Source organism: Erythrolamprus reginae, chromosome 2 (genome assembly GCF_031021105.1).
Source record: "Erythrolamprus reginae isolate rEryReg1 chromosome 2, rEryReg1.hap1, whole genome shotgun sequence".
In the NCBI taxonomy this organism is placed as follows: domain Eukaryota; kingdom Metazoa; phylum Chordata; class Lepidosauria; order Squamata; family Dipsadidae; genus Erythrolamprus; species Erythrolamprus reginae.
The window spans coordinates 329,320,517-329,464,695 of NC_091951.1; the positions used below are offsets into that span (position 1 = coordinate 329,320,517).

The 144,179-nt window shown below is 39.3% G+C and overlaps 1 protein-coding gene across 2 annotated transcripts; it reads left to right on the plus strand.

Moving 5' to 3' along the window:
• Positions 1-534: 534 nt before the first annotated feature.
• On the plus strand, positions 535-117,168 carry PLCXD3 (phosphatidylinositol specific phospholipase C X domain containing 3). 2 transcript variants are annotated; one of them, XM_070743400.1, is made up of 3 exons: positions 535-637; positions 83,352-84,060; positions 116,759-117,168. In XM_070743400.1, exons 1-3 carry the CDS (start codon positions 535-537, stop codon positions 116,913-116,915), a joined length of 969 nt encoding a protein of 322 aa, XP_070599501.1. In that variant the 3' UTR covers positions 116,916-117,168. The 2 variants fall into 2 exon arrangements, with proteins under 2 accessions (XP_070599501.1, XP_070599502.1); XM_070743401.1 differs by lacking the exon at positions 535-637 and adding an exon at positions 23,087-23,172.
• Positions 117,169-144,179: the final 27,011 nt, after the last annotated feature.

Here is a 144,179-nt window from a genome sequence, read left to right on the forward strand (position 1 = left end):
CGTTTTCATTCCCCGAGGGGGGAAAAAAAGCCTCCTTCTTATATGCCCCCCACCCCACCCGGTGGCTCCGCAGGGGAAAAGAGCCTGCTGTTGATTCTCGGTTGGTTTGACCCTTCCCAGGAGGCGATCCAGGGTTAGGGTTCGTCTCCAGGCCCCGTTGCGCCCCGGGCGCGCGTTCAGCCTTCGGTGGAGTTTTTAGACAGACGGAAGATGCGCTCGGAAATGCGAAGGGAGGCAGCGGGGCGGCAGCTGCGCTCCCTGGGACTGGCGCTTTTCCAGCCGAGCCCTTTCAAGCGGCAGCCGACAGGATTTGGCATAATAAGTCGACTCCGCACGTGCCTGCGCCATCCACCCGTGGGCGTGGCGCAGCGTGGCGCGTAAAAAACTCTCTCTAGCAAAAAGGCGAGGGCTGGAGACGAGCAAAGCGGCTGGGCTTCCAGGAGCCGGCAGAAGGAGGAGGGGCTGCCGCGGCTGCTGATTTAACCGGCTGAGCCAGGCGAGCGAACGAGCGGTTTTCCTTGGCAGGCACCGAGCATGGCTTCGTCGCAAGGCAAGGTTGAGTTGAAATTCGCCGACTGGATGGCAAGTTTGCCCGAAAGCATCCACAGCGTGCCGCTGGCAAACCTGGCCATCCCAGGTAAGAACCGGGGTCGTTGGGGAAGACGGGGAGGGGACATTTTTTTGTTTTGGTTGGTTTGATTTTTTTTGGGTTGGATGTTTTGCTCGGTTTCATTGGTGGGAAGCTGCGAGACGGTTGAGTCTTGATCGCGCCGGGACTGGCTCCTTTGCCTTCTCGGAAAGGTGACATTGGACGCTGTCTCCGTGCAGCGCCTGCTATCTGATGGGGATTGATAAACGAATGTGATGGCGGACTGGGGAACATGGCATATCTCCCCCGTTTTATAACGACGGTCTGTCTATACCAGACATACCGATTTTCGCCTTCAGCTTAGGTAGATAGCCACAAGAGCTAAATAGGAGTCATATCGCTATCCATGGTGCTGAAATATCCCTCGCTCTCCCAGATCCAATTCGTATTCCGAGAACAAGAGAAGAAAGTTAGGGCTCATGGAACCATATATTTATAACCCTCGTTTCTGGACTTTTAGGACTGCACACATCGATATCTCTATAACACCCTGGAAGAGTCCCACAAAGTGATGTGTGCGGTGAAATCACTTTGGTTTGTCCACACATTGTATGTTTTCTTTTTTGATTAATTATTACACTTGCCGACTATTCTTTGAGGATGTCAGTTCTAATTCAGATTATCCAAAATCTCACCGTTGGGTGTTTTGTTTTTTCACCATGAACCGGGACTCATCAGTATACACACACCACATCCTACATCACCACTCTGTTTACCAAACTGGGGAAGTTGTGTATTTGAACCAGCAGACAGTTAATACTATGCCCCTGACACGTGAAGTTAAGATGAAAATCTAACCATTCTGCTATGAAGTTGGTGGGTTCACACATTTGCTTGATGCTGCAGTGATTGAGTAATGGATGTGCATGCTAAAAAAGTGGATATGTATGTCGAGGAACAAGCAGTTCAATTCGGTGCTAAAATACAACTGGTTGGGAAAAGCTTTTCAGATTGCTACACCTGACATACCTTAAAACATGAAAAATCTGCTGTTATTCAAAATAGATAGCCAGACACCACTGTCATTTCAAAATTACTTACCTCCTCAAAGCCTGTAAGAGATAACCATGGTGGGAGAGGGAGCTTTGAATAGCAAAATCCTATTTCTCCTTTGAAGGTCTTGAGGGAAGTTTTGTCTAATTTTTATCTTACCTGGCAGGATTGTTGTGGAGGTAGATTATTATAAATTTTGCTACCTTCTTGGAGAATGGGGTACAATACAATTATTGCCATGATTGTGCTGTGAGCATTTTTCTTCACAAAAAAGTCAGCTTCCAAAAATAGTAATTTTTTTAATGCACGCAGACATGCAGAAAAGGATGGGGTTATTCATCTGAATTATTGAGACTTTGTTTTGTTGTTGTTATTGTTGTTGTTGAGTTTGTTGCACTGTTCTTTCTTGCTAATCAATACCTTCTAAAAATTTCCTGGCTTATATCACCTTGACTTTTTTCTGTGAATATCTCGATACTGTACACAGGTCTGGATCTCAGCAACTTCAGCTTTATATCTGCATAAATAATAAATCATTGTGGTATACCTTTTAAGCTGCTGTTATAAAAACCTCTACCTGCAACCTCTAGGTGCATATCTAAATGCCCAGTGCACAACATTTGTAATAAAATGGGAGGATGAAAAAGATTTAAAGAATGAATGTGTGTGAGGGAGTCTTAAGTAAATTTCAGACTTGTGTTCTATACGATCTGGAAAAAATATGTATTTTTAAAATTTAGTAGACTTTAGGCTAAGAATAATGCTTACTTATTTGGTGTAATCAGTCAAACAATACAGATCAGCTGAAAGGAAATTGTATCTAATTATGAAAACAGATGATACCGTTCCCCCCTGAAAATAAGACCCTGTCTTATAATGTTTGGAACCCTGAAATAAACATTTGGCCTTATTGCCATGCACTCAAAAGCCCAATTGGGCTTATTATCAGAGGATGTCTTATTTGGGGAAACAGGATACTTCAAATATTTCCATGCATTTTTTGCTACTTGTACTTAGTAAAGGCAAAAAAGAAGACAAAAGAGAGATAAAATTAGATGACTTCTTAGGGAGGAATACATATTCTAATATGTTCTCTTAACAATTACCTGATTTGAAAGGAATTTGTTTGCAAAAAAGCATTTTGATAGAAAGGGAGAGGCTGAGAGAGTATTCTGCAGTACAAAGGAATTTTCTGTTAATTGCTAATTGAAATCTAATATATGCTAATTGAAATCCGGTGCATACAAATAGGTTAATTGCTCTGACATAGAAAGTGGATAGCTTGCTGATTGGAGATGTGTTTATTTGGCTAGTTAAATTTAAAAACAAAACACAATTATTTGTCTCTTTTTGTATGCTCCCCTCCCATCACAATAAGTTTTTTTTTTAAAAAAAAACACGTGTTAAGCACTATAGTTAGGTAACCTTTCTTGATTACTGATTAATTCAGGTGCCAGGACTACAGCGCAGAGTAAGTTTATGGTACAGCATAACAACATTTAACAATAGAAGATGAGGCCATCTGTGGGTGGTTGGCATTTAATCTTGCTGTTGAACACACTCCAGACATGTCATAGCTCAGTTGTAATGTACCTGCTTTGCATGCTAAATATCCCAGTTTTGTTCCTTGATGTCTCTAGGTATGGCTGGTAAAAGCTCTGGCTGAAGAAATCGGCAGTTTAACACATGCCAAGGAGCTAGGCTTGATACAATTGCAGGAAACAAGAGATTTCCTATCAAATTGGGAGCCCGTTGCGAGTCCTTTCAGCGTTAGATAGCTCTGGACAAGAAACAGTTGGAAATAATGCATAAGATTTATTTATTTGGATTTCTATGCTTCCCTTCTTCGTAGACTCAGGGTGTTCTGTCGGGCTCTCTGGTAGACTCCTCCCGAAAATTCACAGGTACAAATTTCAGACACACACACATTTGAAAATTCAAAACAATGTTCTTTATAATGAAAATTCACTTAAACTAAGCCCTCTTTTGGTATAGCAAAGAGCACTCATCTCCAAACAAACTGGTAATTTGTACAAGTCCCTTATCAGTTCTGTGATACTTAGCTTGCAGCTGTGAGGCAATTCACAGTCCTTCTTCTTTCACAAAGTGAAACACACTTTGCTCTGGTTTAGTTTCAAAGCGGGGGAAAATCAGCACACAAAAGGTCAAAGTCAGCAAAGCAGGCACGAAACACAACGATCAGATAATCCTCCACAATGGCCAAACCCACAGGCTGCTATTTATATAATTACCACAGCCAGTGTTCCCTCTAATTTTTTGGGGGGTGGGCGGAAAAGTATAGTGTCTGAGCGGCAGTCCCTTCGGGACTGGGCGGCACAGAAATAATAATAAAATTTCCCTCTCGGCTTCTGGGCAGGTTTGGAAAACTCTGAGTTGATGATGATTTTTAAGTGAGCGATTGCTCACTGCTCAGCTTAGAGGGAACTATGACCACAGCCCCACCCAACCACAGGTGGCCTCATTTTTTTTGATAATACTCTCTCAGTTGTTGCTGCCTATGCATCGCTCTCTGCATGCGTGGCTGTATCATTAACTCTTGTTCTGAATCCAAGGAGGAGCTAGATAATTGATCTTCTGAGCTGTCTGCCACACTCTCCTCCTCCCTGTCACTCATGTCTGCTTGGTCAGAGGAGCCTTCATCATCAGATTCCACCAGGGGCAAAACAGGCCTGCAGCATGTGGATGTCTCCCCCACATCCACAGTCCTTGGGGCAGGAGCTGGGCCAGAGCTAACCACAACACAGGGTGCCTTACAAAAATAGGAATAAAATGCAAAATACAGCAGAGGGAAACCCACACATAAAACAGATACTAAACCCCCAAGTTATTTAAAAGCAGACATTCATATTCTAACCACAATCCTACAGTCTGACCAGCTGCTGGGATGTGTGAGGGAGAAAACAGTCCCACAAGTAGGCTGGTCCTAAACCACGTAGGGTTTTATAGGTCATAAACGACATTTTAAATTGCATCCAGAGACCAATTGGCAACCAATGCAGCTCGTGGAGTGATGGTGAGATATGCACATGCTTGGAAGGCCCGAAACAATTCGCGCGGCTGCATTTTGCACCAACTGTAGTCTCCAAACGTTCTTGAAAGGTAGCCCCATGTAGAGGGCTCTTAATTTTTAATGATAACTGCAAAATATAGCTTGAATCTGAGAAAGACTCATGTGATTTTCTTTCCTTAGGCGCAGGATGGCGAACTTATGGCATGTGTTGCCCTATGTCAGCTCCGGAATGATTTTTGGCCTTCCGGAGGGTGTGAGGAGGTCATTTTTGCCCTCATCAGGCTTTAGGAGGCTTTCCTGAAGCCTGGGGAGGGCGAAAAATGGGCCCAAGCCTACTGGAAGTTCGTTTTTGAATTTCCGCTAGGCCCGCTGGGCTCATGTTTTGCCACCCACAGAGTCCAAAGGCTTCAGTGTGACCTGTGCGCATGCGTGGGGGAGGGAATACAGGGGGATTGTACGCACATGTACAGGGAAGGGCATTACATTATCGGTGTGGGCATACACGTGCATGCTATTGCATATGCACCCTTTTAGCACCAGAGCAAAAAAAGCTTCACCATCACTGTACTGGGTGCTGAGCAGTATGTATGCTCATGGGAAGTATCGTAACTGGAAGACATTGGATATACTAGTGAATATTTTTATAATTCTCTTCTCTTTTTGGAGGTTCTCTGTGCAAGGCAAGAAATGTTAGTTTAAAACCCACGTACACTCAATGCTGATTGTGCCACTATCTGGAACTAGTGGCAGACTAGTTCTTTCTTTCCTTCAGCTTTTATTTATTTATTTATTTATTTATTTGTTTATTTTGTCCAATACACAATAATACACAATGAGGGTTATATAGGATATAATCAGGTAGAATGTATTAAAGGAGGAATAGAGGAGAAAATAAAGGAGTGAAATATAACTATGAGAGAATAGCAGAAAAAGATATAGGGATAGAAGAGAAGATATAGGAGATATAGGAGAGATAATAGGACAGGGGATGGTAGGCACTCTGGTGCACTTATGTACGCCCTTTACTGACCTCTTAGGAACTTGGTGAGGTCAACCATGGATAGTCTAAGGCTAAAGTGTTGGGGGTTAGGGGATGATACTACAGAGTCCAATAGTGAATTCCACGCTTCGACAACTCGATTACTAAAGTCATATTTTTTTTACAGTCAAGTTTGGAGCAGTTAATATTAAGCTTGTATCTGTTGTGAGCTCTTGTGTTGTTGTGGTTGAAGCTGAAGTAGTCTTTGACAGGCAGGACATTGCAGCATATGATCTTGTGGGCAATACTTAGATCATGTTTGAGGCGTCTTAGTTCTAAGCTTTCTAGACCCAAGATTGTAAGTCTAGTTTTGTAGGGTGATCTGTACAGGTAGAAGAGTGAAGAGCTCTTCTGGTGAAGTATCTCTGGACATTTTCGAGGGTATTAATGTCAGAAATGTGGTATGGGTTTTCTGACTTCATCCTCTAAATACATTGAAACATAGTACACTTTTTATCAGAGCAGCTCTTGGACCGTGGGAGTGATCTGAAAGTGGAGTTGAGAAAAGGGACTTTGTTCTGAAGCCACCCTTGGGATTTCATTCCTAAACACTAATTTGAATTGACCTTGGCAATATCGATAACACCTTTTGGTTCTCTTTCGTTGACAGTAGCAAAAGATAATTCCCTTTTTCTTATGGCACTTGCAAGAATTCTGAGGTCTCTCTCTTTCTCTCCTTCACCCCCATCTCTCTCTCTCTTTGATGGGCTCCTACAAGTATGATCAAGTATGCAGAACCAGTGGAAATTTTTTGAAATTTTTCCTTTTTTTTCCTTCTGGGCTCTGGGTAAGTTTTCCCTATCTCAGTAAATGAGGTTGAATGTGTATAATTTTAGTAGAGCTGTCCATATCTGTGTGTGTATGTGTGTACATACACATATAGTTTATATAGTAGATAATGTATATTTTTGTGTGCCTGTGTGTAATATGTATGTACACATTTGGCATATATACATAGAATTAAATAGTATATTTTGGATGTTCAGTAATAGTAAATAGGGAAATTGTATCTCTTTTGAGAGGCCAGGCACCCTAACCCTAGCCATCTTTAAGTCTGTCACATGACCTTTAAGCCATCCCTGGTCATGTGATCATCAAGCCACTCCCACCTAGTCACATGGCTAGCAAACCACACCCACAGTGTGGTAGTAAAAATTTTTGCAGCCTTTCACTGGTGTGTGTGTGTGTGCGCATGCATGCGTGCGTGACAAACTAAGGTTATTAAAAGCAGTAGGAGAGCTGAGAAAAGGAGCTTGATGTATCAGTGCACTCTAATTATTATTATTATTATTATTATTATTATTATTATTTATTAGAATAGAATAGAATAGAATAGAATAGAATTTTTTATTGGCCAAGTGTGATTGGACACACAAGGAATTTGTCTTGGTGCATATGCTCTCAGCGTACATAAAATAAAATATACATTTGTCAAGAGTCATGTGGTACAACACTTAATGATTGTCATAGGGGTCAAATAAGCAATGAAGAAGCAATATTAATAAAAATCTTAGGATATAAGCAACAAATTACAGTCATACAGTCAACATGGGAGGAAAAGGGTGAAAGGAATGATGAGAAAAACTAGTAGAATAGAAGTGCAGATTTAGTAGAAAGTCTGACAGTGTTGAGGCAATTATTTGTTTAGTAGAGTGATGGCGTTCGGAAAAAAACTGTTCTTATGTCTAGATTTGTATGCCGACCCTCTCCAAAGAATCAGAGTGGCTCACAACAGCAAAGCAGAGTACAAATCCAATGATTAAAAAACAGTTAAATAATTACGTGGCGGTCCCTATGAATGTGAGTGGATTGTTCCTACTAAACATTTATGGAATTATACTGAAAGAATCTTCTGCCAAAATGAGACAAACATACAGAGTTTTGGGTTGACTTAAACCTTAAATTTTCTGAATTGAAACATCACTAGACTTGACCCAAAAATTGCATAGTTAATTCTTTAAAGCTTTATTCTATTTGTGCATTTGGGAAATTATAGCCTCAACCTGTTTGAAGAGCACCCAGAGGGCTATCTTTTAAAAGGCTGTGTTATTGAGGTCTCTAATAAAGCAGATCCCAGGGTTCTTCCAACTGCTTTGCAAAACTCTTACCTATTTTTGTCAACAAAAAACAACTATGTGAAAAAGGTTCAGTCCAAAGTCACCAAGACTTTTTGAGAATCGAGTAGAATTTGGATCTCAACTATTCTGATTCTGGTATATAACCAGTGTACAGTCCTTGACGTGTGACCAGTTGTTTAGCGACTGACCAAACTTATGATTGAACCTTCCCAAAGGTATTTATGATCCAATTCTGACCCAGTTCTGAGGACCACTTCCCACAGGATCACATTTTGAGCGCTCAGCAACTGGCCCACATTTATGGCCTTTTGTGTGACATCCAGCTGTTATATGAATTTATGACATTTTTGCTGAAAATCAACATTTACTTCTGGTTTCTGGCAAAAATGGTCACAGGTTTGTTTAATGACCACTGTGTTCACTAAACAGCCACCATGAAGGCTGTAACCTCAAGCCCATTCCGGTGGCTTACCGGAACCACTGCCTTGGTGGCACAGTGGGTAGAGTGCAGTACTGCAAGCTGCTTCTGCTGACTGCTGGCTGTAGTTCACTAGCTCAAATCTCACCAGTCTCAAGGTTGACTCAGCCTTCCATCCTTCCGAGGTGGGTAAAATGAGGACCCATATTGTTGGGGGTGATATATGCTGACTCTGTAAATTGCTTAAAGAGGGCTGTAAAGCATTGTGAAATGGTATAAGTCTAAGTGCTATTGCTATTCCTATTTATTTCCATTATGACATATGACCATAATTGCTAGGCTCACTTACAGTTGTAAATTTAGGATGATTTCTACTTAAATTTTGATGTTCATAGTTTTGTGTGTGTGTAACTTTGGATTTGGGTTTCTCAAGTTGTGCTATTATGGCCCTGTGAATAAATTGGAACTTTGAAAAAGGACTCTGATTTATTTCTCGGATGCTCTTTGGAATGCTGACAGTCTGACTTATTGTTTGATGATTATTTGCATGTGTGTGCGTATGTTTGAGTTGGTATTGATTTCTGAACACCGCTTGGGCAAGTTCCCACACATCTGTTGAGATTCTCAGTCATCCAGGTCATAATTGTCTTAAAGATGCTTTATTAAGAGGAAATTGGATTGTTTTTTTCCCGAGGAAGAAGAAGAAGAAGCAAAGAAGGAGAAGTGAAACATCTTCTTGGATGATCCAGCTTCTTGGATAAGAAGCAAAACATTGTATCCCTTTTTCTCAGTGGAAAAAACCCCCCAAACAGTCCAGTTGCCTTTTGAAAAAGCACCTTTGAGACAAGCCCAGGCAGTTTTCCTATGAGAATTTCACATTTTCTGCCCTTGCCTTCTTTCTAGGGCTGAGAGAGTGGGAGTAGCAGGACTAGAAATCACATTTTCTAGCCCAGTGTTTTAACCACTATTGCAACCTGACATTTTCTCTGTTTGATAGATCCTTGCAAATCAACGTGCAACTTGGCAAATGTACCATATTCCTTGTTGTGGTTAGCTCTGGCCCAGCTCCTGCCCCAAGGACTGTGGATGTGGGGGAGACATCCACATGCTGCAGGCCTGTTTTGCCCCCGGTGGAATCTGCTGATGAAGGCTCCTCTGACCAAGAAGACATGAGTGACAGGGAGGAGGAGAGTGTGGCAGACAGCTCAGAAGGAGATCAATTATCTAGCTCCTCCTTGGATTCAGAACAAGAGTTAATGATACAGCCACGCATGCGGAGAGCGATGCATAGGCAACAACAACTGAGAGATTATTATCAAAGAAAATGAGGCCACCTGTGGTTGGGTGGGGCTGTCGTCATTAGTGAGGCTGCTATAAATAGCAGCCTGTGGGTTTGGCCATTGTGGAGGATTATCTGATCGTTGTGTTTCGTGGCTGCTTTACTGACTTTGACCTTTTGTGTGCTGATTTTCCCCCCGCTTTGAAACTAAGCTAGAGCAAAGTGTGTTTCACTTTGTGAAAGAAGAAGGACTGTGAATTGCCTCACAGCTGCAAGCTAAGTATCACAGAACTGATAAGGGACTTGTACAAATTACCAGTTTGTTTGGAGACGAGTGCTCTTTGCTATACCAAAAGAGGGCTTGGTTTAAGTGAATTTTCATTATAAAGAACATTGTTTTGAATTTTCAAACGTGTGTGTGTCTGAAATTGTATCTGTGCATTTTTGGGAGGATTCTACCAGAGAGCTCAACAGAACATTCCTCATCTTAGTTTCTTTCTGCACCACATACTTCATGGGGTTATTGTGACAGCTATGATTCGATTTTATTTTGCTCATTTTAAATTTTTATATTATAACTGCAGTTAAGTGTATCTATGCAAGTTACACAGGTGCAGAAAGATCTCTGCCAATCTAGGAACCTCTATGTGTATTGCTTTAGTTTTCTTATCATACCTCCGTAATGGCAAATCTATGGCACGCATGGTACAAGTGGCACATGGAGACATATTGATGGGCATGAAAGCTCAGGTCCGACACGCATGGGGTGGGGCTGGGGACGGCTGTTTTCACCCTCCTCAGATTCCTAGAAAGGTCCTGAAATCTGGGGAAAGGGAAAAACATGTTTGCCATTGTGTACCTGGAGGAGGTCACATATGCAGGCATGGGGGACACATGGATTTATGGGTGTAGCCATGTATGCGTGTAACCCCCCTGCCCACTTTTGGCATGCCAATCAAAAAAGGTTGTGAACTCCAACACTCTGGACATTTTTAAGAGAAGATTGAACTGCCACTTGACTGGTGTACTATAGGGTTCCTGCTTGGGCAGGGGGTTGAACTCGATGGCCTTCATGGTCCCTTTCAACTCTAACAACCAACCAACTAACCAACCAACCAATCAACCAACCAATCAATCAATAAATCAATCAATAAATCAATCAATAAAAAAAATAAATCACTGTCATACCTTCTTAGCATGGCCAATACATCAGCCTCACTGCTCTTTGATACATGGGTTTAAGGGTCCACCTTGACTGGGGATCATAGTTCCCTCTAAGCTGAGCAGTGAGCAATCGCTCACTTAAAAATCATCATCAACTCAGAGTTTTCCAAACCTGCCCAGAAGCCGAGAGGGAAAGAGTGAGAGGGAAGGAGAGAGAGAGGAAGAGAGGAAGAGAGAGAAACAGATAGAAAAAAGAGAGGAAGGAAAAGAGAAAGAAAAAGAATGGGAGTAAGGAAGAGAGAAAGAAAATCAAAATCTAGTTTGAAACTAGCTCAACTATTTAAGTGGCATTTTGATATTGATAGAGTTGCCCTATTATGAGCTCACTGTTATAGACGCACAGTACAGTATTTTATTTTGAAATTCTCTGAGGCAAAACAGGGTGGGTTTTTTATTTGTTTGTTTGTTTGTTTGTTTATTCGTTCATTCATTCATTCATTCATTCATTTATTTATTTATTATTTCTGTGCCACCCAGTCCCGAAGGGACTGCCGCTCAGACACTATACTTTTCCGCCCACCCCCCCAAAAAATTAGAGGGAACACTGCTGGGGATGATAGGAATTGTAGTCTGCTCACATTGTGAGGACATTGGGTGCTCTTGTGCTACGTAATCTTGCTAATGCTCTCTTGTTATAACTTTTTTTCCCCTTTTAACACATTTAATATAGTGATCATTCATAGAGTATAGAGAGCAAAGAGGATGGCCTTGAGGGAGAGAGGGGGGAATCTGTTGCCATAGCAATGAGGAGGAAAACATCGCTTAAGCTCAAACAATGAAGGTATGTGTAAACATCTCAGAGAGACACTCTCCCCATTGCGTAATTCACCTGAGTGTAAGAGAAGGAAGAGGGGGGAACCTAATCAGGATTGAAAGATTCTATTACTATAGTCAATCTCAATATAAGTAGCTTTCATCTTAAAATGAGATGGATTTTCCCCCTCTGATCTACATCTTAGTAATGAAATCAGATCAAGACCAATCAGACTACATTTACAAAGGGCACAATTGTAGTTCAGTCATAGAGGAAATTCAACAAAATTCAGCATTTTTAGATAGTTTTCTCTGCCTTAGCATATGGCTGGACATACACCATTTTTATTTTACTTAGTACTGGTTAAAAAGAGCTGTGGTGGCCCAGTGGTCAGAATGCAGTACTGAGGGCTACAGTACTTCTATTGATTGATTTATTTTATTTTATTTTATTTTTATTTATTTATTTTGTCCAATACACAATGAGGGTTTTAGTGGGTATACTGTATACACATAGTAAAATACATGATGAAGGTTATAGAGGAGATATTCATAGTAAAATATATTTAAGAAATAATAGAAAAGAAGATATAGTAATAGAACATATCATTTAATGAATAGAAGAAGAGATATAGGATTAGATTAGATTAGATTTATTGGATTTATTGCCGCCCCTCTCCGCAAACTCGGGGCGGCTCACAACAATAATAAAAACAGTACATAGTAACAAATCCAATTCCCACCAATCTAATTACAATTTTAAATTTTAAAAAGTTCATTAAAAAATCCCAATATATATAAAAAACAGGCACACAGTCAATCAATCAAATGGCAAAACAACATGGGCAAGGGGGAGATGTTTTAGTTCCCCCATGCTTGATGACAGAGGTGGATTTTAAGGAGTTTACGAAAGGCAGGGAGGGTGGGGGAAATCCTAATCTCAGGGGGGAGCTGGTTCCAGAGGGTCGGAACCCCCACAGAGAAGGCTCTTCCCCTGGGTCCCGCCAGACGACATTGTTTAGTTGACGGGACCCGAAGAAGGCTGACTCTGTGGGACCTAACCGGTCGCTGGGATTCACGCGGCAGGAGGCGGTCCCGAAGATAGAATAGAAGAAAGGAATAGGAGATATAGGAGAGCAATAGGACAGGGGACAGAAGGCACTCTAGTGCACTTGTACTCGCCCGTTACTGACCTGATTGCCAACTCTCTGCAATTTGACAGTTCGATTCTCACCAGGCTCAAGATTGACTCAGCCTTCCATCCTTCTGAGGTGGGTAAAATGTTGCTCCAGATTGTTGGGGGCAATATGCTGACTCTGTAAACTGTTTAGAGAGGGCTGTATAGCTCTGTGAAGTGGTATATAAGCCTAAGTGCTATTGCTATTAACAGTTTAGCAGCATTTTATGCTGCTCCAGGATAATAACTCTGATGATAAACCAAGGATTAATAGATGGATATGACAATCTAGATATGCCAGACCAATTCACCCCAATCGTGGATAAAGTCTTTTATAGCTTGTTCTTCTTCATCTTCACTGAAGTCAATATACAGTATTCCTGTGGCAGATGTTAAATTTGTTGTTACATCAGGAACGATGTGGATCTCAAGATACAGTACATAGCAAGAATTGAATTCTAGCTTTGAACATTATCTGCATCTGTTGTTACAAGAAGAATAATGTACATAGGACAAGTTATCTCTACAGCACTAATGGGTTTCCCTTGACTGATTCAATATTTAAGATGCTTCAGGGTAATAAAATACAGCTGGTTCCTGATAATTCACTGCAGTTATGAATACTGCTTGTTCTTTGGCCTTGGAATTAAAAAGAGGGCATGGCTTTTAGCAGCGGTGATTAGCAGTGCACCAAAGCCTATATTTATCCAATCCACACTCCAAAGGTATATTGCACCTAGCAAGGGGTAGCCTGGATGTCTCAAAATTGTAATAGACTTATTAAAAAAATATGATGTATTACGAGTTATCCCCCCCCCTTTATTTTGCACCATCTCCCCTTCTGTGGACCTGGTAAATAATGACCCAATAAATCATGAAATTTATTGCAGTTGCTTTATAAAATGCCACTGCTTTGCTGAATATACAAAGGGATATTATTTTAAGATGATGTCCAGGTTGAATATTGTGTTGGCAAAATTATAGAGGGAAATGAAATGCTGAGGACATGGACAATTATGATAATTCACAAATGCAAACAGTTGTTGTCTATGATGTTAGTGTAGTAGAATATACTATATTGCTGTGAGTAATAGTATATGTACCTGCTGTGTGTAGTATAGTGTAGTAGAATTATTATTTATTTATTATTATTTATTAGATTTGTATGCCGCCCCTCTCTGGCATTCTTAGGTAGAGGTTAGTGATGGGCGAACCCAACAGTGTTCGGGTTCGGCAAGTTCGGCCGAATTTTACGCAAAATTTGGCCGAACCCGAACTGAACCCGAGCCCGAACGGGGAATCCCTCCCATGAAGAGATTCCGGGGGCGGAGCTTTGACATCACCGGCAGGTTGCTAAGGATGCCAAGGTGATCACTTCCTGGATTCCATGGAATCTAGGAAGTGATCACCTTGGCATCCTTAGCAACCTGCCAGTGACATCAAAGCTCTGCTCCCAAAATCTCTTCATGGGAGGGATTCCCCAGCTCCTTCAAAGGGAGGTCTTCATGTAAAAATAAACATTGTTATTTTTACGTGAAAGGACCGCCCTTTGCTTGCAGTGCCACTGCGGTGTCCTTTTTTGTAAAAATAACAATGTTTATTTTTACGTGAAGACCTCCCTTTGAAGGAGCTGGGGAATCCCTCCTGCGAAGAGATTCCGGGAGCGTAGCTTTGACGTCACCGACAGGTTGCTAAGGACGCCAAGGTGATCACTTCCTGGATTCCATGGAATCCAGGAAATGATCACCTTGGCATCCTTTGCAACCTGCCGGTGACGTCAAAGCTCCGAACGCCGAACACGATCCCAAACTTTGCCTGAACTTTGGAAAAATTTCGTGTTTGTGTTTGGCATACCGAACACTGCAAAATTCGGTATGGACCCGAATTGTGCGGGTTCAGTTCGCCCATCACTAGTAGAGGTACCACTGTGCTAGCTACAGTTCTGTCTAATGCTCGGCAATCAGCTGATCCAACAACAGTCTTTCATTACAAGGGAGATAAATAGTTTCCGGGGTAGATATTTCTAGATAAGTGTGGCTAGGGCTGTGGCCATTCAAGAAAAAGGTGTTTTTCCAGCTGACTCTCTCTGTTGTTCTTAGTATCTAATTTCAAAGTCTTCTAAAAGCCTTGAGAAACACAATCCATTTTCATAATATGAAAACATTGAGTCCAGCCTGCCTCCTTAGAACATTGCCACCCCATTACTGCCTCGTATAGTTCGATATGTAAATCAGAATTTATATCCACCCAAACAAGCTTTGAGCTTCTTGATTGAAACATTGTGCTCACTTACTTAGGAATAAATTCACTTAACCCAATTTATTCACTCAATTTATAGCTGAAGTAAACCCAGGCATATTTGTTTGGAATGAAATGTTACACATTTATTTCCAAGTCATTTTGTATAGGCTTCACTCCACATCAGACATGGGTTTGAATTTGGGGAGATGAAATACTAAGAAAATGAAGAAGCATTTTCCATAAGACTTCAGGGCAAGATTTTGTAGCAGATTGTGCAAAACCCATGGATGAGTTTGTTTTTATTCCTGCTTTCCTTCTGGAAGCAAAAAATAGTGAAACGGTTGCTCCCCTCTAGCTGTAATCAGTCATCAAAATTATTCTGTGAAGTAGAATAGGGAAGTGAATATGACTAGAGTGAGCAATATGATTGAAGGAAACAAGCTTCTAAAGTTGTTAACCTGATCCTACGCATAATCTGCTCAGGCAATCTCACACTACTCACAAGAGCCTACAAAACTTTTGCCAGACCCATCCTAGACTACTGCTCATCTGTCTGGAACCCATACCACATCTCAGACATCAACACCCTTGAAAATGTCCAAAGATATTTCACCAGAAGAGCCCTTCACTCCTCCACTCGAAACAGAATATCCTACGAAAATAGACTAACAATCCTGGGCCTAGAAAGCCTAGAACTACGGCGCCTAAAACACGATTTGAGTATTGCCCACAAGATCATATGCTGCAACGTCCTACCAGTCAATGACTACTTCAGCTTCAACCGCAATAACACAAGAGCCCGCAACAGATTCAAACTTAATACGAACCGCTCCAAATTTGACTGTAAAAAATATTATTTCAACAATTGAGTTATCGAAGCATGGAACTCGTTGCCGGACTCAATTGTGTCAACCCCTAACCCCCAATATTTCTCCCTTAGACTCTCCATGATTGACCTCTCCAGGTTCCTAGGAGGCCAGTAAGGGGTGTACGTAAGTGCACTGGTGTGTCTTTCATCCCCTGTCCAATTATCTTTCCTTTCTCTCACTTATCATATATATTCTCTTTCTTTCATATATCCTCTCCTCTAAGTTCACTTTACCCTTATATATATTACTACATGTCTATTTTTCTTCTTATGTATTTGTGTATTGGACAAATGAATAAATAAATAAAAAAGTACCCCTTTAGACTAACTAGCTGTTTTCTAGGAATTATGGCCTTAAATTACATGGATATACTGTAATTTAGATTAGATTTATAGATTAGATTCATTGGATTTATATGCCGCCCCTCTCCGAAAACTCGGGGCGGCTCACAGCAAGACAAAAAACAATATATAATGACAATCCAATACCCACCAATCCAATTTCAGTTTTAAGCTAAAAATTCACAAAAACAACCCCAAGTATTAAAACAAATAAACAAAACACACATACAATCAATCTAATACCAAAACAACATGGGCAAGGGGGAGATGTTTCAGTTCCCCCATGCCTGACGGCAGAGGTGGGTTTTAAGAAGTTTGCGAAAGGCAAGGAGGGTGGGGGCAATCCTAATCTCAGGGGGGAGTTGGTTCCAGAGGGTTGGAGCCGCCACAGAGAAGGCTCTTCCCCTGGGTCCCGCCAGACGGCATTGTTTAGTCGACGGGACCCGGAGAAGGCCAACTCTGTGGGACCGAACCGGTCGCTGGGATTCGTGCGGCAGAAGGCGGTCCCGAAGGTATTCTGGTCCAGTGCCATGAAGGGCTTTATAGGTCATAACCAACACTTTGAATTGTGACCGGAAACTGATCGGCAACCAATGCAGGCTGCGGAGTGTTGGAGTGATATGGGCATACTTAGAGAAGCCCATAATTGCTCTCGCAGCTGCATTCTGCACGATCTGAAGTTTCCGAACACTTTTCAAAGGTAGCCCCATGTAGAGAGCGTTACAGTAGTCGAACCTCGAGGTGATTAGGGCATGAGTGACTGTGAGCAATGACTCCCGGTCCAAGTAGGGCCGCAACTGGCGCACCAGGCGAACCTGGGCAAACGCCCCCCTCGCCACAGCTGAAAGATGTTTCTCTAGTGTGAGCTGTGGATCGAGGAGGACGCCCAAGTTGCGGACCCTCTCTGAAGGGGTCAATAATTCCCCCCCCAGGGTAATGGATGGACAGATCGAGTTGTCCTTGGGAGGCAAGACCCACAGCCACTCCGTCTTGTCTGGATTGAGTTTGAGTTTGTTGACACCCATCCAGGCCCCAACAGCCTCCAGGCACCGGCACATCACTTCCACTGCTTCGTTGACTGGGCATGGGGTGGAGATGTACAGCTGGGTATCATCGGCATATTGATGATACCTCACCCCATGTCCTTGGATGATCTCGCCCAGCGGTTTCATGTAGATATTAAATAGCAGGGGGGAGAGGACCGACCCCTGAGGCACCCCACAAGGGAGAGACCTCGAGGTCGACCTCTGACCCCCCACTAACACCGACTGCGACCGACCAGAGAGGTAGGAGGAGAACCACTGGAGAACAGTGCCTCCCACTCCCAACCCCTCCAGCCGGCGCAGAAGGATACCATGGTCGATGGTATCGAAAGCCGCTGAGAGGTCAAGGAGCACCAGGACAGAGGACAAGCCCCTGTCCCGGGCCCGCCAGAGATCATCCATCAATGCGACCAAAGCAGTTTCCGTGCTGTAGCCGGGCCTGAATCCAGACTGCCGAGGACCTAGATAATCGGCTTCTTCCAAGGACCGCTGGAGTTGAAGTGCCACCACCTTCTCGACAACCTTCCCCATAAAGGGAAGGTTGGAGACTGGACGGTAGTTATTAAGCACGGCTGGGTCCAGGGAAGGCTTCTTGAGGAGGGGGCGCACAAGTGCCTCCTTATAAAGGGCCGGGAAGGACCCCCTCCCCAAGGAGGCGTTGACAATCTCCTGGACCCAGCTCCGTGTCACCTCCCGACTGGCCGAAACCAGCCAAGAGGGACACGGATCCAGTAAACAGGTGGCGGAACTCACAGCTCCAATGGCCTTGTCCACTTCATCAGGTGACACCAAGTCAAACTCCGCCCAGACAGGTGGACAAAGACGTTTAGCCCCAGTCGCCTCAACTGACTCGTTGTCAGTCGACTCTGTTTTACAATTGGAGTCGAGGTCCGCCCGGATCCGAGCGATTTTATCAGCGAAAAACGTGTTAAAGTCCTCAGCACTGCTCTGCAAGGGCTCCCCAACTCCCCCCTGATTAAGAAGGGAGCGGGTCACCCTGAACAGAGCGGCTGGGCGGGATTCCGCTGATGCAATCAAGGCGGCATGGTACGCGCATCTTGCCGCCTTGAGCGCCACTTTGTAAGTCTTAATATGAGCTCTTACAAGTGTTCGATCGGATTCAGACTTACTCTTCCTCCATCGCTTCTCCAGACGTCTCTTCTGGCGCTTCAACTCCCGGAGCTCCTCGTTGTACCATGGGGCTCTACGGGGTCTAGTGCCGCGGAGAGGTCGCAACGGCGCAATCCGGTCAAGAGCCCCTACTGCAGCCTTGTTCCAGGCCTCAGCAAGGGTCTCTGCCGAACTGTGAACGAGTGTATCTGGAATGACCCCAAGCGCCCTCTGAAAACCTTCTGGATCCATCAGGCGTCTGGGGCGGAACAACTTAATTGGTTCCGCCTCCCTGCGGGGAAGGATTGGAGCCAGGAAGTTAAGCCGCAGTAGGAAATGGTCTGACCATGACAAAGGCAACACTTCTAAGCCCCTTAGTCTCAGACCATTACTCAATTGCTCAGAGAGGAATATCATATCGGGTGCGTGCCCACCCTCGTGGGTTGGACCCTGAACTACTTGAGTCAGGTCCATGGCTGTCATGGTGGCCATGAACTCCTGTGCCAGTCCAGAGGAACCGCCGAGTGACGGCAGATTGAAGTCCCCCAGGACAATAAGTCCGGGGAACTCCACCGCCAACCCGGCCACCTCCTCGAGCAGCACAGGCAGGGCTGTTGACACGCAGCTGGGAGGCAGGTACGTGAGTAACAAGCCCACCTGAACCCCTAAGTCCAACTTCACCAGAAGGGACTCGCAACCCGCAACCTCTGGAGCAATGAGCCTACGCAGGCAAAGACTCTCCCTGGCTATAATAGCCACTCCTCCCCCCCTTCCCTGGGGTCGAGGTTGATGCCACACCCGAAACCCAGCTGGACAGATTTCCGAGAGAGGAACTCCTCCCTCTGGGCCCAGCCAGGTTTCGGTCACACAAGCCAGGTCGGCCTCCTCATCCAGGATCAAATCCCGGATGAGGAGAGCTTTATTTACCACCGACCTGGCATTGAGCAGCAGCAGCTTGAGCCCAGGGCCAGGATTACACTCGTCACCAGTATCTTGGGTTGAGCTCAAGGAGCCGGAAGGAGGGATCGCTACTAAGCAGCGATCTCTCCTTCCCCTGGAACGGCTAGCTCCAAGGCTCCCACCATATCTGCCTCTCCCCAGCAAGACCGGGATATTTTGACCCTCCGCCACCCCAGAGATAGGTGCCCCCTCCCCTCCTGCCTCTCCAGCGTCAGGTGTGCCAAGGGTATTATTTAAAACATAACCATTCAATTCATACATACTATAATCCCACCCCCCAAACCCATTCCATTTACTATCCCCCTCCCACCCACCCCCATTAAATTCATTCCCATAAAAATCCATTTCTAAAACCCTAATAATTAATTTAATTTAAAAAATAAATTATTAAAAAACACTACCCTTAAAATCAATTGATTAAAAACAGTAAGTAACTTGGGTAAGTGGGCACAAAATAATTATAAATACCACACTAGTTTTGAGTCCAACTTTAACATATATAGAGTTCTGCACCTTGGATAAACTGGCATAATTATTGTACAATTATAAATACCATACTGATTTTGAGTCCCACCTTTATAAAAAAAAGACATTCTTGGGGTTACCTTGGTGTGCCCAATAAGAAATAAAATGCATCCATTCCTCATCAAAGACAATTGATGACCCCAACCCATATCTTCCTTCTGCTTCCATTGTTTGCTAATTGATTCATTTCAATGATATCCAGTCCGTTAATTATCTGCTCCAGTGATGCACATTTCAAGGACATAGCAAGAAGAGAGTAGTTTTGTTGCTAATAGGGAGTTTTTGTGGGAACAATTATCAGGTTGGCCCTTTGTTAATCATCTGCTAGAGATTTCGGTATTAAAATTAATAATCCCAACACCAGTCTGACCCCAGATCTTTCAATAATAACCTTCTTTCATCTGGAACTAATAAGACCAGTGATTATAACACCCTCATTGAAAGTTAACACAATACAAGGACCAGTTCTCCCCAAGGTCAGAGCTCAGCTTTCCATTCTGCGGTCTGCAAGAAGCTGGATAGAGAAAAATGGCAAAGAGAGAGAGAGAGAAAGGGAGAGAGGGAGGGAGTGAGATGGGGGGAAAGAGGGAGGGAGAGGGAGAGAAAGAGAAAGAAAGAGAGAGAGAGAGAGAGAGAGAGAGAGAGAGAGAGAGAGGTGGCAGGATGTGAAAAAGTCAACACAGCAGAGGAGAGAGGCAGATAAATGAAGCAGTTGTTGGCTGTTGTCCAGAAAGAAAGAAAACCAATTGTAGAAGGTTGAACAACCATGAGAACAATTTCCAGTAATTTCGAGAGACTAATTTCTAATTTTATGTAGACCATGGCTTCTCACCTTGTACTTAGGTGTAGTTCAATTTGTTTCTTTTGAGCTTACCACAATGCACAAAACCAGGTATATTTTGGCAGTTATGGTTTTCAGAGTAGTACTTCCTGGGTCTCTCTCACCAGGTCACTTAGAGATAACAAAAGCAGGGGTGTTCACAAGTCAAAATGGTGGCCATGACTATGCATAAATAGAAAAGGAGCTGGGTTTGAATGGCAGAATTGAGGCTGCCATTTTACCTTTTGTGAACCCCTGTCAATGTTTCCGTGTTAAAAGGTCATTATCAAATTGGATTTTTTAATGTCGAAGGAGAAAAACATTTTTAAATGCACAGCTGCAGAGCAATTCCCTCTACTTAATTTTAATAAAATGTAAATGAAATTAATTTTTATCCCAACTTTCCCCACTATTTTTTCAACAGGGGCTCTCAAGATTTCACTGGAAACTCTAATTTAGCTCTTGATCCATGAAAATGTGTCCACTTTTTCCAGATGTAGCTTATTCGATAAACCATGGTTAAACAATGATATGTAACAACAGAATTTATGAATCCAATGGAGAGTGGAGGAAAAGAAAATAATAGGAGAAAGATAAAATGGGAGAATACCAGAAAGTCAGAACCAACACTTGTCACCGCTAACATATAGATCTTTTGAGATTTATACATGATTGCATTCTGATCTATGTGGATTACTCTCACTTGAAAGAGAGTAATGTGGGCACAAGAATTAAAAGAGGGGATAAAACTTTGATTGAGATATAATGCCTTCTTCTCAATAGGAATAACTACATATTTTAAGATAGTACTCAAAAATGGGTTAATCAAGAAAAATAAACTTTAAATTAATGTGAAAACTGATTATTCATTACACAATGTACCAGGTTTTCATCAATTCTGTTCATACATTAGATATTTATTTTTCCAAAGAAAAACAACCATGGAGTTATATTTTGGAGTATTCATTCATTCATTCATTCATTCATTCATTCATTCATTCATTCATTCATTCGATTTTTATCCCACCCTTCTCCTTAGACTCAGGGCGGCTTACAACATGTTAGTAATAGCACTTTTTAACAGAGCCAGCATATTGCCCCCACAATCCGGGTCCTCATTTTACCCACCTCAGAAGGATGGAAGGCTGAGACAACCTCGAGCCGGTGATAAGATTTGAACCGCTGACCTATAGATCTACAGTCAGCTTCAGTGGCCTGCAGGACAGCACTCTACCTGCTGCGCTACCCCAGCTCTACTGTTAGTGTTATTGCAAAAGATAGAATAGTATAAAATACATTACACATCAGGGGAAACGGATTATTTAAATACTTCTCACCATGCCAATAAATAAATGAAAATATTCCATGAATTCACTGTTCATCTCCAAAACAGTCCAGATTTTATGAGAAAAAACATTTCAGGAACACGATTCACATTTGGCATTTAGTACAAATTGCTAGTATTATTTATGCAATATTAATAAATTCTTGGAACATCTTCCTTATGTTAATTTCTATTGTAATTCCCAAATCAAGTTTCAGACTGACTTTTGAATATTTAGACTAACTTCTCATGTGTGTTTGGGATATTAGTAGAAATGATATTTGTAACTTATATTCAGTAATGGACAGCCAAACTTTTTACTGCCACACTGTAGGTGTGGCTTATTTTGTGGGTATGGCTTGATGGTCATGTGACTGGGTAGGAGTGGCTTGCTGGCCACGTGACCAGGTGGGAGTGGCTTGAATGATCATCATCATTCAAGTGAACTGTTAAGTCCTCGACTTACAACCTTACCAGTGTCACTCTCTGGGGTGACAATTTGCTTCGTGTTTCCCGCACTCTCCTTTCTAGATCATACCCTGTCTCAGGCTGGGTAGCTAGGCGAATGGGTGCCAATCAGCTGTTGAGAAATGGGGGGAGGAAATGGGTCCCCTGCAACACCTGTTGGTGCTGGTCTCCCTGCCGCTTTCCGAGGAAGAGGATGGGATGGGAGATGGTCAGCTAAAGCCGGGCACACAGCTTTATTTCCGCCGGTGGAACTGTTTTCCACCCCATCCTACCTACTGCCCACCCTTGCTTATATTGCTAGAAATGTTAAACAAAGAGAAATTATTTATTCTGAAACAATTCCCAGCTTTTTTTCTGCCTGAAGCTGGCTCCTATTATTGTATATCTTTGTGGTACTATCTTGCCCTTTTTTCTCCAAATCAAAATCTACATCTTCACAAAGTCTTAAGTACACAACCATTGTTCCTGACGGCAACCATAATTTAAGCCACTGAGTCTAATAGCAACAGCACTTAGACTTATACAGTGCTTACACCCCTCTCTAAGTGATTTACAGAGTCAGCCTATTGCCTCCAACAATCTGGGTCCTCATTTTACCCACCTGCAAAGGATGGAAGGCTGAGCTTGAGCCTGGTGAGCTTTGATTTGCCAAATTGCAAGCAGCCAGCAGAAGTAGCCAGCAGTACCTGCATTCTAACCACTGTACCTCCGTGACACTTGGGAATCCATTTTCGCTGGCGGAACACTCAGGTCACCACCAGCACCTTCGATATGAGTGATGTTGAGCTGGCCACACTCACCCTGGTTATGCCCACCATGGCATTTGTCAGGTTTGCTGAACATGTTCTGTATTTTGACTTCTTTTATTTATTGCTTCATCCTTCTATGGAATTAATTTACAATGTGTTCTTTTTCTTCTTCTTGCAAATCACACCGGGAGTGTTCTTGCTTGTTTTCTATCTTTCTTTTTAATTATATTTTAATTCTCACTCTCCTTTTGACATCTTCAAATTTCTACTGTATATTACTTCTTAGGCTGATTACTTTATAAGCTTATATTTGGCCAAGATATTTTTTTTCCTGGGGAACTTTCAAGAACATCTGCTTAGCTATTCAGGAGCCAGTGAAGCAAGCTGAAATTATATCATTTCACTGCTTAAATATTGCTTGCAATTTAGTATGGGCATGGAGGGAAAAAAATCATTTTCAATAACTGAAAATTTCAAAACTCATTTATACATAGATTTTATCTATCTATCTATCTATCTATCTATCTATCTATCTATCTATCTATCTATCTATCTATCTATCTATCTATCTATCTATCTAATCTAATCTATCTATCTATCTATCTATCTATCTATCTATCTATCTATCTATCTATCTATCTATCTATCTATCTATCTATCTATCTAATCTATCTGTCTATCTATCTATCTATCTATCTATCTATCTATCTATCTATCTATCTATCTATCTATCTAATCTATCTATCTATCTATCTATCTATCTATCTATCTATCTATCTATCTATCTATCTATCTATCTATCTAGTTAGTCAGTCAAGATTTCCCCCCTTCCCCATTTTCATCTAGGATTCTGTTATATTTTTTTTTTTAGCTCATCCTAAAAATATATTCTTCCATTGTTTTTTCTGTAGTTGCTATAGTTAAAATGACCCAATGCTGGATTAAGAACATCTGGCTGAAATTCCTAAGCAGATATGATGTTTGTATAATGTTGGCCAAGTCAATATTGCTTGCTTTGAAAGTGATTATAATAAATGGTTTACTATTACTTTAATGATGCTTAGGTTTATGTATGAGTGCTTTAGTGTAGTCATCCAACAAACCACAGTTTAGCATTTAACCATTCCCTTAACATTTTGATTATATTTGTTTGCTTGTTTGCCACCCAGCTGACCTAGAGGCACTTAGTTTTCTCGTAACAGATTATTCTTAATAATGGTTAGGAATATTTGAAAATAACCTGATTCTGATTATTCTTAACAGTGGCTTTTTGGATTGGATTGGATTTATTGGATTTATATGCCGCCCCTCTCCGCAAACTCGGGGCGGCTCACAACAACAATAAAAAACAGTACAGTACACAATACCAAATCCAATGCCCACCCATCCAGTTCCAATTTAAATTAATAATCTCATAAAAAACAGTATATATAAAAAACAGGCACACAGTCAATCAATCAACAAAACAACATGGGCAAGGGGGGAGGTGTTTTAGTTCCTGAAACAAAGCCAAACATGGTTTGCCTGGGTAAACTATAGCTAATGGTATCAACATAGTTTTTCTAAACTGGGGTTAGCTGAAAACTGAAAAAAAAACCTCTTCCAAAATTTCAGCCTCCTTGGCCCAGCAAAAAAGGAAATGGGATGTATGCATTTCCATAGCTTTTGTGTATAATGCACAATTTATTATTATAGTCAAAACAAATTTTTATCTATATCTGTCAAGCTAGGATTACATATCAGAAAATAAAATGGTATCCATTGTATGAATCTAATAAAAATATAGAAGTATACACTATGGGCCATTTTCCCCCTTTTCTAGATTACCGGTATGCACCAACACTCCGCAGTCTGCATTGGTTGCCGATCAGTTTCCGGTCACAATTCAAAGTGTTGGTCATCACCTATAAAGCCCTTTATGGCACTGGACCAGGGTATCTACGAGACCGCCTTCTGCCGCATGAATCCCAGCGACTGGTTAGGTCCCACAGAGTGGGCCTTCTCCAGGTCCCGTCAACAAAACAATGTCATTTGGCGGGACCCAGGGGAAAAGCCTTCTCTGTGGCGGCCCCGGCCCTCTGGAACCAACTCCCCCCTGAGATTAGAATTGCCCCAACCCTCCTTGCCTTTCGTAAGCTCCTTAAAACCCACCTCTGCCATCAGGCATGGGGGAACTGAGATATTCTTTCCCCCTAGGCCTTTACAATTTATGCATGCTATGTTTGTTTGTAGGGATGTTTGGTTTTACAATAAGGGTTTTTTAGTTGTTTTATTATTGGATTTATATGGTGTTTTTTATTACTGTTGTTAGCCGCCCCGAGTCTACGGAGAGGGGCGGCATACAAATCCGATAAATAAATGAATGAATGAATGAATGAATGAATGAATAATAAATAAATAAGTAAGTAAGTAAGTAAGTAAGTAAGTAAGTAAGTAAGTAAGTAAGTAAGTAAGTAAGTAAGTAAATATTCCAAGGAATATTATGGGTAATAACAGCATACATACTGTATGGCTCAATTAATTCTAATCTGATTGGACACTATTGTTTTTCTGACTCTGATAAACAATATACTTAAATCTGGTGGGGTTTTTTCACTTTCCACAAAGTCTAGAAAGGAATCTTTGTTTTTACACTTCATTCTTAGTGTGGTTTAGCATTTCTTTCACATTTCTTTCAGCAATACTTCTAAACTTTTCTTGTACGGCTGCAGTTTCCCTCTCCTCAAGCACATATTTCCATCAGTCTGCAGTTCTCCTGGCTGTCTTGAGGGAGGAATATTTTCATGATGTCTTATCATGGAATCATAATTCAATCAAGGTGAGAGAAGACATGAAGGCTACAGATCACCAGTGAGACAATGACATAATGAAAGGCAAAGCACTCTCCAACCTCACAGCTATGAGAAAGCCAAAGGACATTTCATGCATACTATTATCCCTTTTGAAAATAATAATATTAAAAACAATGTTTTCTCTTAAGTTAAACAAGAATACGTTGAAAACATTGGGCATGGCATTGGTCCTGGCCACTTTATCTTAATCCTGAAAATGACCAAAAGACTGCCTCTTAGCCCAGAGGTGGAGCTCTTGCCTCACAATCAGGAAGTTGTGAGTTTGATCCTAGGTAGAGGCTGATGTAGGATTTCCTGCTTGGGTAGGGGATTGGATTAGATTACCTGCAAGTAATCTAACCTTCCAACTCTGTTCATATGATATGTTAACTATGTAACCGTACAGGTTGCATTGAATAATCATCCTTGTTAGATCCTAATTGATCTACTCTTTGTTTACAGGCATCAAGATTTTTTCTGGTACCTTCAACCCTCCACCTCTCATGTTCAGCAGGTCCCATACCTTAGTCTATCAAGCTTCATAAGAACTTTCAGGATCAATCCTAAGAGACAGATAGACTTTATATCACATAGCCTAAATATGACATAATGATTCTTTTCTGTCACAACACTGGCCTATACAATAGCAAGCCCCAGAAATTTGCATGAGTTGCTTGTTTATTTTTAATCAAACTTTAAAAACTTGTAATTCCAAAGATTGGATTCAATGATTGGATAGATCTCCTTGGAGTTGAGAGTGATACATTTGGATGTTGTGTTTTCCCTCAGAGAATGAGTATTATTTTAAATGTCCAGAATTGTTTTAAAGTTGGGCAGCTGAGAAATTCAACAAAGAAAGAAAAAAAGAAAGAAAGAAAGAGGGAGGGAGGGAGGGAGGGAAGGAAAGAAGGAAGGAAGGAAGGAAGAAAGAAAGAAAGAAAGAAAGAAAGAAAGAAAGAAAGAAAGAAAGAAAGGGTCTTCTTTTTCTAGAAAATGTGGCTCAGGGAAATACTATGAATAAAATATGTTGCAGTATATTCATGATATCTGATTTCCTCAGAGAAATATACTTTCCAGGTTAAAATAAGTTGTGAACTTTTAATGTAAGGTCATGCTATTTTTTTCTCAGCTAATGCTAGAAATCTTTTTAAAAATGTGCTCAAAGATTGAGGCAAACATTTTCTTTTTTGCTGGTAATATTAGAGCCCACAGTCATGCTGTAAGAGATCTGGGTTGAATAAAATGTGTGCATTTTCATAGACTAGAAAATGCACAGAATTGAAAATACAGTTGTCAGTCCCAAAATGAAGAATGGCATGTGGCAGTTCCTCCAAGCTGAATTCTTTATTATTTCACACCTATAGACAGAATCTTGCCAGAATAAAGACTTTACTATGCACATCTGCAATATACTTTGTGAAGTAGTAGAGAGGGGTTGTTGTCACCCTCTTTTTCTCACACATATCTGAGATACATTACTTCTTTGGAATATACCCTCTCCATTTCATTTCATTTAAACACAAAAACAATGGCAATTTTCCATTTGCCATGCTAGCAATGGCCATGAATTTGGACAGCTTTAAAAGGTTTTGTGCAAATCCATAGAAGAAAAATGTATTTTTGATCTCTGCTTCCTTGTTCTTTGTGTATTATCTCCACTATCCTACTCTAAATGTCAGTTGCTAGGAATCACATATTTTATTAGTTTAATTGGGCAGTGTAAAAAAACCCCACATAAAACAACAAACACATATACAATCATTATTAAAAAGGCATTAATAGAAGAGACTATTTGTAGAACAAGGTTGAAAGATAGAATCCTAGTTGCTCTCTGTGCTTGGCTGTCTTCTTGCAAATGTTTCATTAAGCAATTTGGTTGAATAAGTCCTGATGTTGGTTAATGAAATGTTTGCATTCGAGCTCAGAGAGGACTCCATAAAATGTCATTATTAAAAATGAAAATAATATCCAGAATTTGAAATATGTGAAGGTACTGCTAGATCTTTTTTTATCGTGGCCTTTCTAAAACATTTGGTCTCCCTCTGATGAACAAAATGTCAAATTAAATAGAGCTTGGTCTGAACCGATTTGTCTCTTCTTATATTTGGCTATAAAAGAAGAACAGTGAAGTGAAAATCTAGGTGAAAAAACACCCTTAGGTAGAACTTCTGTATACATTTTTTCTGTTTTTTCCCAATATAAACCCTGATATTCCAGAAAAATTAGCTGTTGCGGTCCTTTGTAGCTTGAAGGTATAGAAACAATTCACTAGAATTACATGAATCAAGGCAGATGCAGGAAGTGAGAAAATTGTGCACAGTAAAGGAGAATTAGCTAGACAGGGCTAGGCAAAGTTGGCTCTTCTATGACATGTGGACTTCAACTTCAACTGAGCAGTCATGGGCTTACCTAGATATGCCCATGTTTCGCCATCACTCCGCAGTCTGCATTGGCTGCCGATCAATTTCCGGTCACAATTCAAAGTGTTGGTTATGACCTTTAAAGCCCTTCATGGCACTGGACCAGAATATCTCCGAGACCGCCTTCTGCCGCACGAATCCCAGCGACCGATTAAGTCCCACAGAGTGGGCCTTCTCCGGGTCCCGTCAACTAAACAATGTCGGTTGGCGGGCCCCAGGGGAAGAGCCTTCTCTGTGGCGGCCCCGACTCTCTGGAACCAACTCCCCCCAGAGATTAGAACTGCCCCTACTCTCCCTGCCTTCCGTAAACTCCTTAAAACCCACCTTTGCCATCAGGCATGGGGGAACTGAAACACCTCCCCCGGGCATGTACAATTGATGCATGGTATGTTTGTGTGTGTGTTTGTTAATAAATGGGGTTCTTTTTAAATCTTTTTAAATATTTTAAATTTATTTGGATTTGTCATGATTTGCTGTATCTTGCTGTGAGCCGCCCCGAGTCTGCGGAGAGGGGCGGCATACAAATCTAAATAATAAATAAATAAATAAATAAATAAATAAATAAACTCCCAGAATTCCTGAGCCAATCATACTAGCTCAGGAATTCTGGGAGTTGAAGTCCATAAGTCACAAAAGAGCCAACTTTGCATACCCCTGGGCTAGATTGATGCTAGGATTGTCCAGAGCTTTGGAAACACACCAGTGGTGGGTTTCTACCAGTTCGCCCAGGTTCAGGTGAACTAGTAGCAGCAGTGGCAGGAGGTTCCACCCACCCACCCAAATGTCATCATGGACGTTCTGTGCATGCGCAGAAGGTTCTTCGCAAGCACAGATGCATTGCGGTGCATACTCCCATTCCCGAACTGGCAGCAAAGGTGAATTAAAACCACCACTGAAATGTAATTTTTCTTGTCTAGCAATTGCTTCAGTTGGACCCAGAAGCTTTCTGAGAATTTCCAGTGAATGGGGGAAAAAAATAGATTTGTCAGGACATTTTTCCAGCAATTGTTTTTCCTCCAACTATTTCTTTCCCAGACAAATAGCTCATAAGGACACAATTTGAAGTTAGTTGGGGGAAAGATCAAAAGCAACGTGAGAAAATATTATTTTACTGAAAGAGTAGTAGATCCTTGGACCAAACTTCCAGCAGACGTGGTTGGTAAATCCACAGTAACTGAATTTAAACACGCCTGGGATAAACATATATCCATTGTAAGATAAAATACAGGAAATAGTATAAGGGCAGACTAGATGGACCATGAGGTCTTTTTCTGCTGTCAGTCTTCTATGTTTCTATGTTTCTAAGAAGACATCAACAGGAAACAAGCCAAAGAAACACTCTGACAAATGATAGAATCACAGGCTATCAACAATGCAATAAATCTTTTCGGTAACTTGTAATCAGTGAGTTGGATTGGGGCAGTGTACAACTATTAGGAAATAAATCCACCGATATTATTCTTACAGCCCAATTCCAAGTGGATCTTCCATCAGGAGTTGTTGTTCCTGTTGTGATTCAGCCTGAGGCTGCTCAGGGACCGACTGCGTCTCTGCTGGATCCAGGCCCGGAGGAGGAGGACAGTGAACAGGAGGGGGAGGACCAGGCAGATGGGGGAGAGGAAAGTCAGGAAGAGGATGAGGGGGAGCAGCCTGAGAGCCCCGGAAGGGGGGGCTCTCCCCAGCCAGTAGCCTGGCCTCATTGGATGAGGAAGCACAGGCTATAATTGACATGAGACAGCGACGTGCAGCTCAGAGACGGGACCAATTAGAAAGGTATTGGCATCACTGAATTGGCAACAGCTGGGTTTGGGTGTGGTTCTCCTCAGCAGGGTTTAAAAGGCAGGCAAGCCTTTTCAGCCATGTGGAGTGTTATCAACTGGAAGTTCTGTGACCCTGCTTTGCTTCTCGGCATCTCTGATCTTGGCTTGTGGCCTAGAAGACTGGAAGACTTGGGGGAGGCGTATGTTTGTTATCTACAGCGTTGTTTTTGACAGCAAGAATCCTGTTTTACTTCATGGCCTTCGTGAAACATCTTTGAAGTTTCAGCGTGTTCCTGTTTGTAAGGACATTTTCTGTTACCTGTGTTTGCTTTGCATTCTATAAACTGCCTTTGATTTTTACCAGTGTGTCTGGCTTCTCTTTTTGGGTTGGTGTTTGGTTCTGGAGGGACCCAGACAGAACATGTTCCCATATTTAATGGAGACATTCAATAGTTACTTCAGCTCTGATGTTATCTGATAAAGTGTATTGCTATTGTATGGGTATTTGGTACCCTGTATTGTCTTCAATCTATCGCCTCAGGACTTTGTGGGTTCCAAAATGCAGGTGATTCATGGAGCAAAGGAAATATTACTGTTTGCTTCATTTAGTTAATTTGGTGTGATTCAAATTAACTGCAAATTAAGCTAATAATACAACTTTGTCACCATTTTTCAAGGCAGTGCTCAGCATGCTATTCGAAGGTCAACTGAATTTTTGACCTTAGTATGCTTCTGTATCTTGGGTTGCATCTTGGGTTATGTTGTCCCTGACACACTAATGTCAAAAAAAGTGTCACGCTCTCTTAAAAGCTGTTGTCTTGTTCACAATATCTTTCTGTTTTCAAGCAAGCAGATGTCATTTTAACCTTGGCAACTTAACCTTGGAGGGATAATGATTCTTCTCACATTAACAATGCAGCCTGCCAACACCTCTGTTGGTCGTCTGTATAAACTTTATTTATAGACTTTCCTCCCAGTTGATAGCTGGCAACCTTATTGGAATTCCTTGATGGTGATTTAAATCCATATTATTTTCTATGAACAAGATGCTAGTGGTATGGCCATTCTATTCTGCTCTGTCATTAAAAAAAATTAATTATAACTTCATTTGATATGTATGCATGCTCAGAATTCCATGCTTGAGGAATTCAAGCCGAGATAATTATCCATCTTATCCAGAGATGGGCTTCAGCAGGTTCTGACTTGTTCTGGAGAACTGGTAGCGGAAATTTTGAGCAGTTCGGAGAACCGGCAAATACAATCTCTGACTGGCCCCGGCCCCATCTATTCTCTGCCACCCAAGTCCCAGCTGATTGGGGGAAATGGGGATTTTGCAGTAACTTTCCCCTGGAGTGGGGAGGGAATGGAGATTTTACAGCATCCTTCCCCTGCCACATCCACCAGGTCATACCACGCCCACCAAGCCATGCCCACAGAACCAGATATATATATGAAGGTCTTGGCATATTCGGGTTTCTTCCTGTGTAGGTTTCAGAGATTCAGCTGTGTTCGCCCTAGCACAAGGACAAAAGCACCAGCCTGAAGATGACAAGTGGAACATTGTTGAAACGTCACCAGAAATCTCTGAAACGTACATGGGAAGAAACCCGAATATTCCAAGACCTTCATTCCTGTACCCGTGAAAGTCACATTTTTTCCAACAGAATGTATGTATGTATGTATGTATGTATGTATGTATGTATGTATGTATGTATGTTTGTATGTATGTATGTGTGATTTGATCCTGTAACTTCTGCCTTGTAAGGCCACAGGATCTGATCCCTTCAGCTTTGTACCAGGGAGGGGCTATATGTTTTTTCTGTCGGATCACCTGGTATATTGAAGGAGGGTCGCAGCTTCCTTTTTGCCTCTCGGCCCAACCCAGGGCCATTTCCAAGTCAGTTAATTTTTGTTCATAGCTGACAAACTATATTCTGTATGTATCACGTGTTTTTTGCTGAATTTTTAAAATTAAGGGAGACTAGGATAGCACTATTTCGGCCTTGTTTATTTATTTATTTATTTTTTATTTATTTATTTATTGGATTTGTATGCTGCCCCTCTCCATAGACTCTGGGCGGCTAACAACAGTAATAAAAAACAGCATGTAAATCCAATACTAAAACAACTAAAAAACCCTTATTGTAAAACCACACATCCATACAAACAAACATACCATGCATAAATTGTAAAGGCCTAGGGGGGAAGAATATCTCAGTTCCCCCATGCCTGATGGCAGAGGTGGGTATTAAGGAGCTTACGAAAGGTGAGGAGGGTGGGGGCAATTCTAATCTCTGGGGGGAGTTGGTTCCAGAGGGCCAGGGCCGCCAAAGAGAAGGCTCTTCCCATGGGCCCCGCCAAACAACATTGTTTTGTTGACGGGACCCAGAGAAGGCCCACTCTATGGGACCTAAACGGTTGCTGGGATTTGTGCAGCAGAAGGCAGTCTCGTAGATACCCTGGTCCGGTGCCATGAAGGGCTTTATAGGTGATGACCAACACTTTGAATTGTGACCGGAAACTGATCGGCAACCAATGCAGACTGCAGAGTGTTGGTGTAACATGGGCAATTTTGTGAAAGCCCATGATTGCTCTTGCAGCTGCATTCTGCACGATCTGAAGTTTCCGAACACTTTTCAAAGGTAGCCCCATGTAGAGAGCATTACAGTAGTTGAGCCTCGAGGTGATGAGGGCATGAGTGACTGTGAGTAGTGACTCCCGGTCCAAATAGGGCCGCAACTGGTGCACCAGGCCAACCTGGGCAAACGCCCCCGTCACCATAGCTGAAAGATGTTTCTCTAATGTGACCTGTGGATCGAGGAGGACGCCCAAGTTGCGGACCCTCTCCGAAGGGGTCAATAATTCCCCCCTAGGGTGATGGATGGACAGATGGAATTGTCCTTGGGAGGCAAAACCCACAGTCTCTGGCCTCATCAGCTAGCCATACCCTTACTGGGATTTGATCCTGTAGTTTCTGCCTTGTAACGCAGAGAATTAACCTCTAGGCTCAAATCCCAGTAAGGGTATGGATCCTGTTCTGTGTCTTGGTTCACCAACCTAATCAGAAAGGAGACACCCCCCAAGAACCATGACACAGAACAGGACAACGACATCTTAGAGTATCTTAGAATCCTAACTTTCTTATTAGAAGCAAATATGGATTTTTTTTGTAAGGCTTTCCTACTGTGCTGGAGACCAAGTTTTTAAAAATACATCCAGTAAGTCTTTCCTTTATGCTGCAGAGAAACCCAGAATGTCCTCAATTGTCACATAAGTTGCTAAATGATAAAATGTACACACTGGTTCATGCTGTTAAAGCTTAAAGGTTGGCCTACAAAACTTTTGCCAGACCCATCCTAGACTACTGCTCATCTGTCTGGAACCCATACCACATCTCAGACATCAACACCCTTGAAAATGTCCAAAGATATTTCACCAGAAGAGCCCTTCACTCCTCCACTCGAAACAGAATATCCTACGAAAATAGACTAACAATCCTGGGCCTAGAAAGCCTAGAACTACGGCGCCTAAAACATGACTTGAGTATTGCCCACAAGATCATATGCTGCAACGTCCTACCGGTCAATGACTACTTCAGCTTCAACTGCAATAACACAAGAGCATGCAACAGATTCAAACTTAATACAAACCGCTCCAAACTTGACTGTAAAAAATATGATTTCAACGATCGAGTTATCGAAGCGTGGAGCTCATTACCGGACTCAATTGTGTCAACCCCTAACCCCCAACACTTCTCCCTTAGACTCTCCACGATTGACCTGTCCAGGTTCCTAAAAGGCCAGTAAGGGGCGTACATAAGTGCACTGGTGTGCCTTTCGTCCCCGTCCAATTGTCTTTCCTTTCTTTCACCTATCATATATATTCTCTTCCTTTCAGTTCACTTTTACCCTTATATATATTACCACATGTCTATTTTTCTTCCTATGTATTTGTGTATTGGACAAATGAATAAATAAAAGTAAAATAAAATAAAATAAAATTACTGCTTCCCATTCATGCAAGACCCGGCATCACAGGAAATTCATCTGTTAAATATTTTCAAGATTGCTACCCTGCAATGCATTTTTCCAAATTCTCCATTTGGATTTTATAAGACTGTTTTATCTAACCTAACCCTTTCCTCCCCCCCTCCCCATTCTAACATTGGGCACTTAGGAAAGGATAAAATGCTTTCCACTATGTCGACTTCAGCCTATGATGTCCCAAATATCTGACAGTTTTGAGCCAGTTCTTGTGTAGATTAGCTGAGATCTATAACACAGACTGCCGTTGCTAAGGAAGCAGAGGCTTTGAAGAGGTTGATTGGATTATAAAATCCGCTCTTGAAAAAATGAGATAGGGAGGAAGTGGAACTATTCTGCCATTGGAATAATTCATGTAATATGATTTTCTGAAACCATGTCCAGCTAGAATACAAAACCGGGACATCATGATTGAGAATTGCTGGGTTGCCATTAACTGCTCTTGGCATCTTGATGAAAATCGAGGGCTGATTTTGTGTGTGTGCCTTGGGCAGTGTATAAATCCAGTGCTCGTTTCTTAAAAAAAAAAAAACGCACAAGAGATTTGAAGCATTTAATGATGCTACATTTTAAAATGTGAATGCAGCAAAGTATCCTTTAAGGTATTTGCAGTAAAGCAAATTAATGAGTGGTACTCGCTGAAAATGGGTTGACAGAAGATATAAGCTAGCATGCAAAGAGTTACTTTATTGCCTGAAGTACAGGTAGTCCTCAACTTATGACCAAAATCGAGCCCCAAATTTCTGTTGCTGTTGTGGTTAGCTCTGGCCCAGCTCCTGCCCCAAGGACTGTGGATGTGGGGGAGACATCCACATGCTGCAGGCCTGTTTGGCAGGACCAAACAATGCCACTTGGCGGGACCCAGGGGAAGAGCCTTCTCTGTGGTGGCCCTGGCCCTCTGGAACTAACTCCCCCCAGAGATTAGAATTGCCCCTACCCTCCTTGCCTTTCGTAAGCTACTTAAAACCCACCTCTGCCGCCAGGCATGGGGGAATTAAGACTTTTTCTCCCCCTAGGCCGTCACAACTGTATATATGGTATGCTTGTATGTATGTTTGGTTTTTATATATTAAGGGGTTTTAATTTGCTTTTAGTATTGGATTTTATTGTACATTGTTTATGATTGTTGTTAGCTGCCCCGAGTTTTCGGAGAGGGGCGGCATATAAATCCAATAAAACTAAACTAAACTAACTAAACTGTTTTGCTCCCGGTGGAATCTGCTGATGAAGGCTGCTCTGACCAAGAAGACATGAGTGACAGGGAGGAGGAGAGTGTGGCAGACAGCTCAGAAGGAGATCAATTATCTCTCTCCTCCTTGGATTTGGAACAAGAGTTAATGATACAGCCACGCATGAGGAGAGCAATGCAGAGGCAGCAACAACTGAGAGATTATTATCAAAGAAAATGAGGTCACCTGTGGTTGGGTGGGGCTGTGGTAATTAGTGAGGCTGCTATAAATAGCAGCCTGTGGGTTTGGCCATTGTGGAGGATTATCTGATCCTTGTGTTTCGTGACTGCTTTACTGACTTTGACTTTTTGTGTGCTGATTTTTCCCCGCTTTAAAACTAAACCAGAGCAAAGTGTGTTTTACTTTGTGAAAGAAGAAGGACTGTGAATTGCCTCACAGCTGCAAGCTAAGTATCACAGAACTGATAAGGGACTGGTACAAATTACCAGTTTGTTTGGAGACGAGTGCTCTTTGCTATACAAAAAGAGTGCTTCGTTTATTTGCATTTTCGGTATAAAGAACATTGTTTTGAATTTTCAAACGTGTGTGTGTCTGAAATTGTATCTGTGCATTTTCGGGAGGATTCTACCAGAGAGCTCGACAGAACATGTTGCTAAGCAAGATAATTGTTAAGTGAGTTTTGCCCGTTTTCTTGCCACAGGCATTAATTGAACTGAGCTCTTCCATTGACTTTGCTTGTCAGAAGGTCACAAAGGGTGATCTTAGGACCCTGGAACACTGCTGTCAACCATCATAAATATGAGTCAATTGCCTAGCGTCTGAATTTTGATCACATGACCCTGGCCAGTGATGGCGAACCTATAGCATGGCTGCCACAGGTGGCACATGGAGCCATATCTGCTGGCACATGAGCCATTACCCTAGCACAACTCCAAGGTGCATGTGTATGCCAGCCAGCTGATTTTTGGCTCACAGAGAGGCTCTGGGATGGTGTTTTTGGCTTCCAAAGAGCCTCCAGGAGGATGGAGAAGGGTGTTTTTACCCTCCAAGCTTTTGGAGCCTGTGGAGGGCGAAACACGAGCCTACTGGGCCTACCGGAAGTTGGGAAACAGCTGTTTGCAGCCTCCAGAGGGCCTCTGGGTGGTGGGGGAATCTGTTTTCACCCTCCCCAGGTATTGAATTATGGGCGTGGGTACTCATGCATGCACGATAGTGTGCACACACACTTTTTCGACACCCGAGGAAAAAAAGGTTTGCCATCACTGCCCTAGACAGTATCGGGTTGCTACCAATATGGATAAGGAAGGCACACCGGTAGCAAAAAAGTATTTATTTTTTATTGATTTGATTTGATTTGATTTGATTTGATTTGATTTGATTTGCAGGTGCATGGGCATGTCCCAGCATTATTTTGCTTCTGCGCATGTGCAGGGAACAAAATCTTTCGAGGGGAAATACACGTGAGAATTCAGTTATTTTTTTTGCTTCTGCGCATGCACAGAAGCAAAATCTCACTGGGACGTGCCCCCCTGCAGCAGAAGCAAAGCGCAGTGGTAGCGGCAGAATCGGGAATCAGCCCCTGCCCTAGGGTGTTATGTCCTGTGTACAGCTGGGAAAAAATGGTCCGTCCCTTTTCCTAGGCAGGAAAATACAGAGCCAGGATTGGCTGGCTCAGCCTGGCAGTGGGCGATATAAATAGCTGCCAGGCATGTTGTTGTTGTTACACTGTTATCACAAGTTGCTGTTACTTCTACAATAAAGTGAGTGTGGTTTTCCTGAGCCTGTCCACCTCCTCATTGGTTGGCTCTTACATGGGGAGTGATGCATCAGTCATAAGTGTGAAAAACTGTCAGGTCATTTTTTTTCATTGCTGTTGTAACTTCAAATGGTAAACCAAGGACTATCTGTAATATTTTTAAGACAATTAGTAAGTAAAATGACACTAAAATTGTACTTGCTGAAGTTATGCTTTTGACATTTCTCCATCAATATTATTACTGAAACAGACAGGAAGAAAAGTCAGGTATGGGAAGAAAATAAGGGATTGTTTGCAACACAATGAAAGCTGGACATGCCTTCAAATCAATCTTTCTTTAAACGTGTTAGTTTTTCATAAAGCACTGTCATGTCTAATAGTCAAAATAAGTAAACAAGCTTTGATGTGATCCGTATATTATCCCATAATTCACAAAGCCGATGTTCATCCATCGTGTTCAAAGAGGATCTTGACAGCTAACAGGTTGTGGGCTGTCTACAATTTGTCTGCAGGTGTCTGGAAAGACCTATACAGGTACAAAATGTTCTTCCACATGCTGGGCACCTTTATTGCAGCATTTGCAGCTCTGGCTTTGCAGAGTACTCACTTCTCTTAGAACAGTGTTTCCCAACCTTGGCAACTTGAAGATATCTGGACTTCAACTCCCAGAATTCCCCAGCCAGCATTTGCTGGCTGGGGAGTTCTGGGAGTTGAAGTCCAAATAGCTTCAAGTTGCCAAGGTTGGGAAATACTGTCTTAGAAACATAGAAACATAGAAAAAGACCTCATGATCCATCTAGTCTGCCCTTATACCATTTTCTGTATTTTACCTTAGGATGGATATATGTTTATCCCAGGCATGTTTAAATTCAGTTACTGTGGATTTACCAACCACGTCTGCTGGAAGTTTGTTCCAAGGATCTACTACTCTTTCAGTAAATAATATTTTCTCACGTTGCTTTTGATGTTTCCCCCAACTAATTTCAGATTGTGTCCCCTTGTTCTTGTGTTCACTTTTCTATTAAAACACTTCCCTCCTGGACCTTATTTAACCCTTTGACATATTTAAATGTTTCGATCATGTCCCCCCTTTTCCTTCTGTCCTCCAGACTATACAGATTGAGTTCATTAAGTCTTTCCTGATACGTTTAATACTTAAGACCTTCCACCATTCTTGTAGCCCATCTTTGGACCTGTTCAATTTTGTCAATATCTTTTTGTAGGTGAGGTCTCCAGAACGGAACACAGTATTCCAAATGTGGTCTCACCAGCGCTCTATATAGCGGGATCATAATCTCCCTCTTCTGCTAAGATTGTTCTTCTGTCCTCAGACGTCTGGCAGCCTTGGTGGATCAGCATGTGCCATGTTGACCAATCTTGTGCCAGGGTTTCCCAGGAGGTGGTGTCGATATTGAGGGACTTGCAGGAGGCTTTCAATGTGTCTTTGTATCACTTCCTTTGTCCCCCATGTGATTCCTTTCCCTGAGACAGCTCACCATAGAAGAGCTGTTTGGAGATGCGATGACTCAGCATCCTTGCAACATTGTCTGCCCAGTGTATCTGGGCTTCAGCAGAGTGTGAATTGATGGCAGGCCTGCTGTGGAGTGGACCTTATCCTGCCATTGAAACCTCAGAATTCTATGGAGGTAGGTCATGTGGAAGTGGTTCAGTTGCCTAGCATGCTTTCTGTATACAACCCAAATCTGACTGGCATACCAAGGTAGTTAGCTCTATTGCTCGGTAGACTTTCAGCTTTGTAGCAAGGCTTATTCCATGATTTATTTTATTTTATTTTATTTATTTATTTATTTATTTATTTTGTCCAATACACAATGAGGGTTTTAGTGGGTATATATATATATATATATATATATATATATATATATATATATATATATATATATATATATATATACACACACACATAGAAAAATACATGATGAATGTTATAGAGGAGATACTCATAGTAAAATATATCTAAGAGAGGATAGAAAAGAAGGTATAGTAATAGAACATATCAATGAAAGAATAGAAGAAGAGATATAGGAATAGAAGAAAGGTATAGGAGATATAGGAGAGCAATAGGACAGGGGATGGAAGGCACTCTAGTGCACTTGTACTCGCCCCTTACTGACCTCTTAGGAGTCTGGATAGGTCAACCGTAGATAATCTAAGGGTAAAGTGTTGGGAGTTTGGGGATGACACTATGGAGTCCGGTAATGAGTTCCATGCATCGACAACTCGGTTACTGAAGTCATATTTTTTACAGTCAAGTTTAGAGCGCTTAATATTAAGTTTAAATCTGCTGTGTGCTCTTGTGTTGTTGTGGTTGAAGCTGAAGTAATTGCCGACAGGCAGGACGTTGCAGCATATGATCTTGACACTCAGGATGTTGCAGCATATGATCTTGTAGGCAATACTTAGATCTTGTTTAAGGAGTCTTAGTTCTAGGCTTTCAAGGCCCAGGATTGAAAGTCTAGTCTCATAGGGTATTCTATTTCGAGTGGCGGAATGAAGGGCTCTTCTGGTGAAGTATCTTTGGACATTTTCAAGGGTGTTAATGTCTGAGATGCGATATGGGTTCCAAACAGATGAGTTGTATTCAAGGATGGGTCTGGCAAAAGTAAGTAGTGTGAGATTGCCAGAGCAGAAGCTACGTAGGATTCGGTTTACAACTCTTGAAGCCTTCTTGGCTATGTTGTTGCAGTGGGCTTTGGCATTTAATCTTTTGTTATTAGTATACTGAGGTCTTTAATGATGGTCCTACAGAGCTTGCCTTGACGATTTTGCAGTTGACTTCAATGTCAATTGTCACTGCATGGGATAGGGTGCTGCCAAGGTATTTAAATTGGTCCACTGCTTACAGCTATTGTCCCTTTACTGTGATGGTGGGCTCTTGGTATTTGGCTTTCAGAGCTGGGTGGTGCATCACTTCAGTCTTTTTTATGTTGATAGGAAGGCCAAAGTTGTTGCATGCTGCTGCAAATTTGTCCGCACTGGCTCGCATTTCCAGCATCCAGGACACAGTTATCAGCAAAGAGGAGGTCACACAGCACAGTCTCCTTTATCTTGGTGACAGCCTGGAATCTTCACAAGTTGAACAGTTTCCCATCTGTCCTGTATCTCAGGCTAACTCCCAAGGAATTGTTCTGGAAGGCATCTGACAGCATGGCTGAAAATATTATGCTGAACAAAGTCAGTGCCAACACACACCCTTGATTGATGCTGTTTGTAACAGGAAAGGCCTCTGAAGCTTCTCTGTCAATCAGAATATGGGCTGTCATACTATTGTGGGACTACTTACCATGAGGATGAATTTATCAGGGCACTCAAATTTTGACATCATGTAACATAGACCTTCATGACTGACGGTGTCAAAAGTCTTAGTGAGATTCACAAAGGTGGCGTACAATTCACGATTCTGCTCTTGACACTTCACTTTGCAGCATGGTTAGGCTGCAAAGATCATGTCCACAGTGCCACACTCTTTGTGTAAATCACACTGTACCTCAGGTAATAAACCCTGTTCCAGGTGAACAGTCAGTGGTTCAGCAACACTCATGCAAGGATCTTGACTGTGATGGAAAGCAGTGATATTCCTCTATGACTGTCACAGGCTTGTCGATTCGCTTTCCTCTTGTAGAAGTGTGCGATGGATGGATCTTTCAGTTCCTGAGAAATGGATCCTTGATTCCAGAAAGACTGGAACAGTTGAGTGAGTTTGTTGACAAGCACTGCACCAACATGGCATCGGATATATATACCCACTAAAACCCTCATTGTGTATTGGACAAAATAAATAAATAAATTAAATAAAATAAATCATGGAATAAGCCTTGCTACACAGCTGAAAGTCTACCGAGCAATAGAGCTAACTACCTTGGTATGCCAGTCAGATTTGGGTTGTATACAGAAAGCATGCTAGGCAACTGAACCACTTCCACTCCAGAAGAATGTATAACCACCTCCTGTTTGTGTGAGCTGCCTTTGATGGCTACACAAGTTTCACACAGACCTGCAATATCAATGTTAAATCTTGCAAGCTCTCTAGAGACCAAGGCTATTCTTCTTTCTGGTTGATTTGCTAAGGGGTTGTCCTCAGGAACTTGAAGCATACATATATTCCATGTGCCAATGGTGAGTAATATCACCATTGTGCTGTTTGTCTGTGCTGTTTGCTTTTAATATGATAGGGTTTTATATGCTTTGTTTAATATTAGATTTGTTTCGCTATAATATTGTTTTACTATTGTTGTGAGCCACCCCGAGTCTTCAGAGAGGGGCGGCATACAAATCTAATAAATTGAATTGAATTTACATTTTCTTTGAAATTTTGTAATTTGACTGCATGAAATGGGTTCCCCTCCAGCCTCCGTAAGCTGGACAGTGTCTGTGAAACAGCAAGGTTTAGGGCACCTTTTCTAGACAGTTGGAGATGGGCTGGATACAGTGGTTGACCAGGGCATCTTTCATGTCTTGACATGCTCTTAGCATACTACATTTCATTTCATTTCATTTTATTGGATTTGTATGCCGCCCCTCTCCGTAGACTCAGGGCGGCTAACAACAGTAATAAAAACAACGTGCGACAATCCAATACTAAAGAATCTAAAACCCTTATTTTAAAACCAATCATACATACAAACGTGCCATACATAAATTGTGGAAGCCTAGGGGGGAAGAATATCTTAATTCCCCCATGCCTGATGACAAAGGTGGGTTTTAAGAAGCTTGCGAAAGGCAAGAAGGGTGGGGGCTATTCTAATCTCTGGGGGGAGTTGGTTCCAGAGGGCCGGGGCCGCCACAGAGAAGGCTCTTCCCCTGGGTCCCGCCAAATGACATTGTTTAGTTGACGGAACCCGGAGAAGGCCAACTCTGTGGGACCTAGTTGGTCGCTGGGATTCGTGCGGCAGAAGGCGGTGCTGGAGATACTACATCGCTTGCAGAGACTGCTTTCATGACTACTGTCCTATTCTAGTCCTATTGTCCTATTCTAGTATGTTTCATCCTCTCAGTCTGCCGGAATCTCTCTTCACATACTCAGGATAGATGTCCCTATCTCTCAACCTGGTTTGGCCAGCCTGTCAAAGCTGTTGCCCAGGGTCTGGCTGCTGCGCATGCTACAGCTACTAGGAGTCACAGGTTACAGTTGAGTGACAGGTGGGGACTCCCCAAAATCTGCCTTAAAATGAGCTGCCCTAAAAGGGCACAACATACCCCTACAATAGAGGTGCTACCCCTGCCAGAACATCCCATACACCTCAACTACTGTAACGCTCTCTACATGGGGCTACCTTTGAAAAATGTTCGGAAACTTCAGATCGTGCAGAATGCAGCTGCGAGAGCAATCATGGGCTTTCCCAAATATGCCCATGTTACACCAACACTCCATAGTCTGCATTGGTTGCCGATCAATTTCTGATCACAATTCAAAGTGTTGGTTATGACCTATAAAGCCCTTCATGGCACCGGACCAGATTATATCAGGGACCACCTTCTGCTGCACGAATCCCAGCGACCAGTTAGGTCCCACAGAGTGGATCTTCTCCGGGTCCCATCAACTAAAGAATGTCGCTTGGCAGGGCCCAGGGGAAGAGCCTTCTCTGTGGTGGCCCCGGCCCTCTGGAACCAACTCCCCCCAAAGATTAGAATTGCCCCCACCTTTCTTGCCTTTCGTAAGCTGCTTAAAACCCACCTCTGCCGTCAGGCATGGGGGAATTGAGACCCTCTTCCCCCAGGCCTTTACAATTCTATGCATGGTATGTATGGATGTATGTTTGGTTTTTTTATATATTAATGGGCTTTTAATTATTTCTAACATCAGACTACTATTGTACACTGCTTTATTGTTGCTGTTAGCCACCCCGAGTGTCCGGAGAGGGGCGGCATACAAATCCAATAAATAAATAAATAAAATAAATTCATAAAGTAGTTAAAAGCGAAACACATATATGAGAATGAGCTTAAATCCAACCATTATAATCACAAATTATGAGAGTCAATTATTTATGAGAGTTAATTATTATAATTATTTACTATCATCATAATAATAGAGATTCTACTTCAGTATGCTTTAGTATAGACCACTGTAATAATAGAATTGGTAAATTGGTGTGCATTCTATTAGTCCGTTATTAAGCAGAAAATATTATTCTCTGGTGCTTGGCTATTCATTGTGGAGTTGTTCAGTTGTATCAAAGGCTTTGATGCTCTCTCAAAAGTATATGAAAAGTGCAGAGGGAATTTATTTTGAAGATTTGAACATCTCATTTTCTCAAGTGATTTCTCTTGTGAGAAATAAAATCTTTCTGTTATAAAAATAAAAATACCCCAAAGTGACATCCATATACAACCCAATCTCAGAGCTCTTTTGGGTTTTGTTTTTATTCCAATTTGTGATGGATCTGCTAATGAATAAAAAAGTGCACATTTTAGCAAATTGCATAAATTAGAAAGAAAAGGTAGAACAGATTGCTTACCTAAAAGAAAAGCGTTTGCCAAAGTAATGAATATTGGGAGGGAAATTAGCACAAAATATATCCTCTGTAGAAAAAAATGTTATTGTATTTTTATTCCATGTTTAAGACAATTAAATATTTCTTCATAAAGATGAATAAAAAGAATAAAATTCAACTATGGGAGATTTTGTCCACCTGTCAAAATTCTAGAAAGAGTGCAGACAAGAGCAACAAAGATGATTACTGGACTGGAAGCTAAAACATATGAAGAAAGGTTGCAGGATTTTGGTAAGTGTAGTTTAACGAAAAAAAGGACTATGGGTGACATAATAGCAGCGTTCCAATATTAAAGGACTCCCACAAAGAAGAAGAGGTCAATCTGTTCTCCAAAGCACCTGAAGGCAGGTCAAGAAGCAATGGATGAAACTAATCAAGGAGAAAACCAATCTAGAACTAAGAAATTTCCTGATTGTGAGAACATTAGAAGGAACAATTTGCCTCCAGAAGTTGTGGGTGCTCTAACAATGGAGGGTTTTTAAGAAGAGACTGGGCAACCATTTGTCTCTAATGGTATTGGGCAGGGGTCATCATCGTTAAACACTCAAAGAGCCATTTGGACCATTTCCTACAGAAAAGAAAACATTGGAAGCCACAAAAATCTTCCTTTGCCTCATTATTTCCCGAGAGGCTCCAAAACTAGCATATATACAGTAGTTGAATTAAATATTTTGTTTGCTTCTGAAACTTTTCTTTTCTTGGATTTATTCATGGTTGGCCTATCCGGGGTTGAAAAGCTTAATAAATTGTGTGTCAGTGGGTGTCGCACATTGGCAGTTGTGATGCATATTTTGAGCGACAGGGAGCTACAGCAGAAGAATGAAAGAGCCACATGCAGTTCCAGAGTCACATATTGCCAACCCCTGGTTATAGGGTTTCTGCTTCAGCAGTGGGTTGGAATAAAAGACATTCCAAGGTCCCTTCCAATCTCTTATTCTGTTATTCTTTCTTTCTGATGGACAACTGTAATCTGAAATGGCTGACAAAAAAAAAATCAAAATTGTTTTGCAAACTGGCAGGGATGAAGGATGTCCATTTCTTAAGAACTGCAGCCGAAGCAGAGCTCTTGAATTAGTTACACATTCAAGTAGTTGTTGCTGGAAGAAAACTAAAAACAATGATCACAATCGGGTCTCTAACATCAGTATATTTGTATGGAACATCATTTATTCTGCATAAACCAATGCTAGCATTTCAAGCAGCTGCAACTATCAAACAACTAATAGACAAAAGAGTAACATCAGCATAAAAACAGATTTGCCCATATTGGGGTGGCATGCAAAGGAGATGAACTCATTTAAGAATATTTTATATCAGTATCTTAGATTTGTTTAATATAATCCTTTGCACGAGTTATATTCTCATGTTTTACTACTCAATTTTAGCATATTATACTGCATTTTAACTTATTATTTATTCAATTTCCCTCTATTTTAGCCAATTTTATTGTATTTTAGCCAATTTTATTGTATTTTAGCCAGTCACAGTTTTATGACGACCGATGTGGTCCTTTCCCTCGCTTTGATATGGTTGATTGACTAATCAAATAAATAAAGTTGATTGATTGGCCATTTTGTTAAAAAGCACCCATCGCTTTGATTTGAAGTAATAATGCTGTGGCACAGATGACCCACAGCAACTGTATGCACTATATTTTTAATATATAGAATTCTTAAAACTCCATTAATGAAAAGTTGGAAAGTGTATTCAGTTCATTTTAGATACTCATTTTCCCCCCTCTGTGGGAGAAGCATTGCAAAGAACAGAAATCCAATGAAGTTGTATTGTCCTACTTAGAAGTATTATTTTGAACAACCCTGTGGCAGAAATGTGTTGGTGGACTGTATAGGAAAGGAGACAATATATCCTTGTGTTCATGTGGGACAATCTGGAGCAGAATTGATACACTTTTGCCTGGAAGGGTTTACTAAAAAACTCAACGTTTTCTGCCTTTGCTATTAAACCAAAGCTTTAATATGGTCACAAGGCCAGCAGTCAGGAATAGGGGAAACAACCCAAACAAATGCTACAGTCAGTGATGGGGTGCCAATTTTTTTACTGCCACACTGTGGGAGTGGCTTATTTTACTGCCACACTGTGGGAGTGGCTTTTTTGTGGGTGTGGCTTGATGGTCTTGTGACTGGATAGGAGCGGCTTGCTGGCCATATGACCAGGTAGGAGTGGCTTGACAGTCATGTGAGTGGAGTTGGCTTAAAGGTCATGTGACTGGGCGGGAGTGGCTTGCTGGCCAAGATAAGTTTTCAAATAGGTGCTTGGACTCTTTTTCAGTTGATTAAGTCACATTATTCAAATAGCCAGAAAAAGGACAAATGATAGACAGCATCATTTGTTGAGGAGCACAGTAACATGTTACGGTTTTGTACCGAACCCACAAGGTTCAGTATGATAACAGATTAGGCAAGTAGCTTAGTTTTCTTTAATTGCTATAAAAGTTCAGTTCTAGATCATGATTAAAATGATTAAAGGGTTTATGGGTAAAAAAACCCCATACTATTTAATTATTTCCTATTTTAAAACTGAGGATCATACTAAGGCTCTAGAGAAGGAAGGACAATAAAAAAACGATTAAGTATTCAATAAATAGTGCATAAACGTACTGCCCCCACTAAACCCCCCCTCTCCATGAGAGTAGCAGCCCATTACTGACTACAGTTCAGAAAGAGAAAGAGAGAAAGAGATTGGGGAGGCTGAGAAAGCTGTAACTATTTTCGCCACCTGCCCATTCCACCTTCCTAGTCATAACTAGTCTAGTCCTTGAGTTCCTTGTGATAGACAGTTTCAAGAGAGGACATCAGACAGAATCCAGTCTCTTCTGAATTATTATTATTATTATTATTATTATTATTATTATTATTATTATTATTATTATTAATTTAAATTTGTATGCCGCCCCTCTCCGTAGACTCAGGGCATCTCACAGCAATACTGAACACAATGTAAAATACAAATCTAATATTTAAAAACTAAAAAACCCACAATTAAAAAAAAATGCAAAGCATTACTGATGACCGAGCTTCAATTCTCCCGTTCTCTGATCTGATGGAAGGCACTTCTGAAAAAATCCAGGCCCTTTGTTGCAGCTGACAATTTTATTAGCGACGAATGAAATTCTGCGGGAAGGAGGAAGTGGGGGTCAGGGAGACAATCTTTCAAGAAACTGTTCTTCAGGGACTGTGTTTTTCACCCTCCCTCCTTCAAAATCTTTCCAAAGCAAGAGTTCTTCATGTGTAATTTTCTTTTTAGCTAGAGACCATTGTTTAACTGGGAGTGACAACACAAATGCATTGTGCTTTAATGTAGAAAACAGAGGTTGGATGGGGTGCTGCTCTCACTTAAATAGCAATTAATGAGATAATTTTTTCATTGCTGGAAACTTTCTTTTCGTCTTAAAACCTGGTTTTGAAGATTCTTATATTGAATATACTGTACTATCGTGTAGCAGAGAATCATTATTTTATCAGGTTATTCTACCTCATCCCTATCCTCTTGGCAGTTCCATATGGTAATTTCAGCTTTTGTGGGGAATGAAAAAAGACCCATCTCAACCACTAATGCCATATCTGGTTTCTTTCATTTGCTTGATGTATCATCCCTACTATTTGCCTCAATTCTTTGCTAATTTAAAGCACATTATGCATTTCAGTGGGAACTTGACATTTTATGTGTGCAAAGATTTCTTATTTCTTTTATCTGGCACTCTGAATAATCTTCATGGCTTCATATAAGATATCCATAAAGTAGAATGAAATGTTAAAAAACATTCAAAGATTGTACCAGCATAGGTCTTCGTTTATTGGTGGAGTCATATATTAAGCCAAGTTAATTGAGCTGGTCATTTTGTGGTCTGCTTTTCTTAAATGCATGTGAATTATTTTAATTTAAGTACACCATCCTAGTTCCAGGGTATTTCCAGGAAACTGAAACACTGTGAAATGTTGAGAACATATTTTGATAAAACTTGCAGGGGTGTGTAGAGTTCCTCAAGGTTATAGAGGTTTTGGATTTTCTTTGGTTGATACAAAGACTATGCAAAGACTTACTATAAGGACTTTAGCTCAGAAGGATATAGAGAAGAAGTGTAAGATTTCTGCCTAAGCAGGGGGTTGGACTAGAAGACCTCCAAGGTCCCTTCCAACTCTGTTATTATTATAAGAGCCAACTGAAGACTAAGAAAGTGTTAAACCAAAGAAAGAATCCACATACAAAGTAGCTTTAAATTAAATTCTCATGCTGGCTATTTATTCGTTGGTTTTATAAGCCACCCTAGTCCTAGGCAGTGCACACTAAAACCTCATGATAGTATAACACAAAGAATATAAAACTGTTTCAAAGTGAAATTAGTTGGTTTTATAAGCCACCTTAATCCTAGGCAGTGCACACTAAAACTTCATGATAGTATAACACAAACAATATAAAACTGTTTGAAAGTAAAATAAAAAGCATGCATTTAGAAAACTTAATACTGCAGTAAACCAGTCATTCCCATAGGGGTTCTGTTTTAGGCAGTCTGTTGAAGAACCAAGTTTTAACGGCTTGCTTAAATAAGGGCAGGTTGGAGGCTATACAAATCTTTGACACTACAACAGACATAGCCTGCTTCGTGAATTAGTCAGATGACTTTACTTAATTGAAGTGATGGGCAAGATGATTTCTCAGGACCAAGGTCTGCAACATGAAGAGTCTCCGAGGGTCTTTGCTGATGATTGTTAGGCCCAAGAATTATACCTGGAAGCATATTGGGAATCAGGCAAACTACACAACCAGTGTGAACCAACACAACAAAGTTTTTACATAGACATGCCATTGCAGGTTCACATGCCATGGGAATGGGCAGCATAGAATTCTAATAAATTAAACTGTATTGTAGATCAGCTGCAGCTTCTGAGTGGCTTTCAAAGATAGATTTAGATGGCGGTTCTTGCAGTTTTCCAGACACGAAGAGACAAAAGCATAACCAACTGTCTTACATGTCTCCTGGTCTAGATACAGGCACATTTGGGTGAATATCTTGCTGGCCACAGCCGATACCCACTTCTTAAATGAACCGTGAGTCCAAGAAGAGTTACAAATTGTGCACCAGTTCTGAAAAGGGGAGTGGTTCCTTATTCAGAACCAGGGATAGAATCTCTCTAGATCTACCAGTAGTTGGTCCAAAAATACTTGGTTATGTCAGGGATACATTTAAGCCATTTGAATCCTCAATCTGAGTATTGTATTGGCAGTTCTGTGTTAGCAAAAACTTCAGAAGAGAAGGATTTAGGGGTAGTGATTTCTGACAGTGCAGTTAGGCAGTAGGGAAAGCAAGTAGGATGCTGGGCTGCATAGCTAGAGGTATAACAAGCAGTAAGAGGGAGATTATGATCCCGCTATATAGAGTGCTGGTGAGACCATATTTGGAATACTGTGTTCAGTTCTGGAGACTTCACCTACAAAAAGATATTGACAAAATTGAACGGGTCCAAAGATGGGTTACAAGAATGGTGAAAGGTCTTAAGCATAAAACTTATCAGGAAAGACTTAATGAATTCAATCTGTATAGTCTGGAGGACAGAAGGAAAAGTGGGGACATGATCGAAACATTTAAATATGTTAAAGGGTTAAATAAGGTCCAGGAGGGAAGTGTTTTTAATAGGAAAGTGAACACAAGAACAAGGGGACACAATTTGAAGTTAGTTTGGGGAAAGATCAAAAGCAACGTGAGAAAATATTATTTTACTGAAAGAGTAGTAGATCCTTGAAACAAACTTCCAGCAGACGTGGTTGGTAAATCCACAGTAACTTAATTTAATAAACATGCCTGGGATAAACATATATCCATTGTAAGATAAAATACAGAAAAATAGTATAAGGGCAGACTAGATGGATCATGAGGTCTTTTTCTGCCGTCAGTCTTTTATGTTTCTATTTGTTCCCCATCTAGATCCAAAAAACTTCTTTGTTGTTAGTTGTGGTTGTGTCCGACCCCTTGTGACCCCATAGACAATGTTCCTCCAGATCTTCCTTTTTTCAAAAGCTTCTAGGTACTGGGATAAGAACTTGATCTTGTTGGTCTTGGACCAAGATGTAAACTGATGATATCTGGCCTTAAGCCAATGGGTTACTTCACCCAATGACTGCATGAAAATGTTAAACATGAGGGACAAGAATGTCAAGCCCTTAAACAACCTCATGCCAGGGATCTCTACTTCGATTTTGCTCCCACCACACCAAAACTGGTTAAACCCAACTACAGGGAGAAAGGAGAACTACTGGAACTCTGGGCTTCCCACTTCTGATCCCTCCCTATTAATGACATTAACACCTACTGGGTGATTGCATATTTTATATAAGAAAACTTTATACAAGTGAATTAGCCACAGAATGAGACAGTGACATGTCACTAAACTCTTTGAAATAACAAGTGTTCAGCCTTGCTCCTAAAGTACTCTTCTTCCCCATTTTTATAACATTTTTATTGTCTGCTCTCTTTCTTCCTTCTCCCTACTGAGCTGCTCTCAGCCTCCCTTATGTTCCATAAACGTCTCCAAATTGAATCCAAAGTATTGCACTTCTGTACATATGCATACAACTACAATGTGCACAGCCTGGGATTCTACACTCAACCTTTTTCTTTTCTTTTTTAAGTTATGCAAGGTTTCCAAATACAGTGGTACCTCGACTTAAGAACTTAATTTGTTCCGTGACCAGGTTCCTAAGTAGAAACGTTCTTAAGAAGAAGCAATTTTTCCCATAGGAATCAATGTAAAAGCAAATAATGCGTGCAAACCCATTAGGAAAGAAATAAAAGCTTGGAATGCGTTTTCTTTTTCTTTTTTAACATTTACAAATCATTCATTTGCATTTCTGTAGCATTGACGTATCCATTTCAATAATATTTTCCTTGTATCTTACTATTTACAGTTGCAGATTACAGAATATTAAGAATAATTCTATATGAATTGATTATTATGCTTATTTATCATTTTTTTCTTCTTTTCAAGCCATATATATAGTTTTCCCCACACAATATATGGGGAAAACATTTCCCCCACATTTTCATATACCCATTAGTATTTTATTTCAATTAAAGACTAAATTGTCCTGTGCTGTTTTCAATTCCCATTCCAATCTGGCTGTCTGGGCATATGTTAACTTAAAAGTTTGTCCCATGGGCATTGGGACCAGGTTGAAACACACTGGAAGAAATATTTTTTTAAAGCCAATGTACCGGGGTATTTCCAAACCACAGTATTTTAAATGCTCCTAAGTGTTATGTTTCCAATGCCAAAGGAAGCTGTCCCTCTTCTCTGAACAGAGAGAACTTTTAACATCTTCGTGGAGCAGCTATTTTTACATTATGTTTCCTGTGCTAATTACTGAAGTTTATTGCATTGAAAAAAGAAAAGATTAAATTTTATTGCATTTGATCCTTTTCTAGAAGGTCAGCAGAAATCTGCTCTTGAACAGATTAAAAAGTAATATAAATAGCTATTAACACCCCACCCCCCTTTTTTATCATGGAAGTTAAGTTCCCTTTTTTGAAGAATTTTTGTGCAAGTCCCAGAATTCTGTGGGGGTTTTTTGCCACTTTTCTTTTTCTTGTTTTTCAGCTTTGGAGTCCAGAGAGATGAAGTAGCAGTAGAGTGAACTCCAACAGGTTCTGACAGGTTCTGGAGAACTAGTAGGATAAATTTTGAGTAGTTCAGAGAACCAGCAAATAGCACTTCAGGCTGGCTCCAGAGTGGGGAGGGAATTGAGATTTTGTACACACTGCCACACCCACTAAGCCATGCTCAAAAAAACTGGTAGTAAAAAAATGAATTTCACCACTTGGCAGTAGGTAAAGAATCCCTGCAAATCCATTCTTCCCATGCACAATAGAATAGAATAGACTAGAGACTAGAGACTAGAGACTAGAGACTAGAGACTAGAGACTAGAGACTAGAGACTAGAGACTAGAGACTAGAGACTAGAGACTAGAGACTAGAGACTAGAGACTAGAGACTAGAGACTAGAGACTAGAGACTAGAGACTAGAGACTAGAGACTAGAGACTAGAGACTAGACTAGAATAGAATAGAATAGAATAGAATAGAATGGACTAGAATAGACTAGAATAGAATAGACAGGCCTGGACTAGACTAGACTAGACTAGACTAGACTAGACTAGACTAGACTAGACTAGAATAGAATAGAATAGAATAGAATAAAATTCTTTATTGACCAAGTGTGATATGACACACAAGGAATAGACTAGAATAGACTAAAATAGACTAGACTAGACTAGACTAGAATAGACTAGAATAGAATAGACAGGACTGGACTAGACTAGACTAGACTAGACTAGACTAGACTAGACTAGAATAGAATAGAATAGAATAGAATAGAATTCTTTATTGACCAAGTGTGATATGACACACAAGGAATTTGTCTTGGGTGCAAATGCTCTCAGTGTACATTAAAAAAAGATACATTTGTCAAGAACAGGGGTGGGCAATTAATTTTGCCATGGGGCCGCATGAGAAATTGGAATGGTTTTAGAGGGCCGGACTAATATAATTAACTCAGTTCTACCCAATACTGTAAAGATCCAGACCCTGGCCTGACCTTAACACCCAGACCCACTCTACAGACCCCTAATTGTTTGCTTTATGGCAACACGGTGCACCACAGTCACTGCACTTGAGTGTTTGTGTGGTTTCTGTGCTCGGCCACTCTCGGTAGGAGGTCGGGGGCCGCTCCAGCACAAGGATGAAAGAGCTCACTGCGTCTGCCAGGACTCCTCCGGTTCCTGCTTTCCTCATGATTCATCAGGAAAGCAGGAACCAGAGGAGTCCCAGCAGACGCAGTGAGCTCTTTCATCCTTGCACGGAAGCGACCCTGACCTCCGCGGACCGGTCACAGATAGCGGGTGGGCCAGATGCAGCCCGTGGGCTGCCCCTTGCCCTGGTCGGGTCTAGAACCATGAGGAGAAGCACTTAATGATTGTCATAGGGTACAAATAAGCAATCAAGAAACAATCAATATTGATATAAATCATAAGGATACAAGCAACAAGTTACAAGCATACAATTATAAGTGGGAGGATCATGGTTTTTGCTCTTCAGGATTGTGTGTGTGGACTCTCTGGACTTTAGAATTGGACTCAATTTCGCAGTTATTGGGTGAGCAATTGGACTGCATTTAAGCTGTGCCTTGTGTGTACCAGAAAATCCCTTTGACATTTAAAAAGGGAGCTGTTTCTGTTTTTCTGTTTATAAAAACTTTTGGGTTTTCCTTTTATCGTGTGGTGTGTGTCTTCTTGGACTAATTACCCTGTAATTATGGGCGGTTGAGACACGCCGGCAGAACAAGTAATAGTAATGCAGTCAGTGAATAGTTTGACAGTGATGGAGGAATTATTTGTTTAGCAGAGTGATGATGTTCAGGAAAAAATATTTCATTTCATAGGAAATGAAAGTGTTGTTTCAGAAAACTACTTTGTTCATGGTTCTTGGAATCTAGTCCCATTTTGGCGGTGATGCACCAGTGATGACAAGAAGGTGCTAATTGTTGCATTTTCATCATATCACCTAGAGACATCGCACTGAAGAATAAATTGCACCATCAAACCTAAAATGGATTTAATAGGAATTTAATTGGGAACGCTGGCTTACTGCACATACCATCTTTCATATTTTATGCATATAATGCACAGAGGGATTTACATCAAAGAAAAATATATGAGGAGTTCTCATTATAAGAACATTTGAGTGGATTCTTCAGTAAGACATCGTTATTAACCGGCTGTGAAGTTCTGGTCTACTGGGTAAAACGCTTTAAAATCTTCTTGCATGTAATGGTCAAAACAAGTAGCTCTTGTCCCTGTGCAGGTTTTGCAAACAGAAGTCATTTATTCCAAAATAAAAGTAGTTTACTTCTCTTTTGATTGCACATCCAGCAGCAGTTTTGCCTTTTAATTTATTCAGAGCACAGCAGGAGGGGAAAATGACTTTTGTGTCCCCATTTTAATTAGTTAAGTGTCTATTTCCTGACTCCCATCCACCCCCAAAGTTTTAGTTCTCTGTCCTTTTTTATTTTTCAACTTTAGGGAAGACAGAAATGGAACACAGTGCAAATGATTGGTAAAAATCTGTATTTGCTTAGAACCGGCATGCTAATTTGTTTCTTTTTAAAATGGAAAGCCAATAAGTGGAGCAATTAGAGTCATTTTGATTCCGCTATGCATTTCTGCAAACTTGATTATTTTTGCTTTTCGGTAGAGAAGTGCCACATCCTAAACCTTGTCTTATGTGACACTTTAGCGAGTTGGCTCTCTTCACACATCCTTTCCCTGCATTTTGTGCTGATTCAGTGAAGTTCTAGGCAAGGAAAATTGTTCGTAGTGTGCAATGATTCAAAGATAAAAGATGCTTAGTAATTCATAAACTGCAAACTAATTTGTTTATTTCACAGTCTGCTCGTAAGTCAAACTTCATTGGCTTTGAATTAGGAGTCCGGTGCTCTTGGGTAATCTTGGAATATGGAATAGTTGTCATCAAATGGCATTTCTGAGAATTAATGAATCAGTAGATATGGAGAGCAAACAGACTTAACTATTCTGAAAGTAATTCTAAAGTTCTTAATGCAGAAAGAAGAAGAAGAGCCAGGGGTGGGCAGCAAGCAGGACGGGGTAGAACACAGTTCCACTGGCGGAAATGAAGCTGTGTGTCCAGCTCTAGCTTACCATCCCCCCTCCCATTTTCCTCCTCCTCCTCAGAAAGCAGCAGGGAGACCAGCACCGACAGGTATTTTATTTTATTTTATTTTATTTTATTTTATTTTATTTTATTTTATTTTATTTTATTTTATTTTATTTTATTTTATTTTATTTTATTTTATTTTATTTTATTTTATTTTATTTTATTTTATTTTATTTTATTTTATTTTATTTTATTTTATTTTATTTTATTTTATTTTATTTTATTTTATTTTATTTTATTTTATTTTATTTTATTTTATTTTATTTTATTTTATTATTTTATTATTTTATTTTATTTTATTTTATTTTATTTTATTATTTTATTTTATTTTATTTTATTTTATTTTATTTTATTTTATTTTATTTTATTTTATTTTATTTTATTTTATTTTATTTTATTTTATTTTATTTTATTTTATTTTATTTTATTTTATTTTATTTTATTTTATTTTATTTTATTTTATTTTATTTTATTTTATTTTATTTTATTTTATTTTATTTTATTTTATTTTATTTTATTTTATTTTATTTTATTTTATTTTATTTTATTTTATTTTATTTTATTTTATTTTATTTTATTTTATTTTATTTTATTTTATTTTATTTTATTTTATTTTATTTTATTTTATTTTATTTTATTTTATTTTATTTTATTTTATTTTATTTTATTTTATTTTATTTTATTTATTTGTATGCCGCTCCTCTCCGTAGACTCAGGGCAGCTAACAACAGTGATAAAAAACAATATGTAACAATCCAATCCAATACTAAAATAACTTAAAAAACCCTTATTATAAAACCAAACATACATACAAACATACCATGGGGGAAAGACCTAGGGGGAAAGAATATCTCAGTTCCCCCATGCCTGATGGCAGAGGTGGGTTTTAAGAAGCTTACGAAAGGCGAGGAGGGTGGGGGCAATTCTAATCTCTGGGGGGAGTTGGTTCCAAAGGGCCAGGGCCGCCACAGAGAAGGCTCTTCCCCTGGGTCCTGCCAAATGACATTGTTTAGTTGTTGGGACCCGGAGAAGACCCACTCTGTGGGACCTAACTGGTTGCTGGGATTCGTGCAGCAGAAGGCGGTCCCTGAGATAATCTGGTCCGGTGCCATGAAGGGCTTTATAGGTCATAACCAACAAGGGGGGACCCCCCTTTTTTCTCAATAGCTGATCAGCACCCGTTTGCCTAGCTACCCAGCCTGAGGGAGGGGGTGACCCAGGAAGGAGAGTGCGGGAAATGTGAAGCAAATTATCACCCCAGAGAGCGACACTGGTGAGGTTGTAAATTGAGGACTTAACAGTTCACTTGAACGATGATGATCGTTCAAGTCACTCCCACCTGGTTGGCAAGCCACTCCTACCCAGTCACATGACCATCAAGCCACACCCCAAAAATAGGCCACACCCACAGTGTGGCAGAAAAAAAATTGGCTGCCCATTACTGAGAAGAGCCCATGGTAACACACAACCTCTCTACATGGGGCTACCTTTGAAAAGTGTTCGGAAACTTCAGATCGTGCAGAATGCAGCTGCGAGAGCAATTATGGGCTTCTCCAAGTATGCCCATATCACTCCAACACTCCGCAGTCTGCATTGGCTGCCGATCAGTTTCCGGTTACAATTCAAAGTGTTGGTTATGACCTATAAAGCCCTTCATGGCACCGGACCAGAATATCTTCGGGACCGCCTCCTGCCGCATGAATCCCAGCGACCGGTTAGGTCCCACAGAGTTGGCCTTCTCCGGGTCCCGTCGACTAAACAATGTCGTCTGGCAGGACCCAGGGGAAGAGCCTTCTCTGTGGGGGGCCCGACCCTCTGGAACCAGCTCCCCCCTGAGATTAGGATTGCCCCCACCCTCCCTGCCTTTCATAAACTCCTTAAGACCCACCTTTGCCGTCAGGCATGGGGGAACTAAAACACCTCCCCCTTGCCCATGTTGTTTTGTTGATTGATTGACTGTGTGCCTGTTTTTTATATATACTGTTTTTATGAGATTATTAATTTAAATTGCAACTAGATGGGTGGGCATTGGATTTGGTATTATGTACTGTACTGTTTTTTTATTATTGTTGTGAGCCGCCCCGAGTTTGCGGAGAGGGGCGGCATATAAATCCAATAAACCTAACCTAACCTAACCTGCGCAAACCATTTTTGTAGCCCTTGGAATAGAAATCAATTGTGTGGTTTAGGGTAATGGGAAAGGTTTAAAGGACTGATCTTAGAGATGGCTTAAGTTAATATACCTCTTAAAATAGGAATTTCCTCAAGCCCAGGGAAGTTGTTACCCTTCTCTTAGCAGAATTACATTGGATTTAGTCAGTGAAGGGCTACCATTTTTTTTACTACCACACTGTGGGCGTGGCTTATGCAGGATGTCCTGTTTTTTCTTTCAACATCTTTCAGTGTAAATTGGGTGTTCTGGGGTGGAGTTCCATTTTTGCTACCCCATTGCGTCCCCGTCCCCCCGTCCAAGCAGCAACCTACCCCTGGATTTAGTGTTGTGTTGGAAAAATAACAGGGTGTATTTAAAGGAGATTGGTTTTATTCATTCATTGACTATGATTTTGTGGATCATGAGCTTTGATAGGCAATCATTTATTTTACTGATTGCTTGAGGTAGCATGATAATAATGATGTGTTCAGGTAAGTATGAACTAGAGAAAAGATTAATGGTAAATAATGAGTGAGTTCTCATGCCTTTTTTTTTAAAATTCCTGGCAAAATGTAAATTAGGTGCATTGTATTCAAATTGAGATAAATGGTATATTTATTACATGATCCCAACTGGGTCGGTCACTAGGACCAGACGTTTATCTGCAATTGCTTAACACCAAGATTAAAAGATAAAGAGGACTCATCGTTTTACAAGACTTGAGGGGAGTTTTATAGACGGTTAGAAAACGAATATAAACAAAGAAGTTGGAATATAACTAAATGATGTAATCCAGATGCAACAATTGAAAGAGAGGAGGGGACAGGGAAGGTGGAGGGAGAGAAAATCTTAAATTTGATGTGTATTAATAGATAAACACATAAAGATAAAAGAAATGGATTAAAGGAATATATATGGAACAAAATATGAAAAAAATGTAAAAGAATTCAAGGTTGCTGGAATACCATCCCAGAAAAATGGAGAAAGCACAGCAAAGGAACTAGGAAGGGAAAAGAAGAGTAAGAAAAAAGAAGAAAGGGAAGGAGGAAAGAAGAGAAGAGTGGGGGAGAAAGTGAGGAGAGAAGCAGGAAGGAAAGTAGGGAAGGGGAGAAGGAGAAAGGGAGAGGAAGTAGGTTTAGAAAGAGAAAGATGAAGGGAAGGGAAGATGGAAAAAAGAAGGGCTGTATGAGATGGGAAGGGAGGATGGTTTAAAAAAGCAACCTTGAACTAACAATACAAGATAAATGTAGAGTATGTGTATAAACATTTTGTAAAAGAATGAAATGAGAGACTATAAATAGGTGAAAATGTCTGTATGAGAATAAAAATTTAAAAAACATCCTCTGCTCCCCCCGCCCCAAATTAAAAGAAATAAACCTACAGTTTCTCCTGGAAAAGAGAAGGGCAACCATTCTGGAACTGAATCTGTCCAAGGTAGTTGATTTTGTGCCCGCAGTCTTTTAAAATGAGCTGCTTATTCTAACATGGGGCTCCAGGCCAAGAATCATGAATTTTAGTACAATTGCTAAGCCGTTTTAATGAGGCAAACTTTGGGAATGGATATAAATACATTGATGTGTTTGAAAATAGATTCTGTCACACACACACACACAATATATATATATATGCTGTGTTATGCAACACCCTTCCCCCCCAGCCTGCCAAAGGCGTGAGTTTTAATGGGCTTTCTTTGAACTTCGCAATAGGAAGTCATTTTTAGCAGAAGAAACAGAGAGGTGAGCTGTATTCAGAAGGGATGCCTAAAACCATGGATTAATAATAATAATAATAATAATAATAATAATAATAATAATAATAATAATTATTATTATTATTATTTATTAGATTTGTATGCCGCCCCTCTCCGAAGACTCGGGGCGGCTCACAACAGTAATACAAAAACAATATAACAGTGAGACAAATCTAATATTAAAATAAAACATATCTAAAACCCCAACAATTTAAAACCATACAACACATACATGCCAAACATAAAATATAAAAGCCTGGGGGAGGATGTCTCAGTTCCCCCATGCCTGGCGATAAAGGTGGGTCTTGGAGTAATTTGCAAAAGACAAGGAGGTGGGGGCGTTCTAATCTCTGGGGGAGTTGATTCCAGAGGGCCGGGGCCGCCACAGAGAAGGCTCTTCCCCTGGGGCCCGCTAAATGACATTGTTTGGTCAACGGGACCCGGACAAGGCCAACTCTGTGGGACCTTATTGGCCGCTGGGATTCGTGCGGTAGAAGGCGCGAATAATGCATCGCCCTCTGTGTCCATGCAGAAGTCTACCCTCTAGAATTCTGAAGGACTTGCTGTCATGGAAGCAGGGGTGGGCAGCAGGCAGGACAGGGTGGAACACAGTTCCACCAGCGGAAATGAAGATGAGTGTGCAGCTCCAGTTGATCGGTGGCTGTCACTTCCTGGATTACTGGTCTCAATTCGGCTCTCCTTTTTTCCCCTGCTGCTGCTGCTGTGTGTGAGCTCCTTGCTTTTTTCCTCTTTCCTCCTTCCTGGCCTCGGATGAGCTTCCTCTCTCCTGCTTGGCTCCCCTCTAGCCTCACGCGGCCACATCCCGCATGAGGTGCAAACAGAAGGCGTGGGTGGAAGCGGCACTGGCAGCATTTATGCTTCTGGTTGCACCCCTTGACCTAGCTACCTAGCCTGAAGTGGGGGGGGGGCAACCCAGGAAGGAGGGCGCAGAAAACGCAAAGCAAATTAACACCCAGCGAGCGACACTGGTAAGGTTGTAAGTCGAGGACTTAACAGTTCACTTGAACGATGGTGATCGTTCAAGCCACTCCCACCTGGTCACATGGCCGGCAAGCCACTCCTACACAGGACCATTAAGCCACACCCACAAAATAAGCCATACTCACAGTGTGGCAGTAAAGATTTTGGCTGCCCATTACTGCATGGAAGGGTAGATAGGATTTCAGGTGCACCTCTACTGTGGATATAAATTGCTTTAATAGTTATTCTAAGAGAGCCCTGAAAATTACAGGTCTAGGAGAGAAGTTGGTAGAAGTACTGTAGCTACAGGAGTGAAATCCAGCAGGTTCTGACAGGTTCTGGAGAACCGGTAATGAAAATTTTGAATAGTTTGGAGAACCAGCAAATACCACTTCTGGCTGGCCCCAGAGTGGGGAGAGAATCGAGATTTTGCAGTATCTTTCCTCTGCCCATGCCCACCAAGCCACACCACACCCACCAAGCCATGCCCACAGAACCAGTAGTAAAAAATAATTGGATTTCACCACTGAATAGCTATCATAGAGTTCTCATTAAATTGCTATTGTATCTTCTTTTAAATAGTAGAGAATAACTATACGCATAAATTTTAACTGTATCTGTACAAGTATAGTCTGAAAGGTAACTGTTTCCTGTTTAGTATTAAGATAAGGCGGCTGAGCTAAACCCAGACTTAGTCATGTTTGGAGTAGATCTATTTAAATAATTGGGAGGAGTTAGCGTGACTACATGTAAGAAAACTTTCTGGCAATAATATACTGCCATAATGTACATTTCTCCAATTCTTTGCTATTTTTATGGGTCAGGCACACATGCACAGAAATACACAGCAAACAGTGTATATCATCTGTATTTTTGCTGATTGGCAAATTGCTGGGAGGCAGAGGCAGATCCCCCCCCTTGTTTCCATCTCCCCAAACTAAGATGCGTCTTATACTCCAAAAAATATGGTAGGTATCGTTTCATTTCCTTAAGAGATGTAGGTTTATCTGGGATAAACTTTGAGAGCCTGTTACTAATGCTTTCAATTATTATTTTAATGTAGATCTTCAAGTTTGTAGGGTTGGTTGGTCTTTAAAATTAAGGCAGGTTCTTCTTGTCTTTTTCTTTAGCAGTTGGGTCAGCAAATCATGGTTTAGTGCAAAGGGGGGTTACCTTCCCTACCTGTTTGCATTGTGATGGAAATGCATGTTATGTGTGTGTGCACTCGCTTCACTCGCACTCACCCCCATCATGTCATGCAAAACATTTGGAAATTACCCTCTTGCATGCAAAGAAGCTATTGCACATACACAGAGGTTTTTTGTTTTGCAAGCCGTGATGACCGGAGGACCCATTTGGGAGCATGGACCGCTGGTCATTGCTGCCAGTTCGGCAAGCAATGGTAAATTTCCGCTACCGGTTCTAAAGAACTGGTCCGAACCAGCAGCAAACCACCACTGGTTTAGTGCTAAGTGTGAACTCGTTTGAAATGTGGAAAGAATTAAGAACAAAGTGCTAAATGTACTGAGGCTAGAAAAGCAAATGTTAACCTCAAAAGGATTTGTCCTGCAATCATGAAAAACAACAGGAGGGAAATGGCAACTCCCACCAGGCAATCACCTGGATCATAAAAGACAAATTTATGTTCAGGGCTGATGTACTGGCACTTTGGAGACCCACAGGAGGAATGGACTGCAAATCATAGCAGGTTGAATGCTCTTGCTGGGCAAAGGGCATCAAGAAAAGATGATTAAAAGATGCTGGACGTGGGACACTGCTTTATCTGTTTTCAAACAGTTAGTTGGAAACTGACTATTCCCTTGCCTGGCCTTAGTATTTCAGCATTTTACATGACTAGGCGAGTGATTTGATTAGAGCATTGTTTTCCTCTATTCTGCCTGGCTCAGCTATCAAGTAATTTACAAGTGGTTCTTGCTTCCATTCTTCATCTGCAAGGCAAATGTGGTTATTATTTTTCCCATTCATCCTGACTCATTCAGGCTGCATATTCACAGTTCAAAGATTCAGATCCCCCAAAAGACAGGAGTCTGGGTGAATCTACTTTAGAGGGGAAGGGAAGGGTAACACAATATCCACTTCCTGTCAAGGGTGGGCTGCTAGCTGTAATGCCTAATTGGTCTCGCCTTCGTGGCTCTGGAGGTACGGTGTGTTCGAGTGGAATTATGATTCGCTTCACCCATGCAGGTAGCAAAATCACGCATGGAATCGCAGGTGCGACTGTGTTCCAACAAGGTTTTTTGCTTCTGTACATGTTCCTTTTTTTTTTTTAACCTTCAGAGGCTTTGGAGAATAGCCTGACTCGTTCTTCTTTGTGGCAACTCCTGAGATATTGGAACATTGCTATCATATCTCCCCTGATCCTTTTCATTAAACTAGACATACCCAGTTCCTGCAACCATTCTTCATGTGTTTTAGCCTCCAGTCCCCTAATCATCTTTGTTGCTCTTCTGTGCATTCTTTCTAGCTATTGTTACCTCGTTATTTTTTTCATGTTTTGCTTTTGCAAGCTATGGGTTCTTCCAAACTGTTAATACATTTATCTTCTGTAGCTGCCATAGCATGTTTGAATAGGATTACACTATATCTGGACTTCTAATGTAAATTCCTTATACACTCCGATTCCATTAGCCAGGACAGGACTGCACGTAGGTCAAACAAACAAGTGAGTCTGCATTTCTGGTGAAATCTGCTTAGGAAATGACTGGCCATAAAACGATTCAGTAACTCTCCTTGGATAACAAGAATGTGTCAACAGGAAAGAACTGTGTGATCAAAAGACGCAATTTACATTGCCTGGGGTAAACAGGACGAAGGCTGTGATAGAAGACCTTGCTTTGTGGTAAACAGGAGATAGCTGTGTTAAACAACAAAAGGTCCCAGGAAATTGGCCATGAGAGACATTTGTTCAGTAGAAACTAGTTACGTGCCATATGGAGATGGGAAGGACTCGGAAGTTGTGTCATGTTTCAGAGTTATGTTATTGGATGTTTGTATATCACTTGACATATATGTGTAATCATTCCCATTTGCATATTCCCCCAATAAAAGGAGGTGCACAGCTCAATACTGTGTCATTTCACCCAGAGAGAGATGTGTCCAAGTCTTCTTTCTAGGATTCGCATTTGTGAGTGACCCCCCATGGCTGGGTTGCTCTAAGTCCCTCTGAAGACATAGCTCCCCTCAGGGACTTTGCAGCACCTCAGTCTTCTGAGTTATAAAGCATCTTTTAGAACAGGGGTATCAGCTTCAAGGGCCACGGGTCGGATCCTGCCTGAGGGGTGCTTAGATGTGGCCTATGGGATCGACCTAGAAACAGTGAAGGACTGGTCCGTGGTGCCTCTGCCAAAGAAAACAGAGCTCAGGAGGGCTGCACGCAGCCTTCCACCCCCCAGCTCTGTGTTTGCTGGCAGAGGATTGCAGGAGGCTGCCAATGCCAAAAATGGAGCTCAGGAGCCCATTTTCTCTGCCAGAGTTCTCGGGCCTCCACAGGCGCTGCTGACATGAGCAATATTGAAGTGGCCATGCTCACCCTTGCTCCCTGAGGTCAAACACAACCCTGATGTGGCCCTCAATGAAATTGAGTTTGACACCCCTGTTTTAGAAAAACAGAAAGTTACAGTGGTCAAACAGTGATCTAGTGATGCAAATAGAAGATGTTTTACATCACCAGATCACTGCTTGACCACTGTAACTTTCTGTTATTCTAAAATCTTTAGAATTTCTAACTTTTAGGTTCCTTTGCTTATTGATTGTTTCCTTCTTTTGTTCGATAATTTATAAGCCAGTTTTAATGTTATCTTCACAATTAACATTGACTTCAAATACTGAAAAATGCCTGGGAAAACATCCTGGGGCATAGGACTCTGTTCTGCCGGCATGTCCCAATCACCCGTAATTACAGGGTAATTGGTCCAGAAAGACACACACAACATGATAGAAGGAAAACCAAAAATCTTTATCAACAGAAAAGCAGAACAAACTCCCTTTTTAAATGTCAAAGGGATTTTCTGGTACACACAAGGCACAGGTTAAATGCAATCCAATTCCTCACCCAGTAACTGGGAAATTGAGTCCAATTCCAAAGTCCAGAAAGTCCACACACCATCTTGAACAGGGAAACAGCAAAACCACGATCTTGATGAAACTATGAATCAGATAAACTTCCGCAAGGCTAAATCAGCATGCTGTTCTTTTTATCTGTAGCACTAATTACAGCAGCCCCACCCATCCACAGGTGGCGTCACTTATCTCCTGTAATAATCCTTCAGTTGTTCTCTTCTATGCATCACTCTCCGCATGCATGGGTCTGTCATGAATTCTTGTTCAGAATCCAGGGATGATAAGGAAGATTGATCTCCTCCTGGGCTGTCTGCCAAATTCCCCTCTTCCCTGTCACTCACGCTTCCTTGGTCAGAGAAGACTTCATCAGCAGATTCTGTCGGGAGCAAAACAGGCCTGTGGCCGGTGAATGATTCCCCCAACTCCACCTCCACATTCCTTGGGGCAGGAGCTGGGCCAGAGCTAACCATAACAGGACTCATTACTGGAAACCTGGAGATAAAGGATTTATGACATATAAACATATTTCACATAGCGCAAAAGCAGACTGCATTATGCAAACATCCATCCATCTTTCCTAATAAATGTAGAGAGCATATGCAAACTGAGTTGGAAAGAACACTGCAGTTGGATAATTATAGCACAGTAATCTTAGCGACTCTGGAAGTCAGTCACAGCATAACAAAATTATGATTATTTATCAGCAAATCAAATTCTGCATGCCAAGTGAATGACGCTACTCCAGACAATGAATATACTTTCAGAGAAAATAGTAATTATTATTGTCATTCCTCTGAATTCCTTTCACATGGAAGCATGATGATTTATTCGACTTCTGCAGGTCTTTGCTAATGATTACATTGAATACAATGGAATAAACCTTTGCACAGGTTCGCCAGTGCACCAATTGCGACCATACCTGGATCAAGAGGCTCTTCTCACAGTCACTCATGCCGTTATCATCTCACGCTTGGATTATTACAATGCCCTTTACATGGGGCTACCCTTGATGAGCATTCAGAGATTGTAGCTGATCCAGAATGCAACTGTGCAAGCTTTTGTGGGTACACATGGGTACACCCACATTCTACCAATTCTCCGTGGACTGCACTGGCTTCTGATTGGCCTCTGGATGCAATTCAAGGTGTTGGTTATTACCTTTAAAGCCCTACACAGCTAAGGGTCAGACTATCTTTGAGACCGCCTCCTACCACATAGCTCCGAACGACTGATAAGGGCCCACAAGGTTGGCCTTCTCCAGGTCCTATCAGCTAAATAATGTTGGCAGGCAGGCCCTTCTCTGTGGCTGCTCTTTCTCTTTGGAACCAGATACCTCCTGAGATCTGGACTGCCACCACCTTACTGGTCTTCTGGAAAGCCATAAAGAACTGGCTTTTCCCATAGGCTGGAGTCGTTGATCAGATGGCATCCCATCTAGATCTGACCAGGAAAGAGATACATGGTTTTTTAGCTGTTTTGGTTGTTAATTGTGAGATTTAAATTATTTTATACCGGTGATGGTGAACCTATGGCATGGGTGCCAGAGGTGGTGCGCAGAGCCATATGTGGAATCGTTGCCCTAGCTCAGCTCCAGTATGCATGTGTGTGCCAGCCAGCATAAACCAAGGACCCTCTTGGTGTAGAAATATTTCCCTTTATTTGTCCTCACTTTCTTACCAATGAGCTTTAGGGAGTGCCCCCTCGTCCTAATATTGTGTGATAGAGAAAAGTATTTTTCTCTATCCACCTTTTCTATCCCATGCATAATTTTATACCCTTTGATCAAGTCACCCCTTAAATGCCATCTTTCAAGGCTGAAGAGACCAAGGTGTTGCAACCTGGTTTCATAAGGTAGGTGCTCCATTTCCTTGATCATTCTTGTTGCCCTTTTTTGCACATCTTCAAGTTCTTGAGGTGAGGTGACCAGAACTGTACACAATACTCCAAGTGTGGTCTCACCATCGATTTGTACAGCAGATATGGCTCTGTGTGCCACCTATAGCACCCATGCCATAGGTTCGCTATCACTGGCCTAGGGTCTGGGAAAAGCTTCAATGCTGGCTTTTCTCATTTTTTAAAAAAAGTGCATATAGGATTTTGGGTATTTTTCAGAGGCATTTCAAACAATTGTTTGTGTGAGTTTTTATGCATAGCAGTTCTTCACTGTGGGAACTTGGAAGCCTCAGATCTAAACACAGGGTTCTTTTTGTTTTTGTTTTTAAATGACTCCCTTGCATCAGGGGGGAGTTGAGTCAATTAAATAGAGTTGAGTGTTTATTGGCTAGATGTCCTTCCTGTCACCAATGCAGAGTTTGCAGCTGATATTTACTCACTGTACCCAGAGAGATTAATATCTGCCACTGTCTGGGATCGAACTCACAGCCTCCTGATTGTGAGGGGAGAACTATACTTCTAGGCCACTGCACCACTGCTCTGATCTAAACACAATTGTTCTATGAAATTGGTTTGCTCCAACAGATGCAACGGGTGTGCAATATTCTATCCATCTTAGGACAAAGCATGTGTATTTAGATGGAAATATTGAAAAATAAATATTCAACTTTCCTCCTTTGAAGCTTCAAAAGCTTTCATTCCAAATGAACATAAAAGGATATAAACAACAACAACAAAAACAACCCAAAGCAGTTTTTGTTTTTTCTCATTATCTTTCAACTGTAAAATGAGATTTGACGGGAGAGGGTGGGGTGGGAAGAATCCCAATGCAGCGATAAGAAATTAAAATCTGCACCGTCTTTTTCTTCTTCCTTCTCTCTTGGCAAAGAGCCATTTTGCACATTGTGTTACTGGCATGCTTTAATTACCCCCTAATTCACACTACTTCAGAATAACTGCTGAGCAAAACTCTGATACACTTGTTTTGACAGGAATTTCTGATTTTCTGGATACGTGGAAGAGCAGAGAAGCTGCTCATGTACCAGAGTGCATAGTTTGAACATACAAAGGTAAACAACAGAAACCATCAATTTAGCTTTTAGTATATAATTTCTGAAGGGACATGGTAGCTCAGTGGCTAAGAAGCTGAGCGTGTTGATCAGAAGGTCGGCAGTTCAATGGTTCAAATCCTTAGCATCGTGTAATAGAGTGAGCTCCCATTACTTTAAGAGCCTCGGTGGCGCAGCGGTTAGAGAACAGTACTGCAAGCTACTTCTGCTGATCGCCAGTTGCCAGTTTGGCAGATTGAATCGCAGTAGACTCAAGGTTGAGACTCAGTAGACTCAAGGTTCCAACCTTCCAAGGTCAGTAAAATGAGGACCCAGATTGTTGAGGACAAATGCCCGGTCGGCGGCTTAAACCGCCGGCCGAAATTGCCCCCGGAGCCGGGGGACATTGTATTGAGCTCTACAGAGCTCCGAACTTCCGGTTTCCGGCAAAGCCAGAAGTTCGACTTTTGGCAGCGCACCAAGGTGGCACGCTGAATGCAGGGCCTGGGGGGAGGTCCTGGATCACCCTATTTAAGGGCGGTCCGAGCAGGACCTCCTCCTTGCCCTGCTGGAGTTCCAAGCGAACACCCGCCCACCCTCCGCTATCAACAGTGTGTCCAAAGGAGGTCGCTTCAGGGCCGAATAGGAATTTTTTGCGGCTTCTCCTTTAGAGGCGGCAGTTTTTTCACCTATTCCACACTGACGGTATGGATGGAATGCTTAGGGGGTGCGGCGCCATGTAGATATTAATCAGGCTTCCCTCTGGTCACTGGGTTGGCAGGTTAGGGGTGGAAATGGGCAGTAGGAGTGACTGCGCATGCTCCTTTGGGCATCTTTTAAAAGGATGATGGACTGCCTCTCTCCATGAACTATAGGTTTTACAACTTCGGGGATTGGAGAGAGGATGCCCATGGGACTCACCGGATCCAATTTCCCTCGGGGATTGGAGGGTGACCTCCTCGCACACGCTGAAGGGCATGGCTCAGATCCAGGTGAAGGTGGCTACCTTCACCTGGTTCAGCAAGGAGTTTTGCCCAATGTTGCCCAGGAAGGTTCTGGCAGGAATTTCTGCCCCGTTATTTTTTGGCCTCTGCAGGTCCTTTGTTTATAGTTGAATTTAAATATTTAAATTTATGTATTTAAGGTTACGTTATTTAAATTTTTGTTAATTTAATAAAGTGACCCTATATTTAACCCATATACTGTCTCAGCGTCTTTACTCCGCTTCCGGGGCAATATGCGTACTCTCTGTAAACTACTTAGAGAGGGCTGTAAAACACTGTGAAGCGGTATATAAGTCTAAATGCTATTGCTATTGCTACTTGTCCCAGCTTCTGCCAATCTAACAATTTGAAAGCATGTAAAAAATGCAAGTAGAAAATAGGGACCACCTTTGGTGGGAATGTAACAGCATTTTTGTATACCTTTGACATTTAGTCATGCTGGCCACATGACCATTAGCTGGTTCCTCAGCTTAGAAACAGAGATGAGCACTGCCCCTTAGAGCCAGAAATGACTAGTACACATGTGGTGGTGGTGGGAATCCTTACCTTTATGTAATTCCTTGCCAGGTACCATGAAGAGAGCAACAGATGAAGAAAGGAACTAGTTTTTCCTAGTGGTGCAGCAAGACTGGTAGTATGATGGCATTTTATCTGTACTTGAAGAAGTTTAAATATCATATATGGAGATTCTCAGTCATCCAGGTCATGGTTGATCCAAAAGTGCTTTTTCAAGAAGCAATGGGACTTTGTTCTTTGAAAGCCTTTCGCTTCTCATCCTTCTTCAGTTCTGATTGAATGGTAGGGAATGGAAGGATTTATATTTCTTGCAGGCATCTGATCATTAGCAGTCTTTCTGAGAACCATTGAAGTCACTTGGAGGTTTACCTGTGCCCTTGGGGTCACTTGAATAATGCAAATGGGTGTGGAACTTTTTTCCCGGAACTACTGAAACTTCACAGCTCTCAGAAAGAGTGTAAGAAGAAGAAAAGGAAGGGGAAATATTCAAGGAATATGATATAGATTGAATAGTAGTGGTGGGAGAGTATTCTTCCTCCTACAGCAAACCATCTCTAATATTTTAGCCCTGAGAGAATAGTGTTAGAAAATTCTCCATTCTTGCTCTAAATGCTGAAGCTATTATCAATATTTATTAGTACCCTTGTATCCCTAATGGGTCCTTGTCTTCATGATTTTGGAAGGATACATTTTGTTGTGGGATACCTTGGACAATTGTCATTCTTCTTCAGTGTTTATTTTGTCTGGTAGGCAGGACATTAATTCATATTGTCTCTCTAGTAAGTAAGCATATTACAAATGCCTGTGCATGAATGTAAAGTGGTCCTGCAGGACACCACTGAATAGTTGATCTATTGCAGTTATAAATGGGGTCTATTAGGCATTTATAGTTTTCAGAAATGTCAGAAGAAGAGGAGGAGGAGGAAGAGGAGAAGAGAAGGAGGAAGAGGAGAAGGAGGAGTAAGGAGGAGGTGAAGGAGGAAGAAGAAGAGGAGAAGAGAAGAAGGAGGAAGAGGAAGAAGAAAGAGAGGTGAAGGAGGAACAGGGAAGAGGGAGAAGAAGAAGGAAGAAGAGAAGGAAGAGGGAGACCAAGAAGGATGAGGAGGAAGAAGAGGGAGAATAAAGAGGAAGAGGAGAAGAAGAAAGAGGAGAAGGAGGGAAATTGCTGCCTAGACAAAGGCCTGAAACAAAAGAAGATTATGTTTGAAAGCAGCTTAGGCAAATACTAAACTGAACTGAACTCTAGAAGGAAAAAGGTACAACACCATGAAATTCTGTTCTGTAGTTTTAGTCTTCCTGAGGAATTAATTTCCTGGTCTGGTCTACCTAGTGGGACTGAAATAAATCTTGCCTGCTATTACTCCAACTCCTCCTCCTCCTTACAGCTTATTTCTACCTAGGTCAGGACTCTGCAACTTGCGGCTCTTTCATTCCTCTGCTGCAGCTCCCTGTCGTTCAAAATATATGTCACAACCACCAATGTGTGACATCCGCTGGCATGTGATTTATTGACCTTTTCGAACCCGCCCCTTTTTGGGGGGTGTTCAAAATGTTTTTGTTTCATGCAGAAATAAAACTCTGTAGAAATTCATTGATTTCATTAATGCAACACACTATAGGGTTTTTTTTAATACACAGCATAAAGGTTAAAAAACCCACCAATATATGGCATGTTATCTTCATTTTAGCTATCAAAGGGGTTTTGTGGCTCCCGGTGTTTTCTTTTCTGTGTCCAAATGGCTCTTTCTGTATTTAAGGTTACTGACCCCTGACCTAGGTAATTGTTCCTACATATTTCCATCAAATACATCTTTTTTCATCTCTATAAAGTCTCCCCGCCCTTCATATTTGCAAGGCAGTTTTGCTTCCTCGCTCAGGAATGCCAGAAGAAAGACCAAATTTGGCAATAATAACATCTTGAAACAGAGTTATAACAAAACAAATGCGAACCTCTTTTCATACTTATGGATCTGTTGGCATGCTTTTGACATAAGATCTCAGAAAAGGGGTTCAAGATTCTTCTGAATTTAGAACATCCGTACTGGCTATGGAATGTTTTCCAATTTTAACGCCACCTATCATATAAAAATAAGAGGAAAGTGACATACAAATTCTGCAGACTGTCTAAATTCTGCAGACAGTCTAAAAATATACATCCAAATGTGCCTTGGAAGAACAGCACAGACTGTACTGAAGAAAATAGGAAAAGGAAAAAGAAAGAAGCTAGAGAACCAGAAGGCTTCCTTTGGGGATGAGCTCCTGTAATTATATCGTGAAGACCATTTTTTAAAATTAGTTGTGTAACCATAAGCACTGTTCCGCAAAGGTTCTTCTTCTTCTTTCACCACTGCCAAAATCTATTAAATATAATTATATTTACAGAAAAGTATGTGATACCTCAGACATTTATTCCTTTTTAATTAGAAAACATTACATTTATTAACTTAATAAAATGCTATTAAGACTGGTAGAATGATATAGAATTTTCTTTCTTTTTTCGGTCGAAGAAGCTATTTTGTCAACAAAAGGCTCAATATTATTGCAAAAAGAAAAAAAATCAGTTCTGAACAGCAAGTTGCAGATCACTCAAGTTCTGTTATTGCTTCTAGGCCTAGTAGTATTTTCAGGGTAGGTATTAAAAAGTTTTAAAAGGTGTGGTCAATCTTTGGCAGGCTAGAACAATGGTTCTCAATCTGGGAGTTAGGACCCCTTTGGGATCGAACGGCCGTTTCACATGGGTCGCCTAAGACCGTACGAAAAGACAAATTTCCCATGGTATTAGGAACTAAAGCTTCTATTCTGGTGTTTTGGAACATATTTTTACAATCCGACCAATCAAATGTTTACAGTGAAGGGTGTCCCTCTGAACTTGACCACACCTTTTAAAACTTTTTAATAAAGGGGGGACATGATCGAAACATTTAAATATGTTAAAGGGTTAAATAAGGTTCAGGAGGGAAGTGCTTTTAATAGGAAAGTGAACACAAGAACAAGGGGACACAATCTGAAGTTAGTTGGGGGAAAGATCAAAAGCAACGTGAGAAAATATTATTTTACTGAAAGAGTAGTAGATCCTTGGAACAAACTTCCAGCAGACGTGGTTGGTAAATCCACAGTAACTGAATTTAAACATGCCTGGGATAAACATATATCCATTGTAAGATAAAATACAGGAAATAGTATAAGGGCAGACTAGATGGACCATGAGGTCTTTTTCTGCTGTCAGTCTTCTATGTTTCTATGTTTCTAACTTCCTGCCAATGAGCTTAAAACTCTGTTGGGAGAGTTGGTGCTAAACGTACGGCTGGGGGTCACCACAACATGAAGAACTGTATTAAGGGGTCACAACATTAAAAAGGTTGAGAACCACTGGGCTAGAATGTGAGCCAAGTGCAAAGTTCTTTCAACTTGGCAACATTAAGACTTGTGGACTTCAACTCCCAGAATTCTCCAGCCAGCCTATGCACCCACTAAAAACCCGAAGACCAGCTGGCTGGTGTGCACATGAGCACTGGCCAGTTGGTCTTTGGGTTTCCAGTACTCTGGCGCACATATGCATATTCCAGTTTGGGCACTCGATACTGAAACGGTTCGCCATCACTGTCCTAGACTCTCTCAGGGACTACCTAGTAGGAAGGACAAAAACGGACAAGATTTTATATATTAGGTGTAAGTGAAGGATTGGACTTGATTGGATTGGGATTGGGCTTGATAGTATCAGAAGTGGGTTCTTCTCGGTTCGCACTGGTTCTGTAGAACCAGTAGCAAACCATTGTTGACATCACAGTGATGTCATGGAACTGGTCCATGGATGCCACCATCTTTTATTTATGGAATATTTTTTTAAAGAATTTTTTTTGGGAGGGGATTTTTTCCAGGTTTTTTTTCTTCTGCGCATGTGCAGAAGCTGAGTTTTCAGAAATGTGCATGCATTGCCAACTTGTTTTTTTTGGGGGAGGGGGTTAATTTTTTCAGCACTGCGCATTTGTCACCATCTTGTTTTTTTGGGGGGGGGTTTGGGGAAAATTTTGGGATTTTTTTCATCATTTCGCATGCATGCATATATGAAATGCATGCACACATGAGGTGCAGCAGTGCAGGAGGAAGCAAAGCAGCAATGAGGTAAATTAGAACCCAACCCTGGATAGTACATATTATACAATGAATTATGGATAGTGTTGGGCGAACCCAACGAAGTTTAGGTTCTGGTTCGGCACCCAATTTTTTTTAAAAGTTTGGGTTCGGCACCTGAATCTGAGCCCAAACTTTTGCTGAACTTTTGAGTTCGGTGCTCAGGAAAGCACCAGGAAGCACCACCACCCAGCTGTCACCTTCTGGAACAATCGGGGCGTTTCCCAGTGCTCTCCCGAACCCAAACCTGAACTTTTGCCCCGGCTATTTCTGAATGTGACAGCTGGGCAGTGGCGCTTCCCAGAACAGCTGGGGAGCTGTCGGCCGGTTGGGAGGTGCAAAAGGAAGTGGGGAATCCCACAAGGGGATTCCAGGGGCGCAGCTTTGACATCACTGAGACGTCCTTCCTGGAGTCCCTGTTTCAGCTGGCCAGGAAGGACGTCTCAGTGACATCAAAGCTCTGCCCCTGGAATCTCCTCGTGGGATTCCCCACCTCCTTTTTCGTCTCCCGACCGGCCAACAGCTCCCCGGCTGTTTCGGAAGGTGACAGCTGGGCAGCGGTGCTTCCTGGCACTATCCCGAACCTGAACCCAAACTTTTGCCGAACTTTTGCAAAAATTCGGGTTTGGGTTCGGTATACCGAACCACGCAAAGTTCAGTACGGACCCGAACTTTGCAGGTTCGGTTCGGCCAATACTAATTATGGATCATCTAAAATATACTGCTTAAAAAAATAAAAGGAACACTCAAATAACACATCCTAGACCTGAATGAATGAAATATTCTCATTGAATATTTCATTTGTACAACTATTCCATTTGCACAACAGCATTTGAAATTGATTGTCAATCAGTGTTGCTTCCTAAGTGGACAGTTTGATTTCACAAAAGTTTGATTTACTTGAAGTTATATTCTATTTTTTAAGTGTTCCCTTTATTTTTTTGAGCAGTGTAGTATCTTTGTTCAGTTTTATGCACAACTTGTCTGTCCCCAAATCTTGGCTGTAGTCTCAAAGGTACTTTTTCGAAAGGCAAGTGGACTATTTTTTTTCCTTGAGGAAGATGCTTCGCTTCTCATCCAAGAAGCTTCTTCAGTTCTGACTGGATGGTGAGAGCGATGGAACTGTCAGAACTGAAGAAACTTCTTGGATGAAAAGCAAAATATCTTTTTCAAGGGAAATTTATAGTCCAGTTGCCTTTTGATAAAGCACCATTGAATCAACCATGATCTGGATGACTGAAAATCTCTATAGACACTTGGTTGACTTCAAACTTTATATTTTAATATGGTAAAAAAGGGAATATTAAATAGATAGGAAGTAATCATATTAGTTAATTAAATTTGAATGCAATGTTTTTATTTTCCCTTGGGCACTTGTTTAATTTGCCATGGTCCACTTCTGAAGTATAGCCTCTGGCACACCACTTAGAAGTTAAAACTGCACTCCTTTTTTCTACTTATTTTGAATCTCTGGCCACTCCATTTTATGGGAAAATATGGATTTCTAATTTTTTTTAAAAAAACCCTTTCCATATCCATGAATATCCATGTTTGTCTGATATAGCCCAGTCTCTTAACAGAGATGACTATAATTCAATTTCAATTGTATATCTTTCTACATTACAAAACAGAAGGAATGTTTTATTGGAGAAACCTAAGAATAATTAGTAGTTTATTCTGCAATTACTTTTAATGTATAGTAAATAAAAGGTATGAAAATCATTTTTCAGCTACATCTACAATATATCTACATCTATATCTATAGCTCTATCTATATCTATATATCTATATCATCTGTATCTATATCTATGTATCTAAGTATCTATATAAATTCTCTCCCCCCTTCTCTTAATCTCATCTATATAATATATCTATAGACATATACCCAAACATATGCATACACAGTCACTTTTTTCTATTAAGAACTTTAGTCGTGTTTTATATAATCTTCCACCAGCAGTCAAAGTACAAAGCAGAAGTTAGCTACAGAGCTGGATGGTGCAATAGAAGATACAATGCATACATTTCAATCTTTCTCCTTGAATTAACTTGTAGAATGGGTGCTACAGCATAACAATTCCTATAAAAGGGGCAATGGAGAAGGACATGGTTGAAGAAATATATGACGTCAATATGACAGCAGTACTAGAAGGCAAAACACTGAACTGAGTTGATATAAAAGTCTGTGAAGTTTCAGTATTATAATGTTAATTAGTGGCTATGGAAAAGTTGTTTTGAAGGGCCAGACAGACTCTTAATGCTTTAAAAATCCATTGCTAAATCCTTCGTAACATTTACAGCTGGGCTCTTGATGCTGTTTGAGCTTGGTTGTTTCTTGTAAAGATTTCATTACCAGGCTAGGTAACATTTTATTGAAACATCTGCAAGAAAACAAACAAGTCCAGAGCGTACAAAGAACCCTACATTTCAAACTTGAACTACGTATAATTTCTTCTACTGGAACACCTATGACATTTTCAAAATCTAATGAAACAAGTTCCAGGGAAAGGCTACAAAAATTTTTGAGTTCTGGATTTGGATATAGAAACATAGAAGATTGAAGCATGGTCCATCTAGCCTGCCCTTATTATTCCTTAATATTTTGGGAAAGAGAATTAAAAATAATAACATATTTTACAGAAGCTGATCTATACCTGAAAAAAATTAAGCAAATTCACCTGCTGGGCTTGTCTAGAAATTCTGAAATAGTATCATAGAAACAAAGAAGACTGACGGCAGAAAAAGACCTCATGATCCATCTAGTCTGCCCTTATACTATTTTCTGTATTTTATCTTAGGATGTATATATATTTATCCCAGGCATGCTTAAATTCAGTTACTGTGGATTTACCAACCACGTCTGCTGGAAGTTTGTTCCAAGCATCTACTACTCTTTCAATAAAATAATATTTTCTCACATTGCTTCTGATCTTGCCCCCAACTAATCTCAGATTGTGTCCCCTTGTTCTTGTGTTCACTTTCCTATTAAAAACATTTCCCTCCTGAACCTTATTTAACCCTTTGACATATTTAAATGTTTCGATCATGTCCCCCATTTCCCTTCTGTCCTCCAGACTGTACAGATTGAGTTCATTAAGTCTTTCCTGATAAGTTTTATGCTTTTTGTAGCCCATCTTTGGACCCGTTCAATTTTATCAGTAACTTTTTGTAGGTGAGGTCTCCAGAACTGAACACAGTATTCCAAATGTGGTCTCACCAGCGCTCTATACAGCGGGATCACAATCTCTCTCTTCCTTGCTTGTTATACCTCTAGCTATGCAGCCAAGCATTCTACTTGCTTTCCCTGCCGCCTAACCGCACTGTTCACCCATTTTGAGACTGTCAGAAATCACTACCCCTAAATCCTTCTATATGTAAATATAAACTGTACCTTTAGTACAGTTTATATTTACATGCCAACTCTAGGGAAAAAAAGAGTAGATGAGAAACTTGTGTCTCTACAAAACATCAAACCTTGGCTAAAACAGGGCTGGCTACTTTGAGTTTCAGCATGTTGTGGGAATCTAGCTGTGGTCTTATCCAAGAAGAAAATAACAATATGTCTTGCTAATCTAGATTTAGCATAATTGAGCCTAGCCAGCATGTTTACTGTAATGTTCTGCACCAACTGAAGACCCCATACCATAGAATGCACTGGACAATTTTTGATGCAAGAGGCAGATAGAACTGGCTTCAAAGCAGCACCTCTTTATTTGGCAACTATTTACAACCCAACAAAGGCTCTGTCTGACAGCCAGCCCTTTTATAGAGAGCTGCCAGACATTCCGGCCAATCAGCAGTCAGTATTTTCCCTCCAGAAAGGAGGACCTGACTGAAACCTATGTGCTTCAGTCTGAGAATGTAAGACAAGATATAAATATTTATTTATTTTATTTATTTATTTTGTCCAATGCACAATAATACACAATGAAGGTTATAGAGGTTATACTCGAGTAAAATATATTAGAGAAAGAATAGAAGTGAAAATTTAGGAATAGAATATATCAATTAGAGAATAGAAGGATATTATGAGAGTAGTATAATAGAATAGAATAAAAGAATAGTAGATACGATATATGAGATATAGGAAAGACAATAGGACAGGGGATGGGAGGTACGCTAGTGCACTTATGCCTGCCCCTTACTGACCTCTTAGGAATCTGGAGAGGTCAACTGTGGATAGTCTAAGGGAAAAATGTTGGGGGTTAGGGGATGACACCCCAGAGTCTGGTAATGAGTTCCATTATTACTTGAGAAATAAGTTGCAGTAGCCACTCTTAACTATTGGAGACATATAGGTTCCAGTGAGAACAGCGGGTCAATACATTTTGCCAAGTGAAATGAAATTCTGGTTTAATGTTCTTTTCAACACAAAGAGAATATGTTAAAGGGATTAAAGAGTCAGTACAGCTCTTGCTTTTCCTCCCCCAGTTCACAAAACTTGAAATTATGTTTAAGGACTTTGGGAACTAGTCTACTTTTGTGCTAAATTTTGGGTTATAAATTTACCTCTACCTGGAAATTGCAAATTAATGTGTCCTGGGAGCATGACTTCCATCAAAGGTATTTTTTTTCTTCCATTCTTTACTTGAAAAATGAGTTTTTAAAACCCTCACAGTTCAACACTGGCAGCTCCAAACAGATTAACTGCTTAGCTGTAGATCACTGCTCTTTCTTATATGTGATTTGGGAGAAATAATGAGCTTTTAACCATTGATTTATTTTTGTTTTGATGATGCAGTGCAAAACATTTTATGCTGAGCAAATAGACACATTTAAATAAATGCTTCCATTTGACTGATGGCTGATTCAATTCAAATTCCATTTGCACCATAAAAAGTCTTGTCTTGAATATATCCTTATGAATCACTTAAAAGAGGACAAAGCAACTGAAGGAAATAAAAATAAGTCTTAGTAAATGGGATTGGTGGTCCCCATTTACAACAGTCCTCCCTGTTTTGTTACTGGATTTATTGCAAAGATACATTTGCTCCTACATGTCAGACAGATCAAGGAGTTCTACATGACAGGATTCCATATTTATTACTTTTCTTCAAGGGAGACTGGAATACTTGCATTTGTAGAAGGTCATTACTGTTCATAAAAACACGATTACAGACTATGGTTGTTTCTTCCTATTATCTTTTTCCCTTAGTTTATGCTTGGAAGAATCAACAGAGCATTGATTCAGAGCAGTGTTTTTTAAACTGGGGAATTCTGGGAATTGAAGATCATACATCTTCAAGTTGTCAAGTTTGAAAAACACTGATTCAGAGAAATCCTACCTAGGAAATTGTTTAGTCTACGGAGAGGGGCAGCATATAAATCTAATAAATAAATGAATGAATGAATGAATGACTGAATGAATGAATGAATACATACCTACATACATACCTACATACCTACCTACATACATACATACATAATAATAATTATTATTTATTAGATTTGTTTGCCGCCCCTCTCTGTAGACTCGGGGCGGCTCACAACAATAACAAGACTATGTAAGAACAAATCTAATCATTTAAAAAACACTAAAAACTCCATTATTAAAAGCAAACATACACACAAACATACCATGTATAAACTGTATAGGCCCGGGGGAGATGTCTCAGTTCCCCCATGCCTGACGGCAGAGATGGATCTTAAGAACTTTACGAAAGGCAAGGAGGGTGGGGGCAGTTCTAATCTCCTGGGGGAGCTGGTTCCAGAGGGTCGGGGCCGCTACAGAGAAGGCTCTTCTCCTGGGTCCCGCCAAACGACATTGTTTAGTCGACGGGACCCAGAGAAGGCCAACTCTGTGGGACCTAACCGGTTGCTGGGATTTGTGCGGCAGAAGGCGGTCCCGGAGATGTTCTGGTCCGATGCCATGTGCCGCATGCATGCATAAACAAACAAACAAACAAACAAATGCCAGAATTGCATCTCTTTGTCCAGTCATTTATCAAAAGCCTACTGGGTGGCCTTGCTAATGTAGTTCATGGGAAGTAAAGAAGGCAACCAGTGAAGGGCTGCTAAAATGTTTACTACCACACTGTGGGTGTGGCTTATTGTGTGGCCATGGCTTAAAGGTCATGTGAGTGGGTGGGAGTGGCTTACTGACAAGATAAGTTTTCAAATAGGTTCTTGGACTCTTTTTCAGTTGATTAAGTCACATTATTAGAATAGCCACAAAAAGGACAAATGATAGACAGCATTCTTTGTTGAGGAACATTTTAAGGTTTTGAACTGAACCCACAAGGTTCAGTATGATAACAGATTAGGAAAGTAGCTCAATTTTCTTTAATTGCTATAAAAGTTCAGTTCTTGATAATGATTAAAATGATTAAAGGGTTTATGGGTAAAACATACAATTTAATTATTTCCTATTTTAAAAGTAATTAAGGATCATGCTACCTGTAAGGTACTAGAGTAGGAAGGACAATTTAAAAAAACCTATTAGGTATTTAATAAATAGTGCATAAACCTACTATCCCCACTCCTCCCCCATCCCTGGAGGTAACTAGATTTCTCAATGGTGTATTCCATTCTACAGATTGTCCTTTACAAGGTTAAAGCACAATTATTCCAGTATACTTTCAGCCTTTGCTTCATTTGGTCACCACTGATTATAAGGTTTTCATTCTTTTCTACTGCATTTACAATTTGCCTTGCTGTTCCAACCCAAAGTCCCCATAGAATTGATATAGCCTATAAATATCGTCAATATCCAATATTTGAAATGCTAGCTCTTGTGGAATAAAATATAAATAATATAGCCAGGTGGAATGGCTTGCATATAACTTGATAAAATGAAATGGAATAAAGGTTGGAATGAAATAGCCTGTTCTCTGTTTTATTTCTTTTCTTGTTACTTGTTGAAAGTAATTGCATGGCATAAATTATTTCAAGTGGTTTTCAGACTAGGCTGGATCAGAAAATATGCTTTTTATGTGGAAAGCAATGTTTTTATGCATGAGTTTGGGTGCATGTGTTCAGAATCCCAGATAGTGCTGAGTTCTAAGAGAATGTCATTCAACCTTTTCTTCAGTCCAAGAGTGTATTTGTTGCTAGATGCCCTCACCAGAGGAAAGATTTTTAGACCTTACTATAAGGCAACTTCTAGCAACTTTTGTCAGTAATCTCAGTGATGAAGGATGCTGAGAATTTAGGTTTGGTGACATAGCATGGATGTTTGTTTGGTCTTATCCTCAGCTCTTGAGGCACTTAGATTGGGAGACAGGATGGAAGCTTCCCCGCCATGGAAGTAAATGAAGCATAGAGCCATGAGCAGAGCCACGAGAGATATTAAAATTGAAGCAGAATCTGGCATAATGAAAATATCCGTCTTGTTGGAGGTTTTTTTGGGGGGGGGGGAAATGAGAAGCAAAATTTCATTTGCTGTCAGTGATCCACATTTATTTTCCCCTGGAGGTAGCCTGGTATCCTATTCTAGATTTTGTCTCGAAGATCTCAGATAAAACTTGGCTGCAATCAAGACTAATTCCCAAGAGCTCAGCAGCTCAGCAAGATTCATACAGCCAGGCTCAGTGCATGATGTACAAGCAATTCCCCTTGCTTCCCCTCTCTTCTCTTCTCAAGAAAAATGCTCATTCTTCTATTTCAGGGGTGTCAAACCAAGGGTGAAAACTATTTACCTTCCTTACCAGTTTGGAAGCGTGCGATTTGCATGCACACACTTTTTTACCCTCTGCACATGCGCAGAATGCTTTGCGCATGTACAGAGGTTAAAAATAGAAAGTGGTTACATCTGGGCAGCTGGACGGAGCCTTGACTGCCACCACTACTGGTTCTCTGAACCACAGGACAGCCACCACAACTGATATGCCCAAACCGGGCCAAACTGGTAGCATTTCACTCCTGTGTGAATCTCAATTTCATTGAGGGCTGAATCAGAGTTGGGTTTGACCTTGGGGGGCTCGGGTGGTGGGCAAGGCCAGCTCAAAGTCAATCATGTCAGGGGAACCTATGGTGGCCATGTGCTAAAGCAGGACCCAGACACTCACTCAGTCTTGTTATAACCTTCCTTCCTTCCTTCCTTCCTTCCTTCCTTCCTTCCTTCCTTCCTTCCTTCCTTCCTTCCTTCCATAATAATAATAAATTTATTGTCATTGTCAAGCAACTAATTGTCATTGGCAACGAAAGTCGTGTGGCACCCAGAGACCAGTACCACCATACATAAAATCAGAATAGGTAAATTTAAAGATAGAATAAAAATAGAATAAAAAATAGAATAAAGTGTCCCACCCACTACAAAATTCCCCACCCTAAACCATTCAATCATCTACATGACAAACCGAGTCCTTCCTTCTTTCCTTCCTTCCTCCCTCCCTCCCTCCCTCCCTTCCTTCTCCTTTCCTCTTCCTTTCCTCTTCCTTTATTTTTCTTTCCTCTTTCCCTTTCTCCTTTCCTGTTTCTTCTTCAAGGCTCACATGCAAAATGTGAAACATTTCATTTTGTTTTGTTTTTAGTTTGATTTGCTAGCCCTCTGCCAGAGAAAACGGAGCTTGGTTGGGGGTGTGCAGCTCCCGAGCACCATTTTTGCTAGCAGTGGCCCATGGGCCAATCCTTTGCTGTTTCCAGGGTGGCCCTATGGGCTGGATCTAAGCACCCTGCAGGCCCGCCCACCTTGTGTTTGACACCCCTGTTCTATTTCCTTCGGCAAACAGATGCTCTTTTGTCTTACCAAAGAGAGGAAAACAGGAGGGGGGCATGATGATGTGCCCAGGAGAGAGAAGTGGGGCTGAACCTTCATTTTAGAATAGCATAGAATAGAATAGAACAGAACAGAATTTGACTGAGATAATGCTTTTTACCCTCTTCAGAGTAAGTACATAATTCTACATCTTCCTCATTCTTTGGCATATTCTCTTTCTAAAACAGGAGAGCATCTATTCTTGCCAAGATATTGAGATATTTTATTTTTTCCATATTCAGCTGGTGTGCTAGTATTCTCTCCTGCTAATGCATCGTGGGTGTATGTTTTCATATATGATAGTTGTAAGCTGCTAACATTTAAATGTGTTGCGCTTTAATTCTAAACATTTCCAGCCAGCATGCTTGAAGGTTGATGACCCTCTACAACTTTGTAGTCATTGTGCATTCTTAATGTGCTGTGCATGGTCCACGTTTGATAGATTTATCAGGCACTTACTTGATTCTGAACAACTGAGTAAAAGAATGGATAAATTGCAGGATAGTACCAATATTATACACTATTCATAGATCTTGTTCTGTCAGACTGGAGGTAGCAGCAGTATATTCCTTCTGTTTACCTGCAGCACTAATTTAGGATCTCAGCAAAGCCATCTGTTGCTCAGATGTTGTAGTGAATAACTACTTGTTGCCTCAGACGTTTATAATTAATTCATTTTAAACAAGCGCTGGGGTTATGCACTTTGGTGTATCATTTGCTTCTTTCATTCACACTGAAGGATATCATATACTTCCTGCATAACTAATGGATCAAACAAGAGCTAGTCTATCTCACCTAGGATTTATGAAAAATCAAATAATTGTTGGTTCTGAGCAGGGGTGGGCTACTGCCCAGACGGGGTGTTGTGGTTGGTTCTGGCCCAGGGAATGGGGAGGTGGATGCAGGGGAAAATTCAACATGTCACAGGCCTGTGTTATTGCCGACAGAATCAGTTCAGAGTTTAGTTTCCTTGGACGAAGAAGAAAGTGGGAGTGACTCGGCAGAGGAGGGCTTGGCACACAGCCCAGGCAGTCAATCTCCCTTATCTTCCATTGATTCAGATGATGACGTTTTGGACCCACGCAAGCACAGAATTATGCGTAGAAGAGACAAGTAAGAACATATTACGGGAAATAAGGGAGGCCACTTGTGTTTGGGTGGGGCTCCAGTAATTAGGGCTGCTGCTATAAATAGCAGCATGTGGGTTTGGCCACTGTGGAAGAATATCTGATTGGAGTTGGTCAGGAATCCTGTGTCTTCTGGACTTTGTTGCCTTTTCACGCCTTGGAAAACAAAGCAGAGCAACGTGTGTGTGTGTGTCTCACTTCATTGGAAGAAGAAGGGGTGTGAAGTTTCTTCACAGCTGCTAGCTAAGTACTTAATGACTGCTTAAGGGTAATTGTACATACTACCCCGTTGTTTTGGGACTAGTGCTCTTTGCCATACAAAAATAGTGCTTTGTTTATTTTGCATTTTGTGATAAAGAACATTGTTTTTGAATTTTCAAACATGTGTGTGTCTGAAATTTGTATCCTTGAATTTTCGGGAGGCTCCTATCAGAGAGCCCGACAGAACATGGGAGAGAATGCAGTGGGGTAGCAAAAATGGAGCTCCACCCCAGAGCACCCAATTTGCACTGAAAGATATTGAAAGAAAATGCAGGGCGTCCTGCATAAGCCTCGCTCACAGTGTGGTAGTAAAAACTTTGGTAGCCCTTCACTGGTGCTGAGTCATAGTCTGTGCCAGAACTGAGGAGAGTTTCTGCACCATTATGATTTGAGAACATGAAGTAGTAACCAACAAATCAATTTTGACATTTTTCCCCATCTAGCCAATTTTCTCTATTAATATTATTCCTTGTTCTGCAAATTTTTCATATGGTGCCAAGTAATTGACCTCATTAGTTTATTAATTCCTTACTTCATTGTGTGCATGTCTGAAAGTTTAAGATGGTATAGAAGTATTACTTTTTCCAATATTATTTTCACAACAACACTGGAGAATGAAAAAGAGAAAGAGGGAAAGAGAGAGGGGGGGAGGGACACACACACACAGAGAGAGAGAGAGAGAGAGAGCGAGCGACTGCTAGAATCTTATATGTATATTACACATCCATTCATGCCTGATATAATCAAAGAAAATATTGTTATCTGTATTACAACTGTCTTTTAAAATATTCATATTTACAGTACCTTCTTTTAACCACAAATAGAAACATAGAAACATAGAAGACTGACGGCAGAAAAAGACCTCATGGTCCATCTAGTCTGCCCTTATACTATTTCCTGTATTTTATCTTACAATGGATATATGTTTATCCCAGGCATGTTTAAATTCAGTTACTGTGGATTTACCAACCACGTCTGCTGGAAGTTTGTTCCAAGGATCTACTACTCTTTCAGTAAAATAATATTTTCTCATGTTGCTTTTGATCTTTCCCCCAACTAACTTCAGATTGTGTCCCCTTGTTCTTGTGTTCACTTTCCTATTAAAAACACTTCCCTCCTGAACCTTATTTAACCCTTTAACATATTTAAATGCTGTTTTTATTTCTTCTATTAACTATGAATTACAGACTTTCCCACTAATCTACCTGAATATGAAAAAGTTAAGTCAATTGTTCTGCTATTTGAATTTCAGCACATTTTCATGGAATAGTTAGATGAGCTTGATGACTGAGTAGATGATACCACTTATGGGTGTTTCAAATCTTGCTGATTTTGTTTCAAATTATTCTTTTGTATTATCTTTAGGATCTCACGATTCATTTAGCTTCTATATTGACGAGGCCTCTCCAGTGGGACCTGAGCAGCCGGAAACTGTCCAGAATTTTGTTTCTGTGTTTGGAACTGTGGCTAAAAAGCTGATGAGGAAATGGCTTGCAACACAGACGATGAATTTTACAAGCCAACTTGGAGCAGGGATACGGTATTTCGACCTTCGGATCTCCACAAAGCCCAGAGACCCTGATAATGAACTCTACTTCGCTCATGGTTTATTCAGTGCCAAAGTCAATGAGGGCCTGGAGGAGATCAGTGCCTTTCTCATTGACCACCATAAAGAGGTGGTCTTGTTGGACTTCAACCATTTTTATGGAATGCAGAAATGCCACCATGAAAAACTGGTTCAAATGCTCAAAGACACATTTGGGAATAAAATGTGCCCAGCCATCTTTGCCCATGAAGTCTCTCTCCAATACCTGTGGGAGAAGGATTATCAAGTTTTGGTGTTTTATCACAGTCCAGTGGCTTTAGAGGTCCCATTTCTATGGCCAGGACAGATGATGCCAGCTCCATGGGCAAACACAACCGACCCAGAAAAATTGATCCAATTTCTCCAGGCATCAGTCATTGACCGAAGGAAGAAAGGCTCTTTTTTTATATCTCAGGTGGTCTTGACTCCAAAGGCTAGCACGGTGGTCAAGGGGGTCACCAGTGGTCTTAGAGAAACAATCACAGAAAGGTGAGTACCTGCCCAAATACTGAGATATCAGATTGATGATAGTTTGTCTCTTTACTTCTGTAAGCTTCTCTTACTAAAGGCATAACATCTATTATTAATAATTGCAAAAAATGTTAAAATATTCACCCAGAAATCCTGCACTCATCTTAACAAAAGAACAATATTAAGCGCTTCCCAACTTTGAATTCTTTAACAATGGGTGGAAGAAGGAATGCCTTGCCACCTTGCCAAGTTCCTATCATTGTGGCACATTATATCTCCAAGGAAATATAATGACCATGCCCTATGCAAACTGCCAGCAATCAAAAGTTGGCCTCACATGCTATGGGGCTATGGGGCTTGGGAGGTTGAATAGCTAATTAATGACTCAACTTTGGTTCCAGAGGAAACTTTGCAAAGAAACTTTTGCACATTTTATCTGGAAATGTATGGTGAATTGATTTCCATTGGTGGGAATGCTGATCTTCTGTCTCCCTTTCTTATCCTCTCAATTTGTCCCAAGGATGCCTTTTAATGGTTCCACTGAATAGTTGGCTTTCCCTTCTTTTTCCCTGCCAGGAAAATAAATTTTGGGAAGGAAAGATGAGAGAAGGAATCTTTAGCCAAGTTCCATAATCCTTCAGTGTAAATAAGAGAAAGGAATAGATTGGACAACCACTGTCTGAAATGATACAGGGTTTTCTGTCTGAGGAGGGGGTTGGACTAGAAGATCTCCAAGACCCACTTCCAAACTCTGTTATTCTGTTCTGTTCTGATATTGGATATTGCATAACTGAATGTGAATGAATATTATATATGTTTGTCATTGCAACCTGCTAGAATATTAAGTATGAGCCATTGCATTTAAATTTTCTGTCCTCTGTATAATTTGACAATATTAAGTTTTAGTAAACTGAGTAAAATGTAAATATGAAGAGGATCTCCCAAAGTTGTGATTTGTGTTGGATTGTGTAGAAAATTTGTTTCTCAGGCACTTAAGAAGATTCCACTTTATGGAGGAGTATTAGGAGGAGCAATTGTAGGGTCTCCTGCACCAGTAGGGGTTTGGACTAGATGACCTGCAAGGTCCCTTCCAACTCTAAAAATAAATAAATAAATTGCAATAGAAACAGAGCTCATATTGTCCCAGCCACGGATCCTTTGTACATGATGAAAAATGGAGTCTTGCAAATTTTAGAACAGTGAAGATATTAAGATTTCTCTTAGTATGCTGGTCCATAAGCGAGAAATATAGCTTTCAAAATTCCTCCTTCTTGGGCTCGTACACACAGAGCAAACATGAGTAGATGAGAAGCAGCCAAGTTAAATGCTAGAAGACTTGGCTGAACTTTTCTGTCAGTTCTGTGGGCGTGTCTTGATGGGCATAGCTTGATGGGGTGGTACCGCTCCACCTTGCCATGAGTGATGTCAAATTGGCCATGCCATGCCCACTCAATCACATGACCAACCCCCGCCAAGCCTTGCCCACTGAACCGGTAGGGAAAACTTTGAATGCAATCCCTAGGCAGGATGTACAGGCATGCAAGATAAGGATGCTTTTCTTCAATCATTCTGCATATGGAAAATATGAACAGCGGCTGTACATGACTCATCAGAAAACCTTTGATCTGTTTAGCTGTAGTTGTTATATCAAGGGTCTGCCTTCTAAGTACATGTGTGTTTACCAAATACAATTTGTAATATTGCTCAATCCTTATTACCATATGTGCTCAAGATTTTTACATTTATTTTTTGAAATGATGCTAGGTTTTTGTGGAATTTAGACCAGTTCGTTAAGAGGACTGTACCAATTCATTAAGAACAAAATTGTATGAAGAACTGTGAATTTCATAACTCTTGCTGCCTTAGCATGTAACAGTAAACCAGGATTTGTTTATTCGTGCTTTGTTGAATAAGCCATAATGGTCAGATTCTTACATAATACTACGTCTTAATATAAGAGTTCACAATCATTAATTATATATAGCTTAGAAGTATATGTAAATTATATTCAGCATTATATTCATAGATGAACTAACCCATTCTCATTCTTAAAGCACAGTCACTGTGCTTAAAGTCACACATACTTCAATGGGTCTGTTCTTTAGAAGGGTGTGGAAACCTTGCCTAATATTCCTCATTAATCTGGAACCTAGAAGTCACTAGAAATCTTAGTAATAAAACAAACTGATCAACTGTCCAATAGTGAACCGTTTTCTTTTTTAAAATAATAATCTACTGAAGTTGCTTATTTGTTTGTATGTACAGTATGTATATTTGTGTGTGTGTGTGTGTGTGTGTGTGTGTGTGTAACATGTTTTAGCTGAATTTGAAAATTAAGGGAGGCTAGGATAAATCTATTTTGGCATTCTCCTTGCCTCATCAGCTAGCCATAGCCTCACTGGGATTTGAACTAGCAGCCTTTGCGTTGCAAGGCAGAGAATTAACCCCTAGGCTACAGTATCCAATCCCTTCAGCTTTGTACCAGGGAAGTGTTATGTTTTTTCTGTTGAATTACTCTGGTATACCCAAATATGGGAGGAGCTTAATGCTTCCTTTTGCCTCTTGGCCCAACCCAGGGCCCTTTCCAAGGCAGTTAATTAATTAATTAATTCATAGCTGACACACTATATTCTGTATGTGTAACATGTTTTAGCTGAATTTGAAAATTAAGGGAGACTAGGATAGATCTATTTCAGCCTTGTTCTGGACTCATCCGTTAGCCATACCCTCACTGGGATTTGCAAGACAGAGAATTAACCTCTAGGCTACATAATTGGGTATACCAGGGTGATTCGCTGGTGCTTTTGTCCTTGTGATAGGGCGAACACCCGTGGAAATCTATGAAAACACACATACACACACGTGTGTGTGTGTGTGTGTGCAACATGTTTTTGCTAAATTTGAAAATTAAGGGAGACTAGGAGATATATATATATATATATATATATATATATATATATATATATATATATATATATATGTCACATGTTTAAGCTGAATTTGAAAATTAAGGGAGACTAGGATAGATCTATTTCGGCCTTATTTTGGCCTCATCAGCTAGCCATACCCACTGGGACTTGAACCTGCAACCTTTGCCTTGTAAGGCAGAGAATTATCCTCTAGGCTACAGTATCCAATCCCTTCAGCTCTGTACCAGGGAAGGGTTACATTTTGTGTCGAATCACCCTGGTATATTGAAGGAACATCACAGCTCCTTTTTTGCCTCCTTTTTTGTTTATATCATGTATGTGTGTGTGTGTATGTGTGATTGTGTGATTTTTTGTCGGAAAAAAATCACACATAACCCTTCCCTGGAACAAGCTGATACAGGAGGCGAGCCTGTAGCCTGTTGGCTAAGGCCACTGCCTTTTGGCTAAGCCTCTGGTTCAGATCCCAGTAAGGGTATTGGCTACCTGATGAGGGCAAATAAACCTGAAATAGATCTATAGTAGTCTCCCTTCCTTTTCATTATCAGCAAAAATATGTTACCACACACACACACACACACACACACACACACACACAGAAGGCCCTTTCCCTAGGCCCTGCCAGTCAGCACTTCTTGGCTGAGGGGACTTAAAGAAGGCTGGCCCTGTGGGATCTGACTGGCCACTGGGATACATGAGGCAGGAGAAGCACTTAAAGGAAGGCAGATTGCTTGTGTATCTTTTTTTAAAATTCCTTCTGTTCAACTGTGTCCTCAATTGTCACTCAGAGATTGCCTGGATGAATCCCTGCAGTTTTCTTGGCAAGTTTTTCAGAAGTGATTGGCCATTGCTTCCTTCCTAACTGCTGAGAGATGACGACTAGCCGAAGGTCACCCAGCTGGCTTTGTGCTAAGGCAGGACTAGGTTTCCTGGTTTCCAGCCAAATGCCTTAACCACCACACCTGACAGGCTCTTGCCTGTATATCAGGGGTCCCCAAACTTGGCAACTTGTGGACTTCAACACCCAGAAGTTTCTAGCTGGCTGGAGGATTCTGGGAGTTGAAGTTCACAAGTCTAAAAATTGGCAAGTTTGAAAACCTCTGCTGCAGCTGAACATCTCATAAATTAAAATTGTTTGTAAAACATATGAACTAGAAAAAAAGTCCCCCCCCGGCAATCTAGAAATATGACATCTCATTATTATTATTATTATTATTATTATTATTATTATTATTATTATTATTCTTTGTCCAATATACAATACATATGAAAGAGAATAGACATTAAGTAATATATATAATGATAGAAAGTAAGAAAGAAGAGAAGTAGGAGGAAAGGAGAGAAAGAAGATTGGACAGGGGACGATAGGCACATCAGTGCACTTATGTACCCCCCTTACTGGCCTCTTAGGAACCTGGAGAGGTCAGTTGTGGAGAGTCTTAGGGAGAAATGTTGGGGGCTGGGGGCTGACACCACTGAGTCTGGCAATGAGTTCCACGCTTCGACAACTCGATTGTTAAAGTCATATTTTTTACAGTCAAGTTTGGAGCGGTTGATGTTAAGTTTGAATCTGTTGCGTGCTCTTGTGTTGTTGCGGTTGAAGCTGAAGTAGTTGTTGACCGGAAGGACTTTGCAGCATATGATCTTGTGGGCAATACTTAAATTAATAAAGGACTTCCCTAGAAATCTTCTTTTATATTAAATTTAGAATTGGATGCAGGACATTCTTTAAATCTGATTCTGGACGCTACTTTCTAGCCTTTTCTCATTATTCTTATTTCTTCAGATACCAAAAATATTAGGATGGAGAAGTAAAGTCACTATTTTAGAGCATTTGGTTTATGCATACTACTTGTTTATTAGATTTTTATTCCATTTTTATTATTTACAAGTAACTCAAGACAGCAAACATACATAATGATCCTCCTATTTTCCCCACAACAACAGCTTTGCAAGATGAGTTGGGCTGAGAGAGGGTCACTGGCTGGATTTCATGCCTAAAATGGGTCTAGAATTCCCAGCCTCCTGGTTTCACAACCAGCACCTTAACCACTAGACCAAACTGTCTCTCTTTCTTTCTTTGCTGTTTTTGTTTAGTGTTTCCGCTTATTGAAAAACATACCTTTTCTGATGGGACAGCTGCTACCAGTTTTATAAAATGTAATATACTGCATCTCCATTTTATGTACGTGCAAATCTATGCAGATTTAACAATCGCATTAAGATTGCATTGTATTGCATCGTATCCCTCATGCTCCATTGCTTATGTCTATTCAATTATTGTGCAAGTGACAAGTTATTGTTTTTATTTTCACACTGTTGATACATTGTTATAGAAACATAGAAACATAGAAGACTGACGGCAGAAAAAGACCTCATGATCCATCTAGTCTGCCCTTATACTATTTTCTGTATTTTATCTTAGGATGGATCTATGTTTATCCCAGGCATGTTTAAATTCAGTTACTGTGGATTTATCAACCACGTCTGCTGGAAGTTTGCTGCTTTTGATCTTTCCCCCAACTAACTTCAGATTGTGTCCCCTTGTTCTTGTGTTCACTTTCCTATTAAAAACACTTCCCTCCTGGACCTTATTTAACCCTTTGACATATTTAAATGTTTCGATCATGTCCCCCCTTTTCCTTCTGTCCTCCAGACTATACAGATTGAGTTCATTAAGACTTTCCTGATACGTTTTATGTTTAAGACCTTCCACCATGTATTATGATAGACACATGCAATTACTAGGAATAACCATATTGATAAGTAAATAAATAAATGGAGGCTAAAGAAGCAGCGTGGCCGTCTCAATTTTGATACTTATTGATACTCAATTTTGATTCTTATTTGGCAGGCTGAGGTACAGAGGCAGTCCTGGAACTAACAAAGTTCCAGGGCCGGGCAGGGGATAAAATGGAATTGCCCCAGGGTGGAAGGTATTGCCACTCTCGATTGGCCTTTTTAGCCACACTGTTTTAGCAGCTCTTTCCAGAGCACAATATCATAGTCTTTCAATACTATTTCAAATCCTTCCAAGTTTTCAAGGCTTTGATCTAAAACCATAGGAAAAGTATCCCAAAAGCACTCACTAAGCATGTTGTTTTTGGGGACAAGTTATAACTCTACAAAAGTGTTGAGATGCCTACCTACTCTAAATTAAAAAATGGAAATCTAATGTAGTTTTTGTGGGATTGAAGTGCTATCTAAAATAGAGATTCCAAAGGATGGCAGTGATGTTGATATGTTGTTATACATTGACAGACACATGCAATTTCTAGGAATAGCGATATAGTTAAGTAGTTATATAATTAAGAAAATAAATAAATACAATAACTGGAGATACTTGCAGGTAAATGGGCACAGGACGGCACAAGAAATCATTAATTACCTTAGATATGATAAAAATACACCCATTTCTTTAAGTGGACAATTGTTCTAATAGGGACTGTATTTGCCATGAGTAGTTTTCATCATCCATAAATGCATTAATATTGCATTAATTTGAATTAGGTACCCAGAGACCAGAAATATAGGCAGCCAGCCTTAAGATCTTTACAGAAAGCTTCTCCATTGTCAGGCAGCATAAGCCCATAACAAAGCCTTGTGCGATGATGCTGTGTGTTGACGCACAAGCATAGTCCCACCTGCCAGAACTCTGTTTCTCTAATGCAGATGGAATTAGCAGTTCCTCTTTTCTTCCTGGAAGAAAAATGGATGTACTCTACCACCACCTCACCCCTTTGAGTACCACGTCAAAAGCACAATGCAGGAATCTCAGTGTAATCAAGGAAAAAGGAAGTGAATTTTCAGTTTACTCCTCTACAATACAGCTCCATGGCCAATACACTATATTGTATCCCTCACATTTGACAAAGAATGACTGACAGGTTTGAGACAGGCACCTGCATTTTTCCTTCCCTTTCTTAACTTCCATAACAAATATGGAGAAATCACAGTCTTAACTGATTTGGTAATGCAGTACTTTTATGATTCTTTACCACTCTTGAAACCCATCTCTTCAAACAGTGAGGCCAGGACTCAAAAATAAGAATACAATGTTCCCTAGATTTTCGCGGGTTCGAACTTCGCAAAACGTCTATACCACGTTTTTTCAAAAATATTAATTAAAAAATACTTTGCGGTTTTTCCCCCCTATACCACGGTTTTTCCCGCCCGATGACATCATATGTCATTGCCAAACTTTCATCTGCCTTTAAAAAACATTTTTTTTAAATAAACTTTAATAAATAAACATGGTGAGTAATAATCTAAATGGTTGCTAAGGGAATGGGAAATTGCAATTTAGGGTTTTAAAGTGTTAAGGGAAGGCTTTGGATACTGTTCATAGCCAAAAATAGTGTATTTAATTCCGCATCTCTACTTCGCGGAAATTCGACTTTTGCAGGCGGTCTCGGAACGCATCCCCCGCGAAAATCGAGGGAACACTGTACTGTTTTTTTTTTTAAAAAAAAAACAGGCCAAATATCACATATAGAATTTCATAAGACCTTGGTGTTCTTGTCAATATCTTATGAAATATTGGCAAAAACATTAAAATTCCAGGCAAAAAAGCTCCTTTTGAAAATGATTGGTTGGGAGATCTGATGCGTGTAGATTTTCAATTCTTCAGCTAACTATGACTTGTATAATGTTATATAAAAGCTCAGAATTAATTCAAGAAATAATACATTATTTATGGAGTAGGGCAAAAAAATAAGAAAGGCACCTTCTAATTTGAAATAAATGAAGGCCTAAGAAAGACTTCTGCTAATTGTTTGAAATGAATTAAATTCCATTAATGCGTACTCTGCCTTTCAGCTTATGAAGCCATCAAGATGACCTATAACAATTATTGCAGAACATAAAACAGTAAAATCAATGCAAGGTAAAACAGAATTAAAGTAAAGTGTAGTTGTAATCATTCAACCGTCAGTTAGTGACAGATTCTGAGGCGGATAAACTAGGCCAGCATTCTTGCCAGCTGAATCAGAGAGTGAGAGTGAGGAAGAGCTGGAACCTAAGGAACCTCCAGAGACTGTAGAAGCCCCAATGATAGTTCCCCTTGACTCAGAGGGGATAAGGACATGGAGGATCAGGAACCCCTATTAGATGCCCGGGTCAGAAGTTTAGAAGCAGACAGGAAAAGCTTTATGGGAAAAAATTCAGATAGTGAGTCTATGAAAGAAGTCTAGTCATTTATAGCTCTGGGGAACAGTGACCACACCCAGACAGTATAAAAGGAGGATTTCTGGGAGAAAGAGGCATTGCTAGAACTGGAGTTACAGAAATGCTTTGCTGGCAAACTGTGGCTTTCTCTTTAAGATCAGCACACAGAGACGAGCTGTTTGTGAAGCTCCGAAAATTAATGGGGTATGTTTTGATAACACATGTAACACACTGTGGAATGTTCTAATTAGCCTGGGCTCCAGGCCTGCAGTCCGTTATCTTTTGACTCTTGACCGTGAACATTGCCAGCAGAAATTATAAGAAGGACTATGCTTTGTAACTTTCATTTCTAAAATACAATTTTGTTCTGGTTTGAACTTTTTGCAGTCGGTGGTTCTTTGTTCCGATCCATTCAGGTCCAAAGCAGAACAGATACCATAGTCTTTCAAAACTGAACGTTGCCAATGGTGATAATTATTGGAGAAGGGTAACCAAGCATGGTTTTCTGGGCAAAGCATTTCATGACTTGAAAGCCATGCAAGAGAAGACACTTTCCCATGGTGAGAATAGAGATTTTGCAGTATCCTTCCCCCAGGATTGCTAAGACAAGGGCATTGTCGATGATCTTACCTAAAAATGGAATACCTGAGAATTGCCTATATAAAAATCTTAATCTAAAACGTTAGAAATAACTGTATTGTTTGTTCAAGTGTTATATGTTTATAGGTATGTTCATTTTCTTTTTTTCTTTTCTTTTTCCATTATTTTAATGTATATACAATATTTAATAAAGATTTTTTTAAAGAAATAACTGTATTGAAACAACACAGTAAAACAAGGCTTGTCTGACCGACTCAAGGTTGACTCATCCTTCCATCCTTCCAAGGTCGGTAAAATCAGGACCCAGATTGTTGAAGGCCATATGCCCACTCTGTAAACCATTTAGAGAGGGCTGTAAAGCACTATGAAGTGGCTTATATAAGTCTAAGTGCTATTGCTAAATTAACAAATTCCACCTTTTGTTGCATAAAATGCAGTTGGTTGAATTCATAGCAGTCCCTCAATACTGGAAGGGCTGTCACAGGAAAAAGGGCATTGGCTTATTTTACAAAGAACCATGGTTATGATAAAACAGGTGTTGAAAAGAAAGAATGATAAATAAGAAGATTTAAAAAGGCAAAGAATATGGCATAATTATTAAATGGCAAGAGAAAGAATATATATTTTGGTAAATTAAGCCAATAGCGGTTAATTTGGGGACAAAATTAGATTTATTCCCTCCCGCCCTTTAAAAGCAATATAATTACAGAAAAATATAGCTGAAATAAATTGTTTTACATATAAAGAATATACAAATGATTGATTAAAATGTACATGTATGCACTTAATGTAATACTTAACATTTGAAGGTATATGAAATTATGTTAATTTTTTTTAAAAAAAAATGCAAAAAAAAAAAAAAGAATCTGTAGACTTGAAGTTTGAACAAGGCTTCTTGTCACGGCCAGAGATTGGCTAATTTAAAGATATTTCATAAGTTTCTTGGCTAAATTCAAGCCATAGTCAAGAAACTACTTGTATAAGTTTAGGGCATCTTAGCTTTGTGTACAGCTTTAATAATAGCAAAAGATGGGTAAGCCAATTAATGTCAATTCATATAAAACCAGAAAGCTAGCATAGTGGGTACTGATTTGTCATAAGTATCTTATCCATTCAGACTTTCCATTAAACCACACAAGCAGAGAGAGAGATAGAGAGAGATTCAGTGCTACTACAGATAGAATATCAACCACAAATATGCACAGGCTATCATAATCCCTCTCATTGTCATGTCAGCCATAATGTCAGCAGGCATGTTATTAAAATAATCTTCCAACTTTGCTTCATTGCATCCATGTCTCCTATGCAGAGTTGCTGATACGATATCTTCAGACCTGGCTGTTCTGGTTTCATTTTTTCCTTTCAATGAAAAACAAATAATATAAGGTCTCACTGAAATTTTGAGAGGCTAAACCCACTGAAATGAAACCAAAGCACTGTTTAAGTTTTTTCCCCCATGGAAAAAATCTGTGAGCTGTTTTATTTCAAGCAGCAGTATCTAATAACGTTCCCATTTTTTCGGATTGGTTTTTGTTGTTTCTTTAAGAGCTGTCAGTTTTGTTACAGGCAGTCCTCGACTTACAACCTACAGTGAGCTCAAATATTCTGTTGCAACGTGAGAAAGTTGTTAAGTGAGTTTTGCCCCATTTTATGACCTTTCTTGCCACAGTTACGTGAATCACTGCAGCTGCTAAGTAGTAACACGTTTGTGTTACTGTTGTCTTAAGTGAACCTGGCTTCCCCATTGACTCTGAATTGTCAGAAAGATGCAAAAAGTAATCACAAGACCCTGGGACACTGCAACAGTCATAAATATAAGTCAGTGACCAATATAAGTTTTGATTAAGTGACTATGGGGATGCTGGCAATGGTCATAAGTGTGAACAATGGTCATAAGTCATTTTTTTCTGTGTCGTTATAACTTTGAAAAGTCACTGAGCAAACTGTTGTAGAATAGAATGGAATGGAATAGAATAGAATTCTTTATTGGCCAAGTGAGATTGGACACACAAGGAATTTGTCTTTGGTGCATTTGCTATCAGTGTACACAAAAGAAAATATACATTTGTCAAGAATCATGAGGTACAACACTTAATGATTGTCATAGGGGTCAAATAAACAATGAGGAAACAATCAATATTAATAAAAATCTTAAGGATGCAAGCAACAAGTTACAATCATTTAGTCATAAGTAGGAGGAAATGGATGATAGGGATGATGAGAAAAAACTAGTAGTAATAGTAGTGCAGACTTAGTAAATAAATGTAAATGTAAACTTTGTAAATTAAGGACTGTGTATTTTATTATCTTGATTGTATTGATCAAGACAATGACAGTGATGGTTTTGGCAGACAGAAGATATCTTGATGCTTGGCCTGAAATATATAGTGCCTTTATTGTAACCCACTCTTCTTCAATCTTCTTGATTTACCTAGAATAGAATAATGAAGATGTATACCGATGGGTGGGTTTAAAATTATCTTTCTTGTATTGATCAAGACAATGACAGTGATGATTTTTCCAAGACAGACAGACAGACAGACAGACAGACAGACAGACAGACAGACAGACAGACAGACAGATAGACAGACATCTTGATGCTTGGACTAAAATATATAATGATGTTATTGTAACCCGCTCTTCTCCAATCTTCTTGATTGACCTGGTAGAATAATGAAGGTGTATACCAATGGATGGGTTGAAAATGATCGAAGGATCATTCAATAGTCTTTGACCCTTGGTGAGATTTAAAAATTGTAGAGTTGTGGAAACAAGAGTTCTGGTAGCTAAGCAACTGTCATGTAAAATATATTGCCGCTTGATAAAGTGGCTTTAAAGAGTGAAACAAAACTGATTGGGAAGAGCAATTTAGAGCCTTGGAGATCTGCCAGGTCAATTCTTTTGTTTGATTAAGCCTTAGAGCTTAATCCAAGACAGTGGCCTTGCCTTCTATCCCTGTTTAAAAGCAATTACAGTAATGTATAGTGTAAGGCTTTAGCTATCCAAAACAACGTAAGATGGAAACCACCAATTGCAGTGGACCCTTCATACGGATCGTCCTCGATTTACAAGAGTTTATTTAGTGACCTCTCAAAGTGACAAGAGCATCATCCCAGTTGCTCTCAATAGTAATAACACTTAGCAATAATACTTAGCAATAGCAATAGTACTTAGACTTATATACCACTTCACAGTACTTTCCAGCCTTGGTGGCACAGCAGGTAGAGTGCTGTGCTGCAGGCCACTGAAGCTGACTGTAGATCTGTAGGTCAGTGGTTCAAATCTCATCACCGGCTCAAGGTTGACTCAGCCTTCCATCCTTCCATGGTGGGTAAAATGAGGACCCGTATTGTGGGGGCAATATGCTGGCTCTGTTGAAAAGTGCTATTGCTAACATGTTGTAAGCCGCACTGAGTCTAAGGAGAAGGGCGGCATAAAAATCAAATAAATGAATGAATGGATGGATGGATGGATGGATGAACGAATAAATAAAAAAGTAGTATGTATTAGTATGATCATCATCATCATACCAATAAGATGATTTCCATCCATAATATCTTTCTTTTTAAAAAAAAAAAAATCTTTATTAAATATTTACATTAAAAGGAAAGAAAACAAATAATACACAATATGACAATAATATAAATTGTACAGAATAAAGAAAATATTAGGGGTAAAAGAAATAAAGTAAGAAAGTGAAAGAAAATATTGAAGAGAGAGAAAAAGAAATATTTTGTCAACTATAGAGATGACATTTTGATCATAAAAGGCCTTTAATTTAGGCTGTTGGGTAGCTGTAAGTTTCCCTTCAGTTTTAGTTATTTGTAGTAATATTATTAAGTGAATTTGGTATGTGCATATGATTTTTGTATTTTAATTATGTTTTATCTAGGTAGTCCAAAATTTGGGGGGTTATGAACTTTGGTAAACATCTTTAGCATGTCTCGATCAATGTCTTTTGCTATTCAGTCTATGAGTTGTTTTCATTTCATGTTTTGTGTAATGGTTTGTGTTTTGGTCCAAAAAAGTACAAGAAACATAATCCTTGCCTCTCGTTACTGTGTATCATGCAGAGAACCAGTAAAACTACACAGAGTTCAAAAATAATTTGAAAAATAAAACAAGTCTCATGTCTAAATTAAGTACAACTTTTCCCTGCTGTTTATGAAAGCAACCCATCCATTTTCGCACTTCTACTCAAGATGAGAGAAAAAAAAAGCAGCAACTTTAACCACTGCAGTAACTAATAACTTAGCTCCTTAAAGCAACTGCACCTGTTTTCAAAAATGGCTGTGATGTTATCTCTTGGGTAAGATCCAAAAGGCATCTCCAAATCATCTTCCAATCCTGATGAGCTCTAGCAGCAAATGATCCCAGTTGGTCCTTATCTTCACCTCTTACGATGTTAAATACAAACAGCCAGCAAAGAGGCTTATAGCATTTCCACTAGAGCAGAGACCGATTCATTCAAACAAGCCAAGCAGAGTAAATGCTAAGATACTGTACTGTGAACTTCTCACTGACAAGGGTGATTACTTGGTGGTCCTGGCACTGATAGGAGCTGTTGGTTTTTTTCACACTTGGCATGCAAGTTCAGCATCTTCCTTGGAGGGTGCTTTTGTGCTTCTCTTAACTGTCCTTAAAAGGTGAAACAGAGTATTTTTCTTGAAAAGAAAGAAGAGGAGGTTATGAATCTCAAAGAGTGGAAAAGATTTCATTAAGCTCACCCCTTACTTGATGTCCTTTGAGGCTGCCTGACAACACATAAGCCTTTGCTGCCAAATGTCCAGGAGGCTCTTGGTAACAAGGAGCTTCCATATCTCATTCAACCATTGATACATTTTTGGCATATGCAAAAACTAATCTTCTTCTTCTTAACATAGAAACATAGAAGACTGAAGGCAGAAAAAGACCTCATGATCCATCTAGTCTGCCCTTATACTATTTTTTGTATTTTATCTTAGGATGGATATATGTTTATCCCAGGCATGTTTAAATTCAGTTATTGTGAATTTACCAACCACGTCTGCTGGAAGTTTGTTCCAAGGATCTACTACTCTTTCAGTAAAATAATATTTTCTCATGTTGCTTTTGATCTTTCCCCCAACTAACTTCAGATTGTGTCCCCTTCTTCTTCTTCTTCTTCTTCTTCTTCTTCTTCTTCTTCTTCTTCTTCTTCTTCTTCTTCTTCTTCTTCTTCCACCTTTGAAAGGGAAATATTACCTTTAACTTTATAATTTTTCCTTTGTTTAGAAAAGCATTCTGTTACTATGTCATTCATAGTCATTCATAAAAAAAGAGTAATTGAAGAGTTCTTTTCCAAATTGTTGGCATATGAAGCAATTTGTCTACTACCCAGCATTGACCAATTTGACCATTGGACAAGTTACAGAATATTTCTCTTTCTCAGATATCAGGAAGTTGTTGTTGTTTTTTTAATACCACCTCCAGGCATCTTTGTACATTAATAGCAATAGCATCTAGACTTATATACCACTTCATAATGCTATACAAGCCTCTCTAAGTGGTTTACAGAATCAGCATATTGCCCCCAACAATTTGGGTCCTCATTTTACCCACCTCTGAAAGATAAAAGGATGAGTCAACCTGGTGAGATTCGAACTGCCGCGTTGCAGTCAGCTGGCAGTCAGCAGAAGTAAGCTTGCAGTACTGCATTCTAACCTCTGTTCCACCGCGGCTCAATAATGTCCATATAAGAGTGAAAACCAACTAAATTGTAATCCAATTTGAAAAAGATTTTATATCATATCTCTCTTTATTCGTCTTTAAATCAATAGATTATACACCAGATAACATATCAATACAAATACTTAATAATTTTTATATCAATTCTTACATTCTCTTTCTTTACACACAAGAATACATTTACTATATTATACATACACACCCTTTATCATTTTTCTACATAATGTCGTATCACCTAAAAACGTCTGCGCCATACGCAGATTCACCCCTCAATATTTTTTTTCAAACTCTAAACTTCCTTAATTATATCATTTACTTAAATAAATTTCAAACCTTTTTAACTGCTCTGTTCTCACTTTCCTCTTTCATAAATTATCTTTATTTGTCTTTTACCAACTAATATATATATATATATATATATGTGTGTGTGTGTGTGTGTGTGTGTGTGTGTGTGTGTGTGTGTGTGTGTGTAGATTGTTCTGAGTTCGGGTTTTGCCCTGTGTAATATTTTGCATGTCTATGCGACGTTTCGGTGAAATCACATTCACCGAAACGTCGCATAGACATGCAAAATATTACACAGGGCAAAACCTGAACTCAGAACAATCTACATACATATACCCGTGAAAATTTACGAAAACAAATATATATATATATATATATACGTATTAGAAATTGGAATTTAATTGGAAATTAAATGTATGAATTACAAATATAATATATGATATAAATGGTAATAATAAGGATACCTTTTATTTACATAGTTTGAGAAATATAATATTGATACAAAGAATTTTATGTATTACTATGTATAATACTATCACTTTCCCAAACTCCTTGACTTTGTATCATTTCCCCTTACATTTTTTCTCTTCCTGTTTATCCTTCCCTCCCTTTTAAAATTAATAAATAAACTATTTTTCAAAAAAAAAAAAGAGTGAAAATCCCCACATGCTTAAGTTATTCTGGGAGAAGAAAGCTAGATAAGACGGGCTACAAGAATGGTGGAAGGTCTTAAGCATAAAACGTATCAGGAAAGACTTAATGAACTCAATCTGTATAGTCTGGAGGACAGAAGGAAAAGGGGGGACATGATCGAAACATTTAAATATATTAAAGGGTTAAATAAGGTCCAGGAGGGAAGTGTTTTTAATAGGAAAGTGAACACAAGAACAAGGGGGCACAATCTGAAGTTAGTTGGGGGAAAGATCAAAAGCAACATGAGAAAATATTATTTTACTGAAAGAGTAGTAGATCCTTGGAACAAACTTCCAGCAGATGTGGTAGATAAATCCACAGTAACTGAATTTAAACATGCCTGGGATAAACATATATCCATCCTAAGATAAAATACAGAAAATAGTATAAGGGCAGACTAGATGGACCATGAGGTCTTTTTCTGCCGTCAGACTTCTATGTTTCTATGTTTCTATAAGGTGCATTGAAGCCCAGCAGATAGTTATGGGACTACTGGCTCAGCCAGTGATGGGCTCCAACAGTTACAGTCAGTTACCCAGAACTGGTGTAAAAATTTCGAATTTTTTTTATTTTTTTCCCTTCTGGGCTCTGCGTATGTTTTTCCTATCACAGTAAATGAGGTTGAATGTGTATAAGTTTAGAAGAACTGTGTGTGCATGTGTGTGTGTACATACACATACAATTTATATAGTAGATAATGTATATTTGTGTGTGTCTGTGTGTAATATGTATGTACGCATATGGCATATATACATAGAATTAAATAGTATATTTTGAATTTCCAGTAATAGTAAATTGAGAAATTGTATCTCTTTGAGGCGAGGAGAGGCCAGGCACACCTAATCCTAACCCAAACCCTTGACGTGAGCAATGTCAAGTTGGCCACCTTTAAGCCAGTCACATGACCTTTAAGCCACCCCATCACATGACCACCAAGCCACTCCCACCTGGTCACATGGCTAGCAAGCCACGCCCACAAATTAATCCATGACCTCAGTGTGGTAGTTAAATTTTTTGCAGCCCTTCACTGGGCTCAACTCTTAGAGATGCCACAGTTGGAAAGCTTTCTTGTTTTTTTGTAGAAAGTTGTATCTCTAGCAATTGACCAACTAAATGGTAAGATGGAGTATTTATATCAGACAGGAGTTTGTGTTGAGTTAGATAAGAATATGTCAAGGATCAAAACTGTGTTAGCACTGTTAAAGGCCAAGTGTTACACTGCAACCTTTCAAAATACTGACATACGCTATGCCTCAACATCCTTGGGGAACCTTTTTGAAGCAATTTCAAGTTCAAAGACTCAAGAGAATCTAGTGCCATTCAGTTCTTGGGATTAGTTGTAATGGGGATACTAACCTCATTAACGTTTTATAAAAAGAACCAAGAGGAAAGCAAATGTGGAACATTCCTTTCATTGAATTGAATATTGTTTGAAACAACAGCAGGTTTTGAGTCGTCCTAGTCTGATGGAGTGACAGAATATTAATCATGGTAATGTCAAAAGCAAGCACTTTCAGCTATTCATCATCACACCTTCCAGGAGAGGCAGAAAGCAAATACCAAAAATGCAGAACAGCTCTCCTCAATAGGGCGCTAAGCTCCAGTTCCCATCCTCACCAAGCAGCAGAGCTGTTGGCTTGAATGTTAGCTATTATACTGATTTGTATTCTAGCTCTTATGAAGGCTGGAGGACACTGAAAGAAAATTATCGGTCCCATTAAATGAGAATGCAACCAAGCAAACCAAGAACATACAGGTGCTCAAAAGAAAAAATATACTTTCCTGAGAAAATGTAATTTTAAAGAAGGATGCAATTCAATGATATTTTTCCTCCTATGCAAACTTTTTTTTTTTTGCAAAGAAAACCTGAACTTTCTGAACTTCTGAATATTTTAATTGTATTAAAAAATTTTCTGTGGCAGTTAGGTGGTGCAATGTGAGGAAGTGTGCAAAAAAACCCCCACCATTGATTGAAGATTGTGTACCATCGTCATTGTCGACTCCTAGCAACCACATAGATGAATTTTACATTCAAATAATTCAAATGAGCAAATTGAGCAACTGAACTAATCAACTTAATTTTTACATAACCATAATGTTAGAACACATAATAATTTATTCTATCTCATGGTGTGTACATTTTATTGCCAGTCTCGTTGTTATACTGGGGTGTGTCAGCATAAGGTGAGGAAAAATGGGGAGGGGGAGCTCAGGTATGGTGTTGAGGTGCAACCTACTGTCCTATTGTCTTTTATCATTACTTTTTATTATTACATTTCTAATGTTATGTTTATACAAATTACCATTTTATAATTGTCTGACAAACATATATAAATAAATAAAATAAATAAATAAACCTCTACTGTCTTGGTGGCAGATGAATAGAATAGAATAGAATAAGCTAGAATAAACTAGACTAGACTAGACTAGACTAGACTAGAATAGAATAGAATAGAAAAGAATAGAAAAGAATAAGCTAGAATAAACTAGACTAGACTAGACTAGACTGGAATAGAATAGACTAGAATAGATTAGACTAGACTAGACTAGAATAGAATAGAATAGAATAAGCTAGAATAAACTAGACTAGAATAGAATAGACTAGAATAGAATAGAATAGAAAAGAATAGAAAAGAATAAGCTAGAATAAACTAGACTAGACTAGACTAGACTAGACTAGAATAGAATAGACTAGACTAGACTAGACTAGAATAGAATAGAATAGAATAGACTAGACTAGACTAGAATAGAATAGAATAGAATAGAATTCTTTATTGGCCAAGTGTGATTGGACGTACAAGGAATTTGTCTTGGTGCATATTCTCTCAGTGTACATAAAAGAAAATATACTTTACATTTGTCAAGAATCATGAGGTACAACATTTAATGATTGTCATAGGGGTCAAATAAGCAATGAGGAAATAATCAATATTAATACAAATCTTAAGGATACAAGCAACAAGTTACAGTCATACAATCATAAATTGGAAGAAATTTATAAGTGGGAGGAAATGGGTGATAGGAACGATGAGAAAAAACTAGTAGTAATAGTAGTGTAGACTTAGTAAATAGCATGACAGTGTTGAGGGAATTATTTGTTTAGCAGAGTGATGGCGTTCAGGAACTGCCTGGTTGCTAGCCATGACTCTAGTGAAGCAGATGGTGGCAATATTCTCATTGGCCAAACTGCTATATAGGTTTGGAGATCTTGAGCCTTAGGAGGGGGAGCCTCTGGAGGCAAGACTGTGGGAGAGAGGGAGAGTAATGAGAGGGACAGCTGCCACCACCTTATGCTTGTTTTTATGCTTCGCTGCCATATGGTGACCATCTGCCATGAACTCTGGGGAGGGTGGATGGTAAGGAGAAGGCTTGGGGGAAAGCAAAAGTAATTCTGTATCTCCCCAAGATGCTGCTTCAAGGTCACCCAGTTGGGAAAAAAACACAACTTGGTGTTGCATCATACCAGACTAAATTTGAAGGGTCCATTCTAAAGACATCTTGTTAGAACCTGATTGGTAATTGGTGGGGGAAAGATGATGGGAGGCAATTAAGGGAGAGGAAAGTTGAACTTAGAGATTTTGGCAGACAATTGTCAGTTCTGGCTATGCGCTACTGAAATACACTTGACTTCTACTAAAATTATACCTTTCTCAAATGGAACCAAGAAGAATTTCTATTTAAAGTTTTAAGTGTACAGTGTTCCCTCGATTTTCGCGGGTTCGAACTTCAAGAATAACCTATACCACGGTTTTTCAAAAAATATTAATTAAAAAATACTTCACGGTTTTTTTTCTACACCATGGTTTTCCCCACCCGATGATGTCATATGTCATCACCAAACTAATAATTTTTGAAAATAAATAACAAAAAATAATTATTGTTAATAAATAATTATGTTTATAAATATCAGGATCACTAGGTGTCTTATTCAATGGTGAGTACCAGTAATAATGGTGAGTAAATGGTTGTTAAGGGAATGGGAAATGGTAATTTAGGGGTTTAAAGTCTTAAGGGATGGCTTGTGATACTGTCCATAGCCAAAAATGGTGTATTTACGTCCGCATCTCTACTTCGCGGAAATTCGACTTTCGCAGGTGGTTTCGGAACGCATCCCCCGCGAAAATCGAGGGAACACCGTATTGCCATGTTAATTCAGAGCCACCTGCACTTGGACTGAGGGTGTAGCTCTTAGATTTGGTTGAAAGGAATTGCGCAGGATGGAAAATGCTTGCCTTTGAATCTCTTTTCATAGTGCTTCACCTGGAGGGGGACACCCAACAAGCAGTCTTCACAGGCACCTGTGAATAAATGAATGAAGGTGTGCAAATACTATAGATGTGGAATAAATCGATTTATCAATTACAGTGGTTCAGTGATAGGGAACCTTTGCAGAAATTCCTTGGATTAATTTCTGCTTTAATCAAATGCTTTGAAATTTCTAAAGATCTTCTGGCTGTCATCGTGGCTTGTATTGAGCAAGATGTAGCAGTTGTCTGAACAATACAATGCAGCTTCCTACAAGGTTTTTTAAAACAAAGGCAGAAATGATCTGACAGTGAATGTAATTGCCACGTCTCTCTCTGGAGGACTGGAATAAAAGCAGGTGGGGAAGTTTGCTTCAGAAGTAAAGGAAGAGAAATTAATTTCTAAGAAACAAGTTGCTTTAAAAGGAAAAAATGTTCTATTAAAAAAAATGACAGAGAAAGAGAAAATGAATGTAAACAGACATAAGAAGGGACCAAAATCCACCTTCCATATATTTCTGCACTGATGATATAGTGTAAAATTAGGGAATGGCGGCTAAAATATTGCATGGAAGACAACAGAAAATTTTGATCAGATTCCATCTGAATCTTGCAACAGAAGATTTTATAATAAAGACTCAGTGACCTATAAGTAGGAAAGGAAATTTAAAACTCATCCTTTTTATAAATCTTGTCCTGTGTTATCATGAAAAGCCACACAATGCAAATATTTTCCTATCTTTTGGAGAAGGAGGAAGATCACGTGTTTCTTAATTTTGCTAGATGTTTACTTAGCATGTACACAGAAAGGTAATATAAAATTCAGAGAGGCATTGAGGCACAATAATTTATTTATTTCCACCAATTTCTCTCGGCATTTCTGAACGCCGAGGTCCCCCCCCCCCCAACTCTGTTATTCTGTTCTGTGAAATTCTGGGAGTCGAAATTCACAGATATTTCAGTTGCTGGAGTTCAGAAACACTGGTTTATATGACTACTCAACTCACAACAGCAACTCTGGGTAGCTAACAGAAAGTTAAAACTCGGTACACACACATTCAGTCAAGGAAAACAATTATTACACATAATCTCCATCTCAGGGGGCTGATTAACCTCCCTACCCCAGGAAAACAAATGTGTTTTGAAGGCTATCTGAGAAAGTAAAATAAGCCCCGGATGGTTCTCAGGGGGAAGGTATTGCAGAGGGCAGTTCGGGGTCACTGATCTCAGGGGTCATCACATTCAGAGGGCAGATGCTACAACAGAAAACACATGCTTTCTAGGTCCTGCCAAATGACCTAGGAAAGTTATGGCTTTGGTCAAAGAAAGAGTGCCTGGCCCAGTCTATTCCCTGTGCTATGGTTATGGGGAATAAACCAAACCAAACTTAGTTCCCCATATAAGCTGTCTTAAACTTGGGAAGAAAAGACATGATATAAATCCAATGAATACTCCCCCTCTCAGAAAAAAATACATTTTTTAATCTCAGTCTTTTATTTAACGACATGGCAACACTTAAATGACCCAACAAATCTCAAAAATTGAAGCAAGGTTAGATGTTTTTAGGATGGAAGATCACCAAGTTAAAAAAAAATGGGTTTATATACTCGATGGGGAAATAAAAAAAGACATCCCAGAAGAAAGCCGCGGTGAATCATTTCTGTGGCCAGAAAGGCTAATGTCCATGAGCCTTCTGGGCATTAGGTTGTATGGAAGGAATGAACCTCACTCCATTTCTCAATCTACAGATGTTCCAAAATATAATCATTAAAATATATAGGCAGGCACTGACTGCTAGCTTCAAATTTAAAGATATCTGATATAAAAGAAAATGGATGAAGAGGGAAGAGAAAGGAAGGGAAAGGATGTTTTAGGCACTAGTTCTTCAAATTGAATAATCATTTACTCTAGGCCAGTGATGGCGAACTTGTGGCATGGGTGCCACAGGTGGCACATGGAGCCATATCTGCTGGCATGTGAGCTGTTGCCCTAGCTCAGCTCCAACATGCGTGTGTGTGCCGACCAACTGGTTTTTGGCTTGCACAGAGGCTCTGGGAAGGCGGTTTTGGCTTCCAGAGAGCCTCCAGGGGGATGGCAAAGGGCGTTTTACCCTTCCCCAGCTCCAGGGAACCTTTGGAGCCTGGGTAGGGCGAAACACAAGCCTACTGGGCCTACATCTTGGACATCAACACCCTAGAAAACGTCCAAAGATACTTCACCAGAAGAGCCCTTCACTCCTCCACTCGAAACGGAATGCCCTACGAAAACAGACTTTCAATCTTAGGCCTAGAAAGCTTAGAACTACAATGCCTAAAACATGATCTAAGTATTGCCCACAAGATCATATGCTGCAACGTCCTGCCTGTCGGCGACTACTTCACCTTCAACCGCAACAATACAAGAGCACGCAAAAAATTCAAACTCAATATTAATCGCTCCAAGCTCGACTGTAAAAAATATGACTTTAGCAATCGAGTTGTCGAAGCGTGGAACTCATTACCTGACTCAGTAGTGTCAACCCCTAACCCCCAACATTTCTCCCTTAGACTATCCACGATTGACCTCGCCAGGTTCCTAAGAGGTCAGTAAGGGCTGTACATAAGTGCACCAGTGTGCCTTTCGTCGTAAGCTACTTAAAACCCACCTCTGCCACCAGGCATGGGGGAATTAAGACTTCTTCTCCCCCTAGGCCGTTACAACTGTATACGTAGTATGTTTGTATGTATGTTTGGTTTTTATATATTAAGGGGTTTTAATTTGCTTTTAGTATTAGATTTTATTGTATATTGTTCATGATTGTTGTTAGCCGCCCCGAGTTTTCGGAGAGGGGCGGCATATAAATCAAATAAAACTTGAAACTTGAAACTGTCCAATTTGTCTCCCCTTATCCCATATGTCATAAAACTTTCCTCCCTTTCATATATCTTCTCCTCCATTTTCATATCTTTTCCTTATATGTAATACGTCATGCCCATTCCCCTCAATATATTTTGTGTATTGGACAAATAAATAAATAAATAAAATAAAATAAAATACCAGAAGTTGGGAAACAGGCTGTTTCTAGCCTCCAGAGGGCCTCTTGAGGAAGAGCTGTTTTTGTCCTCCCCAGGCACTGAATTATGGGTGTCGGCACTCGCGTGTGCATAATAGCATGTGCACCCCTCTTTTGGCACCAAGGAAAAAAAGGTTCACCATCACTGCCCTAGGCTTTGGCACCTTTTGGCTGTAAACAGGATGGGAATGGGATGGGATGAAGCTCTCACCAGGTCCAACTGGAAACGGTTTAACGAAGCAAGAAACCTGAGGAGTTGCCCTTATATTAAAGCAGTTAAAATGGTTTTCCTTCTCTTTTCACTTTTCTGTAGACTGCAGAAGTGTCTGCAGAGTGGGGAGGAAGTTAAAAAAATAATCATGCAACAGGTCAAGTGCTGGGTCACGATAACAAGCCACCTCTTTTATACATATGGTTGCTGCCTGAATAAAAAGGAGAGGACTTCACTCACAATGCCGCACTTACCATTGTGCAGATTTTGTCTTCCTTCACTAGGCCTCCTGGTAGCCAGTTCTATCAGTTGCGGTCAGGGAGCTGTAGTTTCTTGGCCACAAAATCCTGTTTTTGCATTGGCAGCACGAAGAAGCTTTTTTTAGGAACAACATACATAATTGGAAACAAACAAATGGAGGGGATTGTTGGCAAATCCACATTCCCGAGATTAGCATCCTGCAACTAGGAGATTTATGGTCCAGAAGGGCTTATCTATAATTCAACAGTTTACAAGTGCTGGATAAAATTGGGAAGCATGTTCAATCTGATGGTGCAGTTTAATTTTTTCAGAGGGAATAAAAATAAAAATTTTATTTACGGTCAAAGACCATCAATATAATATTAATAATAATTAAATTTCATGGCATATCTCCGGGACCGCCTTCTGCCGCACGAATCCCAGTGACCAGTTAGGTCCCACAGAGTTGGCCTTCTCCGGGTCCTGTTGACTAAACAATGTTGTCTGGTGGGACCCAGGGGAAGAGCCTTCTCTGTGGCAGCCCCAACTCTCTGGAACCAACTCCCCCCAGATATCAGAGTTGCCCCACCCTCCTTGCCTTTCGCAAGCTCCTTAAAACCCACCTCTGTTGTCAGGCATGGGGGAATTGAAATTTTCCCTTCCCTCCTAGGCTTATAGAATTTATACATGGTATGTTTGTATGTATGATTGGTTCTTTAAATTGGGGTTTTTTACATTATTTTTTAATATTAGATTTGTTTACATTGTCTTTTTTATTATTGTTAGCCGCCCCGAGTCTCCGGAGAGGGGCGGCATACTAACTAACTAACTAACTAACTAACTAACTAACTAACTAACTAACTAACTAACTAACTAACTAACTGTTCTGTCTGGGTCCCTCCAGAGGCAAACACCAACCCAAAAAGAGAATCCAGACACACTGGTAAAAATCAAAGGCAGTTTGTAGAATTCAAAGCAAACACAGGTAACAGAAAATGTCCTTACAAACAGGAACACGCTGAAACTTCAAAGATGTTTCACGAAGGCCATGAAGGAAAACAGGATTCTTGCTGTCAAAAACAACGCTGGAGATAACAAACATACGCCTCCCCCAAGTCTTCCAGTCTTCTAGGCCACAAGCCAAGATCAGAGACGCCGAGAAGCAAAGCAGGGTCACAGAACTTCCAGTTGATAACGCTCCACATGGCTGAAAAGGCTTGCCTGCCTTTTAAACCCTGCTGAGGAGAACCACACCCAAACCCAGCTGTTGCCAATTTAGTGATGCCAATACCTTTCTAATTGGTCCCGTCTCTGAGCTGCAGGTCGCTGTCTCATGTCAATTATAGCCTGTGCTTCCTCATCCAATGAGGCCAGGCTACTGGCTGGGGAGAGCCCCCCCCCCCCCGGGGCTCTCAGGCTGCTCCCCCTCATCCTCTTCCTGACTTTCCTCTCCCCTGTCTGCCTGGTCCTCCCCCTCCTGTTCACTGTCCTCCTCCTCCGGGCCTGGATCCAGCAGAGACGCAGCCGGTCCCTGAGGAGCCTCAGGCTGAATCACAACACTAACTAACTAACTAACTAACTAACTAACTAACTAACTAACTAACTAACTAACAAACAAACAAACAAACAAACAAATAAATAAATGGAAAAAGAACAGGAAACAGGGCTTTTGGCTGACCAACCAAGATTGACCCATTGTAACTATACAAGAGATGCTTTAATTATAACTAAAAATGGAAGCCTGCTGTAAGATTGAGCACAGAGAAACTGACTAGGAATTAGGAGTTGTACCTTATTTGATATAGGAACTCTTTCAGCTCTCAACTCTTGTCAAATGTTTAAACCTTTTCTATCTCTCTGTGAGGTAAATCAGTCCGACTATTAAGAGTGACTTGAAATCAAGTCTAACCTCTTGGATTTTGTCCCCACTCTTTCTTTATCTCCACTCTTTCTACTTTTGGGGTAATACAGGTAGTCCTCAATTTAGGACCACAATTGAGCCCAACATTTCTGTTGTTAAGTGAAACAGTTTTTAAGAGAATTTCACCTCACTTTATGACCTTTTTTGCCACAGGTGATAAGTAAACCACTGCAGTTATTAATTTAGTGACACGGTTGGTAAGAATTCCCCATTAATTTAGCTTGTCAGAACGTGACCAATGGGGGTCTCATGATTTTGGGACTCAGCAACCGTGATCAAAGGACTAACAAGATACTGGCAAAATGAATTACAGATCAATGAAAACGAGATGGAAGAAGTAGTAGAAAATATATATAAGATAAAGAACACAAGAATTAGAGAGATGAGAAGGAAAATTTTACATAAATGGTACTTCACGCCAGTAAAACTAGCACAAAGTAGAGGAAAGGAAAAGGAAACTGCTGGCATGGTTGCCAAATAAAAGGAGTTTTTATGCATATGCTCTGGGAATGTGTTGAAGTTCAAAAATTTTGGAAGGAAGTACAGGATGAAATTAACAATATGCTAAACATTAATTGGATAATCACGAAAGAATCAGCAACACTAGTTAAACATGGGGAATTACGAGAATTTAAAGAAATCAAAACAGCAGCTTTGGAAAGCACTCAAGTAGTATTAGGGTGGAAGGACAGCAATAAATGGACAATCCAGAATTGGTACTGGTACATGGTGGACCACATCCACTTCAAAATTAGATTAAATAACTTTGATGAAAATAAATTGGAGAAGCTGATGGCACGATGGAATAAGGGGAAAGATTATATCTTAAGTAGAATATATGACGACAATGTGAAAAATAAACTCCAATCACTCTTTGTATGTAAAGAAATGTAAACTGGAGCCAAGGAAGAAATTGAAATTTACTGTAAATAATTTAACCCCCTAAATGGTGGAGGGGTTATTGGTGTTGGGCACTTTTTCTTTAAGATTTTTTTGTTTGTTTGTTGTGATAAAAATTTAATTAAAAAATTTATATATATAAAAAAGCAACCGTCGTAAATATGGCCCAGTTTACAAGCATCTGAAATTTTGATCACATGACAATGGGGATGTTGCAACAATCATAAATGTGAAAAATGGGTCATAGGTCACTTTTTTCAGTGTTGTTGTAACCTTGAAAGGTCACTAAATGAACTATTGTAAGTCAATGGCTACTTGTAAGTACTAAGTATCTAACCATTTTGGTCTGGTCTCTTTGTTCAGAAAAACATATTAGGGACAGGGGCATGGCCAAGCATCATGGCGACACGGAGTTCCCTGTGCTCCGCTGGGGAATCCTGATATCCATGTTGCCTGTAAACTTGGTTCAATCAGAACTAGGTCAAAACCACCTAGTAGGGGTGGGGAAGAAGAGAGTCACCGTCAGGGAACTTGGAGGGGACAGCAAAATCCCAAGGGAACTGACAGAGAGCTCTCAACCAGCGGCACTCGGAAAGGCTTGTAAAAGCTGCCCAAGCCACGGTGTCCACAAACGGACAGAATGATTTGGTTTTTTGAAGGTTGGAAGTCACCTAGAAAGAGGAAATTAAAGAAAAGTGCGGGAGAGATGAGGAAGAACAAAAGTTGAGCTGGGGAGTCATTTTGCCAAAGTGAAGCTTGGTATTCTTTTTTTTTTTAAAAAAATTAAATCGGGAACAACAGGACTGAAAGAACAAAGACGAAGCAGCTATTTAGCTCTGAAGGCTATAATGCAAAAACTTTAAAGAAAGTTGTAACTAAAGCCCAATCTCTGAGAACTTTCACAACTGAGCATGGAATTAACTTGGATCTAAATATTTGGTCTAACAGAATTGATTTAAATCAATTTAGCAGCATATTAATTAAGAGGAAAAAGAGACTTGTGGAATCAGTGAGGAATGCCACCTACTGATTGGAGGAATTATTACTGTGGAAGATTTATCTGGATGTTTAAGAAGCTGTTGATCTTGAATTGGGATTTACACTGGACAGTTTTATCTGTTGAGACTGAACTCTGAATGAACTCCAATGTACTTGATATTTAAAGACTAAATCTTAAAACTTAAATATACACTTTATTTAACATCGAAAGAAGAGGATTACATCAGGCTGTGGGATAGATATTTGGAATATGTATGCATGTGTGTGTGTGTGTGTTTGTTTGTTTGTTTGTTCATTTATTTGATTTCTATGCTGCCTCTCCCTGAAGACTTGGGGCGGCTTACAACATATAAAAAACAGTAGGTTACAATAAAATTAAATAAAATTAAATTAAAATTATATAAGTATCTAAAATCCCTGGTTAGATTAAAATCAATCATACCCATTCGTACAACAACCATACAATCATTTGTTGGTAAATTTGGAATATAACTTAGGTTACTGTATTATTGTTGTTAAGTGATAATGTATGCATATCAAAGGTTTATGTGATGTTATGTATGTTTTTGATGTGGAGAAAAATTAAAAAAAATACAAAAAAGGAAAGAAAAACATGATTAGCCAAGCACCTCAACTACATCTCACACCCTCTTTATTTAATTTATATCTGGAAACCAGAAGATATTTGTGAATGTTAGGGTTTAGAATAAAGTTGTTCTAACTTTCTGAGAGCATTCAACCATGCGAATAGCTGCTACACAGCGTGGTCTCTGTTTTCCTGACTGAAATACTTAATGAGGGCCATTACAAGGATTGAGGCATGCAGAGACTGGAAATTATAAGGAAGGATTAACAATTGTTCTTTTGCAGCTCACAACAATAACAACAATTTGACAAATCCTATATATTTAAAAGACATCTAAAAGATCATTTTAGGGAGTATTTCTTTATGATCTGTTATTCAAGAAAGATAGTTATTTATTATTTTTAAGACACACCTTCCCCCCCAAAAAAGAGGCTGAAAATTTGGGTGCATCTTGTACTCGGAATGTAGCTTTTACTAAGATTTGTTTTTTAGCCCTAACAAGATGCTAATTTAATCTTCCGTGCTTTGCTAGCAAAGCGATCTTCCCTTTGCTTGCTTTTGAGTTGCCAGCTCAGAAAGCTCAAACTGTCCAAGGAGTTGCTGATACAGTTCTACAGAGGAATCATTGAGTCTGTCATCTGCACCTCTATAACTGTTTGGTTTGATTCTGCAACCCAACAAGACTGATACACACTTCAGAGGATAATAATCAGAACTGCAGAAAAAAATAATTGCTGCCAACCTGCCTTCCATTGAGGACCTGTATACTGCACAAGTCAGTTTTTCCCTGAGTGCCATCACTCTGCTAAACAAATAATTCCCTCAACACTATTAAAACTATTTACTATGTCTGCACTGCTATCACTACTAGTTTTTTCTCATAATTTCTATCACCCATTTCCTCCCACTTATGACTGTATGACTGTAACTTGTTGCTTACATCCTTAAGATTTTTATTAACATTGTTTCCTCATTGCTTATTTGACCCCTCTGACAATTATTAGGTGTTGTACCTCATGGTTCTTTACAAACGTATCTTTTCTTTTATGCACACTGAGAGCATATGCACCAAAGACAAATTCCTTGTGTGTCCAATCACACTTGGCCAATAAAGAATTCTATTCTGTTCTGTTCTATTCCCATTGTTTCTCTCTCTAAAGAGAGAGAGAAGTGAAATGTTTTAGAAACTGTTTTTTAACCCCAATCAGGGGACAAAAAAGCGTGTGGGCTCAAAATCAGCAAACTAATGTGTTGAAGCTGACCAGACTAAAGATTAGCCAAATGAATACCTGGTAGGCAGATTATATTTTATTTTATTTATTTATTTATTAAATTTGTATGCCGCCCCTCTCCGCAGACTCCCTATTTTCCTCTCCCAAAACTAAGGTATATCTTATACTCTGGTGTGTCTTACACTCCGAAAAATATGCTATCTTCCTCTTTCTATCTTCCCCAAAACAACCACCCTGTGAAGTGCGGTGGACTAAGAGAGAGTGATTGGCCCAAGGTCAGCTAGCTGGCTTTATTAGAATTTATGGACTTTTGCTTTTAGCCTGATGTTTTATCACATTTATTCTTTTCTGTGAACTTTCTCTTGATGGCAATGTTCGATGAAGAAGATGTCAAGTATACAATTCGCTTTTATGAAGTGAGGATTTTCTGCTTTAACTTTTCTATCATATTAATTTAATTCAATAATTTAATTCAATAATTTAATTTAATTTAATTTAATTTAATTTAATTTAATTTAATTTAATTTAACTTAACTTAACTTTACTTTACTTTACTTTACTTTACTTTATTTTACTTTACTTTACTTTACTTTACTTTATTCTATTCAATTCAATTCAATTCAATTCAATTCAATTCAATTCAATTTAAATACCACCCAATCCCATGGGACTCAGGGGGGCGTACACCAATAAAATGATACAACTATATTAGTATTGTTGTTGTTGTTGTTATTATTGTTTTTGTTGTTGTTGTTGTTATTTTATATTTGTATTATTTGTATTTTTATCCATTAAAAATGAAAATCAGTTCCCTGAACACTTTTAAAAGTGTCACCAATACCACTGACTGGTGCTAATGGTTGATACAGGTTGCTGCCAGTGTCCTATGTATCAACCAAGCATCTTCTAAAAATATATGATGTTGTTCTTGTTAATATTATTATTTATTAGATTTGTATGCTGCCCCTCTCCAAGGACTCGGAGTGGCGAGTTGTTGTTGTTGTTTTATTTTGGGCCAATTTTGAAAATTTAGTATATAAATTAGTAAACAAAACTCTTGTTGGGAGTGAGAAGGAAATATAGTGGGGTTTGCATATTTATGCCATGCTCTAGAGTTCCCTTAAAAGTAAAACCTGGGAATTCCAGTGTGGTTTTGTCTCAATCATACTCCAGCATAATCAAAGATTGCAACTTTTTGGCTCTGTTTTAAATTTCCTACAGCTTGCTGAGTAATTCAGCCCAAAGGATGATTCATTTAATTCATGACTAGTAGACATCAAGCCATGACATTTTTGATTCATCCTTGTTTTCCTTGCCTTTAAGATTAAACAAAACTCATCTTCTCATATTTCATATGTTAACTTATGTCAACATCAGATTGCAGTTATTTTTAAATGCAACTCTATAGAAATTCTGGGTTCTTAATACATTTTTCTGAATGTGTTTTGTATTCAATTTTGTCCTGCATAGATATGTTTGAAAGTAACTGTATTTGTCCTGAAAATTAATTTCATTCCACTTAAATATTAATGAAAGTTGATGTTAGCTTCATAACTAAAGTGACCAGATCATAAGTTACGTACAACAGGACACGGTCAGCGGTGGCGGGGGCCGGGGGGGAGATGGACAACTGACAAAACTCAAAGCGCTCAAAAAAGCTTGCCTGTTCTTCCCCATGAAGACATAGCTGGCAGAGGGTGGCGGCTTTGACGGCATCCGCAGGGCCCCTGTTTTGTAGGCATCGCTGGAGGGCTTGGGGGGCTGAAGGAGCAGCGGGAGTTGTGGGTCCCACAGTGTCAGGACAATTTTGGCCCATCGGTTTGGGATGTGGAAGCGCTTGGGTAGGCGTGCCGGCTTGCAGCAAGCCCAGCAGCAGGAGGGCTGAATGGGCGAGGGGCATCGCGGCGGCAGTGGTAGGGCACTGCGGAGTCAGAGCAAGTGAGTGTGCTTCCGCCTGAAAAAAGCAGGACTTTTTAAAAACAACACGGGACGCAGGAAAACTTCCTAAAAAGCGGGACTGTCCCGCTAAAAGTGGGATGTCTGGTCACCTTATTCATAACAGAACAACAGAGTTGGAAAGTTGGAGGTCTTCTAGTCCAACCCCCTGCTCAAGCAGGAGGCCCTACATCCCTGATGGTGAATCTATAGCACACGTGCCACAGGTGGCATGCCAGGCCATATCAGAGGGCATGTGAGACATTGCCATATGTCAGCTCCAGCGTGCATGAACGCACTGGCCAGCTGATTTTCAGGGAAGGACGTTTTGCCCTCTGGACACTTAGGAAACTTCCCTGAAGCCTCTGACTGTAAAAAAACGGCTCAAGAGATAAACCGGAAGTTCGGAAAATGCACATCTGGTTTGCTGTTTTTTGCACTCCGGGACTTCAGGAAGCTTCCCTGAACCCTCCAAAGTGCAAAAAATAGTACAACGGGCAAACCAGAAGTCTGTTTTTCTGAACTTCTGGTTTAACCATTTTTTCACATTCCAGGCTTCAGTGAGCCCTGTACGCATGTGTGGGGATGGGGGGATTGTGTGCACATGCATGGGGGGGGGGAGGGAAAGGATGGGACACGTGCACGCATGCTAGGACATACACACACACTCTTTTGACATGTGAACCAAAAAAGGTTCGCCCTCACTGCCCTACACCATTCCAGACAAGTGACTGTCTACTCTTTTGTAAAAGCCTCCAGTGAGCTTCCATTTGAAGGCAAGCCATTCCACTGGATAATTCAGAGGTCTTCAAACTTTGCAATTTTAAGGCCTGTGGACTTCAACTCCCAGCTTATGCTATGCTGGCTGAAGAATTATAGGAGCTGAAGTCCACAAGTCTTAAAGTTGCCAAGTTTGAAGACCTCAGGGTTAGTAGTTAAGACATTTCTTCTTACTTCTGGGTTGTTTCTCTCGATTAGATTCCGCCCATTGCTTCTTGTCCTGCCTTCAGGTGCTTAGGAGAATAGCTTGACTCCCTCTTCTTTGTGGCAGCCTCTCAAATATTAGAACATGTCTATCATGTCATCCCTAGTCCTTCTTTTCATCAGACTAGACATACCCAATTTAGGAGAATTAAAAGATGACACTCTGAAGACTCGGAGCAGCTTACAGCATATAATATAAAACGCTGAAATACAAAGACAAATCCAATTAATTAAAACTATATAGCCTAAAATTCCAATATTTTAAAAATCAATTGTACACATTTGGATCTCAACCATGCATGACATTCATTGGCCAGGGCTCCAAGACCTAATTGCCCCAATCCTGGCGACATAAGTGAGTCTTAAGATTCTTGCAGAAGGCGAGGAGGGTAGGGGCACTGTGAATGTCTGGGGAAGCTGATTCCAGAGAGTTGGGGCCTCCACAGATAAGGTTCTTCCCCTTGGTCCCACCAAACAACATTGTCTGGTTGATGGGACCTGGAGAAGGCCAACTCTGTGGGACCTAACTGGTCACTGAGACTCATATGGCAGAAGGCGATCCCACAAGTAATCTGGCCCAATGCCATGTAGAGCTTTATAGGTCATTACCAGCACTTTGAATTGTGTCCAGAAACCAATCAGCAACCAATAATAATAATAATAATAATAATAATAATAATAATAATAATAATAATAATATAATTTATTAGATTTGTATGCCGCACCTCTCTGAGGACTTGGAGCGGCAGTCCGCGGAGTGTTGGAGAAATATGGGCATGTCTAGGGGGGCCCATGACTGCTCACATGGCTGCATTTTGCACGATTTGAAGGTTCTGAACACTCTTCAAAGGTAGCCCCATGTAGAGAGCATTGCAGTAGTCGAACCTTGAGGTGATAAGGGCATGAGCGACTGTGAGTAGAGAGTGACTGAGAGAGTTTGACTGAGAGAGTAGAGACTGTTTGTAGTTTTGTTTTTGTTATAGAGTCCAGGACTTTGCTTTGCTTGATAATAATGATTATGTGTTTTCTTTCCAGAGCTCTTCCTGCCATGATGCAGTGGGTCCAGGCTCAGACACCAGGGGAAAGCGGTATCAACATTGTCACCGCAGACTTTGTAGAACTCGGCGAATTTATCAGCACAATCATAAAACTCAACTACAGCTTGGATGAAGGTGAAGCTGATACGACCTGATAGCACTGTAGTGTGTCCAACATGCACTACAGTTGAACTTTTTTTCCAGTTGTGTTAGGTTAGGTTGTAATCTTGTAACCACAGATTTTACAAGCACATGCTGAACATTATCATTTTCTTTTGAAAGTGTCGAGGAATTGGACAGAATAGGCAAAAAGGGGACATTTTTACAAGTTTGTAATAATTTCCTGACATTGATGCAACTGCATTTCTTGAAACCCAGTCGGGATTCACTATTTAAGTTATCATAATTCAGAAAGCCATTAATAAATATTCTGCCAGCAACTAATGTGCATTTGGCAATATGTATGAGCATTGCTAAGCTTAATTAATAACTGGCAGCCATTTACTGTCCTTTATGCAATAAATTCCCATTACTGTTAGGAATTTTGCTAAAGGATGAGAACTGTGTATTATCATATCAAGGTGTAGCATCTGCCAGTGTATTCCATTAATTAATGTTGAATTAATTGGTGGCATCAGTTTGGTTCGGCTCAAGTGGAAGGGCTAAGCCATCAATATTAAAGACTAATCCCAATTTAACAAGTTGTTTTAGTTCCACCGTCTTCTATGTCCACATATTCTGGAAATGCAGAACATTTTGAAATATTTTTTCTTCATTTTTTTCAAAAAAAGGAATATTACATTATTAATCTAACTTGGTCTTCTTGAAACCATTGGGTAGTCTGCCATTGATTATTGGGTAAAAAGGAATAGAAAAGATTGGATAGTGGCATTAAAGTGAAACTATAGAATGACATTACCATTATTAAAGAGTGGCCTATTTTTCTCTTTTACTGCATATTTAATCATTTGAATTATATTTAAATATATTTAGTTGAGTTATTAAACTAAAGCATTATTACTTATGGGTCAGTGACTCCAACAGTCACATAGAGATAAATTATATTTACACAACATTCAAACGAGATAATAAAAAAGCTACTTAAAAAAACACAATGACCATACACTTCTCCAGCAACCAATATCTAGATAAGCAGGGATTATCATTAAAAAAAATCAAACAAGAAACAATATCTTAATCAGGAACTACCAAGGAGAACACCCACCCACCCCCAACACTGGCAAAGTAAGTTCTGTATATAAACAAGGAACAAATCCCACATTCACTCATATTGATGATGTTACCTAGTTTGGTAAATGAAACATTTGCAAGCAAACAGCCAAGCCCATAAAGCACAAAGGCACAACAATTCTACCCTAAACTGCATATATTCTCTTGTATTTGGAAGGCTGCCACGATATAAAGAATAATATAAGGTTGGATCTATACTTAGCCATCCTTAGAGATTCATTGAAATCATGAACTGATATGTCACATTGATTTCACTGGATCATTTCTCAGCCTGACTAAGTACAAATTTACTCCACTATTTTTTTTGTAGATCTCAGTATTTATAACCCCAAATATGGATTTTGATAACACATAAAAGCAGCATACGTTTCTTGTTAGCATCCAGGGAAAAATACTCAGCTTGTTTGAAGCCAAAAACAGCATAAGTAGAATAGTTCAGTAAACCTTAATAATAGCAAGCTAATTTTTCATTGTCTGAGTGAAAGAACACTAAAATATCAAAAACAACCTGTACTATATTACAATAGAAAATTATCCCACCCACTTGCCTCATAAGGAAATGTCCAAATAATAAAAGATGAAATAGTGAAATGTGTTAATTAGAAGTGAATAACCTGTAGCCCCTTTTCTTTTTATACAAATAATAGCTACCCACCCCAAATTCAGTTGCTATGACTGGAGAAGACTCCACCATGTTATAGGGCAATATTTCCTAAGCTCAGAAACTTTTAGGTGTGTGTTCTTCAACTACCCATGTTGGCTGTGGAATTCTGGGAGCTAACATCTTAACAGAACAGAATAATACAATTGGAAGGGGCTGTAGAGGTCTTCTAGCCCAATCATCTGATCAAACAGACGACCCTATATCATTTCCGACAAATGGTTGTCCAATCTTTTCTTTAAAACTTCCAGTGTTGGAGCATTCACAGCTTCTGCAGGCAAATCGTCCCACCGTTTAATTGTTCTAACTGTCAGGAAATTTCTTTTAAGTTCTAGGTTGCTTTCCTCCTTGATTAGTTTCCATCCATTGGTTCTTGTCTTGCCTTCAGGTGCTTTGGAGAATAGCTTGACTCCCTCTTTGTGGCAACCACTGTGTCAATTTAACAATATCAAACCCTACCATCTAATATCCATGTTCCTTTCCCTGTTATAACTTCCCACTCTCCAGGGTATTATGATATTATGAATATTTTCCCCCCCTTCTGTTTCTCCTCCTGCAATTCCTCATTCTATTTACTGCAACCAGGGGTGGGTGGCAGGCAGGACAGTGTGGAACACAGTTCCACCGGCGGAAATGAAGATGCATATGTAGCTCCAGCTGTCACTTCCTGGATTAGTGGTCACTTCCTGGATTAGTGGTCTTGGCTCGGCTCTCCTTTTTGTCCCTGTGCTGCTGCTGCGTCTGCGCTCCTTGCTTTTTTCCTCTTTCCTCCTTCCTGGCCTCGGATGAGCTTCCCTCTCTCCTGCCCAGCTCCCCTCCAGCCTCACCTCCCACCTGAGGTGCAAGCAGAAGGCATGGGTGGAAGTGGTGCTGGCAGCATTTATGCTTCTGGCAGCACCCGTTCGCCTAGCTACCCAGCCTGAAGTGGGGAGGGGCGACTCAGGGAGGAGAGCACAGGAAACATGAAACAAATTGTCACCCCAGCGAGCAACACTGGTAAGGTTGTAAGTCAAGGACTTAAGAGTTCACTGATTACATGGCCGACAAGCCACTCCTATCCAGTCGTATGACCATTAAGCCACACCCAAAAATAAGCCACACCCACAGCATGGCAGTAAAAGATTTGGCTGTCCATTACTGACTGAAACGTTCCCTAATCTGGGGCTATGATGCCCACCCAGTATGAATTATGGTGGTGAAGTTGCTGATGAGGACAACAACTATGATTAACTTGCTAATAGAAATTGTCAGTGTTCCGTTAACCCCCTAAGGGTATATGGAAATAAGGATATTCCTCTTTATTCTGATTTAAATCTTAATAAAGGCTAAGTCAGTTTTCATCTGTTCCCAGAATAGCTACCATTAGTGAGAAAAAATATTTATGAACATAGGAAACACTCATCCCAGTAAATACTTGTAGTCATCTGGGTGGCTATAATATATCATACAGTCTCTATATCAGGAATGGGGTCCTACTTTACACACTGCTGGTTCGCATTGTGACAGTTTGCACACATGCGCATAGTCTGTTCGCACACACTCATGTGTTTCCCCACTCAATTTGGCTTCTGCACATGCTCAGTAGCTGGAATCAGCCCAAAATACAGCTGAGGAGCTGATCAGCTGTGCTTTGGAAGGAGTAAACATAAGTATAAAGCTGGGAGTGGGCAAAAACAACTGAGCCCTTTTTCAAACAGCAGCAGAGGAAGCAACATCCAAACAGTAAAAAAAAAATCATCAAAAATTCTGAAAAAAAGATGGCAGGGTCCACGGGCCAGTACCAACTGAACCAGGTGTCACCAATGAATTGCTAGTGGTTTGGGTGATCTGGTCTAAACTGGGAGAAACCCACCCTTGCTCTAGACCAGTGATGGCGAACCTTTTTTCCCTTAGGTGCCGAAAGAACATGTGTGCAAGCTATCACGCCTGCGCGAGTGCCCACACCCATAATTCAATGCCTATGGAGGGCAAAAACAGCTTCCCTCGCTCCCAAGAGGCCCTCTGGAGGCCAGAAACAGCCTGTTTCCCAACTCTGGTGGCCCAGTAGGCTTATGTTTTGCCGTCTCCAGGTTCCAAAGGCTTCCCTGGAGCTGGGGGAGGTTAAAAACATCCTCCCCACCCCCCAGAGGCTCTCTGAAAGCAAAAAAAATGCCCTCCCAGCACCTCTGCACAAGCCAAAAATCAGCTGGCCAGCACACATATACATTTTGGAGCTGATCTAGGGCAACGGCTCAAGTGCCAGCAGATATGGCTCTATTTGCCACCTGTGGCACCCGTGCCATAGCTTCGCCATCAGTGCTCTATACCAAATGTATCATATGGTACTTAGAAAAAACCAATGGATCAAGGACTTTAATTTTGACGTTAATCATCACTTGAAATGGGTAATGTAAGACGTTTGCAATGCCTAATTTAGGAAGAATTTTTTTCTTGATTTGTCAATTTCTTTTTAAAAGTCCTTGTTAGAATTAAATAATATATTTTATTTTAAGGAGCAAAAAAGCAAATAAGATTGAGGGGGGAAAGGGTCTTCAAAACATAGCTTTAATTTCTCCAGGAATATCTGACTGGTTTGTTTGGAAAGACACATTAGACAACCTGGACCTTTGTCCCAATCTGGCAGAACTACTTTTGCAAATGTTGAGAGCAGTTGACAGCAAATCACATCCAGCTCCTTTGAATTCACATTCAAGGCTTCCCTTTGAAGAATAACATTTGAATGCCCTTGGTGAGGACATGTCGTTAGTTTGGGTTATCTTTAGAGGATCCATGACAAGGGAAGATGGAAGTTCACAACTGAAGGACGCTAATTTGAGGAATCTTACGACATTATTTCCTTCTGACATTAAAGCTAATGCCATGTATAGTCATCTAAAGAGCAAAAGTCTATGAGTCCAATACCTAGTACAGACTTTAAAACCTCAGAATGACATTTAGCTACCTTTATCGGAGTAGTCTCAATAATGACTAAACCAGTGTTTCCCAACCTTGCCAATTTGAAGATATTTGGACTTCAACTCCCAGAATTCCCCAGCCAGCAAATGCTGGCTGGGGAATTCTGGGAGTTGAAGTCCAGATATCTTCAAGTTGCCAAGGTTGGGAAACACTGGACTAAACCAATCCTGAAATAAATGGCCCAAGACAGGTGAAAATGCAAAAGGTTTATTCTCTTCACTATCTTCTAGCCGTTACTATTGTATCTAGGCATGAACTGAACTAAAGCATGGGTTTCCTATATTTATACTATTTTTTCCCGCCCAAGCCTGGTCTGACAGTTTTACAATTCTCCCGTTCAAACGGAACAACCAATCAGAAGGATACATTTAAATTTGAACTACAGTATTCCCTTGATTTTCGCGGCGGATGCGTTCCGAGACCGCCCGCGAAAGTCGAATTTCTGCGAAGTAGAGATGCTGAAGTAAATACACCATTTTTGGCTATGAACAGTATCACAAGCCATCCCTTAACACTTTAAACCGCTAAATTACCATTTTCCATTCCCTTAACAACTATTTTCTCACCATTATTACTGGAACTCACCATTGGAGACACTTAGTAATCCTGATATTTATAAAAATAATTATTTTTTAACAATAATTGTTTTTTTTGCGATAACAATGCTGATTGGATGAGATTTTAGCCAATCAACAATGGCAGATGAAAGTTTGGCGATGACGTATGACGTCATCGGGCGGGAAACACCATAGTATAGAAAAAAACCCACGAAGTATTTTTTAATTAATATTTTTTGAAAAACCGTGGTATAGGCTATTTGCGAAGTTCAAACCAGCGAAAATCGAGGGAACACTGTATTTACATTTAACTATTTACATATTCAACAAGTCCCATAGCGTCGCCTGATATTACATCTACCTAACCTTATGAAATATTAGATGCCAGTGTCAAAATTTGCACCATATTCCTTTTCCACTGTTCTTTTCTGAATATGAAGTAGATTTGGAGAAGGGCTGCTCAAATTGTCAATAGGGCAGTTGACATGACCCCGGTACCTTCACACATTCTTTCACATTTAAAACTCCAGTATACAGCCTACAGTCAAGGTCACAGCAAGGAGTTAATGTTGAATGGTAATAAAAGAAGAATGTAGTGTGTGTACGTGCGTGTGTGCACGAACACACATAGCTATAGTAAAGTTCAGTATATCAGATTTACCCTTGTAGCTTTGATTCAAGCTCTCAAAACAAAGAACACCTCCTGCAGATATAACCAAATATATTGCCTTGTTTTATTGATGTGATTGAACTAAAGCTAGAAAAAAAAAGAGGAACATTAATTAATATATATTTACATGTAACTAATAATTATTTTCCTACTGGAGAGATCTAAAATAGCCTGGAAAACATGACAGATGGATATATTGGCCTTCATTAAAAAGAATTAAGACCCATTTTGTCCTTTATTGGAAGTAATCAGTGAGAGACAAAACATCTGATGAACACAGTTGGATAAAAGTAAGGCTACCCGATTTTAATGGGGAATTTTTGCAGTAACAGTTTAAAAAATTCTGCAGTTCCAATTCAAGTGATTTGGCATTTGAATGTTTCCACAGCAGGACATTCATACAATGTCAGTCCACTTTATGCACAGTTTTTCCAAGGGTGGGGGAGTGGCTGTCTCTTACAAATTAGACCTAAATTAGTCCTGAAATAAAATCTAAAGGTGATTTTTTGAAAATTAAAACGTCAATCAAATTAACAGAAAATGAGCACACTCGATTCATAGATCAAACCCGTCTCCCTTGGGGCCCATTAAAAATCATTTACTCAGTGTAGTATAGCTTATCAATGGCATGAGTAACCATTGACTTTATTAATTAGACCGCACTTTTAAGAAGTGCCACCGGATCTGCATACTGCACCTTAGGAAGGGCACTGCAGAACAACTTCAAAGGAGGACAATAAGGAGAATAACAGCTCTACAACCTTATTACTGTGAGGTGAAAGGACTGAGAATGGGTAACCTTGATAAGAGAAGTTTAAAGAGAGATATGATAGCATTCTTCAGTTTCTGAGGCTATTACATAAAGCCAAGAACTGTTCTCTTGTCATCCTAGAGTGCAAAACCCAGAATTTAAAATTAAAGGGCAAAGATGCTCACAACGGAACAAGCTGTTAAGAGAAGTAGTGGGATCCTCTTCACTTTCATTTTTAGTCCTGCACTGATCAGAAGGATTGAGTCTGATGGCCTTGCAATTCCATTATTCCACTGTTCAGAATGAATATATTTCCGTGTTTGTCTTTGTGTTTCTGTTTTTACATTTATTTCAATCCAGTGGGATTTTAATTAGTTCAAGGCACCATCTCCCTTATTGGAATGTAAAAAAAAAAAGCAAAAAATAAATAAAAAAATATAAAAAGAAGCTTTCTAGTTGGGAAGCTTTAGACTGAATGTTTCTGAAGGTGACCCGTTCTTCACAGGGTGTTTAATTTCAAAGAGGGCACCTGGAGACACAAGCACAGCCATCTCAAAAGTGTGCTTTGTGTAATCGTAATGGCTCAAACGATAAAACTTTCTTAGATGTTTCTTTCTTTACAGTGAAGCAAAAGTTAATAGTGTATTATATAATCTGTGTGGTATAATTCTTCAGTAGCCTCTATGTTTACACTGTTTTGAACTGTATCTGTTTACTTAATCACAAGGTTCTTCTAAGAAAAATGCTGTATACAGTATAAAATGTATTATGATATATTTGTTGAAACTTTGGTGATTCCCCCTCTCCATAATTCTGAAACTGTGCCAGTGTTCCTGTAAGTTTCTCTGTATATGTGTGTGTGTGTATGTGTGCAGGGGTGTAAGTTGTGCGCATTATACAATTTATGAGAATTAGCAACTTAATTCTAAACGAAAAAGCTGGTTGTGTTTCTTAAAAGCTGGATCTGTTTAAGATTTTGTGAAAACTTGAAGCTTCATGTATGGTTGAGGATTAATGTATGTGGACCCAAATCTAGTGAGCTCCTATAAAAATAAGGATTGTTGTCCTTAGTGTGCATTAAAAAAAACCCCATAAACATTAAAATGACTGGTGGTGTTTTGAAAGAAAATAAATACTGAATACTAACCATGAATCTCACATCCGAAAATGGAGAAAGAATTGATTTATAAGTTTATTGGGAAATTAAATCACGTTTGTCATGCAGTTTGAAATTCATCTGTCTGTGTTCTAGCATGGTTCAGGCCCCAGAAGGAAGATGGATAAATTCTTTAATGCTTAAAACTCCAATCGATTAATAAATCATAATCACCAGTAAATCTTATCCTTACTACTCTTCCGATCTGAATGTTATATTTAGGTGGGATATTGATTGTAAAAAATTCTTTTTTAAAAAAGAAAACCCAAATCAAAACATTCTTCATTTTGTGGTTTGAAAGATTTTTTTGAATGTTCAGAACTGATTGCACTAAACCAATGAAAATGAACAAATTCATTAATTGATACATACAGCTTTAATACATTGGTTTCACAAAAATACTGATTGGCCACTCTTCACAAATAGGAATAGAAATTTGTCCACAGCTTCTGTCTTGGGTGACTGAAAGCACATTCAGAATGGGGCAAGTAAATTTAGGAACACTTTTATTTTATTTATTTTATTAATTTATTAAATTAATATTCCACCTCTCTCATTTTCTCTACTTTAACAATAATCAACTGATTATCAGCCCTTTAAAAAAAACCATACACAATTAAACATGTAAGAATGAGCCCAGATATATTGTCAAGCAAAAACCTAAAACTGACACCTAGAAATGTAAATTTTCTTGGGTTTATTTTGTGTTTGTTGTCTTTTTTATTGTGTTTATTTTCTTGGGTTTATTTTGTGCCTTTTTAAAATCTAATCTTTCTGCTCCCAAAACAGGCAAGGGTATAATAATTTGAAAGGTGGGTTCTGGAGGTGGGTGGGTAGAAGGAAAATTATTACTTGCATTGTTATAGCAAAGGCATAAAGACTCTGTATGCAGAATCTAACTGTAAATAATTCTGTTCCAGAGTTTGGGAGTAGCAGATGGACATGTTGGGATCCTCAAACTTGGCAAATTTAAGAGATGTGGACTTCAACTCCCAGAATTCTTAAAGTCTTAAAGTTGCCAAGTTTGAACACCGCTGTGTTATGCAGTATGCAGTGGGGTACCCTGTGCATTGCATAAGCTAGCACATCTGGCTGTAATATGCTAGACCCCGAGACAGTGCCAGAAAGATTCCTAAAAAGTTTCTTCTTTGCTACAATTCACTGGTCAGCCAGTGGTGTATAGGTCCTCGGCTTACAAGGATCTCTTTAATGACCATTCAAACTTACACTGAAAAAGTGACTTTTGACCAGTGAAGGCTACCAAAATTTTTACTACATCACTGTGGGCATGGCTTATGCAGGACACCCTGCATTTTCTTTAAACATCTTTCAGTGCAAATTGGGTGCTCTGGGATGGAGATCCATTTTCACTACCCCACTGCATTTCGTCCCATCCAGGCAGTAGCCCAGCTCTGCTTATGACCATTTTTTTCACGTATGACCATTGCAAGCATCCCCATGGTCACATGAGCAAAATTCAGACCCTTGGCAATTGGCTCATGTTTATGATGGTTGCAGTCTCCTGGGGTCATGTCATTCCACACACACACACACCAAAGTCAATGGGGAAACCAGATTTATTTAACAACCATGTTTATTAATTTAACCACCGCAAGGATTTGTTTAATGGCGGCAGCAAGAAAGGTGGTAAAATGAGGCAAAAAGCACCTAACAACTATCTTGCTTAGCGATAGGTATGTTGGTCTCAATCGCAGTCGTTAGTTAAGGACTACCTGCAATCTAAATAAAGTAGCATCCTGAATCCCACAGGATTGGGTGGCAAAGAAGTCAAATAAATAAATAATAAATTAATTAATAGCATGTGACATAAGTGTTCATCTTCCTCCTAATTGTCACAAGTACCCGTATTTTGGGGGGATATGAGATGCACCTTTTTACCCCTCCCCCCCAAAAAAGGATGAAAACTTGGGTGTGTCTTATACATCGACTGTAGCTCCAGTCAGCCACTCCCCCCCTTTGGCCTCTGCCTCCCAGTAATTTACCTCCTTGTAGCAAACAAAACAGAGCCTTATTAGCACAAGCAACTGATTATCAGCCTCCCGACTAGCAGCTGATTGAAGCTGCAGGCAGTCCCACGTGCTAAAATGAAAGTGAAATGAATCTGCAAGGAAGCAAATTGCTGGAAGGGAGTGTCGGAAAGAGAATCTTACCGGCAGAGGGCTCAGCCTGTTAAAACTGAAGTAAGGCTTTCCGGAGGTCGATGGATATTAAAGCACAAGCATTCATTATAAAAATGAATCAAACTTTTTATTATAAAAGTAGAAAAAAATAAGTTTAGCCGGAGAGGCTTAAACACACGTCTTACATCTTTGTTAAAGAGAGGCAAGAGAGATGGAGTTTGCTTCTCTTCCTGCGTGAGGGAGGAAGTGAGCAAAGCAGGGTTACATCATAGAGAGGGAGGAGCTACATTAACAAACAGAGTTAACCAGTTAACTACAGGATGTTTCTTAATGTCTATGGAGGCTGTCAATCCACAACGTGACAGGGAGAAATTTATTTCCTTGTGCTAATCAGTTGTTGAAACTGGATGCAAGGAGGTAAGTCAATAACTATAAATGTCTATAGAATGTTCAAAATATTAGACTTACTTTTTTAAAGACTTATTTATTATTGTTGTAGACAACTTAACAAAATGAAGAAGCTTTTTAAAAATAAATGCTTGATCTGAAGAGTCCCAATGCTATTGTATCTTCTTTTAAATAGCAGAGAAGAATGTATACTTTCAGAAAGCCACATCAATTTTAACAGGATCTGTACAAGCATAATCTGAAATGTAGCAGAGTCCTGCTTAATATTAAGATAAGGCAGCTGAGTTAAACCCTGACTTAGTCATGTTTTGAGTAGATCTGTTTAACTAATTGGGAGGAGTTAGTGTGACTACATTTAAGAAAACCTTCTGGCATTAATGTACTGCCATGAAGTACATTTCTCCATATTTCTATGGGTCAGGAAAACATGCACAAAAATACACAGCAAACACTGTGTATGATCTGTGCTGTTTGCTGTTTGCTGGGAGGCAGAGGCAGATTCCCCCTCCCTTGTTTTTCCTCCCCCAAACTAATGTGCATTTTATAATCTGGTGCGTCTTATACTCTGAAAAATACGGTATGTCTTGAATTGGCCTGGCAAAATATACCATTACAATGACTTACACCACTTGAATTAAATTTGCTATGATTAATAAGCTCCAGGAAAAATATAAGAAATCATGCTTAGCATTCTGTATCCTAAGTCTGCCCACTGCAATAATTATCCACCCAAGAAATGTCAAGCGTGGCCTTGGGCTTCTCAAAGTTTGCCAGTCAATTCTGAAAAGAGCTGCAGTACTCTATTTGTGGTGTGGCTTATTGTACCTTTCTCTCAATCTGCCTTCTCTTTCCCCATTGCTTAAACCAGAATATTTCCCATTCTGGGTATAATCACTTTGTAAGTAAGTTCCATCAATACTTGGCCTCTGTAATGAACGTGTGTTATCAGAAGGTGTGTTCCATTAAAATATATGGAATGTAGACGTTGAATGTCTTGAGATGCTTTCAGTGGGACTTAATCTCAGGTAACTGGAGCTGGAATAGGGTTGTATTTCTTTTCTAAGATTAGAAAAATCACAAAAGTGATGGATTGTTTTACAGGCCAAGAATCATTCTTACATTGATGTAGCTACAAGTTGTCAGTTTTGATGTCCTCTTTGCTTCTTCCGAAAAATGGAAAACTTTCTCTAACAGCTCCCTCTTTCCGCTAATGTATTACGGCGACTTACTTTTATTTGGATGGAAATTGTGAATATGTTAATTTGGCTAAAATTGCAATGTGTACCAAAGGTTTACTAGGCTGCCCTTTTTTTCTTTTCAAATGTAGTATTATAATAAATATTGCCTAAAGAAAATAAACAAACCGCCTACAGTTCTGTATAGCAAATGTGAATTTTTATTAAAAAACTATGTATGTAATGTAAAAAAACAGAGATCAAATGTTTCTTTGTATTCAGTGAAATGTCAAATAAAGCCCTGGTAACCATATTTTTTGGTTTAATTATTTGGTTAATGTGTTGATGCAACATGCTTCCAAAATAAAATGTTTTAATTGTTTTTATTTTAAGTTTATTGATACCTTTTCATGGCCTTTGCTTCAATGGAATAGGTCGTTGGAAGACCATAAGTAAACAAATTAAAAACACGTAAGGCTTTTGACTGATAATGGAGTACATTAGGTTATCAGTTTCACTCAAATGGCACTGGCTGTTTTAAGAGATGCAAATGTACAGGTAATTACTCTATCTCAAATAAAAATGTATTCTGCTGCTTCACCAGGCAGGGGATGGCTGTGATTAAAGGACCAGTGATATGCCTGCAAGGTAATTAAAACTATGCAAAATTTCCTGGAGGTGATTTGATGTGATAAATAAGCACACACAGCACCACTCAGAGCAAGGAAACCTCTTCCTTCTAAGAGCCAATTGGCTATATTGGTTTGGCTTGGTTCCAAATTTCATCCTTGTTTTTAGCACAATGGATTACTTTCATAAAAGAAACGGGTATTTCTTTGTATCATGTACTGAGTATCATGTACTTACTTTGCAAAAGGTATTCAAAATATTTGGAGCTTGCAGCCTAATCTATGTATAAAGTGAACATAATTGCATAGTTGGGGGGGAGATTTTCTGAGCAAAATAAACAAATAAGCATTAATTTTTTCATTTCATTTGTTTATGACCAGGAATGTTCACATTACTATAGCAATGCAAAAGGTATTCAAAAAAACTTGAAACTTACAGCCTAATCTATATATAAAGTGAAATAATTGCACACAGCTGGTGGGGGGGGAGCTTTTCTGAGCAAAATAAATAAATAAGCATTGATTTTTTCATTTGTTTATGATCAGGAATGTTCAAATTAGTAAACCAATGCAAAAGGTATTTTAAAAAAACACTTCCAGTAGCTAAAATCAACCTTTTTAAGTCCGGGTCCGTTAGACCCGGGAACAGAACAAGCGTAAGTTTTTTTCGCCCAGCAAAAATTAAGCAACCAAAAAAAAATACTCATAGAAAGAACCCCTCACACGATGCAAGGTCATGTAATTTCAAGTGTCAGATATGCAAGTAAAATTATTTACAGGGTCTCAAACTTCGTTTGGGGTCACATATGACCCGAACCGAAGAGCAGGGTTAAACGAATCAAACATGTAGGTTGTCTAATCAAGCAAGTAGGTTGTCTAATCATATCGACCAGAGGATATTCCACATTCTAGCCAGATATCAGTAGTTAACCTACACTGAATGGTCGTTCAACAAGGACTACTCATAATGTTGGCCTGTCTCTATAATTGTGGCTCCTTTGAATCAAGAAACAATGGCCAATGGAGATAACTATTAAGGAGCAGCCTTGATATTATTGACAGATTTTGCTTGCCATCAATCTCAGACACCTTTTTCGTTATTATTTTTTTCATTTTTTATGATCATCAGTACACGGCATTGAAAAATTTGCAGATAGTTGTAATGATTTTATTAAATAGCCTTCCTAACAATGAGCTGCCTCTCTGGATTTGGGATATTATAATGAAGAAGACAATTTGCATTATCTGTTGCTACATGAAGAGTACATGACTCCATAGTAATCCATAAAAGAGGGCTCTCCTACTGCAATAGATTGAAGATGTTAGAAAACGTAAAATATTAGCAAACATTCTCTGAAAGCAAGAAAGATAGCTTTAAATAAAAATCAAATATTTAAAATAGTAATTTGTAGCATATATGAAACTGAAATGTGGTCTCTGCAATGTCTAAGGACAGACTTATGAAAGCGATTGCCAAAAATAAAGTCTGTGTTCTGCTAACGTTATTTGTAATTAGCCCTTATATTACAAAATCCATTATAATAGATTGTCAATAAGACAATCTTTCTCAACCTGGCAGCTACTCTAGATAGATAGATAGATAGATAGATAGATAGATAGATAGATAGATAGATAGATGGATGGATGGATGGATGGATGGATGGATGGATGGATGGATGGATGGAAGATAGATAGATAGATAGATAGATAGATAGATAGATAGATAGAAAGATAGATATTGCAAAGAATGGAAATTCTGAGAGTTATAGACTCAATATAAATAAGGTTCAGGATTGGCTTAAATAAGGTTCAGGGGGGAAGTGTTTTTAATAGGAAAGTGAACACAAGAACAAGGGGCCACAATTTGAGGTTAGTTGGGGGAAAGATCAGAAACAACATGAGAAAATATTATTTTACTGAAAGAGTAGTAGGTGCTTGGAACAAACTTCCAGCAGATGTGGTTGGTAAATCCACAGTAACTGAATTTAAACATGCTTAAGATAGACATATATCCATCCTAAGATAAAATACAGGAAATAGTGTAAGGGCAGACTAGATGGACCATGAGATCTTGTTCTGCCATCAATCTTCTATGTTTCCACATTTCTTTGTAAAATATTTAAAAGGTGCTGGATGAGAAAAACTGGCAGGAAGGGTTTTAAAATTATTATTTCATTATTTATGTATTGACTGCATTACTTTGCTACTTTTTGACAAGGCATTTAGAGATGCTTCATCACCAAAAACATGAAAGCTACAAAGGGCATTTTAAAAAAAAGGTGCTTCAAGACCATGAATGGCGTTGATGGCACTTCGTCTGAAGTTCCTTCCTTATTTTCAGAGGACTTTTTTGTTTATTTATAGGCACACATCGTGATGTTCATGTTTCTTTTTTTTTTTTTTTTTTCAATTTTTTTTATTATTTTTCATAAAAAGACAAACAGATACAAACAAACAATAAACATAAAGTGGGGGTGTATTTCCCCCGCTTCTTATGAAAGTATAAATTCAAATATAGAAAAAGAATACATATGTATTAACTATTATAAAAAAAAAAGAGAAAATTAATAAATTTGAATTGAAGTTTACAAATCTTAATGTGGGTATTAAGGTTAGTATAACATAGTTACCAAAAAGGAGAGATACCTTTAATATAATCCTAATTACTATAATAAAATAGTATTAAACCTTCAATCTAGACAGTAAAACTAAATTCAACTATTATACTTCAAAAATCTTAATATATTGCTTATACTTATACATACATAGCTATATCATAATCATCAAAAAATCCTTTTAAGTTAATATTACTATTATTATCATCTAGATAAAAACTAATACAAAATAAAGAAAAAGAAAAAAACAACCACTAACAATATATCTTATTTTTTCTTATCTATCCATTTGTAAACGTTGTTCCATGTTTCGTAAAATTTAGTATCCTCTTGATCGTTTAATCTTCTTGTCATCATATCCATTTCAGCGCAATCTAATATCTTAGCTATAACCTCTTCTTCCTTGGGGATTTCCTCCCCTTTCCAGTTTTGCGCATATATTATTCTAGCCGCAGTTAATATATGTATAATTAAATAAAAAACTTCTTTCTTATAAATCTGGGTTGTGACACCTAATAGATAAAATTCCGGGGTATTATCTATATCTTGTTTTATTATTTCTTTTAATATTTTTTCAATCATCTTCCAATATATTTTTGCTTTGCTGCATGTCCACCATTGATGATAGTAAGTTCCTATATCCTTCTTACATTTCCAACATATTGGGGATGTTTTGGGAAACATTTTTGCTATCCTATTTGGTGGGAGATGCCATCTATAGAACATTTTGATTTGGTTTTCTTTTAAAGAAACTGATTTAGTCATTTTCCAATTATTAATCCACACTTTCTCCCATGTGTCTATATCTATTTCCTTGCCAATATTTCTACACCATCTTATCATAGTATCTTTTAAAGACAATTCTATATTTTTATGAGCAATAAGTAGTTTATATATTTTCCCTATCATTTTTGTAGGGTTAGTGGTTATCAAGGTAGTTAAAGAATTCTTACTTTTATTAAAAATATAAAGAGTTTTATCCTTCTGATATCTAGATCGGATCTGGGCATAGTGCCACCAATCTATTATTATCCCTTCTTCTTGTAGTTGAATTCTAGATTTAAGCTTCATCTGATCATTTAATAGTTCTTTATATCTATAAGTCATTTTCTTGTCCTTTATAGACTTTGGATGTGTTATTGCTTCTAAGGGAGCTAACCAATCTGGGATGCTTAAGAAATGATTCTTCTTTATATCTTTCCATACTTCTAGTAAGTATTTCCTTAATGTATGCCTTTTAAAATATGAATGGTTTTTGTCCTTATCATACCATAAAAATGCGTGCCATCCAAGCATTAAATCATGTCCTTCTAGTTCAAGTGTTCTTTTATTATCTAAAATTATCCAATCTCTAAGCCATGTTAGTGCAGCGGCCTGATAGTATAATTTCCAATTTGGAAGGCCAAATCCTCCTCTTTCTTTGATATCTTCTAAACAATTCATTTTTATCCTTGCTTTTTTACCTTGCCATATAAATTTTTTAACTAGATTTGTTAAAGTTCTTAAAAAGATACCCCCTGGATTTATTGGTATTGTCTGAAAAAGAAATAAGACCTTGGGTAAAATGTTCATCTTAATTGTTGCAATTCTTCCTAAGAAAGATATTTTCAAATTGTTCCAGGTTGCTAAGTCTTTTTTAATTTCTGCTAACAATTTCATATAATTATCATTTTTTAATGTTATTGTTTTCGCTGTTAAATTTATTCCTAAATATTTTACCTTTTTTACAGTCTTTATTCCAGAAATAGTTTCTAATTTAGTTTCTAGTATTTTGTTCATGTTTTTAGTCAAGTAATGTGTTTTGTTTTTGTTTATCTTTAAACCTGCTACATTTCCATATTGTTCAATGGTTTGTAATAAAGTAGGAACTGTTGTGGTCGGTTCTTCAATTATAAACATTAGATCATCTGCAAAGGCCTGGAGTTTATAGATTTCATCTCCTACGGTTAAACCTTTTATTCTGGGGTCCGCTCTTATTTTAATTAATAAGGTTTCAAGGGTCATAATAAATAACAATGGTGATATAGGACATCCTTGGCGAACTCCCTTATTTATATCAAGTATTGGTAATTGGCTGTTATTCAATATTATATTCGTTGTTTGTTTTGAATATATAGTATCTATTAGATTAACAAATTTTGGGCCAAATCTCATTTTATTTAATTGCATTTTTATAAATATCCAATTAACGTTGTCAAAGGCTTTTTGAGCATCCAAAAACATTAAAGATGCCATCTTATCTGAGTGTTGTTCATAGTACTCTAGTATATTTATTACAGTTCTAATATTATTTTTAATTTGTCTCCCTGGAAGAAACCCATTTTGGTCTTGGTGTATTATTCCATTTATAACTCCTTTAAGTCTTTCTGCATAAATGGCAATAAAGATCTTATAATCTACATTTAATAGTGATATAGGCCTATAATTTTTGATTTTTTCTGGTTCTGTACCCTGTTTATGTATTAAAGTTGTCAATGATTCTGACCAAGATTTAGGAATTTTTCCGTCAAGTCTACAGGAATTAAAAGTTTCTAACATATGGTTTCTTATTGTTTCATTATCTATCTTATACCATTCTGCAGGTATGGCATCTGGACCTGTGGCCTTGTTGCTTTTCTGTTTTTTAATTGTTATTAAGAGTTCCTCCATTGTTATTGGTCCGTCCATAGTAGCCTGTTGATCTTCTGTTATTTGTGGTAGATTTGAAGCCTCTAAATAGTTAAAAACTTCATCTTCAATGACATGATCTTTAGCATATAATTCCTTATAGAAATTATACACAATGTCTGCCTTACCTTCTGTATCGTATTTTATTTTACCATCTTTATCTTCTAATTTTTGGATTAATTTTGATTGACTTTGTTTTCTGAGTTTATACGCTAACCATCTGCCAGGTTTATTTGCATATTCAAAGTATTGTTGCTTTGCTCTTTTAATCTTTTCAGTTAATTGGTTTTGTTCTATAACTCTGATTTTATGTTTAATTACGTTTATTTCTGTCTTTAGATCTCTATTCTTGGTATGTTGCTGCGATAAGGATTCTAATTGTTTTAGTTCGTTTGTTAATTGTAAATACTCTAATTTCTTTTCCTTATTATATTTTGCTGTATAAGATATTGTTAAACCTCTTATGTACGCTTTAACTGTATCCCATAAGTTCTGTGGAGTAGTGTCTGATGTTTTATTAATTTCAAAAAATATTTTTAATTCCTTTTCAATCCAATCCTTGTATTTCTTGTCGTTTAATATATGCCTGTTCATCCGCCAATTGTTCTGTTTATTATTCATCGTCATATAGACCACTATTGGATTGTGATCGGCCCATGTATTAACGTCTATCTCAACTTCTCTTATTTGTTCTGCCACCGTTTTTGGTGCCCATAACATGTCAATTCTCGTCCAAATTTTGTGAGGATTGGAATAAAAGGTAAATTGCCTTTTGAGAGGGTGTCTTTCCCTCCAAATGTCGCTTAATAATAGTTCCGCTTTCATTTTTTGAAAAGTACTGGGTAGCAAGTTCCTTCTTGTTTTTTTACCTTTTCCCCTTTTTTTGTTACCTCCCCCTCCTGAGTGGTCTAATTGTCTATTCGCGATAGCATTAAAATCACCTATTATCAATAGATTATCAATAGCTAAATCTGTTATTATTTGGTGTAAATTTTTATAGAATGTCATTTGGTCTTCATTGGGGGCATAAATAGAAACAACCACTAGAGGTCTGGGTTCAATATCTACTTGTACAATCAATATCCTACCCTCTTTATCCTTATATATTTGTTTGGAATTTATAGAATTCTTGACATACATCACTACACCTCTTTTTTTTTGGTCTGCTAATGCAGCATACATTTTTCCAATTTTGGGATTCAACAGTAATTTTTGGTTGTCTTTTTTGATATGAACTTCTTGTAGTATTGCAATCTGAACATTTTGATTTCTGATTTTGGAAAAAATTTGCTTCCTTTTTCTTGGTTCGTTAAGTCCATTAACATTTACGGAAAAGATTTTCAAGTCTTTATTCGTTGTCATTTAATAGGTTTTTTGGTTTCTCGCTGAGGTTGAACTCTTCTAGAACCTTGGTCCTGCTCCATTACTTGGGCAATTGCCCCCAGGTTTTCTTCTTGCTGAGTTAGTGATTTTTCCCCTGGTTGCTGTTGAGCTGGCTGTAGTTGGACCACTAGTTGCTGACTTGCATGGTCGGAGTGGCGCAAACCACTCTGTTCAAGAAAGAACATAGCTTGATCTACGTTTTCCAGTTTGTACCTTGTAGAGCGCCATGTCAGAGAAAGTCCTTGTGGAATAAGCCAACGGTAAGTGATATTTTCTTTAATCAAGATTTTGGTTAGAAAGTGGTAATCTCTTCTGTTTTCTCTGACACTTCTTGGAACTTGTTTTAATATCTTTATTTCTACTCCATGTCGTTGAGGCGGGGAGTTTCTTGAATAATGAAGTATCTCATCTCGCAACGCCTTTCTTGTAAATTTAATATGTATCTCTCTTGGGAGGTTGTGTCGACGGATATAGCTATTCGAGATTCGGTATACTTCATCGATTTCTTTCTGTAAAGCCATAGGGTCCTCTTGAAGTATACCTCCAATGATTTCCGCCATAGTCGTTTTTAAGTCTTCATCTTTTTCCTCTTTTATATTCTGAAATCGAAGTCCGTACGAAGCTCGTTGCATCTCCAGCTGGATGATAGATTCATCATATTTTTTGTATCTTTCATCAGCTCTCCCTTCAAGATAGTCCATTCTTTTCTCATTTTTGTCAGCTTGCTCTTCAACTTTTTTAACTCGGTCATCACTTTCTTGAAGAGTTTGTTGGATCTGCTTTATCTGATCTTTCATCTCACCCATATCAGCTTTCATTTGAGCCATCTCCACTTTAAATTCTGCCAAGTCAGCTTTTATGGCTTCTCTTTGTTGTGTTGCCTCCTCCTTTATGGCTTCTCTTTGTTGTGTTGCCTCCTCCTTTATAGCCTCTCTTTGTTGAGTGGCATCTTCTTGTGATTTGACCATAAAGTCCTTCAAAGTATTCAAAGTCTCATGTATAGTTGCAAGATTGGACTGCATTGTTTTGTCTTTGTCTTTGTCTTTAGAAGACATGGTTAGCACTTGATGCGAAGGAGAAGAATGCGGTGACACTTGTGGAGATAGGGTAGTTGGTGTTGTTTGTTTCTTTGTTGTTTTAACGAGAGTTGAGGTGTGGGACATTATCAAATTAGAATCCACTATTTCAAATTTTAAAGTTAGTTTCAATTTTATATATAGTGAAAAGGAAAAGAAATTACTATAAATTCCAAAACTATTCAATATATTTTGTTTCCCTTGTAATATGACTATACCAATTCAATAGCAATTCAATTAATAACAGAGTTCAAAAGAAGAAGAGAAAAAAAAAATATTGTTGTTTAGTGCCACAGGAAAAAAAAAAAAGTGTTAGCCTTTTCAAGTAAAAGGAGGACAGAAAATAAGAGAAGAGAAGGAATATCAACTGTATATAGAAGACAAAAGAAAGAAAAGAAAAAAAATTTTTTTTTGGAGGAAAAGACTTTGGGGGGAGGGGAGGAAAAAGAAAAGGGGAAAAGTAAAGTAAAAAAATTTGTTCAAAAAGAAAAAGAAGGAGGGTGGTATTTTAGTTCAACTATTTAGAATAGAGCAGGGACCCAAGGTTTATTAACAATGCATGTAGTTCAAACCAAACTTCTTCTAGTAATAGAAATGTAAGGAAGAAAGTCAAAGAAAAATCAGGGGAAAAAAAACCAGATAGTTATTCAAAGACACAATAACAGTATTGTATACTTAAGTTCTTCTTATAGATCCTGTAATTTTGCTAGGAAGTAGAAATGAAAATCCAAATCTCAAAGGGTAAAGTTATATTTGATTTCAATTCAAAATTCAAGGAGTAAAGCAATTCCAAAACTTGCTTATGTTCAAGATGGAGTCAGTTTATTTTCCAAATTCAAGACAGGAACAAAGAACAAAGAAAGAGATCCCAAGATGGAGTCAAGTTAATTTTCGTGCAGCAGGCAGATGTTAAACCAAGGAGTTCTCAGCAAATAATCCAAAGGGTGTCAGCAAATAGTCCAAAAGGCTCAGCAAGTATTCCAAATAGGTTAATCCAGCAATAAGTAATCCAAAAAAGAAGTGATTTCAATCTCTTCTAGATTCCATTTAATTCATGATTATTAAGTTATTCATGTTGTGAAAATAGGCAGCAAGAGGAAAAAAAAAAGGCAGCAAGACTGTGTTCCTCCGCTTCAAAAATTAAGTCCAGAAGATTATGATTTTAAAAATCTATCAAGAACAAATTCTGGTCATCACTAGAAATTTCCTTTAGCAGTTAAAATTTCCTAAATAGTCATGTCAAATTTAAACTATTTTGTTAAAGCATAAAGTCAGAAAATTATTTTATAGATTCCCAAGTTCACGTTCAAAATGGAAAAGTAAAAGTGAAGAGAAAAAAATTAGGTCCGGCTGTTATTTGCGGATGGGTTTAAACAAGAAAAAACTTTCACTTTCGCCCTGGGAAAAAAAAACTTTCACTTAAAAGTTTTACGATCTTCTGACTTAAAGACGAAACACAATAGAGATTTTTACCTTAAGTCCTTTCTCTGCTGTACTCTTTTTCTATGTAGATGTAAATATTTTTACTTTCGCTTCTTTGCTTTTATTCTTCCCGCTGAGTGAGGGGAGAAAGCGCTGGCCGGTCCTCTTAAGCAAAGAGGAGCGGTTCTCCCGTCTCCGAAGCTGCGGGGCGAACCGCTGCCTCTGGAATCCTGGCGATGGGTCCTCGGGCAGAGGAGAGCCCCCTGTTCATGGATCGGGCCATCCGGGCCCGATCCGATCGCAAATGCGACCTTCGGAGGGGGTAGAAGAGATTCGCCTGGCAGAGCCCTGCCAGACACGTCTCGCCGCGATCTCCACCAAACCGGAAGCTCGTGATGTTCATGTTTCAATGTCAAACTTGCTGTCCTCCTACTTAAGAAATGTAATAATTATAGAAGTATTTCATAATCCGTATGCTTTTTGTTCATAGATGTCATTGGGCAGTACAGTACAAATGTCACAGATGAATCATCTCTACATATACATAAAACCTTGTACACCTTTATATCGGTAGTGGATTCTAAAACTTGCTACTGGTTCGGGCATCTACTTGTGCACACTTGCAAAGCATGCACAGAAGCATCCCAGGCAGTGGGCAGAGCCTCTGAGACAACCCAAGAAAGGGATCTTGAGGTTTTGGTGGAAATCTCAATGAAGATGTCAAACCAGTGTGCAGCAGCAGGATATAAAAAAAGCAAATTCCGTGCTTGGCATGATTAGGAAGAGAATCGAAAATTTATTTATTTATTTATTTTATTTATTTTATTTATTTTATTTATTTTATTTATTTATTTTATTTATTTTATTTATTTTATTTATTTTATTTATTTTATTTATTTTATTTATTTTATTTATTTTATTTATTTTATTTATTTTATTTATTTTATTTATTTTATTTATTTTATTTATTTTATTTATTTTATTTTATTTTATTTTATTTATTTTATTTATTTTATTTTATTTTATTTTATTTTATTTATTTTATTTATTTTATTTATTTTATTTATTTTATTTATTTTATTTATTTTATTTATTTTATTTATTTTATTTATTTTATTTTATTTTATTTATTTTAAGTTTAAGTTTAAGTTTAATCAGATTTGTATGCCGCCCCTCTCCGCAGACTCGGGGCGGCTCACAGCAACAGCAATACAAGACAAATCCAATATTAAATTAATTTTAAGAACACCACAAGTTAAAAACCAATCATACACACTAGCATACCATACACAAATTTTATAAGCCTAGGGGGAAGGAACATGTCAATTCCCCCATGCCTGACGACAGAGGTGGGTTTTAAGGAGCTTACGAAAGGCTAGGAGGGTGGGGGCAACTCTGATATCTGGGGGGGAGTTGATTCCAAAGGGTCGGGGCCGCCACAGAGAAGGCTCTTCCCCTGGGTCCCGCCAAACGACATTGTTTAGTTGACGGGACCCGGAGAAGGCCAACTCTGTGGGACCTAATTGGTCGCTGGGATTCGTGCGGCAGAAGGCGGTCCCGGAGATATTCTGGTCCGGTGCCATGAAGGGCTTTTATATCCATCCATCTATATATTTTATTTATTTTATTTATTTTATTTTATTTTATTTTATTTTATTTATTTTATTTATTTTATTTATTTTATTTATTTTATTTATTTTATTTATTTTATTTATTTTATTTATTTTATTTATTTTATTTATTTTATTTATTTTATTTATTTTATTTATTTTATTTATTTTATTTATTTTATTTATTTTATTTATTTTATTTATTTTATTTATTTTATTTATTTTATTTATTTTATTTATTTTATTTATTTTATTTATTTTATTTATTTTATTTATTTTATTTATTTTATTTTATTTATTTAATTTATTTTATTTATTTTATTTATTTTATTTATTTTATTTATTTTATTTATTTTATTTATTTTATTTATTTTATTTAATTTATTTAATTTATTTAATTTAATTTATTTTATTTTATTTATTTTATTTATTTTATTTATTTTATTTATTTTATTTATTTTATTTATTTTATTTATTTTATTTATTTAGTCCAATACACAATACACATTGAAGAGAATAGACATGTAGTAATATATATAAAGAAAAGGATAGAAGAAAAGACATAACAATAGAGGAGAAGATATATGAAAGGAAGAAAAGATATATGAGATAAAGGAGAGACAATTGGACAGGGGACGAAAGGCACACTAGTGCACTTATATACACCCCTTACTGACCTCTTAGGAACCTGGAGAGATCAATCGTGGATAGTCTAAGGGGAAAATGTTGAAGGTTAGGGGTTGTTACTACTAAGTCAGGTAATGAGTTTCATGCTTCGACAACTCGGTTGCTGAAGTCATATTTTTTACAGAAAATAAGTCAATAAGTGTTGTATGGCCTCTGTACAAAATGATGGTAAGACCACACTTGGAGTACTATGTACAGTTCTGGTCACTGCATCTCAAGACGGATATAATGGAACTGGAAAAGGGGCAAAAAAGGGCAACAAGAATGATCAAGGAAATGGAACACCTCCCTTATGAAATCAGGTTGCAACACCTTGGTCTCTTCAGCCTTGAAAGATGGCGTTTAAGTTGTGACTTGATTGTAGTGTATAAAATGATAGAAAAGGTGGATAGAGAAAAGTTGTTTTCTTTATCACACAATACTAGGATGAGGGGTCACTCCCTAAGGCTCATAGGTCAGAAAGAGAACAAATGTATTTCTTCACCCAGTGGGTTGTTGGTTTATGGAATTCACTTCCAAAAGAGGTCATGACAGCTGTCAGCCTTGGTAGCTTCAAGGCAGGATTAGACAGATTCATGGATGCCAAGTGTATAAGTGGTTATTGAAACGGATGTCCATTACTGTTCCCTCTAACCTGTGCTATGTGCTATAGCGCAGGAGATTTGAGATCTCAGCGTAGAAGATTCCCATTCTAGCGTGGAGGTCTCAAATCTCTCTCCCCCTCCCTGGCAGATTCTATGGCCTGGAAAAACTTGGAAGCCACAAAGAAGGAAGCTCTTTTTGCTGAGGGCGCGAAGAGCAAAAAGTTGTGAGACTGGAAGCTGAGCTTCCTTCTTTGCGGCTTCCAAGTTTTTCCCGCCACCAGCAATGTCTGGGTCTGGCTGCCACCGCCACTTCCTCAATACGTGGGTCCTCCTTGCGCGAGACTCCTGTCCAGGGGTCTCTCGTCCCTTGGTCCTCTTCCTTCCCCTAGCCTCCCCTTCCCTCCCCTCGCCTAGATTACTATAATACTATGATAAATGTTTAAGAAATGAAGATTTTAAAGCATGGGTTTATTAATAGTTGTGTTTTTGGTTTTGCTGGTTGTTTTAGCTTTAATAGTAATAGATTTTGGTTTTGTTTTATTATTAATTTATTTTAATAAAAAAGAAGGGAATGTTTATTTATTTATTTATTTATTTATTTATTTATTTATTTATTTATTTATTTATTTATTTATTTATTTATTTATTTATTTATTTATTTATTTATTTATTTATTTATTTATTTATTTATTTATTTATTTATTTATTTATTTATTTATTTATTTATACTTCTATGCCGCCCAGTCCCAAAGGGACTGCCGCTCAGACATTATACTTTTCTGCCCACACTGAAAAAAAATTAGAGGGAACATTGATGCCAATGTGCCACTTCTATGTTGGTTGATGCAGGCAGGATTCCCTTGAGTACCATTTGTTGGGGGGTCAAGGGAAAGGGAGGGTTTTGCCTTCTCTTTCTGCTCAAGATCCCCATGTACAATTGGTGGGCCACTGAACAGAATGTTGGACTCAATGGGCTTTGGCCTGATTCATCATGGCTGTTCTTATGCCGCTACTGGTTCACAGAACCAGACTGAACCAGGAGCAACCTATAGCTGCTATATGCATGTACAAATTAATGGCAGGCACCATAAAATAACCCTAACTAACCTTACTGGTGGAACTGGAAGACTGAAATTCAACCATGTAAAAAGTTCTGCAACTCATTAAACAAAAATGTTTGGAAGCAAGAGGAAGAGAGAGAGAAAAAAGCACTCCCTCCAACCAATTTGAGAATGCTGTCTTACACATACATTTCCCACTTTCTGAAATGCACCTTAGAAGCCTGCTGAACTTTATAGGTCATTGTGGAAAATGTAATTGAATTGTTTCCATTATTTGCTTTTGTCAAAGGCATGGGTCTTACTCTCTTGGTTGCCTTCCTGAATTCATCATTTTAGACTATGCTTCCAAAAACAACAACAAAATGGCTCATCTATAAGTTACAAAATGTGACAATTTCATTATGGCATTGATTCAAGCAATCTGAATGCAAATTAACCGGGGTGACAAGAGGTGATGGCAACGGAATAAAATGGCACAGCTACCTCCTCTTCCCTTATCACGGGAAAGTTGATGGTTGCTGCATATCAATGTGCCCTCTGAAACAATATTCAGCTGTGACTAAATTAATTAAAATCTGGTTTTCTAGCTCTGGGGATTAGGGCAGAAATTGATCATTGTCACACTCCATCCATGCCCAGCTCAGTGGAGACTTGAAATAATATTTAAGATCTTAATTCTCAGCACCGGTGTTTTGCTATTTATATCGGGAGTAAATAGAAAAGGCAAATTCAGATGTCAGACAGGAAGTTGCCTTATCCAAAGTCAAAACACCATTCTGAGTACATTATAATAGAGTCTCCTAGAACAGATAACACATTTTTCCTGTCATTCTATCTGCTGCTGTGCATAATCCAGGAAAGAATATAGAATAGGCCCTCTGCCACTGAACTATGGCTGTTTGATAAAGGAGCTGAGAAGGCTTCCAAGGCTGATTAAAATGGACATATACCCTATTTTGTAGGTTGGAGTTCTTGGTGCTCTGTGAGCTGAGTTGCTTGCTTGCAGATGTTTCATTACGAAACTAGATAACATACCGTATTTTGGTGTATAAGACGCACCCTTTTCCTTCCTAAAAGAAGCTGATAATTAGGATGCATCTTGTACTCTGAATGTAGCTTTTTTCCCCTAGCCCTAACTAGCTGCTAACTGTTGTGATTCAGTCTGAGGCTCCTCAGGGAACGGCTGGAACTCTGCCGGCTCCATGCTCAGAGGCGGAGGACGAGGAACAGGAGGAGGAGGAGGAGGAGGACCAGGCAGACGGGGAAGAGGAATGTCAGGACGAGGAGGAGGGAGAACAGCCTGAGACCCCCGGGGGGGACCTCTCCCCAGCGAGTAGCCTGGAGTCATTAGATGAGAACGCACAAGCCATCATAGATATGAGGCAGAGAAGGGCAGCACAAAGAAGGGGACAATTAGCCAGGTATTTCCATCCCTAATAGGCAACAGCTGGGTTTGGGTGTGGTTCTCCTCAGAAAGGTTGAAAAGGCAGGCCCACCCTTCCTGTATTGTGGAGAGTTATCTTTTGGGAGTCCTGTGACCTTGCTTCGATCCTTGGCGTCTCTGATTCTGGCTTGTGGCCTCGAAGGCTGAAAACCTGGGAGAGGCGTGGGTTTTATTATCTACAGTGGAGTGTGTGCCAGCAAGAAGCCTGTTGTATTGTCTGGCCGTCGTGACTTTTCTGTGAAGCTTCATAGCATTCCAGTTTGTAAGAACAGTTTTTGTTATCTGTGTTTGTTTTCAAAGATATAAAATGACTTTGCTTTTTACCAGCGTGTCTGGATACTCTTTTTAGTTGGTGTTGACGTCTGGGGGAACCCAGACAGAACACTAACGATCTTCCCAGCTCTTACCTTGCAGGCTCATTCATTGTTTCTCTCTGTGAAGAATATTTTCCCAGCCCTAAGTCTTTGCAGGGTTTTTTTCATTACTCTACTTGCTCTGAATAAGTTTCTTCCCAGC

Excerpts from the sequence above, each read along its gene's own strand:
- PLCXD3 (XM_070743400.1), top strand. The coding sequence starts at position 535 with ATGGCTTCGTCGCAAGGCAAGGTTGAGTTGAAATTCGCCGACTGGATG. Across the intron at positions 638-83,351 it reads GGCAAACCTGGCCATCCCAG|GATCTCACGATTCATTTAGC; the intron begins GTAAGAACCGGG and ends TATTATCTTTAG. Across the intron at positions 84,061-116,758 it reads AGAGAAACAATCACAGAAAG|AGCTCTTCCTGCCATGATGC; the intron begins GTGAGTACCTGC and ends TTTTCTTTCCAG.